The sequence below is a fragment of the Gopherus evgoodei genome, chromosome 4 (genome assembly GCF_007399415.2).
Source record: "Gopherus evgoodei ecotype Sinaloan lineage chromosome 4, rGopEvg1_v1.p, whole genome shotgun sequence".
Taxonomy (NCBI): Eukaryota; Metazoa; Chordata; order Testudines; family Testudinidae; genus Gopherus; species Gopherus evgoodei.
This window is the reverse complement of record NC_044325.1, coordinates 23,973,874-24,118,052: the sequence shown is the minus strand read 5'-3', so window position 1 is coordinate 24,118,052 and position 144,179 is coordinate 23,973,874. Positions and strand designations below refer to the sequence as shown.

The window sequence follows — 144,179 nt, the reverse complement described above, 5'->3', positions numbered from 1 at the left end:
CGCGAGAGCCCTTCGGACATCCAAGGAATGGAGCTGTTGCTCTCTTCGGGATGAATGCGGCTTTGGGTAAAAGACTGGCAGGAAGACGTCTTGATTAATATGGAAGGCAGAGACGACCTTAGGGAGGAACACCGGGTGCGGTCGCAGCTGTACCTTGTCCTTATGGAACACCATATACGGAGGGTCCATGGTTAGAGCCCAAGCTTCGAGACTCGCCGAGCCGACGTGATAGCGACTAGGAAGGCCACTTTCCAGGACAGGTACAGCAGCGAGCATGTGGCTAAGGGTTCGAAGGGAGGCGCCATGAGCCTAGTCAAGACAAGGTTCAGGTCCCAAGTAGGGGTAGGCCATTTGACCTGAGGGTATAGCCGCTCCAGGCCCTTGATGAATCTTGACACCATAGGGTGGGAAAACACGTACTTGCCAGCCTCACCTGGATGGAAGGTGGATATAGCCGCGAGATAGATGTGCAGAGAGGAGATCGCCAAGCCCTGCTGCTTGAGAGACCACACGTAGTCCAAAATGGTGGGGACTAGCACGGAGAGTGGGTCGTGGCCGTGCCGGTTGCACCAGCAGCAGAAGCGTTTCCATTTTGCTAGGTAGGTTGAACGCGTGGAAGGCTTCCTGCTCCCCAACAACACTTGTTGTACTGCATCAGAACAGCGCAACTCGGACTGGCTTAACCAGCGAGGAGCCATGCAGACAGATGGAGGTACTGTAGATCTGGATGGCACATCCTGCCGAAGTCCTGCGTGATCAGGTCCGGCCAAAGAGGTAGGGCAATCGGATTCGCCAGGGACAGATCGAGCAGCATGGTGTACCAAGGCTGCCGCGGCCATGCCGGAGCGATCAGGATGAGGTGGGCCTTGTCTCTCCAGACCTTGATCAGGACTCGGTGGACGAGAGGGAAGGGTGGAAAGGCGTAGCAAAGATGTCCCGTCCACGGAATGAGGAACGCGTCCGACAGGGAGCCCGGGGAGCGACCCTGTAGAGAGCAAAACACCTGGCATTTCCTGTTCGATCTGGAGGCTAACAGATCTATCTGGGGAAACCCCCACCTCTGGAAAACGACATAGAGGATGTCCGGACAGACGGACCATTTGTGGGGCAGAAAGGATTTGCTCAGGTGATCCGCAAGGGTGTTCCGCACTCCCAGGAGAAAGGAGGCCACTAGATGAATAGAGTGGGCTATGCAAAAGTCCCACAGACGTATTGCTTCCTGACACAGCGGGGAGGACCGGGTCCCGCCCTACTTGTTGATGTAATATATGGCCGTTGTGTTGTCCGTGAATACCGCGACACAACGGCCATGCAATGGCGTTGGAATGTCTGGCATGCTAGGCGAACTGCCCGCAGCTCCTGCACATTGATGTGAAGAGTCAACTCTCTCTGTGACCATATACCCTGTGCACGCAGGGTCCCCAGGTGTGCACCCCAGCCCAGCAATGACGCGTCCGTCGTCAAGGACACTGAGGGCTGAGGGGCGTGAAACGGCAGGCCCACACACACTTGGGAGGGCGTTGTCCACCAGCCTAGGGAACCAAGAACATTTGGTGGAATCGTTACGATTGTGTCTATGGCGTCCCTGCCCGGCCGATAGACCGACGCGAGCCAGGTCTGCAGCGGGCGCATGTGGAGTCTTGCATGCTTGGTGACGAAGGTGCATGCGGCCATGTGTCCCATGAGAGCGAGGCACGTTCAAGCAGACGTGGCCGGAAGGCCTGTAGGCTTGTGACCATGGACACTATGGCTTGGAATCGGTGCCGGGGGAGGCTGGCCGTCGCAAGGTTGGAGTCCAGCACTGCCCCGATGAACTCTATGCTCTGCGTAGGCACCAGAGTGGACTTGTCCGGCTTGATGGTCAAGCCTAGACTCGCAAACAGCTCCATGATGATGGTGATGTTCCCGGTCACCTGCGCCTCCGACGTGCCTCGAATGAGCCAGTCGTCGAGGTAAGGGAAGACATGGATACGACGACGGTGCAGGGCAGCGGCGATGACCGCCATACACTTGGTGAACACCCGGGGGGCTGAGGAGAGCCCAAAGGGGAGGACCGTGAACTGGTAGTAGTCCTGATTTACCACAAAGCGAAGATACCGCCTGTGCGGGGGAAAGATCGCAATGTGGAAGTATGCGTCCTTCATGTAGAGAGCGGCGTACCAATCTCCGGGATCCAGGGAGGGAATGATGGTTCCTAAGCTTACCATGCGGAACTTGAACTTTTTGATGAATTTGTTCAGGCCTCGCAGGTCCAGGATGGGTCGAAGGCCCCCCTTTTGACTTGGGGATTAAGAAGTACCAGGAATAAAACCCCTTGCGCCTTAGCTCCCTTGGCACCTCCTCTATAGCTCCAATAAGCAGGAGCTTGCGAACCTCCTGGACGATAAGTTGCTCGTGAGAGGGGTCCCTGAAGAGGGACGAGGAGGGAGGATGGGAGGGGGGTGGAGAAATAATCTGAAGATGGTAACCAAACTGCACCGTGCGCAGGACCCAGCGATCTGAGGTTAGCTGGGACCATGACGGCAGGAAGGGGCGGAGGCGGTTGAGGAAATGAAGTGGATCCAGGGAAGGGATTGGTAAGCTGCTCTTGGGCGCACCTTCAAAAGTTCGCCTTGGGTCCCTGCGGAGGCTTGTCGGACCCGGAAGTGTTACCCCTTTGAGGACCTGGCTGACGTCTACGGTTCGTCCGGCCTCGCCTCCAGTTGAAATCTTGTCTGGGGCGAGGCGGGGGGTAAGTGCGCTGATGGTAGGGGCGGAATGGCCTTCTCTGAGTCTGGGGCGTGTGCATTCCCAGTAAGCGCATGATGACCCGGTTATCCTTCAGGCTCTGTAGCCTGGGATCTGTCTTCTCAGAGAAAGGCCCTGCCCATCGAATGGCAGGTCCTGAATCGTGTACTGTAGCTCCGGCGGTAGTCCGGAAGACTGCAGCCACGATATACGGCGCATGGCTATGCCCGATGCCAGTGTTCTTGCTGCCGAATCTGCGGCATCTAAGGACGCTTGTAGGGAGGTCCTGGCGACCCTCCTGCCCTCTTCCAGAAGAGATGAAAATTCCTGGCGTGAGTCCTGGGGAAGGAGCTCCGTAAATTTGCCGACAGCCTCCCAGGTGTTGTGGCTGTAACGGCTCAGGAGGGCTTGCTGGTTCGCCACACGGAGCTGAAGGCCTCCCGCGGAATAAACCTTGCGCCCAGCAAGTCCATGCGCCTGGCTTCCCTGGATGCTGGCGCAGGAGCTTGTTGGCCGTGGCGTTCCCGCTCATTGACTGACTGTACCACCAAGGAGCAGGGTTGTACATAGAGGTACTCATACCCCTTGGATGGTACCATATATTTCCTTTCCACTCCGCGGGCAGTGGGTGGAATGGAGGCCGGAGACTGCCAGATGGTGTCTGCCTTCGCCTGGATCGACTTGATGAAGGGGAGGGCTACCCTGGTCGGTGCCTCCGCAGAGAGGATGCTCACCACCGGGTCCTCCACTTCCGGGACTTCCTCGACAGGAAGGTTTATGTTCTGGGCAACCTCGCCTAAGAAGGTCCTGGTGTGTCCGGAGATCAATCGGCGGGGGCCCTGATGAAGATGTGCCCGCTACCGCCTCATCTGGGGACGAGGAAGAAGACACCCCAGGGAGGAGTGGTTCCTGAACGGAAGCCTCGTCCAGAGGGACCTCCACTTCCCGAGCATCCTGCTGTGCCAGGGGATCCATAGGGTCTTCCTCCAAACCTGAGGGGGGAGGCCAGCTGACCGTGGCCTCTGGTGCATGATGCTCCAATTGGCCGGAGCGAGCGGGGCCTGAAGGTTCGCCCTGGGCTTGGTGGTATGCCCAGGGCGTCCAAAAGGACCGTTGTGGTGGTCCCTGGTCCGGGCGGGCCTGCACATCCGAATCCCCGTAAGAGGCGCTGTCCATCCGGGAAGAAGCGGACGAGTGCCTTGAAGGCCATGGAGGAGCCGTCGATGACTGAGTCAGGCCTCTGCGCACCCGATGTCGCTGCGGCGGTGCCGGTGAGCGGTATCGGGAGTCATGGTGGTACCTCGATCTGGACCAGGACCTGCTACCAGCTCGGTGCCGGGAGGTCGACCGGTGCCGTACGCTGCCGTGCCGGGATCGGCTGCGGTAGGAACGTCGGTGCCGCGATCTAGACCGGTGCCGAGAGTAGTACGACGGCGACCGGGATCTTGAACAGTGCCGCGAGTATGACCGGTGCCGCAGGTAGCGGTCTCGGGACTGCGAGCGGTGTCTGGATCTCGAGCGGCAATGCTGAGAGTGGTCCCTTGATCTGGAACGGGACCGATGCCCAGTAGTGCCCGGCGAATGCGGCCGCACCATGGCGGGCTTGCCCATTGATTGGATAACCCGCACCGGCGGTGCCGGGGTTGGGGCAGCTCGGGCTCTGTCATGGCGATGAGGTCGCGTGCAACAGAGGAGGTCTCCGGCGTGGAGGGTGTGACGAGCTCAACCGCTGTTCTCACTGGGGAGCTGAGATGCACCGGACTCAACGGTCCCTGAGAGCCGGAGTCGACGGTGCGACGATGCTCGGTGCTGCGGCGGATGACGGTGCCGGGCGGTCAGGTTTGGAGGCACGCTCAGACGGCGGTCCAGTTGTAGGGAGAGGGAGCGGTGCCGGCTAGGGTGCCAGGCCGGTGCCAAGTGGGAAGTTGAAGCCTTTGCCGGCGCCGGGCGGTCCGGAGCGAAGGTGCCACTTGGCCCCGGTGCCGGAGTCGGTGCCGACGGTGGGGGAGTCAGCGCTGCCTCCATCAGGATCTGCTTCAGGCGACTGTCCCGCTCCTTCTTCGTTCGGGGCTTGAACGCCTTGCAGATCCGGCACTTGTCCACAAGGTGGGACTCGCCTAGGCACCTCAGGCAGGAGTCGTGCGGATCTCCTTTGGGCATCGGCCGATGACAGGCCGCACAAGGCTTAAAGCCGGGTGAACTGGGCATGGGCCCCGGCACCGCAGGGAGGAAAAGGGGCGAACCCCCGATCCTCTGTAATAACTATTTACAACTACACTAACTAACTTTATAACTACAACTATTACTATAATAACAGAACTATATACACTATACTATAGAAGAGTGAAACGCTAGGGAGGTGGAGAACGGCTAGCCGCACTCCACAGTTCCATCGACCGACACGGGCGGTAAGAAGGAACTGAGGAGTGGGCAGGCCAGCAGGGGTATATATCAGGCGCCATACCGGCGCCACTCCAGGGGGCGACCTGCTGGCCCACCGAGTGTTGCTAGGGTAAAAAGTCTCCAACGAACATGCACGTGGCGCGTGCACACACCTAATTGGAATGGATATGAGCAAGCATCGAAGAAGAACTTCATGTTTCAGGTGTCCCTAACCTCCAAATGCCAGAAGTTGGGATTGGGTGCTGGGATGGGTCACTCGAATTTTCCCTGTTCTATTCATTCCCTCTGAAGCATCTGGTATTGGCCACTGTCAGAGACGGGCTATTGGGCTAGTTGGATCATTGTTATGACCCAGGATGGCCTCTCTTATGTATCTGGGAAGAACTTAAGAAGGGAAAGTGAAGTTCAAGAAATTAGTTTGGAATCTAATTCTGAAAGTGGTGCTCTGTGGTAATTCTTATCTCTTGCAGGAGTAAATTCCATAGTCTAGGTTCAGCTCCTGTGAAGGTTTTAATCTGAACTCATGGGCCACCACCTTCTGCTCAACATTTAACTATTCCAATGGAACATAGCTGGTTTCTTCCCCTCTTCTTATGCTTCACATCTGAATCAACTTTCATGGAGGTGAAACTTAAGTCATCAGTCCACCAGTAAAGAAAACTAGAAATAGATGTCTTCAGCATTTTCCAATTCACTATGTGTTTTAAATCTCAACACACTAGAGGATAAATTTTAGGAGTATTTTTCTCTAGAGCAAGAGAGAGAGTCAATAATTTAAAAAGATTTTACCATGCATTTATGTATTAGTCTTGCTACAAAGTCTGGATTTTTAGTGGACTCCATTAGATCACAAGAGTATAATACACAGGAGGGGGGAAAAGGAGATTTGTTAAAGAAACTGTCCTAACAAATTAAATATCCAAACACTGTAATTCCCTTAATGTCAGCCTAACATGTTCATCTTCCCCTTACTTTAAGCCTTTTATTAATGAAGTATTTAAAAAGACGGTTACTCACCTTTGTAACTGTTGTTCTTCGAGATGTGTTGCTCAGCTCCATTCCAATTAGGTGTGCGCGCGCTGCGTGCATGTTTGTCGGAAGATTTTTACCTTAGCAACACTCGGTGGGTCGGCTGGGTCCCCCCTGAGTGGCGCCGTTATGGCGCTGGATATATGCCCTGCCGACCCAACGGCCCTTCAGTTCCTTCTTGCCGACTACTCCGACAGAGGGGAAGGAGGGCGGGTTGGAATGGATATGAGCAACACATCTCGAAGAACAGTTACAAAGGTGAGTACCATCTTTTCTTCTTCAAGTGCTTGCTGATATCGATTCCAGTTAGGTGATTCCCAAGCCTTACCTACGCGGTGAGGTCGGAGTGAGATGTTGCAGAATGCAAAACTGCTGAGCCAAATACTGCATCATCTCTGGACTGTTGAACCAATGCGTAATGTGAGGTAAAGGTGTGAATCGATGACCAGGTAGCTGCCCGACATATTTCCTGGATGGGACATGGTCCAGAAAGGCGGCAGATGAAGCTTGCGCCAGAGTAGAATGGGCGGTGAGGTGGCTAGCTGGAACATGAGCCAATTCATAGCATGTGCGGATGCAGATGTTACCCAAGATGAAATTCGTTGGGAAGAGACGGTAGACCTTTCATCCGGTCTGCGACAGCTACAAAGAGCTGAGATGACCTTTGGAAGGGTTGGTTCTCTCAATATAAAATGCAAGAGCCCTGCGACGGTCCAGGGTGTGTAGCTGTTGTTCCCGACGCGATGAGTGTGGCTTCGGGAAGAAGACTGGGAGGAAGATATCTTGATTGACATGAAAGGCGGACACCATCTTAGGGAGGAAAGAGGGGTGTGGTCGCAGCTGTACCTTGTCATTATGGAATACCGTATACGGGGGTCCGCTGTCAAAGCCTGCAGCTCAGATACCCGTCTCGCCAAAGTAATAGCGACAAGGAAGGCTGTCTTCCAGGAAAGGTACAGCAGCAAGCAGGTGGCCAGTGGCTCGAAAGGAGCACCCATAAGCTTGGCTAGCACCACGTTTAGATCCCAGGTAGGGGTCGGGTGTCTGACTTGAGGGTACAAACGCTCCAGTCCCTTGAGGAACCTTGAAACTATAGGGTGAGAGAAGATTGATTGGTCATTTCCCCCTGGGTGGAAGGCGGAAATGGCTGCCAGAGGCACCTTTATGGAAGAGACCGCTAGGCCCTGCTCTTTAGGGGACCAGAGGGAGTCCAGGACCCAGGACCGGCGCTAGGAGTTTGAGCGCCCTAGGCGGACAGCAATTTTGCCGCCCCGCGCACTGGTCCCGCGGCTCCAGTGGGGCTGCCACAGTGGTGCCTGCGGAGGGTCTGGTGCTCCGCGGCTCTAGTGGAGCTGCCGCAGTCATGCCTGCAGAGGTCCACCGGAGCCCCACGAGGAGCCGACCGTCCGCAGGCACCACTGCGGCAGCTCCACCGGAACCACGGACCAGCAGACCCTCCGCAGGCACCGCTGCAGCAGGTCAACCGGAGCCGCCTACCGCCCCCTCTGGCAAAATGCCGCCCACCAATTATTCCGGCGCCCTAGGCGATTGCCTAGGCTGCCTAAATGGTAGCACCGGCCCTGCCACGACCATAGGAATGGACACCTGTCTGGGGACTAAGTTACGCTGAGCACACCAGCAGGAGAAACACTTCCACTTGGCGAGTATGTCATTCCTAGTGGAAGGCTTCCTACTGCCCAAGAACACCTGTTGGGACCGAGGCAGAGCAACGCAACTCAGACTGGCTCAACCACGCAGCAACCATGCTGTGAGATGAAGGGACTGCAGGTCCGGATGGTGAAGCCTGCTGAAGTCCTGTGTAATGAGGTCCGGCCAGAGTGGCAGGGGGATTGGGTCTGCCACTGAGAGGTCGAACAACATGGTGTACCAGTGCTGCCTCGACCACGCTGGAGCAATCAGGAATCAGGTGGCGCTGTCCCTGCGGAGCTTGAGTAGGACTCTGTGGATGAGCGGAAACAGTGGGAAGGCGTAAAGTAGGTGCTCTTCCACGGGATTCAGGAATGCCTCTGAGAGGAAGGCCGGGGTGCGTCCCTGGAAGGAGCAGAACACCTGGCATTTCCTGTTCTCTTGGGAGGCAAAGAGGTCTATGTGGGGAAACCCCCACTTCCGGAAAACAGAATGGATGACGTCCGGACGAATCGACCACTCATGAGACAGGAAGGATCTGCTAAGGTGATCTGCCAGAGTGTTCTGGACTCCTGGGAGAAAAGACGCTACCAATTAGATAGAGTGGGCTATGCAAAAGTTCCAGAGGCGGACAGCTTCTTGACAAAGGAGGGAGGAGCTCCGCCCTGCTTGTTTATGTAAAACATGGCCGTTGTGTTGTCCATGAATACTGACACACAACGGCCTTGGAGAGGGTCTCGAAACACCTGGCATGCTAAACGGACTGCTCTCAGCTCCTGCACATTGATGTGTAAGGCCAGTTCTTGGGGCGACCAGAGGCTTTGAGTGCGAAGGCCCGTGAGGTGGGGACCCCAACCCAGAGATGATGCGTCCGTGGTCAGGGCCATCAAGGGTTGTGGTGGGTGGAATGGCATCCCTGCACAGACGAGAGTGGGGTCTAGCCACCAGGTTAGGGAGCCCAGAACCTTCCTGGGGATAGTGAGCATCGAGTCCAGGCTGTGTCTCCGTGGTCGGTATATTGAGCAAGTCAGGTTTGGAAGGGATGGAGGCGTAACCTGGCGTACTTGGTCACAAAGGTGCAGGAGGCCATGTGACCTACTAGGCTGAGGCAGGTGTGCACAGACGTTGTCGGGAAGGTTTGAAGACTTCGGATTATTGAAGCCATTGCTTGAAAATGTGACTGCGGGAGGCAGGCTCTGGCCAGATTGGAGTCCAGAACCGCTCCGATGAAGTCTATTCTCTGCATGGGGTGTCAGAATAAACTTTTATGTGTTGATCATGAGGCCTAGGCTCCCGAAGAGGTCTGTGACGATGCGCAGGTGCTGGGATACTTGCAACTAGGAAGTCCCTCGAAAGAGCCAATCGTTGAGATACTGGTAGACGTGTACCCGACGATGCCAGAGGGAGGCGGTGACTACAGCCATGCATTTTGTGAAGACAGCAGAGCTGTAGAAAGGCCAAACGGAAGTACAGTGAACTGAAAATGTTGATGGTTGACCAAAAAATGGAGTTATCGTCTGTGTGGTGGATAGATTGCGATGTGGAAATATGCGTCCTTCATATCAAGGGCGGCATACCAGTCTACCGGATCCGGGGACAGGATAATGGTCCCCAGGGATACCATGTGGAACTTCAGTTTTGTCATGAATTGTTGAGTTCTCGCAGGTCAAGGATCGGTCGTAGACCTCCCTTGTCTTGGGGATTAAGAAGTAGCAGGAATAGAACCCCTTGCCTCTCATGTCCTCTGGCACCTCCTCTATGGCTCCCAGTTTTAGGAGCACATGGACCTCTTGTAAGAGGAATTGCTCGTGAGAGGGGTCCCTGAAGAGGGATGGGTAGGGAGGGTGGGAAGGCGGGGTTGAAGCAAACTGGAGGTGGTATCCCCCTTCCACTGTGTGCAGGACCCAACCATCTGAAGTCAGCTGGGACCAGGCAGGGAGGAATTGGGAGAGGGGTTGAAAAAGGGAGAAGAAGGATCCGGTAGGGTAACTGGTGGACCATCCTCGGGCGTCCCATCAAAAGTTCTGCTTGGGCCTCGCTGGTGGTTTAGTGGGCGCCTAATTTTGAGCTCCTTGAGGGCCAGTTTGCCTCTGGCGATTCCCCCTGCCATGCCTTCTGGTAACGTCCTGACGTGGCCTAGGCTGGGCATAAGGACGGTGTGGCTGGGGCTGGAAGGTCCTGCGTTGGGTCACTGGCATATGCATACCCAGCGAGCGCATTATAATGCGATTGTCCTTCAGACTTTACAACCTGGGGGTCAGTCTTGTCTGAGAAAAGGCCCTGGCCTTTGAAGGGTAAATCCTGAATGGTTTGTTGCAATTCAAGGGGAAGGCCTGATACCTGGAGCCAGGAGATACACCTCATAGTGACTCCTGATGCCAGTGTTCTGGCTGCAGAGTCCACTGCATGCAAAGAGGCCTGGATGGAGGTTCTTGCTACCTTTTTACTCTCCTCAAGTAGGGCTGTGAATTCTTAACAGGCCTCCTGGGGAAGAAGCTCCACAAACTTCCCCAAGGACACCCAAGTGTTAAAGTTATAACTACTTAGGAGGGCTTGTTGGTTTGCCACCCTAAGTTGGAGGCCCCCGGCCGAGTATATTTTGTGGCCTAGGAGGTCTATACGCCTAGCCTCCTTTGACTTAGGAGCCAGGGCTTGATGGCCGTGACACTCCCTTTCGTTCACTGACTGGACAACTAGAGAGCAAGGAGGTGGGTGAGTGTAGAGATATTCATACCCTTTGAGGGGAGCATATATTTCCTCTCTACTCCCCTTGCTGTAGGTGGAATTGAAGCTCAGGATTGCCAAATGATATCCGCATTAGCCTGTATGGGCGGATGAACGGAAGAGCAACTCTAGTAGGTGCATCAGCCGATAGGATGTCCACAACCAGGTCCTCTATTTCAGGGACCTCATCCACCTGCAAGTTCATATTCTGAGCCACTGCCTCAAAATGTCTTGATGGACCCTGAGATCAACTGGTGGAGGGCCTGAGGAGGATGTCCCCACCACCGCCTCATCAGGCGAGGAGGAGAGGCCTGGGACCAAATGGTCCTGTGGTGGCTCCTGTACTTGAGGAGCGTCATCTGCATCAGCGGAACCTCGGTAACTGCAGATACTTGGAATGGATATGAGCAATCACTCGAAGAAGACGACTTGATTTCCACAGCTAAAAAGCAGAGAACATCCTCAAACCTTACACACTTTTATTCTCCAGAAATGAGATGATACTATCACCTCCCTCTCCTTTAACCTGTGCCACTTCTCTCTTCCTGAGCCTAAGACACCCCATGTAACTGATGCCCGGGAGAGCTCACTACATCCCAGAGGTGGGGCTGTTACATCCCAATTTCAGACACTGCATTCCAGCACCATCCATAGCTGCCCACCCCAAACCTGTGGTACCAGTGCCGTTATCACCCTGCCCCACCCGATCCCTGAAATTTGTATCCTATCTCCAATGGCCTCCTGCTTTATTGGTACAGTTTCTCTACCTGCCAGCCTGCCCCACTCCATGGTTCCTTCTCTCTCCCCCAGCTCCTTCCCCTCACCCCTCTTCTCTCGTTTCAGAAGGCAATTAGCAAAACAAGGATAATGTTTGACAAGAGATATGTCATGACAATTCACAGATGCTCTGAGTCTCTTGTTCTGTTGGCATTTTATCTGGCTTCTTTAGCTACTGTTTTTTATAAGTTAAAACATAGCTTCAGCTTCTATGTTATACTAAGCCTTGTGAATATGCTTCATCCAATTTTAGTAAATGACCACTTCAGCCAATGAGAGAATTTGGAGAAATTATCTAAGAAACTATCTGAAACAATCAAGCATTCGAATACCTTTGTTTTAAACATTTGATTATCACCAAGAAGGAAATGTTTGCATGCATAATCTAACCTTCATCATTATTTCCATCCTAGTTTCCAAAACTGCTAATTAATGCATATTCACACAGGATCTTTTTGCTGTATAAACTATCTTCTTAGTCATCAAAAGCCAAAGTCATCTGTTTTGATGTCAGATTTATTACTGTGGCAACAGAATGTGATGTTACAGATGATGCTGTGACATCACTTTGTACAAATAGGATATCTTGAATATGAAGGGAAGAAGGGTTTTGATATATTGAACTAACAAAAAACCTTATGCAGTATCAGTGATCTAATTAAACCTACGTACAGAATATTCAAAGATTAAAATTCTATGTTTTAATTGTTAGGCAAAAATTAGTGAGTTTAAGTCTCTTGAATTAATATAACTGTTCATACAGACTTCAGACAGAAAAAATAAATTATAAGATATTTTATCACCACTATTAATGTCTAGAGAATGTTTTATTGTTATGTTGTGACATTTCTCATCCTCAAGAAACCCATTTCTACCTTCCTCACCTCAGTGGTGTAATTTTTACTTGTTTTCTTAAATTATTAACAATTGTCAACTTTTTTTTGTTTGTAGTCCTTCAAAGCATTTTAGGATTGAAATGAGCTTGGATGCTGTGAGTAATGCTGTGGTAAAAGAAGTGTGAAGGGCAAATACACTATAGGGATTGAAGTAGATTCTATTAAATGTATTCATTCCCCTTTTCCCCCTTTAACCATTTAACAGTTGGTTTATGCTAAACCACCTGTTCCACTTTGCATTTTGCTGTGATGCTCTGAGTTCCTTTCTCAGACCTGAAGAAGATCTCTGTGTGGCTCAAAAGCTTGTCTTTCTCTCAGCAACAAAAGTTGGTCCAATAACAGATATTACCTCATACACTTTCTCTCTCTAAAGAGTCTGGTGGCAGATGGTTGTAGAAATATTCAGAGGCCTTGGAGGGGACTTGATAGTGACTGTCTGCCTTCTTAGAGGTGGGTGCCTTGGAGGCAGGGGGTTTGCCAAAGGTCCTTGGCTGGTTCCAACCAGCTTTCATTTACTAGCATTGCCATTTCACCAGTGACCTATAAGTGCAGAATGTGAGAAGTTGCAAGACTAGTCTTGCAGCACTTCAACCAGAATTTCCAGGGTGTTGACTATTCTCCTGAGAAGTTCAGTTGTCAGTCTGGGTTGGAAAGACAAGATCATTCTTAGGACAGGTTGGAGGTCTGCCAGTGGTGAGTTGGAGCCGGTTCGCAAGAACCAGTTAAATTTAGAAGCTGGTGTAGAACTGGTTATTAAAGGAACTGGTAGGTGGGCAAACTCCAGTCTGCAGGCCACATCCGGCCCACAGGACCGTCCTGTCCCAGGCCCTTTAATTGCCACTTGATCTCCACTGCTGGAGCTCTGGGGTAGGGCTTTGGGGCACTAGGGGCTATTTAAAAAGTCCAAGGCTCCGGCTGTTTCTACTGCCCCGGCCCTTTAAATAGCCGCTGGAGCCCCGCCCCCACTATTCCAGGGCTCCGGAGCCTATTTACAGGGCCAGGGCTGTAGAAGCATGGAGCCCGGGCCCTTTAAGTAGCCCCTGGAATCCAGGAGTAGCAGGGGGCTCCAGGGGGCTATTTAAAGGGCCCAGAGCTCCAGATGTATCTGCTGCCCTAGTCCTTTAAGTACCAGCAGGAGCCCCGCTGCTTCCTCAGGCTCCCGCAGCTATTTAAAGAGCCGGAGTGGTAGAATCAGGAGAGCTGCAGGCCCTTTAAATATCCTCCAGAGCCCCAGGCTACTGCTGCTACCCCGGTGCGGGGAGCACTTACCTTACAGCATGGGCTGGGGCTGGCTCTGACTCCCTCAGCCATGCCCCTTCTGCCCAAGGTCCTGCTCCTTCTGGCCACCAGATATGGCCCCAGTATACTGGTAAGTCACTGGACTTACTTTCAACCCCTAGTCTCAGGAGGGGGTGGTCAGGGAACAAGGAGCAAGGGGGTGTTGATTGGTTGCAGGTTCTGAAGGGGCAGGACAATGGATGGGGGTTGGATGGGGAGGACAGGCTGTTTTGGGAGGTACAGCCTTCCCTACCCAGCCTGATACAATTTTGCAACCTTGATGTGCAGGGCCAGGTTTGAGAAGTGGGGGGCCTGATTCAAACAGTTTTGATGGGGCCCCGGCAGGGATGACTTTAAAAAAAATAATTTAAAAAAACACATGGGGCTTGTACTCACCTGGTGGCATTTTGAGTCTTCAGCAGCGGGTCCTTCACTCGCTCTGTGTCTTCGGCAGTACTGAAGGACCCGCTGCCGAAGTGCTGCCAGACCCAGAGCGAGTGAAGGACCTGCTGCCAAAGACTGGCAGAGAACCGGTTAAGATGTTTGGCAGCTCATCACTGAGGTCTGCCTCCTTCAAGTTTGCCTGCTCTCTCTGGACTGGACACGAGATACCTGTTGGATGAGATAACCTTCCAGAGGTCTGTGCCTGAGGAAAAAAGTTACTAACCTTCCATTAAAATGATTACTCACTGTTTGAGAGTGTTGTTCAAGATGTGTTGCTCTATCTATTCAGTTAGGGGTGTGTGGCTGTCAAACTTTTCCCTACCAGCTACCCATTGGGCCAGCTGTGGAGCCCTCTGGAGTGGTGCTGGTATGGTGCATTATATATGACCCTGCCAGCCCAACCCCCTTTCAGTGACAGTTGTGGAACGCGGTCTCTTGCTTGCAAGCATCCCACTAATCCCTAGCTCTTCTGTTACTCTAACTAGTTCCCTTTGTTCATTAGTAGGTCAGTTCTTAGTTGCTAATTTAGTCCCATTACTGGCAGGTTGGGGGGCTCCCCCTCCAATACACACTCTGGTGAGCCTCAGGGCATATCATCTCAGAGCTTCAAACCCTGTAGTTCTTGCACTAAGCCTATGTCCATGGGCAAATGCCCATAACTCCTGCCTCTGGTGTCTGGGAGAAGTTCATCAATGGGACATGTAAATCTGCAAGGCTTTCACCAGCAGGGCAGATGGAGGGTGTGCAGCCTCCTACAGCTGCAAAGGCAGCTCTTACTATGGTCCTGAGCAGCTGCCCACAGGCCAGTATGGAAGCTGGAGTTGGGCAGCTGGCAGATCCTCCACCTGCCCTGGGGCCAGGGCCAAAGCAGCAGGGACACAAGCCAGAGGCTGCTATGGGGTCCCTCCCCCCCAAGGCAGTGGATGGGTCTGGGGTCCCTGGCCCTGCTATAGCTTCCGGCTTGGCCAGAGGATGGTGTACCAGGGGAAAGAGGGGTAGTGCCACAGGGGACAAGGCTTCATACTCCCCCAACCTTTTGGCAGAATCCATCACTTGTGAGTGAAGTTTCCCTTCAGGGGGACTAGACCCATGCCCCTCTTCTGGGGAAGGTATGCCCCCACTCATTGCTTTCAGCCTCCCCTCCACCTGCAGATGAGGGGTTGCTGGGCATTGACTACAGCAGGTCTCCACCCTCACTAGAACTTTGAGTCCCAAGCCCCTCTCCCATTCCACCCCCTTCCCTGTAGCCCCATCCCTTTTCCCTCCCTGACACCCTACCCCCTGCTTGCCTCCTTTTGCCCCTCTCCCACCCCAGTGTGGCTCCAAGAACAGAAAAGCTCTGTGGGCCTGGGGCTGCAGCAGGGAGTGAGAGTTCCTCCAGCCCAGGGAGATTTTTCCAAGAGTCCCAAGTCTGCCACTGTCTTGTCTGCACCCCTGACTTAAGACTCTTCCAGTCTTTATTATGCACAATCCATATGGTCACTCCTGCCCTGTACCCTCAGCACATGCTGCCAAGGTAGGCGCAGAGTCTAGGGCTCACCCCAGCAGCCGGGACTGCCTGAACGGTTCTTACCATGGCCCAGTTCTGGCTTGGCTAGGGGGCTGGGACGACAGAGGGAAGGGGAGCAGCAGGTAGGGCTTCATGGTAAGCAGGGAGATAAGGCCCACCTACCTAGAACAGGCAAGCACTACTGGCAAGGGTTGCACTGTGTGGTAGGGGAGCTGATCAACCACCATGGCTTCACAGGCCCAAGGTGGAATGAAGTCATGACTCTTCCCTTGCGGCTTCCAGGCTGTGGAGAGTAAGACTAGAAAAAAAAAGGGGCTCTGGGTACCAACTACCTCAGCTGCAGAATTGAAGTTAAGGCTTGAAGAGGTGAAGGTGGAAACAGACCATGCATAGGACACCTCTAAATCATGCAAAGATAAGAAAATCCTTCTAACAATGAACTTGAGTGCAGGCCCCCAGATAGACAGTAACAGATACTAGAATAAACTGCTGGCTTTCAATTATGGTTGACTTGTCTCCAGCTGATCAGTTAGAATGACTGCCAGACTGTTAGTGAAATAACTTCGCATTCCCTCACAAATAAAGATTCATTTGTAACACTTTTATTCCTAGACAGCTCTAAGGTGACTGTACATGCAGAGTTGCATAAATCACAAGAGATTTACAGTGGATTCTATTCTATGGTAGAGTGCAATCCAAAAATCCCTTTTACAGTATAAAAGACAAGTTTTAACATCAAGACTTTGAACATAGGAGCATGGGGGTTAAGCTTCCCCCAAGTATTTCAGCTCGTCTAGATACCTAGTTACTAGGAACCATACTGCCAGAAATGTTTAGTGAGTGAGGAGCTGTATAACAGATTACAACTTTTAAACATCCAGATAGCATAACATTAGTTTTCCCATATTTCTGGCAATGAAGAATAAGCTGAACCCCTGCCATCTGCAACCAGCTCTTATAGACAAAATAAGGACTCTCTTGCCTGTCTAGGGGTTACAGGGTTAATGCACCAAGAGAAAAAAAAAACCAAAGAAAAACCACATTCCCTTCATCTCACATTAGCTAAAAAAAGTAACAAAAATAAGGTATAACATCTTTCAAATAATATAAAGAGGGAATGCAGATCATGTCAATTTTTTGGCAGGTATATTCATAATATACAAAATATAACATTCAAATTAGCCAAGGAAACATCCACAAATTTCTGTAAGCTAGCTGGCTATTTCAGTCCACTTCCTCCATACGTGAAGTGTCATCATCGCCTTCAAGTGGTGGCATCTCCTCAGCAAACCGCTGGACTAGTTTCTTCTGTAACAGCATCATCTTCATCAATGCCTGTACAAAAGCAGGTGTGTACAATTAAGATCTGGAAATATATTAATCTCTAATACTAGAATTCAGGAGAAAAACAATTTCCTATGTCCTTTATATATCATAGGCAGGAGTGATACTCAACTGCACCCTCATTTATTAAGATAGGACGAAATGTTGATCTGCAACCATTAAATTCCTCCCAAGGACAATACATATACATGAACCAGAATTATAAATTGAACAGTCTTACTTACCAAGACCAAGTTTGATCATTCTATAAATACGGTTAGCATTGCGTCTGGGGATCCTCCAAGCTGAAACCAGAGGACAGGAGCGCGGTTTCATACAATAAAATAACCAGATCCTTCACTGACTTGTCATTCTTGTCAGCCTCTGCTTTCTGCCTTAGTGTTTCAATGATGGAATGGTCAGGATTTATCTCAAGGTGTTTCTTTGCTGCCATATAGCCCATTGTGGAGTTGTCTCTCAGTGCTTGTGCTTTCATTATCCTCTCCATATTTGCAGTCCAGCCGTATGTACTTGTTACAATGCAGCATGGGGAAGTCACCAAACGGTTGGAGACCACAACCTGTTGAGTGGAAGCATTAATTGTTACCATAAAGTTGATTTCTATAGGGTTTAAGATACTACAGATATGCTTACTGCAGTAATTGTTCTAGAGGACCTGCATAAACCAGGTGACAAAATACAGAGAGAGCTATGATGCAATCAACATCTGTATATTCACATTATAAAGTGGAATTTGAGAATACTTTGACTATTAAGTCCAATGGACAGTCCAGTAATTGACTAATCTTGTTTTACTCTGATTGGGAGATGCTTTTGTTTCCAGCACTTGACAGACTCAAACTAATTGAAAGACTAGATGTTCCAACCCTACTTCATTCCTCATTCTTCACCATGCTTTAAAAACACTCTTAACCCTGAGAAGTGAGAAAATGTTCCATGAGAGACAGGAATTACAAACTAGCAATACTTGTGGTGCTAGAGCTCTTAAATGCTAGGAACATGGCTGACTAATCATTAACAGCTAGACCATTGGTCCCAGTAACTCATAAGAGCTTACTAATCAGAAGAGTGATGCAACAGTGGGCTTAAGACTGCCTATGAACAGTGAGATGTTTCATACCTTTTCCACTTTCTTTTCAAGTATGTCTTTCATGATTTTGCAGAGGTTTTCAAACTTTGCCTTCTTTTCCTCCTGTTTCTTTTTCTCCTCTTCATCTTCTGGAAGCTCCAAACCCTCCTTTGTTACAGAAACTAAGGTCTTGCCTTCAAATTCCTTTAACTGCTGCAACACATTACTCATCAATAGGTTCAATCATGTAAATTACCTCTAGACATGTTTGCGAAGGCGTTCCACAAAAGCAGAGTTTGCTACCTGATCTTTTGGTTTCACCTGAAAGAATTAATTCCATTTTTCAACTTAAGCCACAACTACTTGACTATAGCAAAATGACTACAGAAACCATCCCTTTAGGGTATCTGAGATCTCATTTAAGTAAGCTTGAGTTGGTCCCAGAAGAGCAACGGAGCAGCAAACAGCCAGGTTGTTCTGGACAGACTACTAGAAATGGAAGACTGGTTAAATGCTAACCTTGTTTTGGTGCTTGTTGAAAGGGACCTTGCAACTTCAGCCTAAGGTGTCCAGGAGTAACTTGTGAAGTGCACTACTGAGCCACACTGAGGCCAGCTGTCTGAAAGACTGCTTAGAAAAGTGGAGTCTCCCTTCCCATGTGTCAGAGGTACAAGCCTGAAAGGACTTTGGCTTCCTGTTTGTCCTCTGCAAAGAGGCTTGCACCTGGTCCCTCAACAGGTTCAGGCTTATCCTGGAACAGCACTGAACACAGTCATGAAATCCAGAATCTTGAAGCCATTTGCCTAAGGCCACTTGATTTTGATGCTAAGCCACATATGCCCTTTTAAATAAACTTCTTAATCTGGGTGTTTCAGGATGAAGGATAAGCTACTCCTGGGTCCCTTAATCATGAAGGCCTAGCAATCCATGGCTGAAGGACAGCAGCTGCAGATTGGCAATACCTACTCCAGAGGAGATCACAGCTCAGGAATTTAGCATGTTGTACTTTTATCTCCAATTTCTCAGACAGACACACTCAAACACTAAGAGAAGTACCTCAGGAATGGTAAGAAGCCAATTTAAGTGTGTTGAGTTTAAGTTTGAGACTACCAACAAGAACTTCCACTTCAACACCTGAAATTATCACTGTCGTCCCCCCACCTCCAGGGGGAAAAAAGAAATAAATTCAAAAAATAGCCAAAAAAAATGGAGACGGCTTCTGTTATTTCAGAGGCCTCCCTAGCAGATACATTCCTGACTGGAATGTTTGCAAGGTATAAACTGGGTATAGGAACACCACTAGAAACCTTGTTTGTGCTCAGTGCTGCTTCTCTCAAAAAACCACAGCAACATGATTCCTTGACATGAGACTGGAAACAGACCCACAGAAGTCTCAACTCAGAACATGAAAAATACTGAAGCATAATGACAAGCATCTATGTTCTAAATGTTAAGATTCCATCAGATGCTCAGAAGAGAAATAGTCCACCATGTAGCTTGCCTCCTCATGCGTTTCCAACATGCACAGACGATGTGTGGAGTTTCACCTGCATATACCTACTAAGGGCTTAAATGCAATAACTTTACTTCAGACAGGGTATATCTGTCTAAATAAATTAGAGAGACTCACACTTATGAAATCCCATACATGTTTTTGTATTGCTGACCTCACTTGTTCAATTGGACTAATACCAACAGTGGTATTGTGACACAGCATGTGGTATGAACTGTAAGCACTGCCAATCCACAGCAAGACTATTTAAAAAGGACAGATAGGACAACAAAGTTGGAACCATGTACTACCTATGCCACAGGTTCCGATGCCTGCCTGAGAGTCATTAGATAGCAAGCAAATGTCTAGTACATTCAGGAGCTTTTAAAAGCCAAAGCTGAAAGTAGTTGCAGTTGACTTACCTGTAATGTAATATATATGTTTCTGGTTTCCTTCATCCGAGTACAATAGTCTTTCAAAGAGACCATCTCATCACCAGATGCAGAAGTGTAGTACCTCAACAACTCTGAGAGTTTCTTTCGGTTTTGGGAATCCTCATGTATGCCAGCTGGGGGGGGGGGGGGGAGGAGGAAAAAATATATTTAAAAAACCTCATCTTTCAAACTACATGCTCATATAGTGCAAATGCCAATAATAAAAAGCTAATGTAAGCCATCTGATAAGAGGCCACTATGCCAAAAAACCCAAGTTCTTGCTAAAATACTAAAGGGTCACTGACCTTGATATTTTTAGAGAACTGCTCATAAAATTTCTTGTAGTTCTCCTTGTCCTTCTGCTAATTCAGTGAAGAGTTCCAAGCATTTCTTGACCAAGTTCTTTCTTATCACTTTCAGAATCTTGCTCTGCTGCAGCATTTCACGGGAAATATTTAGAGGAAGATCTTCAGAGTCCACCACTCCCCGCATAAAGTCTGTAAGCAAGTGTGTGTGTCAAATCTTGACAACTAAGAGAAAGATCTTTACTATGAAATTAATAATCTTAATAAATTAGATATGCTCCAAATACATAGTCTAGGGTTTGTTTTTTATAAAGTGCCTTTTCTCCAAAACCTTAAAAAGACTCAGATAGATATCACTCTTCATTGTTTGGTCTTACTCTTCCACATTCACATCTTAAAGAAAACGTCAATCCCATTTTGGTCACTATTTCTGGTCTCTATTTCTATTATAAAGCATTCTGTTCACCATGTACATGACATGAGATCAGAGGAATGTTACTTCTCAAACAAGGGCCTACTTACTCAGATATTCAGGGATTAGCTCCTCACAATTATCCATGATGAAGACTCTGCGTACATACAATTTAAGGTTATTTTTTTTTCTTTCTGTTCTCAAACAGATCAAGGGTGCACGTCTTGGGACAAACAGAAGAGCTCTGAATTCCAGCTGCCCTTCCACAGAAAAGTGCTGCAAGATAGACAGACAGACATGGTTAAGAATCTTTAAAGTTAGCTTGATGTTTTGTACACTGTTTGGAAGACATTCACGGCCACTTCATTGAGCTGGGGCCATGATGTTCCAAGAGACATTCTTGACATCTTCATTAATAAAATGTCATTGCTTCTTAATCATGTATACCCCCCTAAGGCTCCACCAGTAATGCAGGTCTTAGTGGAAGGGATGATCTGCAAATACTGTAGAATTTGGGCTCTACAGGAGGTTCCCATTTTTTTAGGCAGGGCCCCTGTGGTGCCCTAAGAACCTACCATCCATTATTTAATTTGTTTTGCATGTCCATCTTGATTGTCAAAGGCAATTCCTAACTGAGAGAAACTTTACCAATCAGCGCCTGAGATAAATGGTGCTGCCTACATTATGTTTAATAACTTAACTTGGTTTTAACAAGGCTGATACTTTCTACTTTGTTTCAGATGTGCACAAATCAAGTGATATAAAACTTTGAATATCCTCAAGTTAGAAAATACTGTTACACCAAGTGCTGCAGCAGTTTTATAGACATATACTGCAGGTTTCATCACCCTCAGCCAAGCAGAAAGGTCTCTTCAAGTACCTAGGTGTCTTTTTATTAGAAAAAGGCACCTCGACAACACCCAAAGCACACAACTGAGGTAGGATCCACTGGGCCATTTCCATTTCAGAGACAAGTCCTACTTACTTTCACTGCTAAATGGTCTTCCCAATCATTGGTCAGGCTTTTGTAGAATTCTCCATATTCCTCATTTGTAATATCATCTGGATTCCGGGTCCAAATTGGCTTGGTTTTGTTGAGCTCTTCCTGGTCAATGTATTTCTCCTTGATCTTCTTTTTCTTCTTCTTGTCCCCTTCTTTCTTTCTTCCTCCTCATCAGAGCCACAATCCTCAATCTCTGGTTGTCTTCTGTCTTTCTTCTTTTTCCTCCTTCTCTTCTTCCTTTTCCCTCTGCCTCATCATCACTTACTTCCTTATCCCGTTCTTTCTCCACCTAAAGAGATTAGAAATTTAAGTGGAAGTGGACATCACAGCATGTTATGCCTGAGTTAGAAGCCCTGATGATAATCTTTCCATGCATGCTCAGGTCCTCAACTGTTTGGTCTTGATTGTCACAGCAATCTTGGCTTACACCCCCCCTATACACACAGCAACCACCAAGTTCTCCTGCCTTGCTCTTCCTAACCTCTAATTAGAAGATTTAGTGTAGAAATGCAATAAAAAGGGGGGATACAATTTTAACTACTGCACTTGGTTTTCTGTTACCTAGCACTCCAGTGTTGATATATTCTCTTGTGCTTAAAGTAGTAACACAGCACAATCCTGAACAGCTAGACATGGTGTGTGTGTGTGTGGGGGGGGTATTTAGTGAAAGCCTTGTTAAAAAGGCAGGAGAAAAATATTTGAGTCATTAAGACATTAAGGATGCTCTATAAGGAGGGCTTCTGATTTTAGTTTCAACTGATGAAAAGCAACAACACCTCTGAACAATCTAGATTTCATTTCTTGTATCCAATAAAGATCAGAAAGACATCAGAACTGGTTATTTGTCTCTAAGGGGCTGTCTACGCAGAGCACTAATACAGACTATATAGTGTTCATTAGAAATGACACCTGATATGTTGCATGTTAATCATTCCACATAAACCCTGCTGGTGCACACGGAAGGTCTGAAATGGTACTATGTTAAAGTGCAATAGGGAACATTAAAGAGGTTATTTTGTTACAGTATAGCCCAAGAGAAGGCCCTGAAAAAACCCTAGTCCTTTTGACTCTATACAACTCAGAAATTGTTTTTGGGATTTATTTTAGGAGCAAAGGTTAAACCTCAAAACAGAAACCTTCTGTATATGAAACTAAGTTTACTAAAACCAGTAGGTTTAACAGTACATCTTTAATGATATACCGTGTTTTATCACTCAGTGCCCATCAGGTTTAAGTTATATATCTTTTACTCAATTCTGACTCCATGTATGAAGAGAACCAGGTCTGACAGCACTGTTGATTGGCAGGAGTCCCCAACACCAAGTGAGGAGAAAAGAGATACTTATTCAGATTTAGACAAACCTTGTCTATACACACTGCACATTAGTATATTAAAAATTTTTAATCTGGTGGATCACTTTAGAATAAATTTTTGTACTGTTGAGATACTATGGCTAAACCTTCTATTGTACTACTAAACATTATAATGTGGTCACTTAATTAAGTGATTAAATTAAAATTAGTAAAATTACTGTTAGCGTTCCAACCTGAACACTTACAAAGAGGGTAATTGGATAACCAATGAACTGCGAGTGCTTCTTCACAATTTCCTTGATTCGTCTTTCCTCCAAGTACTCTGTCCTGGTCTCCTTAAGGTGCAGAATAACCTTTGTACCCCTGCCCAGAGGTTCCCCTAGAATAAAAAGATTTGAGAGTTTTACTGCAGCACCAGTAAAAGTGTGTTTGGCAAGGTTCTAGTTTACGAGTCAGGTTTTACATCTTGATCAGAAGATTCCTAATTACACAACTTATGCTTAATTATCCACATTAATTATGTCCTCAATTTATTTGGGGACAGAAGTTTCCTGTAGAACCCACAGCTACATAGTAATTTTATACTTACTTCCTTGGGTCAGGTAGGTCACCTGCACTCATGCTTTACAATAAATGTATTAGCCCTCTTTAGACCACATGATCTTGAATTCAAGATATTCACCCTACCTACAATCCCTGCAGCATACAAACAGCTCCCTTTGTTGTTGAGCTATCCTCTGAAATAGAAGTGTTTAATCTGAACCACTACCTCACATTCTTGTCCTTTTACAAGAGAAATGCAGGACCACTCCAAGCTACTATTGTAATTTGCTTACAACTGTTAATTTTGCATCAGAGATTAAGAAACGCTACTCCTGAGGAGCAGTTGTTTTAACTGCAGTTTAGTCTAACATGATACCATATGCGACCCGCTGTTCCCTCTTCAAAACCCTTCCATAATACAGGGGAAGACACATGAATGAGGGGCTGCTTTAGAGCTACCTGTGCACAGAATTTAGCACTTACCATTAGCAAGTCTTAACAGTGAATGATCCTCCAGCAGAAGATTCCCAAGCATACTGCTCATCATCATTATGTTTGGTGATCACAGTTACTTTCTCAGCAACCAAGTAGGCAGAGTAAAAGCCAACACCAAACTGACCAATCATAGAAATATCTGCACCTGCTTGCAATGCCTCCATGAAGGCTTTGGTGCCAGATTTGGCAATAGTACCCAGGTTGTTAACCAGATCAGCTTTGGTCATCCCTATGCCAGTATCCACAATGGTTAGGGTGCGATCATGCTTGTTGGGAAGAAGGTTAATTTTCAGATCTTTTCCAGAATCTAGTTTGCTTGGATCAGTCAAACTCTCATATCTGATTTTATCCAGAGCCTACAAAAAAAGAGGCAACTATCAGACCCCTCAACACACTACTTGCATTTAGGTAGCAATGTCACTGGCTGCTAGTCACTTAATTATTTCCATTACTTACATCTGATGAATTAGAAATCAGCTCTCTCAGGAAGATCTCCTTGTTGGAATAGAAAGTGTTGATGATTAGAGACATCAACTGAGCTATTTCAGCCTGGAAGGCAAAGGTCTCCACCTCCTCCTCCATTAGTTTGGTCTTGAGTCTGCACAGCTTCTGGCATCTGTAGAAATAAATGAAGTTGTACCTCTAAAAGACAGCTCTATAGAATGGCTCTTAAAACAATTACATAGTATTCTTCACCTGTTTTATGTTCAACCACTAAGACTTAACAAGTACCACCACTTTGGGATAAAAGAGTTGAGAGCATGGATATTGTATCAGAAAGAGAACCTCAGCTGGTATTCTCTTCCTGTTGGCAGTGAAGAGCACTCCAACTCCAATTCTTATACCCCTTATCTGGAAGGGCCTGGCATTTTGCACAACTCTCTGCTCCTCAGGAGGATAAAGGTTAAGTACCTCAGCAGCAAATTGGCCCATTCCTTAAAAGTGCAAAGATAGACAGTCAGGCCAATATTGTGAAACCTTCAGGATTCTTCATCCTCAGAGTTGCAGGAAGCCATTAGAAAGGTAGAAAGTGTACTGCATTGAATACTTGAATTGGCTTCTAGATGTTCTGCCTTGTTTGTCTAAAAAGATCTACTTTTATGCAGTCAAAATCTAAATGAGTTTCCAGATCATCTAAGGATTATCATTCCTACATCAATGACTGAATATACAAAGTTAACATAACAATTAAGTTTAGCCTTATACAACATTTGGAACTAGAAAAAGACTTGCAAAACGTACCTACACATATACCTTTCTAATTACAGTAAATTCAATTCACAATCTGAGTATTGTTTCCAGAAATCATCTAATTTTTTTTTGCTGAGTGATTAGACACAATTGGGAGCTCTCGCCTCAAGGCTGCAGAGTAGCATAGCTCATACAACCCAAAGGTGTATATGTGCAACTGCACTAACTATTTAACAGACGTGGCTTTCTGTTGCTCATACTCCTCATCCAGGCAATGTACTATACATCAGTTCTAACGACAGATAAATTTGGTATAATCCATGTATTACTTGCTAACTGCAAAAGAAGAGGTTTCAACCAGTCTGGGGAGCCCACTGTCACATCCCTGTTTCAACTGTGACAGTACCGGCTTAAGCCAAGTCCAGTGAAGCTCAGAGAGCGACCTGACTAGCAATGTGCTTCTCCAGAGCAGTAACGCTGTAAGATGCACCACAAATACCCACGGAGAACCGGGTCAGTCCAGATTCCAACCTCCCCCGCGGTGGATACTTCGTATAGTTTAGAACAGGTAGAGCTGAAAAGCGCGGCGGTATCAGCCCTCGCTCTCCCAGAAGTGGGGCACAGCGCCCCCCTACAGGCTCCGGCCAGGAACAGATTCTAGAAACTGCCAGAGCCTTCCTCCCCCACAGCGGCCGCCCCACCCACTCGCCGCCTGAGCGAGTCCCTTGCGCCCTCCCCACCGGGGCCGCTCCCCGCCTCTCTGCTCAGCTAGACCCCCGCATCCGCAGGAGCTCCCCCGCCCCCCACATCCGCACGTGAGCCAGCCTAGTCCCTGAGCCTGTCCCGAGCCCGAACCCATCACCGCCCTCCCTCCCTTGCACAGCCAGAGCCGCTCTCCTCCCCAACCCTGCCCCGGTCCCGGTCCCGGTCCCCCCGTGTGTGAAGCCAAAGCCAGTCTCCTCAAGGAGCCGCGTCTCTCCGTTCCCATCAAGCCTGAACCCCCGCAGCAGCCGCCGGGGGTCACTTTCCGGAGCACCACACCCGCTCTGCGGGGGGCTGTTCGGCAGACGCTGGCCTGACTTCCTCACACTTGCCCTGCAAACCGCGGCCTCGGTCCCCTCTGCTGCGTAGCAGCGCTGCCCGTCGCCGCTCCGCGGAATGACCTCCGCCTCAGCCCAAGCCACCCCCGCCCCCACGCCGCAGAAGGAGCCGCTGAGAGGTTCCGTCCGCCGAGAAACCCTCCGTCACTGCTGCCTCAGCGTCTCACCTTAGCGACGATAGCTACAGCTGCTCCGCTCAGTTAACCTGGCTTCCCTCTCCGCACTAACAGCGCTGGTACTCGTCACCTCCCGCCCGCTTTATATACGCCCGGCGCCGGCCTCCTTCCAGAACCATCGGGAACCTTCACTGACAGCACGGGGGTGGCAACTCCACTCTGATTCACGGGGAGAGGAGCCGGGGGGGGGGGGGGGGGAAGAGAAGCCGCTGGGGAACAAATGCGCATGCGCCAGGACGAAATTTCTTGGTTTGCGCACGCGTTTCTCGTCTGTCAGCTAGCTGAGGAGACTGCGCATGCGCTTGGGAAGCCGGTTCGCTCGCGCGCTCTCTTTGCAACAGTCACCTCTGAAGGGCTGGGAAATGCGCTTGCGCGAGATCAACTGTCATCGGTTGGCTTGGGAAAGGGGGGAGTGCGCAAATCGCTAGATGACTTCATTCGTTGCAAACTCGAACTCCACCCCGAGCCCATCCCCTGCCTCCGAACTTCCTAGAAGGAGGCGGGATCCGTCAGACTCTCTCCCTCTGCCAAGCCCCGCCTCGCCTATCTCCCTCCCTCCGCCATCTCGCTTCTCTCAGAAGGTCCTAGAAGCAGCCAGAAGCGAAAGACTTACCACCCCTCCCCCTCGCAACAGAACGTCCAAGAGATGGGGGGAGGGGACGGAGCATCGCCACCGTTCGCCCTTTCCCCCTGGGTCCCTGCGCGTTTCTGGGCACGCCCTGCCCCCCCTTGTCACGCTCTCTGCGGGGCTATAGGGCTCTGCTCCTCATACCATGCTGCATGGCTCTGGGGCACCCCTCAGGCCACGCTTCATGCACGGGCTTGGGGTGCCACCCCCCCATGCCATGCTGCAGTGCACAGCCCTCGGGCACATCCTCCCCATTCCACATTGGTGCATTGCCTGAGGCAGCACCCTGCATTTTATACTCACTGCATGCCCTTGGTGTGCCCCCACATGCTGTAGTGCACAGCCTTGCAGTGCCCCCTCCCTGGTCCACAGTTTGTTGCATGGCCCTGGGCAACCCAAGCGGGTGCCTGGGGTGGCAAGCCGCAGGGGTTTGTAAGGGCGGCAGTAAGGCAGCCTTCGGCAGCTTGCCTGTGGGCGGTCCGCTGGTCCCACGGCTTCGTGCGGCAATTTGGCGGCAGGTACACCAAAGCCACGGGAGCGGCGACCTCCTGCAGGCAAGCCGCCAAAGGCAGCTTGCCTGTTGTGCTTAGGGTGGCAAAAAAATTAGAGACGCCCCTGGGCATGTCCAGGTCTTCTGTGGCGGGTCCCTCAGTTTCTCTCGGAGCGAGGACCCGCCACCAAATTGACCGCCAAGGAATGCAGCAGCGGCAGTTGAGCTGCTGCCAAAGTGCCACCAATCTCAGCTTTTTTTTTGTTTTCTTCACCACTTGGGGGCACCAAAAAGCCTGAGCAGCCCTGGGGCCATCCACCATGCAACGCTGCATTGTGCAGACCTGTACATATTCCGCGTGGCCTCAGGGCACCCCCTCACAGGCCACACTGCACTGACAGTTGTGGGGCACTCTCCCCACCTAGGGTAGCCAATTTTGGTTGGATGTATTCCTGGAGGTTTTCTCACATTGCATCAGGCCGCCGCACAGAGGATTCAGGGGGCCTGGGGCAAAGTGGGGGAGCTGCGGTGCTTGTACTCACCCGGCGGCAGTCCGGGTCTTCAGCAGCATTTCGGCGGCGGGGGGCCCTTCAATCGCTCCACATCTTCAGCAGCACTGAAGGGCCCCCCCTCGCCAAAATGCTGGCTGAAGCCCTGGACTGCCGCTGGGCCAGGGCTCACAGGACCCCTATGGGGCCCAGGGCAAATTGCCCCACTTCCCCTCTCCGTCCCCTGGTGGTCCTGCAGTACATAACCTTTAATTAAGGATGAAACTCCAGGGCAATCCCGGAAGGTTGGCAACCCTTCCCATATCTCCCCTCCCCCCCCCGCATACCATGCTGCGCTGCACAGCCCTGGTGTGCTCTTCCTTCTACATGCCACACTGGGCTGCACTGGTGCTTCTCTGCCTACTTGCTACTTCTCATGGCACAGGCACTGACTTTCCAGTGTGCCGGGGGGGGTGCTACACCCCTGGCTTTGCCCCCTCCACTCAACCCCTCCCCCCAAGTCCCCGCCCCATCCCTACCCCGAACATGCCATGTCGCTCCTTCCCCTCTCACCAGAGCCCTCCTACATGCTGTGAAACAGCTGATGGGCAGGAGGGAGAGGTAGGCAATGATCTATGGGGGCCCACCAGCTGGTGGGAAGTGCTGGGGGAGGGAAGGGGGGCTGATGGAGGGCTGCCGATGGGTGCTAAGCACTCATCATATTTCCCCCTGGCACCTGTGCCTCATGGAGATTTTGTGCAGCTCCTTCTAAAAGTGTTTCAGGACTTTCCAGCCATGCAGAGAGGACAGATCTTGCATTTTAAGTATAGGGTTGTGGATAGCATCAGTCCAGTCCAGCAAATTTTGAGCCAAAACCAAAAGAAACTGAACAAAATAAAAAAAATTTGAAATTTCCCACAAAACAAAATGCAAAAATAAATTCATTTTGGGTCAATCAGAATGTTCCACTTAGAACTGAAACATTTTGCTCTGATTTTGACCTTTAAAAAATGTTTTTAATATGAAAAACAATGACTTTCATGTTGTTGCCGGCAGATAACTGCCTGAGGCCAAGCAACAGCAGGGGGGTCCGTCGCCTGGTGTGCCGCGCCAATAAACACACCAGGGTGGAGAAGCAAACCAAGTTTATTTGAGATCTCAAAGCGGTGCAGGGAGATTGACTCAGATCAAGCACACCTAAAACAAGCAGTCTGTTCCTTTATATCCATGAGAACTTTTCTCACTGACTAGCAATCCCCCGTTTCCCCTCCCTCCTTCTCCTTCCTCCCCTGTAGCAATTACATAAGTGCAGGTGCATTAAGTAATCTTGGCCGCGGCAGCTCGTTAGTAAGTTTTCCTTCTGCAAGTTATCTTGTCCTTCTGCTAAAGGTGCACAGGCCTCTTATTTCTGCTTTAGACCAGTAGACTGTTGCAACTGATATGGCTGTTACACCTGGCCTTTTAGGGTCGATTAAGTTCAAACATGAGGGACTCTTGCTGCTGAGGCCTAAAACACAGGAACGGCTCCATACGCTTGTGGCCTTCCACCCTCCCGAGTTACGTAGGGTTATGCTTAGTGACACCAACAATGTGAACACATTCTAACCACTTAATTTTGGATTTCTTTCCAAATGAAATTTCATTGAATGTGGACACCTTTTTCAGTATGTGTCACTTTAAAAAAAAAACGGATTTTTAATAGAAAAAATATTTCAACACATTTGCAACCAGCTCTACTTACAGTCTAACGTTCTGATCTTGCAATCTGACCTGCATACTTAGAACTGATTGCAGGGTCAGGGCCCATGGGTCTGATTTTTTGTATGCTCTCTTGACTTCAGTGAGGATTGTGGGCTTTCAGCACCTTTCAGGATTGAGACCAAAGAAACAGAGAGACAAAAGTACAGTATTTAAGGCCACAGAAGTTACAAATTCCATCTCTCTAGCTCATCTGCCCCACACTAGATATCCATTGCTGGGGTTTTTGTATCTAGCTCTACACTGGGCCCTGATCTTGCAAAGACTTATGTGTACGCTTAATTTTAAGCAAATTAGTAGTCCTATGGAGGTGGGTGCTTATGTCTTTGCAGGATCAGGGCCTTAGCTTGCCTTGTCTACACTATAGCCATATTATTTTGTTAGTCTTCTACTTTTAAAACCATATTATTTTCTAGGATTTCCTATTTTTTGGAAATCTTTAACTTGTGTTCAGTTTCTTTCAAAGATCAGAGTCAATAGCAATTTGCTCCTCTTTAATGGCTTTATTTATTTTTAACTTTCAAAATAAAACCCACTTGGGAGAAAGTGTTCAAACCTAAACTGGTCACTTCAGTCTCTCCCTCACTGCTTACGACCTATCCACATGCCAGCCTGTGCAAGTGAGAGCTAATATTTTCTTTATGAATCATCCATAGATGCTTTACTCTTTTTACTATGTGGCTGTAGTGACAATAGTTAAAGTTGCAGTAGTTTATCCATTATAAATATGTTTTTAGTTGTTCATAATTTTGCAGCACTGAAGTGTCCTGAGCTTGATTTGTTTCAGAAGCTGGTTTTGTTTTGTAGAGTGAGGAGATGGGAAGACATTTGAGCAAAAATGGTTCCAGTGTGTTTGAGAACAAAGACAGAAAATGTACTTTTCCCATAATCAAAATATTCATGCAATTTTTAAATTTTTATTTTGTATCACTCTAGTACCAAACATACATTAAGAAAAACTGATATTATTATGTTGGACTTACTATCCTACCACTGGAGAAAAATTAAAACAAAAAGTCTAATGTCAGACTTGTAATTTATTTGGGGATTTAATTGTTGAAAGGAGAAGTGCCAAAAAAGCAAAATCTTAAACCTGAGCAACCTCAGCATTTTACCTTGCTCTTATAATAGTCTAAACCCATAGACCTGAACAACCCCAGCTTTGTAAAAATTCAATTCTGATCCAAATGTTGTGGACCGCATGCTCTACGAAATGCCATGCTCTAGGTGTGCCTAAGCTTCTAACTGCCAGATGCTGGGACTGGACTACAGGGGATGGATTGTGTAATGATAACCCTGGTCTGTTCATTTCCTCTGAAGCATCTGACATTGGCCACTATCAGAAGACAGGATACTAAGATAGATGAACCATTCGTCTGACTCAGCATGGACAGTCTTATGTTCTTGGCTCCTGCCCAGATTAGAAGCCACCACATAAAGACACCATACAGTATAGGTCAAATGTGAATTGTATTTATGGTATAGATCAGGGGTGGGCAAACTTTTTGGCCTGAGGGCCCACATCTGGGAATAGAAATTGTATGGCAGGCTATGAATGCTCACAAAATTGGAGCTGGATGCGGAGGGGTTGAGGGCTCTGTTTGGGGGTGTGGGCCTCTGGATGGGGCTGAGGATGAGGAGTTTGGGGTGTAGGAGGGTGCTCTGGGCTGGGATTGAGGGATTCAGAGGGTGGGAGGGGATCAGGGCTGGGGCAGGGGGGCGGGAAGGGGTGCAGGTTCCAGCTGGGGTGTGGGGCTCTGGGTGGGGGCTGGGGCTGAGAGTTGGGGTGCAGGAGGGTGCTCCATGTTGGGATTGAGGGGTTTGGAGGCAAGAGGGGGATCAGGGCTGGGGCCGGGAGTTGGGCGTGGGAAGATGCTCAGGGGCGCAGGCTCCAAATGGCGCTTACCTCAAGCGGCTCCCAGAAGCAGGGGCATGTCCCTTCTCTGGCTCCTATGCTATGCATGCTAGAGTGCCAGAGCGGGGCCATGCAGCTGCTTCCGAGAGCCGCGTGGTGCGACCCCCAACTCTGCGACCCGGAGCGGGGCCATGTGGTGGCTTTCAGGAGTAGCGTGGTGCAGCCCTCGCCCCGCGCCCCGGCTGGAGCATCAGAACAGGGCTGAGCTGCATGGTGCACTCCCCAATTCAGCGCCCCAGCTGGAGTGCTGGAGCAGGGCAAGCCCCAGACCCTGCTCCCCAGCAGGAGCTTGCGGGCTGGTTTAAAACGGCTCCAGCCCACGGGCCGTAGTTTGCCCATCCCTGGCATAGATCCTGATCCTGTAACTGAATCTGCTCAGGTGGAGCCTTATTTTTTTCATAGACCCATATTTGCCTGCTTGTTCATATGCATTATGATACAGTCCTTAATTACCTGATTACACATAATTTGGCTACAGGACTCCCTGCCTCAGTCACTGCATTAGGAGGATGGTGAGACAGAAGATTTCAGGAAGAGAAAGGTTGTTTACCATTGTATTCAAGGCACTGGATTAAAACCCAGAGAATGGGTTTCTATTCCTAGCTCTGCAATTGGATTCCTGTGTGTTGCTGAGCAAGATTTTCATAATACATAAACACAAGGAGGCTGTAATTCTATTCAGATTCTTCTACCATGGTTATCACAATGGTATCTGAGTGTTTCAGGGGTGAGGTAAGGAAGGGAAATAGAATTTCAGCACCTGAAACTGTCCACAAACATAGATCCCAGAGAGCTGACAAAATGAGGAAGAGTTGAAATGTGAAGTTGGATTTATTTAAATATGTGCTGCTAAGGATATAAGCAGTGGTGGGCACTTGCGGCCCATCATGGTATCCACTGGCAGGCCACCAGACAATTTGTTTACATTTGCATGGCTGTCTGCAGCTCACAGTGGCCCACGCGGTTTGCCATTCCCAGCCAATGGGAGCTGCGGGAAGCAGAAGCCAGCATGTCCCGCGGGCCCGCGCCATGGCCGGGAACAGCGAACCATGGCCACTGTTTTCGGTCATGGGTTCCCGGATACATGTGTTCTTCCTTGGGAAATGTGCATGGTGCTAACCGTCGTCCTCCACTGCTTCTGCTGCAACTCTGCTCTCCTGCAGACGCCATACCACGGCAAGCATGGAGCATGGTCAGTTCACCACTGCTGCTGTGAGCATTGTAAACACCTCAGCATTATCCTGCAATATGGGCAGAACCTGCAAAAGCAGGCGAGGAGGCGACAGCAGCGTGACCACGATAGTGAGGAGGACGTGGACACAGACTTCTCTCAAAGTATGGGCCCTGGCAATTTGACCATCATGGTGGTAATGGGGCAGGTTCCTGCTGTGGAACACCGATTCTGGGCCCAGGGAACAAGCACAGACTGCTGGGACCACACAGTATTGTAGGTCTGGAATGATTCCCAATGGCTGCGAAACTTTTGCATGTGTAAAGGCACTTTCATGGAACTTTGTGATTTGCTTTCCTCTGCCCTGAAGCACAAGAATATCAAGATGAGAGCAGCCCTCACAGTTGAGAAGTGAGTGGCGATAGCCCTGTGGAAGCTTGCAACTCCAGACAGCTATCAGTCAGTCGGAATCAATTTGGAATGGGTAAAATCTACTGTGGGGGCTGCTGTGATCCAACTAGCCAACGCAATCGCTGAGCTGCTGCTATCAAGGGTAGTGACTCAGGGAAATGTGCAGGTCATAGTGGATGGCTTTGCTGCAATGGGATTCCCTAACTGTGGTGGAGTGATAGACAGAACACATATCCCTATCTTGGAACTGGACCACCTTGGCAGCCAGTATGTAAACCACAAGGGGGTACTTTTCAATGATGCTGCAAGCACTGGTGGAACACAAGGGATGTTTCACCAACATCAGTGTGGTATGGGCGGGAAAGGTGCATGATGCTCGCATCTTCAGGAACTCTGGTCTGTTTGAACAGCTGCAGGAAGGAGCTTACTTCCCAGACCAGAAAATTACCATTGGGGATATTGAAATGCCTATAGTTATCCTTGGGAACCCAGCCTACTCCTTAATGCCATGGCTCATGAAGTCATACACAGGCACCCTGGACGATAGTAAGGAACAGTTCAACTATAGGCTGAGCAAGTGCAGAATGGTGGTAGAATGTGTATTTGTTTAAAAGCTCACTGGCACAGTTTACTGACTAGGTTAGACCTCAGCTAAACTATATTCCCATTGTTATTGCTGCTTGCTGTGTGCTCCACAATATCTGTGAGAGTAAGGGGGAAAACGTTTATGGAGGGGTGGGAGGTTGAGGCAAATCACCTGGCAGCCGATTATGCACAGACAGACACTAGGGTGATTAGAAGAGCACAGCTGGGTGCCCTGCACATCAGAGAAGCTTTGAAAACCAGTTTCATGACTGGCCAGGCTACGCGTGACAGTTCTCTTTGTTTCTCCTTGATGAAAACCTGCCCCCTTGGTTGACTCTACTTCCCTGTAAGCCAACCGACCTCCTGCCTTCGATCACTGCTTCCAGAGGCAATAAAGTCATTATTGTTTCAAAATCATGCATTCTTTATTAATTCATCACACAAATAGGGGGAAAACTTGCAAGCTAGCCCAGGAGGGATAGGTGAGGAGGGAAGCATGGGGTGGGGTGGTGGATGAGGGGAGGAGGGAAGGACAAGGCCACACTACAGTTCAAACTTATTGAATGCCAGTCTTTCTGTTGCTCGGGCAATCCTCTGGGTGGAGTGGCTGGGCTTCCGTAGCCAACCCCTCCGTCCCCCTCCCCCCCACCGCATTCTTGGCGTTTAGGTGAGGAGAATATGCAACTTGGGGAGGAGGGCAGGTGGTTACACAAGGGCTGCAGTGGCGGTCTGTGCTGTTGCTGCCTTTCCTGCAGCTCCACCAGATGCCTGAGCATGTCACTTTGCTCCACCATTAGCCTCATCATTGTGTCCTGCCTCCTCTCAGCATGCTCCTCCCTCCTCTCATCGTGTTCATTTAATCTTTCCTGGATTCTGCCACTGTTTGCCTCCACTCATCCTGCTGAGCTCTTTCAGTGAGAGAGGATTGCATGAGCTCAGAGAACATCTCATTGTGAGTGGGTTTTTTTTGCCTACTAATCTGGCACTAGCCTCTGGACAGAGATAATAGGGGGAGCATAGAAACTTTTGCAGCTGCGGGAGGAAAAAAGGGAGAGTAGTATTTAAAAAGATACATTTTAGAGAACAAAGGGAAGACTATTTCACACTGAATCAAGTGATTCATATTATGTAGCACATGTGCTTTTGCTACAAAGGTTGCATTTTGCCTCTTATATTGAGTGTCTGCTGGTTTGCTGTGAGACACTTGGCTGGGCACCAGAATTTGGCTTGCAGGCAGCCATGGTAAGGCAAAGGGTTTTGACGTCTTCAACCTTTATAACATGTGGGAATGGTTTCAAACAGCAATACCCTCCTTTCCCATACCAGCAAAACCCGTTGGGTTGGCCATTTAAAAGGAGGGGTTGCAGTTTTAGGGTGAATGTGCAGCACATCCAAACCCTCCAATTCTCTGGAATGATCACTTCACCCTCCCATCCCCACCCACCACCACGTGGCTAGTATCAGGGAAGATCCCTGTCTGCCAAACCTGAACAGCTCAGCATCAGCGGGCCTCCCCACACCACGTGGCTAACAGCGGATGATTTATTTTCAGCCAAAGGCAAACAGCCAAAGCCCGGGCACATTTGCTGCAAGGTTTTGTTCTGCAATGATTCCAGACTACTTGCTACTGGCTTGCGTGGTAAATTAATCATTAAATGTGCTTGTTTTTAAGCCCTGTATTATATTTACAAAGATACTCACCAGAGGTTCCTTCTCCGGCTTCATGGTCTGGGAGCCTGCCTTGGGAGGATATTGGCTCCAGGGTGATGAACAGTTCCTGGCTGCAGAGAAGAAGGGATTCTCCGCTTGCCTGCTGTGTGCTATCCCCAACCTCCTCTTCCTCTTCATCTTCCTCATCTTCAACTCCTCATCCCTGTTGCTTGAGACTCCCTGCTTGAAGGTGTCCATGGACAGTGGTGGGGTTGTGGTAGAGGCCACCCTAGAATTGCATGCAGTTCATCAGAGAGTCGGCATGTATGGGGCTCTGACCTGGAGTGACCGTTTGCATCTTTTTTTTTTAGGTAGGCTTGCCTCAGCTCCTTAACTTTCATGCGTCACTGCTGTGTGTCTCTGTTGTAGGCTCTGTCCATCTGCACAAGAGAAATCTGTATTCTACCATGATCAGTGGAACTGGAGTCTGAAGACCCATGTTTCCTGGAGGAACGGTTATGCAGGGAAACAGGCAACACGAGGAGTTCGGCTAGATGCAGTGCAGCCAGATGGACCAAGCAGTGCACAGTCTTTATTAAAGTTCCAGTTATTAAACTTAACCTGTGTCACTCTTGGCTTCACTTGTTAACAGCCCAGTGATAGAGCAATAAGTGCAGCAGCTGGTGACATAAACCATGGAACTAATCAGAAACTCCCTAGAGCACTGGAGTTTGCAGACCCAAGCCTAGTCCAGCACAGACCCAATGGAAAGAGGAGTTCATGCTGTATCCAGACTGGTTCCTGGATATGGGGAACACGGTAGAGACATCTGTAGCCCTCTTAAGCTTACCCTTGCCTCAAGCATTACAGCAGCCCTAGGAACTGCTCCTCAAGCAGAACAAAACTATGAAATAATGCAAGTGGTTTTTTTCTTTTTTAATTAAAAAAACCCTATACACTAAGACCAATCTGAGGGGGCCAGGCTAGACACCTATGTTATTGTGTTACACACACTGGTTGCTACATGCAATTTTGGAGACTTGATAGACTCCCTAATTTGGGGTCACTCCCTGTGGGAGTGGCTGCTGCGGGTAGGCAATTTCACATTAGACAGATGCTTAGACATGAGTGTGCAACAGAAGCGTCAACAAAAAGGATGAAAGCCCTATGAGGCACAACAGCCCTGGAGATATATACAGTGAGACAACAGAAAGGAGAGCAAGGGGTCAGGGTTTTATATCATAGTAAGATGCCTTACTGTAGGACAGTGGTTCTCAAAGTAGGGCCACCGCTTGTTCAGGGAAAGCTCCTGGTGGGCCGGGCCGGTTTGTTTACCTGCCACATTCGCAGGTTCAGCTGATCATGGCTCCCACTGGCCATGGTTCGCTGCTCCAGGCCAATGGGGGCTGCAGGAATGGTGGCCAGCACATCCCTTGACCCATGCCGCTTCCTGCAGCCCCCATTGGCCTGGAGCAGTGAACCGTGACCAGTGGGAGCTGCAATCAGCCTAACCTGTAGATGTGGCAGGTGAACAAACCGGTCCAGCCTGCCAGGGGCTTTCCTGAACAAGCGGTGACCCTAGTTTGAGAACCACTGTTGTAGGAGACAGCATGAGTGAGAAGTGCCCTGCACTAGGACTGAATTGTAAGGAATGGGACAAGATGGAGCATTTTAGCAGTGTGTGTAAGAGCAGAAGAAGGTCTCAAAAAATTCAGTCAGATTTTTACAAGAAGGGGATGGCACATCAGACAGCTGTGATGACATCATGACTCTCTCCTTGAGTCTAGGAGCATATATAAGGTTCAGGCTGTAGTGACAGGAAAACAACAAGAGACAGTACCACCTCTGTGAATGCAAAGATAGTAATAAGGAAATTTTGTGTGCAGTTTCAGCTGGATAGGGGAAGTTTCTGCATTGTGATTCCTCAGCATGAATTGGATTAGAGCATACCCATTACAAAGCAGCAGTCACACACTAATAATTTACAATGAGAGCCTAATTCCAGCCCCTAGGAAAGTGTGAGCTCATAGTAAACTAACCTAAAAATAATGGAGGGTACCAACTGAGGCAATACAGGCCCCCTCTCCTTGGGGGATACATTTAGTACAAGTCATGGATCTGATCATGGTGCAGCATCAGCATTGTATAGTTGAAGTGCAAGCAGCAAAATGAGGAGTCTCATGAACAATAGAGACAATTTTAAAAGTTGATTGGGATGTTTTCAAAGGCAATGGGTGCCTCTGATGAAAGCTGTGACTGGAAGTGGACCCTACAGTGGAACCTGTGTGCTTACCATGAAAGAAAATTCCAGTGGCACTATGTAATCCAGGATCCAAGGGAGCTTGAAAGTCTGTAGAGCAGGGGTAATGTAGCTAATGTAGCACTCATAGAGGCCAATGCAGTAAGAGAAAGTAATGTGGCGATAGAGAAGCCATCAGGCAAGTTCCACAGCTACATAGAACCAACATCATTCAACAGGGCATTGAAAAGATGTCAGTATCCAATGCCCACGAGACAGGATGTGGAGTGGGAGTGGGCAGGTCCCTAACAGAAAGTATTTGACATGCTGAAACAAGTTGTAAGGGATGTCCCTGTCCTGAGGTATTCCCAGCCAGGATAGCCACTAACATTCCAATGTGATGAACTGGAGAAATGATTGGGTATAGCTCTTTTGCAGGAACAGCTGGTCATTTATGCCAGCAGAGCCTTGTCAAGGACTGAGCAGGAGTACATCCAAACAGAAAAAGATCTTTCAGCTGTGGTATTTGGAGTAGAACGATTTCATCTGTACACCTGTGGCCATGCAGTAATACCTCAATTGGACCACAAACCTATACTGACTCTGCCCCATTGCAGATGGTACTCCCAACACAAGCAATGTTCTGGGATAGATGGGGGCAAATGGATGTCTGTTGGTAGTGGGAGGGGTAGTGTCTGGGGTGTATTGTGCTCCTGAAATAGCCCATTGGACATGGGGGTGTAAGTTAGGATAGCTTCAGGGCTGCCCTAGCCTGTGCCAGGGGCTACACTGTTCTCTGGCAGCCCATGAATAGGGGAGGCATAAACCACCAATGGTGGAAGGATCATCTAATAGTTAAGGTACTAGCTTGCAACTGTGGAGATCTGGGTTCAATATCCTCATCTGCCATGGGTTTCCTTTGTGATTATGGCAAGTTACTTATTCTCTCTGTGGATATTAGTACTCTACACTTTGCAAGATAAATACGGTACATTAGAGATTATGAGATATTCAACTTCTATGGTAATGGGGAGGGCACTATAAATAGATAGAAAACACCTCCCTTCAGTACTTGCCCTGTTGCTATTGTGGGCACAGAGAAGAATCTAGGTTGCTGTCTCTTGTGTGCAACTGCCTCTTAAAAGTAAAGAGGCTGAACAAAATAATTCAATATGAAGCCTTCCTAGTTTGCAATGCAATAAAAATTCACTAGATGGAGCTAAAACAGTAAATAAAGAAATTCTGAGGTATAAAAATAATTCTACTGCACAAAAGCATAAAGGCATCAGTTTCTTCACAATTTAATGACGTATTTCTGTTTAAAAAAAAATCTTTTTCTGGTGAAACATTACAGCAAGTTCTTGTTTGGATAGATCTATATTAATTAAATTCATAACTATACAACAAAATTCCCATGCAAAAGTTTTTTATTCTGTTCACCCGAGCCTGCTTAATTTCCCACAGATCCTCTGATGCTAACGTTCATATTTCTGTCCTCCCATGTGTGTCAGCAGCATCTGAGCAATTCTTTCAACTATAGTAAGCCTATAGTCTCGGGTTGTTGTTGTTTTTTTCATTTTTCTCCGTAAAACATTATATTTAAATAAAAACTGACAAGTGAGAAGCATGCAAGTCTTTTCTTATCTCTAGTTATGATGCTTTTTTCTCTCTTGAATTGAGATCTAATTGGCAGTTTTAAAAACTAGTTTATCTTTATATGGTTGTTCAAGTGTGTATGGTTTCCCGTCTTCATATAATACATAGGTAATCCTGTCTCTTCCTATTCTAGCCTCTCTCTTATCTGGTTTTAGTCCATAATACTGAACCTGCTTTGCAAAACACCTGCAGCTTCCCGACTCCTTTGCCCCAGTCAGTTTCACTTTCAGGATGACAGAGTGGCAAATATAGCATTGTGCTCCTCCATGAACTGGCTTCCCTGAAAGATCCTACTGGGGTTCGCCACCCCAAAGAGTCAGCAGCCCTGCTGAGCCCTGCATTAGGGATTTATCCCTAAGAGCACCATGTGCTGGGACTCACAGCGTGGAGCTCCATCTGTCCTCTGCACCAGTTGGTCTCTGCCCTACTCCATCCTGAGGAAATAAACCCTTCTGTCAAACTGAGGGGCCCCTTAAGCTGCAGAGAGAACTGCCCCAAGCTGGAGCCTGGGGCCCAACATGAGGCTGGGGGAGGGGAGGGCCAAGCAATTAATGGGTTGAACAATGAGGGGATAATACAGAGAGACTGGAATCTGAACACAGGTGGGGATGGGGGCCTGGATACAAGAGGAGATCAGGACACACGGAACAGGTGAGATGGGGTTTAGGATGGAGTGGGAGACAAATAGGGTTGGAGGAGACTAGGACATGGGGAGGGAGCAGATACAGGGGCTAGGAAAACAGGAGGCAGGGAGCAGATCATGGGGGCAGATGGTGTGGGAGGAATAGGACATGGGTACAGATGAGGCAGGATGCTAGAGAAGGGGGCCGATGGCATGGGGTGACAGGACTATGGGAACACATAGGGTGGGGGGCAGAACATGGAGGGGCAGGACCCTGGGTGGTGGGACAACTGGGAAAAGGGGGAGACCCCAGAGGCCAGATGAGTTGTAAGAAAAATGGGGAGGCAGGAGTCAGATGGTCTAAGACACATGAGGAAATTCAGAGGCAGGAAGATTAGAAGAGAGGGTTTATGACATGGGGAAAAATTGGGAGACTGGGGCAACTGTGGGGGGTAGGTCATGGAGACAGGAGAATTAGGGCAGGGAGTGCTACTCACCTGGTCATAGCCCGCCCCAGGGGGCCCCTCATCTTCGGGTTTATTCAGGGAGAGGCTACCAGGCCTTGGGCTCTCTTCAGTGTTTTAATAGCATGAACTGCAAAGAGCCACAGAAGACATTCTTCTTAGCATATGCACAACATTCCTTAGATGGCACGAGACCAGAATTTATCACCAAATTTGGTCTGCTGGGTTGGACAGCTATGCCCAGGCCAGGTATTGACAAGGAGACATTGAAGAGCCATTTGTGGCTTAAGAGCATCAGTCTGAGTATCACTGCCTTGGGGTCATACTTATTAACACTAACTACATTTTGCAACATCTTCACTAAGGGATATCACAATTGCTACCACTGGTGGAGCTGAAAAGGTGTTAGTAACAGTCAGGAATGTTTGAAATCTACTCTACATGTGGCACATGATTTGATTTTTAATGGATATAGCTATTTGTTTAAAATTGGGCTGTCAAGCGATTAAAAAATTAATCGCAATTAATCGTACTGTTAATAATTGAATACCATTTATTTAAATATTTTTGGATGTTTTCTACATTTTCAAATATATTGATTTCAATTACAACACAGAATACAAAATGTACAGTGCTCACTTTATTTTTATTACAAATATTTGCACTGTAAAAAACAAAAGAAATGGTATTTTTCAATTCACCTAATACAGGGGTTCTCAAAATGGGGGTTGGAATCCCTCAGAGGGTCACAAGGTTATTACATGTGGGTCATGAGCTGTCAGCCTCAACCCAAGCCCATTTGCATCCAGCATTTATAATGGTATTAAAATATATAAACAAGTATTTTTAATTTATAAGGAGGGTCACACTCAGAGGCTTGCTATGTTAAGGGGGTCACTAGTACAAAGGTTTGGGAACCACTGACCTAATACAAGTACTGTAGTACAATCTCTATATCATGAAAGTTGAACTTACAAAGGTAGAATTACGTACAAAAATACCCCTGCATTCAAAAATAAACAATGTAAAATTTTAGAGCTGTCAAGTCCACTCAGTCCTATTTCATGTTGAGCCAATTGCTCACACAAACAAGTTTGTTTACATTTGCAGGAGATAGTCCTGCCCACTTCTTGTTTACAATGTCACCGGAAAGTGAGAACAGGCATTTGCATGACACTATTGTAGTCAGCATCGCAAGATATTTACATGTCAGATGTGCTAAAGATTCATATGTTCCTTCATGCTTCAAGTACCATTCCAGGGGACATGCGTCCATGCTGATGACAGGTTCTGCTCAATAACAGTCCAAAGCAGTGTGGACCGATGCATGTTCATTTTCATTATCTGTGTCAAATGTCACCAGCAGAAGGCTGATTTTCTTTTTTGGTGATTTGGGTTCTGCAGTTTCTGCATCAGAATGTTGCTCTTTTAAGACTTCTGAAAGTATGCTCCACACCTCGCCCCTCTCAGATTTTGGAAGGCACTTCAGATTCTTAAACCTTGACTCGAGTGCTGTAGCTATGTTTAGAAATCTCACATTGGTATCTTCTCTGCGTTTTGTCAAATCTGCAGTGAAAGTGTATGTGCTGGGTCAACAATATGTGCTGGGTCATCATTCGAGATTGCTATAACAAGAAACATATGGCAGAATGCAGGTAAAACAGAGCAGGGGACATACAATTTTCCCCCAAAGAGTTCAGTCACAAATGTAATTAACACATTTTTTAAACAAGCGTCATCAGCCTGGAAGCATGTTCTCTGGAATGGTGGCCGAAGCATGAAGGGATATATGAATGTTTATCATATCTGGCACACAGGGACAGCTCTATGTTTTTCACTGCCCCAAGCACGGCAGTTAGGCAGCCTTCAGTGGCGTTTCTGCAGGAGGTCTGCTGGTCATGCAAATGCCTATTCTCACTTTCTGGTGACATTGTAAATAATAAGAGGGCAGCATTCTCTTCTGTAAATGCAGGGCCGGCACTTCCATTTAGACGACCTAGGCAGTCGTCTAGGGTGCTAGGATTTGGAGGGGTGGCATTTTGCCACCCTCGGCGGCAATTTGGCGGTGGGGGGTCCTTCTGTGCTCCGGGTCTTCGGCGGCAATTCTGCGGCGGGTCCTTCACTCGCTCCAGGACCCGCCACCAAAGTGCCCCGAAGACCGGGAGCTGCGGAAGGACCCTCCCCTAGGGCATCAAAAACCCTGGAGCCGCTCCTGTGCAAATATAAACAAACTTGTTTGTCTTAGTGATTGGCTGAACAAGAAGTAGGACTGTGTGGATTTGTAGGCTCTGAAGTTTTACATTGTTTTGTTTTGAGTATAGTTATGTCATACAAAAAATCTACCTTTCACGACAAAGAGATTGCACTACAGTACCTGCATGAGGTGAATTGAAAATACTATTTCTTTTGTTTATAGTTTTTACAGTGCAAATATTTGTAATAAAAAATAATATACATTTGATTTCAATTACAACACAGAATACAATGTATGTTAAATGTAGAAAAACATCCAAAATATTTAATAAATTTCAAGTGGTGTTCTATTGTTTAACAGTGTGATTAAAACTCGAATTAATCGTGATTAATTTTTTAAATTGCGATTAATTTTTTTGAGTTAATCGTGTGAGTTAACTGCGATTAATTGACAGCCCTATTTAAAATGCAATACAAATTAATTGTATGCAAAACTGTACATCAGCTGGTACTTAACTCAAATCACTGATAAACATTAGGAAGTGAATCATGGTAATTCTGTGATACCAACACTCAGCCCTAGAAAGATGGAGGCTTGGGAGAAGGAATATCACATGCTTGTGCAGAACAGCACTGTGGCATACTAGTACACCTCTACCTCGATATAATGCCGTCCTCGGGAGCCAAAATATCTTACAGTGTTATAGGTGAAACCACGTTATAGCGAATATTATCTGATCTGCTGGAACGTGCAGCCCTGTCCCTCTGGGGTGCTGCTTTACTGCCTTACATCCTAATTTGTGTTATATCGGGTGGCGTTATAACAGGGTAGAGGTGTACTAAGTGCATGCACAATTGGAGTGTTCCAACTGGACACTCTCTTCTGTGAGATGCTACTGGTTAACTACAGGGATAGTTTAAAGATCAGGAGTACTTGTGGCACCTTAGAGACTAACAAATTTATTTGAGCATAAGCTTTCGTGGGCTACAGCCCACTTCATCAGATGCATAGAATGGAACATATAAGAAGAGTATATATATATATACATACAGAGAAGATGCCATACCAGCTCTAAGAGGCTGATTAATTAAGATGACCTGTTAGCAGGAAAAAACTTTTGTAGTGATAATCAAGATGGTCAATAACAGACAGTCGACAAGAAGTGTAAGGATAGTTATCATAAGGAAATAGATTCAAGTAGTGTAATGACTCAGCCATTCAGGAATAGTTTGGTCACTTCATGTTGGCTATACCAGAACAGAGGACCCAGCACCAACATTTTATGTAGAGAGTTGGGAAATCTGAGTCCAATTAAGATAATTTTGTAAAATGATTCCTAGAGAAACACTTCTTTTAAGATTTTTTTGTTTTGTTTGGCAGGTTTCAGTTGTAACTTACTTCTGTAACCTACCAATAAAAGTCAACTAAACAAATCTTTAAAAGTTTAAAAGAATAGTTTTCTTACCAAACAAATTGTGTGAAATGTTAGATTGCTTTCCCTATGTACCATATAAGAAGATGTTATATTAATCACTTATACCTTCACAAGTGTTATTTTTAAACCTACCCTCCAAGCAGAACTAGCATGTAGGGGCAAGATCAGCACAATACTATGATCAAAAAAGGGTGATGAGATTTGTAATTCAGATGCTGTGATAGCACTGGGAGCACTAGTGCAGCAGAACTGTGAAAGAGGATGCTGCCTTAGCAATATATTATCAACCAATCCACTTTCCATTTTTAAGATTTGACAAAATTTTATAACCCATTGGGAATGTTTTCATAAAGATATCGTCTAATAATAACAAAATAATCTCATTGTTTGTTATAAGTGTTGGAGTTTATCATGGAACTTAAATAATAATCCTATAACCTTCTACAGTGCCTTTCATTTGAGGATCTCTAAGCATTTGATGCATCAGTTTGGGTTCATTGTATATTTAAACTGGTGGTTTTTCTATTTGGAATTTTTGGCCTTGATTCTCAGTTCCTTTATTTGTTCACTTAGCATTCCTGCACCTTTGTGATCCCATGCTCTGAATCTGGGCTTTGCCAGCAGAGAGGAGCCATGAAGCTGGCAAAACCAGATGCTTGAGGATTCCCTCAGCATAAGCGGGTTTACCCCAGTGGCATAGCCGCATAGGGCCAGTGGAACAGCCCTACACTGCCCTTCTTTGCAGACCATGGCATAGGTGTGTATTCAGGATCAAGAGAGGGAGTGTCAGTGGTGGGAGGAGGCATGACTGGAGCATACTGTGGCCCAGCTATTTAGGGCTGTTGCAAAAGTGAATATTAAAACCATCTGGCAGTGCTCTAATTTATGCCAGGAACTAGACCCAGGTGGCTTCAGAATCCAGGATGTGCAGAGATGAACCAGGACTGGGAGAGAAGGTGGCACAGAACCACTCCATCCAGTCCTGTGCTGGCTGTGAACTTGACCCAAGGGCCACGCCTAACCAATTTAAGGCACCTTTACATATGCTGCTGGAGTAGCAACAGAGGGCTGTAGGGCAAATGAGAATCCCTTTGCTTGTTATTTGATTAGATGCCTATTGATAAGGTGTAAATTTATTTGATAAATAATTGTGCCTAACATCACCCCTCTGAGGTAGGTGAGAACGATTACAGTCAGCAGGTGAATTTAGGCTCAGAGAGATAAAGTAATTGTCCATGATCACAAACAAGGGTTCCAAGAGTCCTCCTGACTCTCACAGCTGACAATTTTCTGAGGTGTGAACAAAAACTATGCATGGTGATAACAAGTTACCTGGGGGTATGACACTGGCAACTTAGTGCCGCAAGGATGCTGTTACAAACCCTGCCCTGGACAATAAAATCGCCCTTCCCCTCACTCTTTAGAGTCCCAAACCCGTCACATTAAGCACTACCCACCCCTTTCCTGTGGGCTTTGAACCCCCTGTCCCCTGCAGCACCCCCTCCCCTTAAGGCACTGTGCTGCTGGCCCTCCTCTCCAGAGGTCTGGCACCCGCCTGCTGCGCTGACCATCAGCCCTTGTAAAAGCACTGGGTGCGCGAGCCCCGCTCTACCCTCCAGGGCCGGCTCCAGGCACCAGCACGCCACGCGCGTGCTTGGGGCGGCATGCAGCGCAGGGGGGCGCTCTCTGCCGGTTGCCGCCCCCCGCGGCGTGCCGCCCTACTTGGGGCGGCGAAATTGCTAGAGCCGGCGCTGCTACCCCCTGAGCAGCACCACCCCTCCCCTGTCCCTGCCTCTTCCCCACTAGGGGCCGCCCAGATGTCAGGCAAGCTGGCACATGCGCAGAGGCGCAGTAAACAGGCGAGCTAGCTCCTCCCCCTTACGGCCTTTGCGTGCCGCTCTCGGGTAGAGAGAGCGAGCGGTAGCGGCTGCGCAGTGGGGGCACATCCGGGCATTGGGGCAGGATGAATGCTCCTTTCCAAGATGGCGGCGGAGGGAGGAGGGAAGGAGATGAACGAGATTAAGACCCAGTTCACCACCCGGGAGGGGCTGTACAAGCTGCTGAGCCACTCGGAGTACAGCCGGCCCAACCGGGTGCCCTTCAACTCGCAGGGCTCCAACCCAGTCCGTGTCTCCTTCGTCAACGTCAACGACCAGAGCGGCAACGGCGACCGGCTCTGCTTCAATGTGGGCCGGGAGCTCTACTTCTACATCTACAAGGGGGTCCGCAAGGTACCGGGGCAGCCGGGGGGCGGGAGAGGCCAGGGCTCCCATCTGCTCGGAGCACGAGGGGCGTGCCAGGGGCGAGCTGCTTGGCTTCAGTGTGGGCCGGGAGCCCTACCTGTGAAGGCCGGGAAGCCGGAGGAGTGGGCTTTGCCCCACTAAGCTCACCACTCTTCAGGGGGGGCGGGATCCCTCTAGGCGAAGGGTTGGGGTGGGGGCCCTCCTAGGTGGAGGCGCCCTATGGCCGGGAACTGTACCTGTTCACATAGCCACGGGGCTTGCCTGGTGTCGGACCGTGTGGAGGAAGACTCCAAGCCTGAGGTAGAGGTGTGAGGGGGAGAGCCCTGAGAGGGAGGAGGACCAGTGTTGGGGGCTACCTAAAAGGCATAGGACTGGAAGTGACTTCTTGGGTTGTAGAGTCTAATCCCCTGCTGTAGTGGGCAACTCTGTCCTGTAATCCCATTCATACATTTATAAAGCTAGATTTAAAAACTAGTTAAATTGAACAACCCAGAGAGTCATCACCAGCAGCTAAAGTGTGTTCCTATGCAGCCTTTTCTTTGGCTAGTTTGGGCAGGTTTGGTAATGGTATAGTAACTCTGGGCCTGTCTCACCTGCTGTTACGAGCTGAAGATAATGGGACTCCCTCTGAGGAGTGTTTGGTGTTAGCATAAGGCTGCCAAATCTCTGACAGGGTGGGGTTTTAACTTTATTTGGGTCATGAGAATTTTTCACACCTAGAGTGAAAAATTAGAGGTCTAATGTTATAAAGTGTGAACTAACCCCAGGACTGTCTCCAGATGTGTCCAGTATAGTGAGCTGAATCCTCTAAAGACTGAGACTTTACATTTCTAATTATAACAGCAAAAGCTTTTATCATGGTAGAAGTACTGATGCAAAATAAGGCTCCCAACCTGTGAATATTTGGTGCAGGTCTAATAGCACTAAATGGCTAGTATACTATATTAATGGGCAAATTGTACCTACATAAATATATGTAATTGCTGTTTTGACTTTTTGGTACTACTTGGTGCCTTACTTCCTGGTGTTTAGTGAGGCATTCTGATAATTTGCATCACCAAGTGAACAGGTGTCACTTTTAATGTATGTAAACATAGGCATAACCAATCTCAAAGTTTTATTGAGATATTATCTGTTTATCTTGGGTACATATGAACCCCCCTCCCAATTACTACAGTATGTGAGCACCTTACAATAGTTACTGTATATGTTCTCTGACAACCTTGAGAGGTAGGGAAGAGTTGTTGTTCCCACTTTACAAACAGGATCTGAGGCACAGAGAAACTTACTGACCTGCCCAAGGTCACGTGGGAAGTTTGTAGCATAGCAAGGAATTGGACCTGGGTTTATACAGTTCCAGATGAATGAATGTCCAAACCACTCTTTCTCTTGCTTGATAATTCATGTAAAATGTAAGCACTAGCTAACTGCTGAGGAGAATTAAGCCTACGAAGGATCAGTTGGTAATGACTAGCAACTGAACAGACCCAACTTGTGTTGGCTAATTGTGTGCATTTGTTTCATACATGCATTTGAATTAATATTTACATAATTTAACTTAATCATGTGATGAGTCTTGATAATTTGGGGATGTTTTAAGTAATTGTGAATTAAATTTAAATATTTGGTGTTTAAGGACTTGGAGTGATTGTGCTTGAACAGTTATCTGCCTACTCATGTTAAATAATATTTTTAATACTTCAATTTTATAATCCATAGTGGTCTTTTCAACATAGGAGTCAGTGTGGATGATAATTCATACGGTTAAAATCTGTCCATCTTCCAACCCTTGTAACTGCTAGGAGTCTATCGTCTTTGACTTAGTTTTCAGTACTGAATAATTGCAACTTCTGCAATTGTTTTATTTAGAGCAGCTCTTAATGCAGCCAGTTACAGGACATGTGACTCTTACCAATCTTTTTTAGTCATTTGTTATCACACTTAAAGTAAAGAAAAATCTGGAGGCTGAAAATATGCCATGAAAATAGGAAAGTCAGGAATTTTTTAGCGGCAACTTACAACTTGTAAATCTTATTTGCATTCTTCTAATAGCTTTTTCCAATATCTTCGGTAAAACAGTATTTAACTTTATCTTTGTGGGTGTAGCAGCAATTTAAAATTCTACCGTACCTACCTGCTGGATGTTTGTTTTGGGTTTTGAGACATATTATAAATGTTCTGAATATACTATTCTTACTTCAAATAATACAGTAAAATATACTAAAGTTTAGAATAGAATTTGTGTTGGTCAAAACAAAGCAATCCAATCTTATCATTGACCTTCAGAACAGATACTTTTAATACCATAATTACTAACTTCAGTTTAAAAAGCCTTAAAGTAACAGCTGAAACATATTAAACGTATCCAAATTAAAGAAAATATTATAGATGAGAGACTAGAGAAGTTGATCTGCCATACATTTGGAATATTGTATTCATTATGAATGTATCTAAGAATATTGATGAGCTTGAAATCATTATAGTCTGATTCTGCAGATTGTGGCCTATGGCTTTGGCTCTCTTTGTGTAGAAAATTGGCGCTAGCTTAGGGAAGATGGCAGCTGACAGTTACAGCTGTCAGAATGATTAACATAATTTTTATAAAGAAAAATGCTGGTTGTTATAAAACTTGCTACTGTTTCTTGCTATGGTGTATAAGATAGGTGAAAGGAGAGCTCAATGATAGATAAAACTAGAAGTGTATAACACTGTCTTAAAATGAATAAATATAAATTATTGTAAACTTCACATACAGCATGCTTCTAAAGTTGTCTCTAGACTAGAGAACATTTAGCCAGTGCTAGCTAGGACTGATTAAACTTGGCTACTTAGCTTATGTCTGTGCCAGGAAAACACCTTTAACTCAGTTTTAGCAAGTCGAACTGTAGTCTAGCTTCTGCTAGTGAACAGTGTTGCTCTGAATTTACACTTGGAAGCGAGGCTTGGTTTTGTTTGTGTGCAGTTTGGCTTGCGTTATGTAAGCCTGACTTAAACTTTTTCTCCTGATCAATTTAGCTAGATTAGACCAGTGATTATAGTTCAAGTACTTTAAATGTTAACTACAGCAAATGCAGGTTTGTATTTTAAAGCTGCAGTATAACTTAGGTTAAAAAGAAATTGTTAATTTTATTACCTCTTCCTGCCTGTTAAAGCAGTCTTTAAAAAGCCTTGTTACATTAGGTTCTGTTCCTGTTGAAGTTAGGGAAGGAATTGCCATTATCTTAAGAAAAAAAGCAGGGTCTTATTCCTCAGTTTTAGGTAACTACCTGCAGTAGGAACTTTTGCAGGTAAAGAACTTTTATTTGGTATGTACCATGCTTTATTTAACCATGAAAGAGCTAGCAAAGTAAACAGATATTGCAACGGCACACTATCTTTGGGGGAACATATCGTAATAAGTTCATATATTATTGTGGGCCAAGCATATGTGTGACTGTGCTCTACTCCATGGGAGATGGTTCTGCAACTCCTTCAGGAACGAAAACTGTGATTACAATATGAGTTATTCACCTTAAACACCTCCAAAGAGGCACCACTCCCTGCAAAGGTACATATATACTGGTTCAGTGTGTGTTTCCACGCACGAGGAAAGCAAAATGTTTTTGGCTTTAAAAGGTTACATGTAAATTGACTCAAGGCTGCCTTTCTGAGCCAACAAATGGCTAGGACCTGCTGTGCTAGAGTCTCAACTTTTGCGGAAGAGTTGAAAAGATTTTGGCCTATCAGAGCCCCATAAGACTGACAAATGACTTCTGGTAAGCTTTTAGTGTGCATATAGGCACTCTTAGTGATTTTAATGTTTTCTCTGTAATGGTTTTGCCTTAAGAATAAAGATGCTTGCTTAGAAAGAGCTGTGTGATAACTAACTGCTGGAAATACACTGTTTATAGCACTCAGAGGGAAAGGAAAGCAAAGCACAGGTGCTGGCATTAGGTGACTGGCTTGCTTGGGGATATCACAGTGTAAAGCATGGAGTCATGCAGCCTTAAAATTCTGGTCTTGAGGGAGAGATGCAGGTCTCCACCCAAGAGAAGTGATAGCTGGGAGCCGGAAACTTTAAATGCGTGCCCTTGAGCGACCAAGGAGGGGGAATACAGGTGCAATTACTGTGAAACTGTGACAACTGTCTACACTGGGAACTTCTGCAGGTTATGAACTTTTAGTATGTACTATACTTAATTCAGCCGTGGAAGAACTTGGAAATACTTAAAATGTTTTGAAATCCCAATCTGAATGACTCCAAATCACAACTCTAAAGGGTATTTATTCCTTTTCTTTGGCTGCTTCCACATCCCAAATCAGCTTTGTCTGCCATTTCTGTTTTGTGAATTAATCTTTAGTTGTAAGTCTCTTTACCCAGGCCACTGAATTGTTTGTGTTGCTTTAGAGATGAATCTTATGTAAGGATTGGTATTCCTTGTGACACTGTGATGCTTTCTTAACCTAATTTCTTCAGGGTAGAATCAGGAGTTGGGTCCAGTGTCTAAGATGATATAAAAGCTTGGAATGCTGAGATAGAGATTTTCAGTCTGGGGAAAAAAATCCTTCAAACAGCCTTGGAGGCTTTTCATAGCAAACAAGTAGGTTCTTACAAACTTTCTTTGTGAGAATATGTTTAGAAGTGAACTTGAGGAAGGTAGCAGGAAAGAATGAAATACTGGAAACTTGAGAAGAGCAGATAAGTTATATGCCAGCTATTTGACGTAATGAGGCTTTTATACAGTATTTTCTGTCCCGTTACAACAATCCAAAGCTCAAAAAAACCTGTTAGTAGATTCTAACCTTGTCTTAAATTTAGATCCAATGGACAGTGGAGTGAAACTGTATTTTGGTAAGAAGTTAGGGTTGAGATGCAATGAGGTGTGGCCATTTTAATGAGATACTTGGCAAGTTAAGTATTCTTGGGAGTGCTGGTATGTTCCTGTGTCTTTTGTTTTCACCTTAGCTTCTGGACTCAGTGAGGCTAGTTATGTATAGCAATCTCCTGTTAAGGTGAAAGCTTTGCTGGAGGTGAAGTCCAGAGTTGTTTTGAGAGTGATCCCCTCTTTGGGTGAGGAGTGCTATCTGAGGCTCACTTGGGAGTGCTCTGGGTTGTATGTTTCCATCTTCAGAATAAATTTCTATCCGAAAGATGATGACCCTTCTCTTGGAGGTCCATACTTGTGAACTTAGCTGCTGCAGTAGTTAATGACCTTTCAGTGGTTGCTGTGGTAGTGTGGCAAAGGGTTAAATAGTGGATGGGTTCTGATTGGATTGGCAAGTTCCTCTGTACCTTTATGGTGACCACGGGAAGATGAAAAATTATATCTTGCTTAAAGTATAGACCAGGTAACTGAGACTTGCCATCAGATACATCTTGTTTGTGGACCACAGGGCATTCTTTGATAAAGATGTTGTTCGATTCGTGTTTACAAGGTCAGAGGTGAATGAAATTTAATGCCATATATGATCTAATTATAGAAGAACTCTCCTGGCTTTGTACATATTACCAAATTATAACTGAATTTAGCTAGGCCTTAAAGGCTAGACTTAAGCATTACATCACCTAACCCTGCTGCTCAGTGGAATCCTCAGCCCTGAGTTAAGCTCCCTATACAATAATGGAGAGAATAAGATGCCTAAGAAAAAGATTCACAAAAGCCAGCAAGCTGAGTGGTCAGAAGCCTAAACTAGACAGTAGGAAATGTTGAAGAGTACTATGGCCTAAGCCCTACCATCCAAACATGTCACAGTTTCAGGGTAAATGCACCAGTTTTTCCTCTTCTGAGTGCTTGCTGTTGCCATGCATAAGGATTTCCAGCTCTCAGCCATCACCTCTCCTGGGTAGAGCTCTGCATCTCATTCCTTTCTGATGCGAGTTTTTAAGGTTGTACGACTACCTGATTTACACTGTGATTCCCCGCAAGTTGGACTGCCTAAACAGTCTTTGCTTTGCTTTCTCTCTAAAGACTATGACCAATGTATTGCCCACAGTTACATGTTACCCCACAGCTTCTTCTAAGTTAGCACATTTATTCCTAAGGTAAATTTAATTAGAGAAAACATGTGAAATCAATAAAAGAACCTACATGCATGTTAGAAAACTTGCCAGAGGTAACCCCCAACTTTGACCTAGAGCTCTGGTAGGTTTTAGACTTCAGTCATTGAGTTTAAAGCCAGTAGGGACCATTAGATCATCTAGTCTGATTTCCTGTATATCACAAGACACCAGCACGATCTGGCACCTGCACACTAAACCCAACAACTGAAATGTATTACAGCCTACTGAAGACTAGGCTATTATGTACCACAAGAAGAGAAAAGGAGACTGAAGTGCACCTTCAGAACCCACAACTGGGTTTTCCCTGTGGTTACAAGTTTATCTGCCTTAAATTCAGAACCAAAACAAAGGCTGGGAAGATCACCCATTTTTTTATACAGCTCAGGCCTTTGATCTTGGCCTTCTGTAACAGCTAATCAACAGAGGGTTACCCAATGAAATTAATAGGCAACAGGTTTAAAACAAACAAAAGGACTTAACACAATGCAGAGTCAACATGTGGAACATATTGCCAGGAGATGTTGTGAAGGCCAACATTATAACTGGGTTCAAAAAAGAATTAGATAAGTTCATGGAGAAAGGTCCAACAATGGCTATTGGCCAAACATAGTCAGGGACACAACCCTATGCTTTAGATGTTCCTCAGCCTCTTGACTGCCAGATGCTGAGATTAGACAAAAGGGAATGGATCATTTGATAATTGCCCTGTTTTGTTCATTCCCTTTGAAGAAGTTGGCATTGGCCGCTGTTGGAAGACAAAGCCTGATGCCAAGTCTGTCCACATATCTATTCAAGTGACATCATCATAGGACCTAATCACATCAGCCATACCATCAGCGGCTCATTCACCTGCACATCTACCAATGTGAAATATGCCAACATGCGCCAGCAGTGCCCCTGCCAGGTACTTTGGCCAAACCAGACAGTCTCTACGCAAAAGAATTAAGGGACACAAATCTGACATCAGGAATCATAACACTCAAAAACCAGTAGAACACTTTAACCTGTCTGGTCATTCAATGACCTGTGTGTGGCAATTTTGCAACAGAAAAGCTTCAAAAACAGCCTCCAACGAGAAACTGCTGAGTTGGAATTGATATGCAAAGTAGATACAATCAACTTAGGCTTGAATAGGGACTTTACAAATATTGAATCTATCTCCCCTTGTAAGTATTCTCACACTTCTTATCAAACTGTCTGTACTGGGCTATCTTGATTGTCATGTCAAAATTTTTTTCCCTCTTACTTAATTGGCCTCTCAAAGTTGGTAAGACAACTCCCACCTTTTCATGCTCTCTGTATGTGTGTATATATATCTCCTCAATATATGTTCCATTCTGTGCTTCCAAAGAAGAGGGCTGTAGCCCACGAAAGCTTATGCTCAAATAAATTTATTAGTCTCTAAGGTGCCACAAGTACTCCTGTTTTTTTTGTTTGAAGATAGGATCCTGGGCTAGACGGACTATTGCTCTGCCCAGTTTGGCCGTTCTTATGTCCTCTCCTTGGGGGAGTAACTTTAAAAGACTGGGGTTTTATATAACTGAAGTTGGGTAATTTGCATTAATGTCTCTGTAGTGATTACCCAGAAAGTCCATACTTGTCTGGCACATTTTCTGTATAGTCTTTTGAACTTCCAGGTCTCTCATCTCCCTTGAGAGGTAACATACAATCTTGGCCCACCGTAACAGATTAACTTAATAAAGTAAGGCATTCCAAGGACGTTGCAGGAAATGGCCATATCTGTCACAACACACAAACCAATCACTCCAAAAATTCTGAAACTGGTGACCCCAACTATCTTTTGTATGGGTTAGATGTGCTCAGTCTTCTGAGCTGACTTTTGTCGTAGCATATTTACAGTACAATTTTTTTTAAATGATTGTACTTGTACTTAAGGAACAGTGGGTTCATTTTAAATGTTAAATGCTTAAATTAACAATTGGCAAGCTTCAGAACTATTTCAAGGTTGGGAAGTGTATGTTGAAAATCTGTTTAAATGTTGCATAAGTATCTCAATTATTGTAGTTATACTGTTTGTTATGGTTTAGGATGATAGCCAACATAGTGAAAACAGATACTGACTTGAAACTCTTGTGCAGAAATGGTTTTAGAAGCAGACAGGTTAGGGATGTTACTGAGTTGTAAGGCAGGACAAAAGTTGTGGAAGAACAGAATTTATTATGCAGCTGAAATGTAATTGACATAGTGTGAGTTATCGGAAAGAATGCTCTTTCATTGTGCAAGAAAGCAGTTCAAGAGGGAGTTAAATTACAAACCTAAAAGGTACAAGTTTCTAGACTTTCTGCAAATCTGTCTCGGTTTTGACTGACATTTTTCAAATTGGACTTAACCATTTTGTCTTGACCTGTGTGTCCTCTTGACAATGTAAATCCTAATATTCAAGGTTGTATGGCGTTGAAGAGTTCAGTAAGGGTCACAACACACAGTTCTTGGCTTACTGATGTCTAATTTTAAGTATTTGGGTTCACCTAGTGAATTAAGATACAATATAATGCCAAATGCTATTCTGAACAAGAGTGTCAACTTCTTAAAATGTAGTGCAGTGTACAAATTGCATGGGATTTACTGTATGCGGCAGAATATAGGCCTACGTTATTAAGCAAGAGGCGATGTCTCTGAAGATTCTCAAGACACAGAGCATAATTCTTACCCACTTCTATTAGGAGATCACTTTCATTAAGCTACCAAGTTATGAGTCTCTTGGGACATGTTTCACTTTGTAAAACTTTGAGAAGTTAGATGTCATTTTATATCAATGTTCTGTTATTACTGCTAGTTCTTCACTAGAAGATGCTAATAAGGGCTCCACATATTGAGTCATCTGTGGATTTTTAAAAATTCATGTAATAATACCTTAAGGACACTTTGGCCTGCAACAAACAATATAAAGAAATACTCTTACTCAATAAATTTGTTAAGTTATTATCTTGTACTAGAAAACGTGGTGAGAGATAAAGTACAAGGAATTTTAAATGTGTCAAATTGTGTTGAAGGTCAAGTTTTTATTCTTTAGAAAATCAGTTTTGTTTTGTTTTTGCATTTCTGTGCAACGTTAGTGCAGACTGAAGTTTCCCAATAAATTCAAATGTTATTTTTTTAAAGATAGTTCTGTAAAGCACTAGCTGGACATAAAAGCCACATAAACACTACTCTTAATCACAAAGATTATATATATTCATACTACCATGAAATTAGTGTTTTTCTACTATAGAGGGGTACCAAACTAGTCCAGCGGGACAAGGGCCAAAGGCATGATGCATCAGAGGCTGGGAGAACTGCATGACTTCAGATCTGCCCTGCCGCACAGCTCTAGGACCATAAATAGGGCCCTACCAAATTCACAGGCATGAAAAAGGCTTCACAGACCATAAAATCTGGTCTCTTCCTCCAGCCCCCAATGAAATCTAGTCTTTTGTGTGCTTTTATCATATACTACACGGATTTCATGGGGGAGACCAGCTTTTCTCAAATTTTGGGCCCTGACCCAAAAGGGAGTTGCGGGAGGGGGGGGGATCTCAAGGTTATTTTAGTGGGGGTCACAGTATTGCCATCCTTACTTCTGTGCTGCCTTCAGAGCTGGGTGGCCAGAGAGTTGTGGCTGTTGGCAAGGCAGCCAGTTCTGAAGGCAGCGCCCTTCCCCACACCCCTGCAGTAGCGCAGTGGTAAGGGTGGCAATACCATACTGTGCTACCCTTATTTCTGTGCTGCAGCTGTCAGAGCTGGGGTACTGAAGAGTGGCAGCTGCTTACTGAGGGCCCAGCTCTGCAGGCAGCAGCGCATAAGTAAGGGTGGCAATACCATACCACTAGACCTCTGAATGGATACAAATTTATATGTGTGGTGCAGATATCTGCGAATATAAATCGTATCTGTGGAACTACAGGGCTCTCCTGGGAACCACAGCGGCAAAAGGAGCAGAACGTTGGGCTGTTGCTCCCAGGAGCCAGCACCCTGCACTGGCAGCTCCGTTGGCATGGCTATACTGCCCCTGACCCTGTCCACTGGGCGGGCACTATGCTCATCGGCATCTGTCTCTGGTTGCTATAGTGTGTGTGCAAGTGGCACACGTGCCCAGGCAGGAGCTGCAGACAGTTGCATGGCAGGGCTGGGGGTGGTACAGCTAGGCCGGAGGAGTTGCTGGTGCAGGGTGCTGGCTCCTGTGAGCAGTGATCCCATGTTTTGCTCCTTTTGCTGCTGCAGTTCCCAGGAGAAGTCTGATTCTAAATGTCCAGGTGCATGTACCTTCATCTGCGGGTATACATTTGTATCCACGCAGGGTTCTACATACCACAACTTCTGCGCTGCTGTTGGCTGTGGTTCTGCCTTCAGAGTTGGACTCCTGGCCAGCAAATACTGTTCTACAGCTGCCCAAGCGCAGAAGTAAGGGTAGCAGTACTGCAACCCCCATTACAATAACTTTATGATCCCCACACAACTCCATTTTGGGTCAGGACTCCTGCAATTACAACACAGTGAAATTTCAGATTTAAATAGCTGAAATCATGAAAATTACGATTTTTAAAATCCTGTGCCCGCGAAATTGACCAAAATGGACTGTGAATTTGTTAGGGCCCTAACCATAAACAACTGATAACTTTTCTAGTAACAACCTACTTTCCCTGTCTGCTCCTGTGGAGGGCATTCAGCCACAGGTATAGCTCAAAAGTACAGCTCTATAACTTGTTATAATCAAGTTCATTAGAAACACCTGCTCACTCAGGGCTAGTAGCAATCTGTAGGAGCCTGAGTGGGATTGGGAACTGCTGTATTCTTTCCCAGAGAGGAGGTGAGAGCAGGGGAGCAAAACACCTGATGCAGCTACACTGTTCTGCAGGAGAGAGAAGCCAAATACAGGATAATTGGAGCTACTGTCAATTTATCCTGGGGGTGGGATGTAACTGTGATTGGGAGAGAGTAAGGCCATGTCTACATCTAAAATTTTGCAGCGCTGGTAGTTACAGCTGTATTAGTACAGCTGTATAGGGCCAGCGCTGCAGAGTGGCCACACTTACAGCAACCAGCGCTGCAAGTGGTGTTAGATGTGGCCACACTGCAGCGCTGTTGGGCGGCTTCAAGGGGGGGTTCGGGGAACGGGAGAGCAAACCAGGAAAGGAGACCAGCTTCGCCGCGGTTTGCTCTCGCGTTCCCCGAACCCCTCTGCAAACCGCAGGGAAGGAGACCAGCTTGCTCGGGGTTCCGGGAACGAGAGAGCAAACCGGGAAAGGAGACCCGCTTCGCCGCGGTTTGCTCTCGCGTTCCCGGAGCCCCTGCAAACCGCAGGGAAGGAGACCTGCTTGCTCGGGATTCCGGGAACGAGAGAGCAAACCGGGAAAGGAGACCCGCTTCGCCGCGGTTTGCTCTCGCGTTCCCGAACCCCCTGCAAACCGCAGGGAAGGAGACCTGCTTGCTCGGGGAACGGGAGAGCAAACCGCGGCGAAGCTGGTCTCCTTTCCCGGTTTGCTCTCGCGTTCCCGGAGCCACCCAGCAAACCGCAGGGAAGGAGACCTGCTTGCTCGGGGCTCCGGGAACTAGAGAGCAAACCGGGAAAGGAGACCAGCTTCGCCGCGGTTTGCTCTCGCGTTCCCGGAGCCACCCTGCAAACCGCAGGGAAGGAGACCTGCTTGCTCGAGGAACGGGAGAGCAAACCGCGGCGCAGCTGGTCTCCTTTCCCAGTTTGCTCTCGCGTTCCCGGAGCCACCCTGCAAACCGCAGGGAAGGAGACCTGCTTGCTCGAGGAACGGGAGAGCAAACCGCGGCGAAGCTGGTCTCCTTTCCCGGTTTGCTCTCGCGTTCCCGGAGCCACCCTGCAAACCGCAGGGAAGGAGACCTGCTTGCTCGGGGTTCCGGGAACGCGAGAGCAAGCTGGGGAAGGAGACCAGCTTGATTACCAGAGGCTTCCTCCTTCCACGGAGGTCAAGAAAAGCGCTGGTAAGTGTTTACATTGGATTACCAGCGCTGGATCACCAGCGCTGGATCCTCTACACCCGAGACAAAACGGGAGTACGGCCAGCGCTGCAAACAGGGAGTTGCAGCGCTGGTGATGCCCTGCAGATGTGTACACCTTCAAAGTTGCAGCGCTGTAACTCCCTCACCAGCGCTGCAACTTTCTGATGTAGACAAGCCCTAAGACTGAGAGCATAAAGTAAAAACACAGGTCTGAAAGCTTAAGACAATGGGAGGAAGGAGGTAAAAATGTATTGAGGGGGAGTTAATGTTAAGGGCAGGGGGAGAGAAAGGAAAGAATATACAGTAAAAACACAGTATTGATTAGCTAGGATAGAAAAAAGTGCAGTGAAGGCAGGAGTGGAAAGGTATCAAAAGCACAGGAGACATAGTAAAATACATTTAAAAATGCTGAGATTGCCTATAGGGCAGTGTTCTTTCTAATTTTTCCCACACATGCACAGAATGAATTTTATGTGCATCAGTATGGAGGTGATGTGTGACACATCTCCTCCATATTGATGCACGTAACAAAACTCATGGTGGGGGTGGGGCCCAGGGGTTTGGAATGTGGGAGGGAGCTCAGGAATGGGGCAGAGGGTTGGTGTGCAGGGATGTGAGGGCTCCATCTGGAGGGGTGCGCCCTGGGGGGGAGGAGGCTGGGGATGAGGGGTTTAGGACTGAGACAGAGGGTTGGGGTGTAGACTCTGGGGTGGGGACCAGGGTGATGACTCTGGATGGAAGTGCAGGCACTGGAATTACAGTGGGGAGAGAGGACTCCCCCAGCTCACTCTCCCTGCAGCAGTACCTGGGCTGGAGGGAAGAGGCGCTTCTCCCCACCGCGGCAGGTCCGGGGTTGGGGACGGGGAAGGGCCACCTATCCCCTGGCTGCAGTAGGTCTGGGCCAGGATTCAGTTTGGGCTGGGGGAGGGATGCCCCTCCCATGGCCGTGGCAGGCCCGGGGCTGAGTTGGGGGGGGAGGGTGTTGCCCCTCCCATGGCCGTGGCAGGCCCAGGGCTGAGTTGGGGAGGGGAGGGGTGTTGCCCCTCCCATGGCCATGGTAGGTCTGGGCTGGGGCTGGGTTGGAGCTAGGGGAGGGGTGCCTGTCCCCTGTCTGCAGCAGATTGGGGCAGGGGCAGGTTCCCTGGGCACCTGAACAGTGCTTAATAGGCGGCTGTGCAGCTTACAGGGAACTTAGCTAGAGGGTCATGGGATGTGTTTGGTTTAGTTCTAGGTGTAAGTGATTATTGGGTACACAGTACAAATGTTAAATAACTTAAGTCTTGATTAATAACTTTTTTTAACTGAGGAGTTTGCAATATGTAACCTGTTATGGGTGTCTCAAGATCTAATTGTAGCAGAACTAAATTTTCTAACTTGAAGAAACTGTATTAGGTGTCATGATTTAGGCTAAGATTTTGTCTCCGATATTTTTAATAAAAGTCATGGATGGGTCATGGGCAAAAAAGAAAAATTAATGGAAGCCATGACCAGTCTGTGACTTCTACTAAAAATATACAGGACAAAATGGGGATCTGCAGGTCCCCACACTGCCTGACATGGGGCTGCTGCGCAGGGGCTAGGAGCCGCATGCAGCAGCTGGGAGCTGTGGGGTACCCCAGCTGCCTGCATCTCTGGGGTCCAGTGGGGGCTGAGAGCTGTGGGGTGCCCCCATCTCCCCTGTCAGCTAGGAGCTACAGGGTACCTCTGCAGCTCCAGGGGCCCAAAGTGACCGGGAGCTTGGGGGTTCCGCTGTGGCAGCTGGGAGCTATGGGGTACCCCTGTTGCCTGCAGCTTGGGGATTCCCCCATGGCGGCAGGCGTCTCCTGAGGCGGCAGGGGTACCCCTCAGCTCCTGACCACCACAGGCAGAAGTCAGAGGTCACTGGAAGTCATGGATTCTGTGACTTCCATGACCTCTGTGACTAAATCATAACTTTAACCATGAATACAACAAAAGCTCCATCTTTTTCACTTCCATGACAAATGTGGCTTAATTTTTCATAAATCATGGTCTTTGTAATCTACTGAGCAAGAGTCCTATGAATTATAAAAGTCTGATTCTAAATGTCCAGGTGCATGCAGGAGAGTTACCTTTAAGTTTTAAACTGTTAGTTTGAAACCATTTTTATAGTCTCTGTTTTGAAGTAAGTTATCTTGCTGAAAATGTGACCTTGTGACTGCATTTTTCTATACGTTTTTTCACCTTGCCAGTATTTTGCCTTAACTTTTGCATTATGGACACTAGTCCTCTAAAGATGTGTTAAATAACTTAAAAATTTCATTGCGACTTCATGCGTAAGTTTCAAGCAAGTGTTAAGTTACATAATGCAGTGATCTGAAAGCTTTCAGGGGTTCTTGAACTGGGGGTCGTAACTTCTCGAGGTCATGAGGTTATTACGTGGGGAGTCACGAGCTGTCAGCCTCCACCACAAAGCCTGCATCAGCTCCAGCATTTAGAATAGTGTTAAGTATAAAAAATGTTTTTTAATTTATAAGGTGGGATCGCACTCAGAGGCTTGCCGTGTGAAAGGGGTCACTAATACAGAAGTTTGAGAACCACTGTGTTTAACAGCTTGATTTACTAGGGTAATTATTAACTATAAAAATAAATTAAACAGCGTGTTACAGCTCTACATGTGTTGCTAGACTGCCTCTTTCAGATTAGGACAGAAGTTTATTAGAATGAACATGAATAGGTTTGTTATATTTTACTAACTGTTTCTAAGACTTCATTTTGCAGAACTAGAATTTTTTGAGTACATGGAGCCTTTTCTGATGAAGGGATGAGCTAAAGCACTGAAGTAAGAAGTTACTTACATCCTGACAAAACGAAAGGTGCATGCCAGGAAAGGTTATATTCAGGAATCAGGCCCCACTGGAATTCACAAAACCCCTGGTCAGCTACCCCTGAATTGTGTAGATGCATAAACTTGCTCAGCACTTAATTTTTTTTTCCTGTAAAAGTTCCATAGCCACCTATGTTTCAGCCTCTAAGCGTGTGTGCTGCAGCCCCATGCCAGGCATTTGGATGGCTGAGCCCCAGAGTGATACACAGGGCATTCATTTCTTTGCCTGTGGAGTTCTAATCCTGTAAGTATACTCAGACTTTGCCTGCTGGATTGGGTCCCTATTGCAGAGCTTACACAAAATAGCCAGGGGAGGAAATCCTTCCTCATAACTTCTAGCCAAGTGCTTAGGATTCTCACTTGAATTATGGGAGACGCCTGGTCCAACTCCCACTCTGCCTGAGCGGAAAGAAAGATTTGAACAGAGGTCTGCCATCTCTTCAAGGAGTGTCCAAAACACTGGGCTATATGCTATTCTGATATGAGGCTTTCTCAGTCTCTCCTGTTGAAACTGTTGCACTGTAAATAATAGATAAATTATAAAATTCATTGGAACGGGACTGGATCCTGGGTCTCTTACCTTTTTAGGTGAGTTCCCTAGCCTGAGCAAACTATGGTGTACACTTTTTCAAACCCTCTAGGGGAGAGGACAATGATGCTGAGCATAGGGGTGAGTGAAAGCCTTACAACCTCACATGTGCTAACGTACCATTCCCACTTATTGCTCTAGCATCAGCTGCATTGATGCATACAGATTTTAAAGTAATAAATACCCATTTGAAGTTAGATGGCAGTACTCTGTAGCAATGGAGTATATGTCAGTCCTATTCCATGTATGCTGTGGCCTGGAGCCTTATGATGTCATGTATCAAAATATTACTTTGTAGTCTTCATTACATCTACATAAACTTTTTAAAGGGTTTTAGTTTTTAGTATGGTACCAGTAAATATCGTATGGCTGTAGAATTCAACTGCTCACTCGCTACTAAGTTTTAATGCAGTAGGACACTTCTAACTTAAATTGTTCAGAGAGATATTTTTATATGAAGCTTATGAAAGGTGATATGGGTCAGACCACTGGTTCTCAACCTATTTATCATTGTGGGCTGCATATGCAGCTCTCTGTTATGTAGGCCATATCCACACACTGTATATACTTACCTGTACGTCTGCCCCCCCCTTTGCGAGAAAAAGTTTAGTATTTGTTATGTGACGACAATACAGTTCAGATCAATATAGCACCTTTCATTTCAACACTGGCAAATGTCTAAGAGCATTTTAAATTAGCCAAATAAGTCAAAACGTTACCTGTTAAAATTAATTTACTATAAGGGTGGCATGGTGTGGTGTACTCCCACCCTCCCTTCTGTGCTGCTATTGGCGGTGTGGCTGAGGTGAGCACCCAAAGAGCATGGCTGCAGAGCCCCAGGGATTGCTGCCCAGCACTCAACCCCCTCATCCAGGGACTGTACCCCAGTATCTACTCCCATCCAGGGACTGCCATCAGTGTGTCCTCCATGCGTCAGCTGTACCTCCTTGCTGCACCCTAGCCCCCCTTGGCTGCATGTAGCTCAGCAGTGCAGCCTGCCTTGCCCACCTGCCGCTGTGGTCCTAGTGCCGAGGAGCCTGCTCCATCCAGGGATCCTGGACTTGCGATCCTGTGGTGTTGGGAGGAGCTGAGCACCCTGGCCTCCTGCTGATGCTTCTGGGCCCGATCCTGGGCCACTCTATTTTCCACCCCCCCACCGGTTCTGTGCTGGGGCAGGGGCCCCCCTGCCCCATCCTAGTTACAGCCCTGAGGATGTCACATGGGTCACAGCTGGGTGCTGGTTAGGCCACAAGTGTTCCATGGTCTGAGAACCACTGAGTCAGATGAATACTTAAGAAAAAAATTATAGAATGGTAATTTCTTATGTTCAGATGCAGAAACCATCTACTTCTATCCACATCAAATTAGCATATTACGCTAACCTGCTTTTCTTAACTTGATCAGCTGAATTTTGACTCTTGAACAAATTTGCATATACCTGGATGATGCAAAATGTATATGCTAAAAAGGCTCTTCATTTGAAATAGTGACTTGTGGGTGCAGGTGTTAAAATTTCACTTACCTGGTGCAAGTAGGAAGCTTTTCCAGGTGAGTTAGACAAGAGTTAAGTCTTTCACATCCATTTTCCTAACATGGGTTGCAAAACTGGGGCCTCTTCCTAGTTTAAAAAAAACCCAAAACATTAACAGGTTCATCTCCCAGTCCTGATGATGTATGCCAGAGGCTTCTAGACATATCTTCTAATTAACACACATCCGTCCACCCTTGTATCTGGTATTAGGTCAACCTTAGTTCTGGCTGGAGATCTTTGAACACTGCCTCCTTTATAATAGCTTCTTGCTGATCTTGAGTTAGTTAGAGGATTTAGTACAAATCATCGTAAAGTGGAGTGAAGGAGGCTGCTAGTGAGATCTGTCAGTGCTCGGAGAAGCCTAGTCCCCTGCCATCATAAAGTGCTGGAAAAGATGAGGCTACTTTAGTGTCTACTCATGTGCTGTCCCTTAGTCTTGCTTTGGAGCTCCATTTACATTTTTGGTTGGTTGGTTTTTTTTGCATTAGCCCACATTTAGTGTTTGACAGATTTTAAGCTCCATGACCTAATTGCTGGAAGGAGAAGGATCTTGGGCCTAAGTCTACACTTGAAACTTTTGCTGCCATAGTAATGTCGGTTATGAGTGTGATTCTTTTTGGCAATCTTTCTGTGGTGGCAAAAATCATAGTGCAAATGATTATACTGTTATAAAAGTGCTTTTGCTGGTGTAAAGGAAAGATGGTTTGGTGATTAGGGCACTAGCATTGGACTTGGGAGACCTGCATTCAATTCCCTTCTCTGCCACAGACTTCCTGTGTGACCATGGGCAAGTCACTTAGCTGCTCTGTTGTCCCAGCTGTAAAAATAGGGATAATGTTCATTATCCCCTTTGTAAAGTGCATTGAGATTTACTGATAAATGTGATAAGAGCTGGATATTAATTTCACTCAGCTGCTGTTTGACAAAGCTATGAGCAGCCGCAGAGGTACGGGAGCAGTTGACTTGCAGAATTGGGAAGACAACACTGCTTTGTGTACGTACAGTTCTTATTTGGAAGACTTTACTGAAGGACTAAACTTCATTTTTAAAGCTTTAATTTTGCAGATGTTGGCTTAGCTTCTCCCCACATTTCCCAGGAAAACCTTTCAGCTTATTAATGGTGAGTGGGCAAATGGATTTGTTAGGCACTAAGTACATAACCATTGTGGGAGGAGTAATTCCAGTGGCCATCTTTTGTTATTTTGTAAACAGAAATATAAAATTATGCTTTCTGCTGCTCTTGTAAATTGCAAAGCAGCAGACAACTTATTTTACTTGAATGCAGTTCTGGCTTTGATTACAAGTAACAAACATGTTGAGTGAAAGTAAAGTAACAGTTCTGTATGTTGGGAGACCTGGATTGTATTTGAGTGAGACTTTCTGCCTTCCATTTCTGGAACTTCTAAAATAAGGTCCTGGCTTCCAGTTAATGAAGTGTTTGGCCTGTCCCACATAGTACCATAGCTCAGATATGGTTAGTCCCATCTACTCTACAGGATGAATATGTATTGCGGCCAGGTCCTCAGTACATGTTTTTGCAGGTAGTCTCTTTGTCTGCCTCAGGTTTCTGCTTGTAAAATGAGAGTATTTACTTGCCACACAGGGATGTTAAGAGAACCTTTTGAGAGACATGGAAGGAAAATGGTAGAAGTGTGAAGTAACATCAGTACAGCAATTGGCAATGTGCAGTGTTGCATCTTTTCTGACTATGACCAGATATGGCTTGGAGTAAAAGCATAAACCAGTTGGGCCTCATTTTTGGTATTGAAGTAGTGGCTCCTCCTTGGCAGATATTTTATTTATTCAAACTACTACTATCAGACTGTTTTAGACTTCTGGAATAACAGGGAATTAAAGTTTGTTTATAGACTATTAGTAATAATCTGATTTTTACACTGTATTTTTTTTAACATGCCGCAATATGATGGAATTATTTGGGTTGGGTATGTGTAAGAGAACACCAAAACTCTCTGGTATTCCTGTGAGTCAGTAAGACCTAACAGTCCGAAAAGATCCATGTTTACAGTATAGTGATTGGTTCAAAATCAGAAATTGATTCATACTGAGTTTTGTAATGAAGAGAATATAAAGTGATTATCAAGCACTGTTACAGTGGAATAAATTCCTATAGCAACATCAGATGCAATACAGGGTGCAGTTATGCTGACTGCTTTGTAACAGAATTTCCCCTTCACAAATAACAAATGTACACTGTCAGATTAAAATGCTATATTTTATTATAGCAACAGATGATACTGAAATCTTGAGCTGGTTTTTCTGGTAAATTTCTGTTGCGTATTCCCTTTTTTTTTTTTTTTTTTTAATCATATATCAAAGTTTTATACCTAATCTGTGAGCTCCTTGTGGTAAGGACTCTTTCCTGAATGTCTGTACAGTGCTTAGTACAATGGGGCCTTGATCTTCGATTGCTGTTAGGTATTTCTTCAGTACAAATATATAGTTCAGTTCCATCTGTGGGGAGTTAAAATTGGTCTTTTTTGAAAAGGAATATGATCTTGCAGTCAGTTTGCGGATTCCCATTAGTATGAGGCTACTGGAATGTATTTTAGTGAACTGTATAGCTTTGTTTATGCTGACTGATATAATGAATTAATATGGCTTTAAAAATGTTAATTACACATAATGCTTAATTACTTTTTTCTGAAATGTCAGGATATCTGTAAAGAGGGAAATGTTCTTATTCATTAGGCTGCTCAGTTTCTTTACTTAACATTTGAAAAATTTCAGATGAACTCCAATTTTTTTGTCACAGATGTTTTAAAGAACTACAGACCAGTAGAGTATTTCTAATATCTGGATAGTTTTAAAATTAGAGCAGAAGTCGTCTTCTAGCACCAAAATTGCATTCTAGTATGCTTACATTGTTCCTTAACAAATTGTCTTAATTTTGTGTAAAATATAACTTAAAAAAAACTATATATTTTTTGGGCGTGGGGGGGAGAATCATGTGAATTTCTTATTATACACTTCTACCTTGATATAGCGCTGTCCTCAGGAGCCAAAAAATCTTATGACGTTATAGGTTAAACTGCGTTATATCGAATTTGCTTTGATCCGCTGGAGTACGCAGTCCTGCGGCCGCTCTCCCTGCCCCCCCTCTGCTCCCGGAGCACTGCTCTACCGTGTTATATCAGAATTCATGTTATATTGGGTCACGTTATATTGGGGTAGAGGTGTACTTAGCTGTTGGCTTCTGTTGTTTGTAGTCTCCAATATCTACCCAGTCTGTCTCTTAAGGATTGAAAACCTCCAACATCCTGATACTGCTAACCTCCCATGTAGCAGGTTTCATGTTTCATAAAGCCTAAGAAAGAGAACAGCATATTCACTTCCCATCGAAATGTGACTTTTAACAAAGTTTTAGAGAAGAAATAAACTGGCTTGTAACTAGCAATGGCTTAGTTTATCTACTAAACTTTGCACAGCACAGGAATGAAAAATTGCATGTATTCAGTTGTTCAGCACAATTATGCTAAATATAATGCTGTTTGGTACTATATGACGAGATTAACAAAAGACACAAGTTGTACAATACAAAATATGTAGTGGTGTGTAGTCTTCATAGAAGATGGCAGATGGTCTTCAGTCAGTGGAGTTGGTGTGCAGATGTAGCATGAACTTGATTTCACTGGTGAGCAGAAGCCATTGAAAAGAGAGAACTGGAAAAATTTGAGAATGACAGGAGAAGATGAAAGGGAGAAATTGTATGAGAGGTTAGAATAGCTAAAGGGAGAACTATTGACTGTACAAAGATAATAGCAGTGTGGCTGAGAGGAGAGGACCAATCCAACAGGTCAAGTAACTTTTTGTGTGGGAAGATCTTCATAGACTAGATGCCTTGTGAAGTAGGCAGGTGGCGTTCAGTCTGTGGGATAGATGATTGTCATGCCGAAAGTAAATAAACACCATTTCCAAACTGCTTAATGTTTTTTGGCAATATAAAAGCAGTTCACCTGCCTTTGTCTAAATGAGAAGTGCAGCTTGTCAACGGCAGCATTCATTGACAAATCTTAACAGTAGTTGTCCCACTAGTTTTACTTGTGTTACCAGTAAATCTCTCATACTAATGTGAGGAGGATGATCCAATTTAAATGTTAGGAATTAAACTACTTATTTTCACCTGAAAACATTTTCATGTCACTTTTGTTGACCGAATGAACTAACTAGTCAAGAATATTTGCAGAACTACATCAGAATACTTGGTTTAGCTGGGATCTATTTGGCATGTTTGCATTGACTTGTTTTCCATAAATCTAGTTCATCTTGTTTGTACAGTACCTTATTCACTGTTACATAATACTTTGAGAGGGCTGGCACTTCTTCACTGGGAAGAGAGGCTGGTATAAGTGTAGGGGGTTGCATGAAAGAAGGTATGACTTCAGGAGTGGGAGGAGACTAAAGGGTCCATTGAAGGGTTGGGTGGAATGTAGGGAATAAGAGTAGGGTGAGAATTATAATACACTCTATTTCAGAGAGGAGAATCTGCAATACTCATGTTAAGTTTCTGGCTTTTGGGTAGCTGGGAACAGAATTAAGATGCAGTTCAAACTTTAAAATTACATTTAAGCTTATTGATCAAATTTCTGTGGAGTAGTCTAGAAAAAAATTTCTAAATCTGTCAGAATCCACTTTATTGGCTCACAGAAATGGTATACTTCCTTAATTGGAGATTGTAAAGGAACATACTGCTGTGCATTCCAAGGATTTAAATAATAGATGAATGATGCTCAAGTTTATTTAAATGGTACATGTGGTTAATTGTAAGTAGTATTAGTAAGCATAGTTTATACTTCCAAACATCAGCTGACACCTGTAAATATTGCATTGTAGCGCCACCTTCTCATTTCAGGCTGACAAAGTGTAGCCTTCTCTATGCAGCTCTGATTTGGATTGTTTCCTACTTCAGCTGTGTTTTTACATGGCTACAGCAAAAACTGGGGCTAGTTTATGCAAAAACAACAATAAAAACCCTTCTTCACTTCCTTTTAACTCAAAAGACTGCAGGCATTTTCTTCAGACTTTGCATCAAATCACTTATGCAGAGACTAAGGTTGTGTCTACACTACCGCAGGATTACACACCTGCGATTGATGCCCTGGCGCTCGATTTAGCAGGTCTCGTGAAGACCTGCTAAATCTATGGCAGAGCACTCTCCGGTCGATTTGCTTTACTCCTCTCATTCCCGGAGGAGTACTGGAGTCAATGGGAGAGCATTTCCTGTTGATCCAGTGCAGTGTAGGCACCACAGTAAGTCGACCTAAGCTACATCAACTCCAGCAATGTTGTTATAGCTGGAGTAGCGTAACTTAGGTTGACTTACTGTGGTAGTGTAGACATAGCCTAAGCATGGAAAAATATCTGTCCAAAAGGCGAATGGTTTAGAATTCGGAGCATGTGAAAAAGGAGGTGGGGGTGTAATAGAAACTTTCAGTCTTAGCTGCAGAAACTGCTATAGTTATGAGTAAGACAACTTTGCTACGATATGTAGTTTATTTAGTGTTTCAAGAGATAAAACTGAGGATATTGGATTTTTTTTGTATGAAGCAAAATTGAAACTCAGTTCATCTCAACTTGTGTCCCTACATTATCATCTGATACAATTGCATGAACAACTAATGCTGTTATATAATCCAGTGCATTTGATGTTTAGGTGACACCAGACCTCGTTGGTCTCAAACTTTCACAACGAGGAGTGGGAACTGTAACTCTTTAAATTTAAAATTCTACTCCTCCTGTGTTAAATCCCTGTCTACCCTACAATTTCAGGCTGAGTTTCTAACTAGGTAGTGGCTTTGTTGGCTCCAAAAATAACTTGTTTCAGGGCACACTGGCCTGGTCTATGCTGACAGTTCTTGGGAAATTTCTCACTAGTGTTAGGAACAATGGAAATATTAATGTGAATTGGCTGCTGACTAGAGCTGTGAGATTTTCTGGGAGAAAGCAAAATTATTTTAATTCTATTACTTTGAATATGTGGAATCCTGAAAAGATTGGTATGTGTCTGTCAACTAGTCTCCGCTGCCTTCATCTCTGAAACAAGTTCTTTGGTTATAATGCAGTTGGGGGGGGTTAAAAATTCCTTGGAAAACTTCCCAAGGCTAGACACAGCCTATTCTTTCTGCAAGGCCAACTGCAGTGCACCAGGGATCTTTGAAAATCTCCCAGAATCCATTGCTTACTGAGCTATGCCTGGAAATGTGGTATAGATGTCTGGAGAAGTTTGGACCTGATATGGTTAGTGGTGCTATAACAGTGTGGATTCACCTGAACAGTATGTGATTTAACTGATTCTATAGAAGGTTCAATTGAAAGTGGATAAAATGTCTGTTGTAAACATGGCTTTGGATCTAGTTGAGACTGCCACTCTGCCATATTGCAACAGGTGCAGTTGGCATTGGCTCACAGTGCAAAAGGTGGTCTTTTTCTGTGAAGATCTTCAGAATTTCTCTCTCCTTCATCTCCGTTCCTGGTTTGAAGTAAGCCAAGTTTGTTAATCTTTGTTCTTCTGCGAAGCCCTTTCTCTTTTCCAGCTTTAAGGGGAGAAAAAGGGTAAGCCAAGGGTTTGTAGATATGTGCATAAACTGAGTGTTTTTTTTCTCTTCCAGTTTATGGTGGGAGAGGTAGTTTTGATTTTGTACCCTTACTATTTATCAAGGTTGATCAGAGCTTTGGATAAATTCATTCCAATTTTTATAGAAATTGAAACACATTTAGAATTGTTTAATGTTCGACATTTAAAAAATGAATCACAACTCTTAGCTTTAGGTGCCTAAAAAGAAGCACACAGTCTGAATTTTCTTCAGAAGCATTGAATATCCATTGACTTCAGTGGAGGCTATGGATGCTTCATTCCTCCTGGAAAACTGAACCAGTCTTACTCCTATGCCTAACTATAGATTTGTGCCCCAGATTCTGGCCTTAAATAATAGATCCGTTATGAGTTCTGTCTTATTCATCCAGCAGACTATACACTGAAATACTTCTGAAAGTGACTCTTCACTTTCAAAGCACTTATGGTTTTTATCTCATTTTAGGTCCTGTATACGTAAAAATTGTTATGCAAGTTTTATTGAGAACTTGAACACAATTTTTTTCTAATCTTATTAGTTTTGTCAAAAATGAACAAGCTAACCCTATGTAATGGCCTGAAACACTTAATTTTGAAATACTGGGATAGTCCCTGCTTTTATATGATTTTGCAGGAACTTTTCAGCTCACCTGAAATATCCTGATTCTGCATTTAATGAATTAAACATCTGGTTTTGATAATCACAAAACTGTTAGTATCTTGCAGGGTGGATTTGATTTAAATCAATTTGATTTAAATCACTAGTCAGGAAGACCTGATTTAATCATGGATTTGTAGGTAAAAGTGCGTTCTTGTTGGTTGTTATAACCTTAATACATATTCTTCACAACTCAAATGTAGGTTTCATTTTTAAAAGGTACACACTATACATTTTTAAAGTGATTTATTTTTGAAAATTTTTCAGATTAGTTTTACAGCTGTATCAGAAACTGAATGATTGTTTTGGTTATTTCACTTACCAAAGGTAATTGAAGCAGATATTTTTGAGGTCATTGGGAGGTGAACGGTCTCCAATTCAAGAGGTTAATCATTAATATTTGGAGGAATTTCTTGCCATGCTGTATTAGGAGGAGATCATCACCAGCCAGACATTTAAATTGTTTTATTAAACTAAAACAACATTATGTATTCCTGGATTTTTTTTCTTCAACAGCATACATAATTTTTTAACAAAACAAGCAGATGAATTTTTTAATTCAGTTAAACATTCAAGTTTTTTAAAATAGCTTTGTTTTTGTTAAAATTGTTTTGAACTGAAATAGTTAAATTACATTAATTTATTAAAAAAAAATTAAATATCATTTTCCTGTTTGTTCATAATCTGGAAAAGAAGAACAAGCTTTCCTGCTTTTTAGGTCCCAAACAATTTCTCAATTTGGAATGAATTAGTCCAAAGGAAGAAAATATTCTTTTTACACCAGCAGTAGAAGCTACTGCTGTTAAAAGTGAAGTTATCACGTCAACAGTCTCTGAATCCAAGAGCTTAAGTGACTTCCTCCAGTTCTCTGGTGTGACTTTCTTTAAAACATCATCAGCAAACATATATTTCTTGAATGATTCTTATTCCCAAACTGGGTTGTTTCTTGGCTTGCTGCCATTATAGGTTTTCCCTTCCAATGGGAGAATAGTATGGTAGATCTCAAATCAATGAAGGCTACACTCGAAAACATAGGCGCCAACTTCTCATGGTGCCAGTGGGTGCTCGAATCCCCCAGCCCTGCCCCGACTCCCCCTGTCTCGCCTCCATCCTAACCTCTTCCCCAGAGTCTCTGCCCCCTATTGGATCCCTCTCCAAATCCTCACCCCCTGCCCCGCCTCCTCCCCTGCACACACCACATTCCCCTTCTTCCCCGCTCCCTCCTAGCAATTGCCGCGTGAAACAGCTGTTTTGCGGTGGCAGGTGCTGGGAGCTAGGGGGTAAAAGCGGGCACATGGTGCACTTGGGAGGAGACAGAGGTGAGCTGGGGCAGGGGCGGGGCGGGCAGATTTTTCCCTATGGGTGCTCCAGCCTCAAAGCACCCACGGAGTTGGTGCCTATGCTCAGAAAGACCTCAAGACTTCTGGAATATGCTGCTCAAACAGTTTCACTTTTGTTTCTACTGCCTGACCCTCCCTTCTCACATTTATCTCAAGACTTCTCCTTGTCCAGATCTATTCCACCCCCAACAATCTTCTATTCATTGAACTTTTTGAAACTTTGCACTTTGAGAGAGGTAAGGGATTGACTGTGTACAGAAATTTGCAGAGGGACAATAGTGTTGAGGTCAGTTATTTCTCACCTCTGTATATTTATTTATTTTAAAACATTTTTGCTGTTAACAAGCATGTTATTTCTGGAGACACAAATCCACAGTTCTCAAACTGTAAAACTAAGCATCTCTGATGGAATTTTCTAGACTGAGCACTGAGATTAACCTAAATAATCTACACAGAAGCCCTGGGAACCCCATAAGATTGGATCCCTAATCCATGAACTATTGCAACTCATTTACAAAACTTTTCCTTAAACATTATATGAATACATTGTCTCATACTATAAAATTAGAATTTATAATCCCTATTATATGATGAGATATCTTTGAGCTATAATGTATCTTAATTAAAACAATCTTTAGATAGGTTTTTACTTCAAAAAGCATTTTATTAAAATCCAAATTTATTTTTTTTATCATTGATTTTTATCCACTCTATCTTGAACAAACCAGTAAATTTTGCTCTGTTTGTGGGGAAAAGATAGTCCAGGGGAACGAGTGCTCAGTAGAATAAAGTTTTTTGAAGTGAAAAGAGAGATGATATATACATGCTACTGAAGTTGTTGTGTTTAGAGTGAATGTTAATGGCATTTGTTCAGTATTTTGTGATTAAACTTGTTCAAAATACGTCATTACTAGAAAAAAATCATCCCACACAACTGTTACTGAAGCAAAGCAACGTTATGCACATACAAGTATTTACAAGATCAGGGCCTTCATTCTTCTAGGTTTACAGCACAGGGCATCTGACACAAATTAAGAGCTGCAGGACACTTTCCAGGGAAGTGCAGTGTTATAAAATGGGTGGTGGGGATGGCTGTATTGCAAACATTAATATCTTGTCATGTTTTTCTCCTTCTCGCCTACCGATTCAGTCTTATGTCTATTTTCCTGATTCTTTAGTTTTTTTTAAATAGTAGTGGGTTGTTTTTTTTTTAAAGCAGGCCACCACAGTTTCTTTGCTGTCTCTCCCCCCTCAGTTCTCTTTCCTTGCTTTCCCCATGTAAATCTCCATTTGAAGGCAAACTTGTTTGTTTTTATTTCTGGTCTTAGTTGAAACTTGCAGATCTCCATTTATAAACTGGAAGCAGATGAGCCAGTTTTAATCATGCTGTTCTGAATACTGACCTACTGTGCACCACATCTGAGAAGTTGGGTATAAGTTTTACAAATGTAATTGCTATTAGTGGGGCTTCTCTTTTAAAAATAAAGCTAATAAACTTTAAAAAGTTTGCTTTCATGTTACATATGGTGACTATTAGCTTTTTTGTGATATCAGAATCCTAAATCAGATCTCATTGCAAATCTAGGAAACACTTCTTTTCTCAAAGTCATGGCATAACCAGCCTGTCATAACCTAGGTGAGACACAACAAAATTATCTGTATCTACACAAAATAGCATTAATATAGCCTTCAGGCTGAGGAAATTGAGTCACGTGTAGAGCAAAATTAAACTTGAAGCTCAATCTTAACTCTGCCCTGATGTATCTCAGTTTAAGATATGCACAGCTGAAAGAGGTTTAAAAAAGTTGTAACTCAATGTAAACGATTGAACTTGATCAACTATGCTTGTGTTTTCACTGCTCTATGATATAAAGGCTTTTTTTGCTTGTATTTACAGTATAAATATTGGGAATATCAATTGTTTTCCTTAATTTTGCTGTAGAACTTCTGGGAGGGGGAATATGTGTCAGGTGTATATTAGATTACACCTTAATTGAAGGGGTGGGAATGTTGAATCTTTAACAATGTTATCACTCAAGTTAGATCTTTAGATAGGCCTTTATTCAGACTTTAATACTAAAAAAAAAAAGTCTTCTCGTCTGTAAGATCAATAGAGCTGTTATCCAATGGGATGTCAGCCTACATGCATTATATAAATAGAACTAGAGCTGTAAGTAACAGAGGGAATGGTGTGATCAGATACAGTAACTCCTCACTTAAAGTTGTAGTTATGTTCGTGAAACAATGTTTAAATCTTATGGGACAATTGGATTTGTTTATGTAAACGTGGGGGTTAGGTTCCAAGGAAATTTTTTGGGGGCAGACAAAAGGCATTATACAGTATACTGTACAGTACAGTACTGTGGTTGGGAAGTGCCCCTGGCTTACCCCACACAGGCATAGCCCGCTGCAGACAAGGATGCTAGGAAGCACCTTTGCAGCACCAGCGGCAGCTTCCCTGGAGAACAGGCTTGGATTTTGCTGGGAATGCTCCAGGCCCGCCTCTTCCTACCCCTACTCCACTTCCTCTCCGGAGCTTGCCACAGTGCCCTAAGCTTAGGACTTTCTGGGAGAGAGGAGGAGGATCAGAAACACGGTGCTTCCCTGCTCCTCCCCCTCCCTCCCAGGAAGTCCTAAGTGCTGCCAAACAGCTGTTTAGCGGCATTTAGGATTTTCTGGGAGGGAGAGGAAGGAGTGGAGACGTGGGGCTTCCGTGTTCCCTTCCAGAAAGTCCTAAGCGCTGGGAGGGAGGGGGAGGAGGCAGAGAAGCGGAAGTTGTGCAATGCTCCCTTGTAAAGTCACTGCTCTTCCACAGAATCTTACAAGCAGGCAGCCAAATGATGTTATAAGAGAACCTTACACAACTTTAAATGAGCATGTTCCCTAATTGAGCAGGGACGTAACATTGAAACAACGTTAAGTGGGACAACATTAAATGAGAGGTTACTGTACACTGAAGATCCTGACAATTTTTTGTTCTGCCTCCATAACTCCAGGAAGGTTTACCTGGTCTGCTGCAGAGCAAAAACACTATTTAAAAAGAGTCCATAAATTTACTTTCTGTAGTTTGTGTCTCCACAGGGAAAGTATGCAGATCCATACGCCCCTGCTTGTAGATCCTTTGACAAGGTCTGGTTTCTACCTTAATCAGGGCATTGTCCTGGGAGTTGTCACAGCCCTGAAAATCCATCCAGCCAGTTTGAACTGCCTCCCGCAATGGTCTCTCAGATTCTTTGTGAGACAGCCCTGATGTAACTCAGCCGGGCTCACTATGAAATCCAGTGGGGCCAAAAGTGTGGCCATGTTAAGGCTTCCCTGGCTCTTTCGTCAAACGGGTCTGGAAACACCAGTAAAATTTAAGGAACCCAGTTAGGGACGTCTGAAAAATGTTCACTTCAAGTGTTACTGATTTCTATAGCACAGCAACAGATGCAGTGTTCCCTTTAGATCGCCTCTTCAGTGATATATTATTATATTAAGACACAGAAACCACTCTCTTCTGTACTAGAACTAAGGGGGGAATTGAGGGGGGGACCCTGTAAGATTATGGTATACTTACTGGCTGGGCTGTGAGTGGCTAATTATGCTTGTTCTCCTTTTATAACCTGAGAAACTGGGAAGGAAAGGTAAGACATCAGGGAAAGGCACTACAATTCTGACTATAATGTTGCTCCTTCACAGAGGAGACTTCTAAAGCTTAGTTTTTCCAGTAAAATCGGGAGTAAGGGGTTCAGGGACTCTTTTCCTCTAGTTAAGTATTATAAAAACCTTCAAAGGGAAAAAGCTCTAAAAAGAGTAGAGACTAGGTGAGCGGATCCTGGTAAGTCTTCAGATTTGTTAAGGGCTGTTATAAAGAGGACAGTGATCACCTGTTTTCCGCATCCACTGAAGATAGGACAGGAAGTAATGATCTTAATTTGCAGCAAGAGAGATTTAGGGCCAGTCTTCACTGGCAGTGTTAAAGTGGTGTCGTGGCAGTGCTTTAATGTGGCTTGTGTAGTCTAAAAAAAAGCACCTCCACGAAGGGCATAGCTGCCAGTGCTGGTGCACTGTCTATACTGGCACATTACAGCACTGAAATTTGCAGCGCTCAGGCGTGTGTTTTTTCACACCCCCCAAGCGAGAAAGTTGCAGCACTGTAAAGTGCTAGTGTGGACAAGCCCTTAGGTAGATATTAGGAAAAAACTGTAAGGATAATTAAATTCTGGAATAGGCTTCTGAGGGAGATTGTGGAATCCATTTCCTTGAAGGCTTTTTAGAACAGTTTGAACAGACATCTCTCAGGGATGGGTCTAGGTTTTGTTCATTCTGCATTGTTGCAGGGGGTGGTTGACCTCTTAAGGTCAGCCCTATATTGCTATAATTTTATGAAAGGAACAAGAAAGGGCCCAAGAAGTGCAGAGAGGCTCCTCATGTTCATCTTCCAGGGAGCAGGGTCAGCTCTCTCCCACAAGTAATTTGTTATGACTTATACTTCCCAAATGTAACTCATTTCTAGTTAAGGAACTGACAAGTGTTTATTTAAAATAATAATAAAAAGACATTTCTTTCATACACCTATTGCCTCTACAAGTTGTGCAAGAGCCATGAATGCTTGGTCACTCCATATTGCCCACTGTCCTTCAACATCAGAAGATCCTCTGGACTGGGATCCTTTTTTTGAGAGAGATTTCATTAGCTGTGGTAGGAGATTGTGTGCCCCCTGAACAGCCTGAGATTTACAGTAAGCGAAGAGCTTCGCCTGAGGCTGTGGAAAGCCAATCCCAGGCAAGATAGGTATTGGTAACCACTGAGTAACCTAGAGGTATGTGCATTGACTGTAAATGGAGCTGCCATGGAAACTGCTTAAATAAATTTAAAAAAGATATAAGAAGGCCTTGTAACTCAAAAGGAAATATACACCCTACTGTCATCTTGGTACTCTTTTGATATAGCTATATCATTTTTCAGGCAAGTTTGACTACAGGCAGGCTGATGTCGTTTCCCAAATAGAGAAGTTTTCAGTTCCCGCCAGTCTCAGTTGAGTGTGGTAGTGAGTGTCAGATTCTGGGATTTATTTTCATGGACCCAGATCTTGCAGAGCAACTTTTCTCCCAGGGTGAGCCTCTCTGTGTAGGCTTGGTCAAAGCCTCCCTCTCTGGACATGCAGGCAAGGGATTCAGTGCAGGACAAATGAAGTATCAAGTCCAGGGAATCTGAGTACTGCCCTTATTAAGGAATCCTCTGAGCTTTCCCAACAACAATTTTCTCTGTCAACCTCAGAATCTAATGGCAAGCACCCATAGGGCAAAAGAGAGAGAGAAGGAAATGAGAAGTAACTACTGCAATCCATCGCTATGGTCACTATCGTCCCCCAACTCATCACAGGGAAAAAACAAAGCATTCCTAAAAAGATTCTACTACTCAGGAAAGCTAATCCAGGCAGAGGTGTCCTTCCTGTTTGTTTGTCTTCTGATGCTGATTCCTCTAAGGAGGGGCAGGTTTAAGAAGGAAGCACAAATCTGGATTTTGCAGGTACAAGAGTCCTTCAGTGTCCTGCAATGGAGGGACAAGCTTCAGAATCAGAAGAGGAAATAGGAAGGGAAAAGAAGGGAGAACTCTTTCAGTTAATTTTTCAAATCTGTGCTTCAGGACAGCTTCCAGTTTAGGCCTACCTCCTGAGGAAACTTCTAAGACTAAGAGGAGGAGGAAGGTCAGAAGAATGACTACACCACTCGAAAGTGTTATCCCTCAGATCCAAAACAGCAATATATTGCCCACAATACGGTCTTGATAGATGTGATCAAGAAGGAATGGGAATCCCCAGGAAAAAAAGAAAAGACCAAGCAAGGTTGTTATGCATTTCAAGTTCCTGAAAAATCCCAGACTCAAGAAGCAAATGTTTAATGTCCACGCTGGTGACAATCAACGAAGTAGACTTTCTGTCATTCTTCCCCGTTTGTCAGTATTGCTTGTGGATGTGCTGTAGTTGGCCAGAGTGCACACTAGAAATCTCCAGTCATTTCTGCTGTCCCTGTATCATCACACTTTAGTTTAGGAGAGTCCAAATTCCTTAGAGCCTAATCATTTCTAAGATGGTACTCATGGTCAAGAATGAATTACCTAGAGCTAAAGTGGACAGAATAAGACTTGCATCCAGTGCCAAGTTCAAGCGATAAAGGGCCCACACAGATGAATTCAATACAGGGAACTTGGATGGAGCAGGAGGAGAAACAAGTATAAACAGGTTGGCGCTCAGGACAACTTGCTATGAATTCAGTGCTCTCTCCCCATAGACGAATGTGTCATATGGTAATGGTGAGCGACAACACTACTACGGTCGCCTACATCAATAAACAGCGTGGGACAATGTTGTCATCCCTGCCCAGTGAAGCCCATCTTTGACATTCTGGGTGGAGAAAGAACCTATAGTCCCTCAGAGCTCTAAATACTGGAGCAAAGAGGAAGATGGTTGCCAGCTGGCTAAGCAAAGAACAGCTACATCAAGCAGAGTGGAGTGTGAACCCAGAAGCTTCACTTTCTAGTGAGAAATTTCAGCGTCCTTTCAAACCTGTTTACATCTGTAAGATCCCCTCCTTTCCCTCCTGAAAGAGAGATCCAAAGATAGTAAGCATAAGTGCTCCTGGAGGTGGCCAGTAGCCCTCCTGTATGCCTTTACTTGTTCTCTTTTGCCGCCCGCCCTCCCCCCCGCTACTCAGAACTAACCAGAAGACGAGGGAGAGTGCACTGGTAATAATGGCTCTGCATCGGTTGAGACAGCCCTGGTTCTCCAGTCTTTCAACATGGCTGAGTCTGATCTCATTGTCCTCCCTTTTGAGGCAGGATTTGCTTTCTATGGGACTGATGTATCAGTCAGAGTACAGAAGACTGTGTGGCTTTTGAATGATCTTGCAGGAGACATGGGATATACAGAAGCTTGTAAGCTCCACTCTGCTGACACCTAGAAAAACTTCAACAAATTCTTTTTATTCTGTGAACCTGGTGGAAGTCCAAGGGGTGGTGCAAGAAACATTGCTTTTCTCTGAAGGGCTAAAAATTAATGAGAAAAACAAACTGATTTTATTAAACTGCATTTTTTAAATTTAAATACGTTTTTCTTTTGGAAAATAAAACATTTAATGTTGAAACTTGTATCCAGTTTTAAGGCCTAAACTTACTATAATTTTACAATAATTTAAATTCAATAAAAATATTTAATCAGTATATGCTTGAGCCAAAGTATTAAAGTCAGACCATTGAACTGGTAGAAGTTGCTAAGTATGCACCTGGAATCAGAGTTTACTGAAGTGCTAAACCAGCTTTGACAGCAGATGCCTCTTCTGCAGGTGCATAAAATACTTTCTTCGTTTACTGAATAATTATTTCCCAACTTTGAATGAACTGAGGTGGAAGATGAAAAAGCAGAAAATCTTGTTTTCCTCTTCCAATCTCTGAATAAAAATAAAGGTGTGAGAAGATGAGATCTAGTAGGTCTAAAACCCTGAAGGGACATGGTAACGATAAATAGTACAATTCACTAACTACAGATATTTTCTGTGTTTCACAAATCAGTTTTAAATACAAAACCTGTTTTTATAAACATAGTTTTTTTCTGCTGTGTTCAGTACCTTTATTTAAATAACTGTTGAAAACTGTTTTGTGCATTTTGATTGAATTCCAACTTCCATCCAAATGCAACTTAACACAGATCATGAGTACAATAGTCTAGTAAATCAAATGGTCATTTGCCATTTTCTAAGAAAGTAAAACATTTTTCAGATTCTTAAATTATGTTAAGCTATATAATTGCATAAATATGAAAAGATAGTGTTATCCTGGTTAGTAAAAAGTTCCAAATTTAGTGTAAAGGCAAATCAACATGGCTTTTATGATTACTAACTGGTGAGAATAAATTTTCTTTAGAAAAATAAATAAAAATGCAAAAGATTAAAATCATTTAAATTAAGATTTCCTGCTTCTTGATTTAAATTATGGTTAAAATTAGTGATTTAAATTACTTTGATTTTAATAAATTCACCCTGTTTTCTCCTCCGCCATGTTTGCAGATTTTAGAATTCTTACAGGAAGGTCTGATCAGGGATTTCAGTGTCAGCATTTTAACACTGAAACAAATGGCTGCACTGTATAGCATACTTTCCTCCAAAGGCCAGAAGACTATCTCTTTACCTGAGCTCTTGAGAATTTCCTCAGCCTTACATCTTTACTTCATTCTCCTAAGATTCATCAAACAGCATCATGGGACCTCAGTTTGGTTGTTAATGCCCTGATTCTGCGTTTCTTTGAGCTGCTTGGGAAAGTATCCATGTATTTTGTCTTCAGATGGTTTTCTTGGTAGCAGTTATTTCTAACCTGGAGGTTATCCGAGGTAGGGGGCTTCCCTCGGAGGAACACTACTGCAGATTTCACAATGATGTGGTTCTCTGAACAGACATGGTCTTTATCCCGAAAATTAACTTTTTTTCTTCACAGTCCAAGAAATGGTGCTTCCCTCTTTGTCCAAAACATCGCATCCAGCAGAGATGCTCGGACATACATTGAATGTTTATACAGCCCTCAGTATCTACATCAATCACACACAGGCTTTTCACAAGTCCAGTGCTCTAGATACTCTCTATCATCAGGATGTAAAGAAAAGCATTGAAACTTACTATTTCAGGTGGTTGAGATGATGCATCCAGGAGACCTACAAATCAATCTGTCTCTCTTAACCAACAACAAAACCCACTCTTGAAAATGGTGGTGGCCTCTGCAGGGTGGTCACCTGGTTGTCCGTTTATACTTTATCTATTTTACAACTGCGTGTTCAGGTATCACCTTCAGTAGGAGGGTGCCACAAGTTATGCTCTCCCAGTATAGGAGGAGGAATTTAAACATGACTATACTCATTTTTAACATCTCCCCTCCCCTCCCCCCCAAGGGTTGCTGCTATAAAAATGCAGTTGGTTAACAGATGCATGGACCTTGTAGATGAAAGAGGATAAGAATTTTATTCTGAGTTATAAGGCCTAGCGATCTGATGAAACTGTTCCCCCACCCTCAAAGTTTGGAGCTGGATTTTTCATGTAAAATAAACTGGAAAATTAAGGCCTTGTACGTCAAAAGGGCACAAGTCCTTTTGGGCAAGTCACATAAGTACAACATATACCTGTGCCAACTCAAATATGAATATTCCGATAGTTGTCATAAGTTCTGAACCTTCTAAATAGCTGTCTTTCCATAGTATGAAGGCAAGCAGAGTGTCACTGAAACAAGTGTAAAGGCACAGCTCCTTTCCTGTCAACTTGAAGCCCCCAGCTGCATCTAACTTTGAGGATGTGGTATGATTTCACATCTTAACTGAAGCATGGGTGTGCTGAATCACTAGCATGGACCTCCTTCCTAAATTGTTCTCCATGTCTGCTGAAAGTAGGGCAAGAAGTAACAGTCTCCAGGGGAGATTAAGTTTAGATATTAGGAAAAACTTTATAAGGATAGTTAAGTTCTGGAATAGGGTTCCAAGGGAGGTTGTAGAATCCCCGTCATTAGAGGTGTTTACGAACAAGTTGGACAAACAGCTGTCGGGGATGGTTTAGAGGTATATTGGAGCCTGCCTCATTAGAGGGGGCTTAACTAGATGAGCTCTTGAGGTCCCTTCCAGATTTACATTTTTCTTCTATGGTTACTTGACCAGTGTTAGGGTACATCTAGTGTAGATGCAATAAAATTGATCCCTGATCACTCTACTGTCGACTCCAGAACTCCACCGTGGCGAGAAGCAGAGTCGACGGGGGAGTGGCAGCAGTCGATTCACCGCCATCCTCATGGCCAGGTAGATCGACCTAAGATGCGCCAACTTCAGCTAAGCAAATAGCATATCTTAGGTCAACACTCCCCCCCAGCCTTAGTTCTTGACATGAAATGGGTGTAAAGAGCAGGGTTTTAAAAACAATTTAAAATAGATTCTTTCAGCTGCTCATCTTTCACTGTTGAATCTTGTAATAGAGCCAGAGAACAATGAAATGACAATCAGTCTTCTAGGACAGAAAAGAGACTTTAGGGGAGACAAATGAAATAGTCCCAGTGTCTCCAGTCTGTTACATGGAGACTACTCCATGCCTTTAACTTTCTTCGCCAGTCTGAGCCCTTTTATTTACCAAGGGTTGTGGGGGATCCATTTCTTCCTCCAGAAAAAATGTTAAGATCCCAGTAATCCAGACAGCATGTATATAGACTATGAGATTCTTATTGTACAGAACAATGATAGAGAATAGTCTCCTACAAATATCTTCATGGTATAGGTACTATAAAAAAACCCTGTGAATTACTGGTATTGCCATAGTGCCTAGGAGCCCAAGTTGCAGACAAAGATTCTATTGTGCTAAGTGCTGTACAAACACAGAACAAAGACAGTTCCTGCTCTGAAGAGCATACAGTCTTAAGTATAAGACAAGAGGCAACAGATGAATTCAGACATGACTGAGTACAGGTAAACAATGTGACAATATTTGTTAGCATGGTAGCTGTGGTCTCAGCACAGCAGTAACCAACTATTGTCAAGTTTTTTTGTAGGCAAAGGAAGGATTTGAAGGAGGGGTGTTTACAGGGAGTTTACAGGGAACTGCTCACAAGCACGTGGGGTAGAATGTGAAAAAGCATGAAAGTGCTTGTTTGAAAATTTAACAATCTAGTTTCTATATGATTCTGTAGGAGCAAATATTGAAGTATGCAGATAAGGAGCTCAAAGTGGCTCCAGAGTTCACTAGTGTAGAAATGGCCTGAGAGACCTGGTGGCTAAAAATGTGTCCTGTGCTGTAATCTGTACCCCACACAACGCTGCCTAGCAACAAGTGCAGTAAGTCCTCGCTTGATGTAGTTATGTTCCTGAAAAATGCGACTTTAAGCAAAACGATGTTAAGTGAATCCAATTTCCCCATAAGAATTAATGTAAATAAGGGGGGCTAGGTTCCAGGGAAACTTTTTTCACCAGACAGGACTGTGTGTGTGTGTGCAAGTTTTAAAAAAACAATACTGTACACAAAAAAGATGATTGTGAAGCTTGGTTGAGGTGGTGAAGTCAAAGGGTGGGATATTTCCCAGGGAATGCCTTACTGCTAAATGATGAACTAGCACCAGGCTGAGCACTCAAGGGTTAACATGTTGTTAATGTAGCCTCACACTCTACCAGACAGCACAAATCGAGGGAGGGGAGACAGCATGGCAGACAGAAACAGTGTATGTGTGAGAGAGATGTGCATTGCCCCTTTAAGTATGCTGACCCCAGTAAGTACATTGCCTTTTTAAGTAGATCAGCAATTTGAGACAGCAGCTGCTGCTGCCGTCTCCCTATGTCCTGAGCTTTGTCATGTCCCTCCCTGCTCTATAGAGATAGGGTAAGTGGGGGGCAGGGGGAGGACACCCTGACATTAGCCCCTCCCCCCCCCCTTGGTGCACAGCAAGCAGGAGTAAGGTGACCAGATGTCCCAATTTTATAGGGACAGTCCTGATTTTTGGGTCTTTGTCTTATATAGGCTCCTATTACCTCCCACCTCCTCTCAATTTTTCACACTTGCTGTCTGGTCACCCTAAGCAGGAGGCTCTCGGGAACAGCTCCAAGGCAGAGGGTAGGAGCAGCAGTAGGGAGGAGGGACAGCTGACGGCTGCTGCACAGGGAACTTAGGGGAGCAGGGAGCTGAGCGGGGGCTGCCGGTTCACCCTGGTTCCAAGCCTCCACCAGCTAGCTTCAATGGGCTGCTCTTTCTGCAAGCAGTGGACAAAGTAGATGGCTGCCAACGTTATAAGGGAGCATTGTGCAATGTTAAACGAGCATGTTCTCTAGTTGATCAGCAATGTAACAATGAAACAAAGTTAACTAGGATGACTTTAGGCCCTCGTCCAGACTAACCCGCGGCATCGGCGGGTTAAAATCGATTGCTCGGGGATCGATATATCGCGTCTAGTCTGGACGCGGTGTATCGATCCCCGAGCGCGCTTACATCGATTCCGGAACTCCATCAATCCGAACGGAGTTCCGGAATCGACACGGAGAGCCGCGGACATCGATGGAGCCCCGTCCAGACTGGTGAGTACCTCGATTTTAGAAATTCGACTTCAGCTACGTTATTCTCGTAGCTGAAGTTGCGTATCTAAAATCGATTTTAATTCCTAGTCTGGACGTGGCCTAAGTGAGGGGTTACTGAGTGTGGAAAAGTTGGTGGGGGGGGGGGCAGGAGACCTTTTTTCCCCCCATCCATCAGAGCATCCCTTCTCAAAAGAGCCCTAGTGGAAACATGGCTGTGTAGAGGCCGGAGCATAGATATTATTCTTTGAGTGTCATTAATCTTCATGTGGGATGTAGTGTAACCACAGTGGGTGGATATGAGTCAGTATTTAGTAAAACTGAAAGACGTATGTAATAGATAAGCCTCTTGGTGTGTGTTAAATTGCTGAAAGCATCTCACCTTTTGTTTACACAGCAATGGTAACTTAATGCCAAATTGATTAATATTTAAAGTTGCTTTATAACTTCACTACATTTGTTGATCATCTTGCTACATACAGTGAACTTGTTCACTAATAGAATTTAGTTTATCATAAAAAGTGTATACATAACAGACTATCTTAATTTTTGTTTTCATTGCTCTTTTTGCAGGCTGCTGACTTGAGTAAACCAATAGACAAAAGGATATACAAAGGAACGCAACCTACGTGTCATGACTTCAATCACTTAACAGCCACAGCAGAAAGTGTCTCTCTACTAGTGGGTTTCTCTGCAGGCCAGGTCCAACTTATAGACCCTATTAAAAAAGAAACTAGCAAATTATTTAATGAGGAAGTAAGTAGGAATCTTGATCTTTTTGCATGTGAACATGTCATATTTTAAAAAGTTATTATGTAAGTAAGCTCAACGTTTACCACTAAAAAATATGTGAACTCTTGCACAATAAGGTGTTTTTGCACCAAAAAATCATATAGGTTTTGTCTAGATTAGTTATGGTTGCATTGTAACTAGAGTTAGTTGATTGCCAGTTTACTTGAGTTAACTAGCATGAATATAAATGCTACTGTAGACACTCCACAAACATTTTGTTCAAGGGTGAACCACAGACAGAAACAAACACTTGTGCACGGTAACACATGGTCATTGAATGGCTTTACAACTAGCATAATTGCCAAATGACTTGAATTTAGAATTTGCAATTAACTCTAGCAATCAAAAGTCTTATTCTAGACAGTCTGAAAGAAGAGGTCTAGCCTGGCTCAACTTCTAAACCGAGCCTACTCATTTTGGAGTTGGTGGGAGCCCCCCATCCCCACTGACAGCTGTAGAGTAGGGTTTTGAAAACAGTCTCATTCCCAGTAGGGTGCTGCTTTAGACCTATCTGGTTTCTCTTCACACTTCTAGGAGCAGCTACAACTAGATCGGGAGAGGGAAATTCTCCTTACCCTTTCCTCTTCCACTTCCCAATTCCCCTTGTCTGAGTGGGGAAAGTTTGCATTTTCTTGGAATGCAACACTTAAAGGTGCCTTTTGGTAGAAACCAATGTACAGCAGAGTGCAGCTTCACTATGATTTTGTCTATACTAGAAAAAATGGTATCTATAATTCCCCACTGGTACAGCTGCATTGGTGTGAGCTGTAGTTTAGAAAAGGCATGAGTGGCCTCTGAAATTTCATCACTTTCACATAAATGTGTTAGTTTGACATAATGGCAAACTTCTGTGACCATGTGGGCACTTGAATTCCCATTGATAAGGCTATGAATTAATCACAAAGGTCACAGCAGTCATGGATTCCATGAGTTTACCAGACCTCTGTGACTTCTAGGGCTTCAGGAGGCGGAGGTGGAGCAGGACCGTGCACCCCTATCCTGCAGCTAGGGCTGACTGGAACCAGTACCCTGCAGCCCAAGCCCCCCAGCTTCCACTGAGGGCTGCAGCTGGGGCCCAGCCCTGTGGTATCCCGGGTTTGGCAGGGACTGCAGCTGGAGCTACATGCCTAGCCCCGTGGCTGCCGGGGGCTGCAGCCGGGACCACGCACCGCAGCCCTGGGGTGTCCCGTGCTTGCAGGGCCAGCCTTAGGGAAAATGGCGAACTTGCATTTTGGTGCCCCAGTCCCTGAGGGCAAGCCCCCCCAGCCCTCATGGGCTCCCCGGGCTCCCCACCCTCCCTTCCAACCTAACACCTGCACTGTGCCCCCTTTGCTGCTAATGCCTGCCCCCCCTCCTGCACCCCTAATCCCTACACCCCTTCACTCCTAATCTCTGCCCCCCTTCTGTGCCCCAACCCCTGCACCCTCCTCCTGAGCCCTTAGCCTCTGTACTGTGCCTCCTTTGCCCCTAACCTTTGCATCCCCCCTCCTGCACCCACGTGGGGAAACTGACCTAGATGCACAAAGTAGCTGTCATTGCTGCTTGCTCGCTCCTGCACTAGACTGTGCTCCTGCGCAGCCATAGGCTGGGGGCGGGCGGGGAGAGGAGAGGAGCAAGGAGTGATGTCAGGGCTTCCTGCATCCAGGTCACTTTCTTTGTGGGCTGCGTAAGGGGAGGGCAGGAGAGCAGCAACTCCTGATACCTCAGCATAGCCCAGGTAGGGAAGTGACCTGGATGCAGGGAGCCTGGGTGTGTGTGTTCAGGGGAATGTGTGTGTGCCTAAGTGAGTGCACTGTCTCTTTAAGAAAGCACTCGGGGTCAGGAGCCTGAACTAGGCTTATTCAGACACAAGCAGAGGCAGCAGCACACACACATTCCCTCTGCCCTGTCACCCCAGCTTAGTGAAAATCAGGTACATGTGGGAAGGGAACACCCTGCCCTCTCCCCCTCCCCAGCAGAACAGACAGGAGGACACTCTCAGTCTGGGGCAACTCCAGGGACAAGTGGGCAGTGGAGGGGGACAGGAACAGCAGCAGCTGCACACATGGAGCAGAGCGGAGGAGTGCCACCCCTGCTCCAGAGGAGTCACCTGGATCAAACTGCCCCCTGCAGCTCGGGTCTCTCCTCCTCCTCCTCCTCCCCCCCCCCCCCGCCGCTGCTTGCCTGCCTGCCTGCTGTGCTGCCTCCCAGCAGCGGGTCAGGTGGAAATCCAAACCCTATGCATGGCGCCCCCTTGGGCGGGCTAGTCGGGGCAGTTGCCCATACAGCCCACCCCAAAGGCCTGCCCTGCGTGCTTGGTGGGGGCCGCATGCCTCAACCCTGAGGCTTTCTCCAGGGGCTGCAGCTGGGGCCATGCACCCCTACCCAGTGGCTTCACTCAGGGACCATGTGCCCCCCCTTGCGGCTTCCCAGGGCCATGTTTTGTTTATTGCCTGTGACCTGTTGGTGACTTTTACTGAAAAATAACTGTGATAAAATCTTAGCCTTACCCATTGATATAGAGGAAATGGCGATAACGTCAATGGAAACTTCTTCCTAAAAACCCCAACTGCAGACATAACCCATGTTGTCTAACCACGAGTAAGCGAACTCCATGACAAAACCTGTGTTCTACTTACGTGACTTTCTAAAAGGTGAAAGTGCACTGGTGGTGAAGTCTAGTTTTTGCCAGTATATATGGTAAGCATAGAATAAAAGTTGATAAATGCATTCAGACAGCTTGGGACACTCTCCCCATTTCACAATAACTGGTTCCATTAAAGTGAAATGAATCTCCTCTCATACCACTGAGGCAATAAAGAAATGAGATGGTATTTGGAAACAAAACAAACTTATGGCAGAGGTCACTAAACACTAACAGTAGCAGAGATTGGAAATGCAGCTAATAGTGACAAGCTTGGTCGCCTGTGCTAACCTTAAATCTTAAAATTGCCACCATTAATTAACCACAGTTTTTTTCAAGCTGAAGTGTGGTTGACTGCAACCAGCAGTGTATTGTAGTGTAGATTTTTACTTCTTCTCTAATCCTGGTAGTTTTAATTGTAATAGGTTTCTTAGCTATTGCTGCCAAATCTGGGAGCCACCAAAGGGCAGACAAATTGACACCTTGACACATGCAAGAGTTAGGAAATGTTTGCATCCAGTTCAAGACTTGCCCAGGCTCGTATCTCTTGCAAAATACAGTTGTTGTCACCAGTGATTTGAAAGCACTTGGGTGAGCGGTCAAAATATTACTACCTCCTTTTTTTTAAAAAAGAGGCAATCTCTTCTGCCCTAAAGCAATCAAGATGGCAGATCCCTTCTGACAAATACCTGATTAGCAAAGTACCCTGCTGATACCCCAGATCTTTACTCTTATAGTTGCCTAATGAAACAAATTCAGTAAGATAAAATCAGTCCTATTACTTTGTGATCAAAATATAAAATCATTGGAATATGCAAGACATAGGGACTTGAAAGGCTCAAGAGGCATTACTTTTGGGGGAATTCTGTGCCAAAAAATTAACAATTCTGTGTGCAATATTTTAATATTCTGCATATTTTATTTGTCAAAATAACACAATATAAACATGCCAGTTTCAATTATTTTGTTAATTTATTTCAAAATAACTGTCAGCAAGTACATCTGTAACAAAACAGATGCACAAAGATTCAGGAAATGTTTTTTTGACAGATTCCTTTCTGGGCATATTAATGCAGAACTTTGACTGATTCATTTAAACTACAATACAGAAATGTATTTCCACACCCCTCAAAAGCAGTGCAAAGGCTTGGGGGAGTCACAGGGTAATAATGGAGGGTTAAGGAAGAGGGGAGGAGCTTTGGAGTGAACCTGGAGGGTTGTTAAGTGTGGGTGGGAGAAATATGGAACTGTCTTTTGCGGGGGCAGGAGTTTTTAAGGAGTTGGGGAACCTCCCCCCTGCCAGACCCTGGCTGACCCCGAGCCTCTCCCATTCAGTCAGGCACATCTCCCCCATCCCCATGTGGCCCAGAACCTCCCTTCTCATGCAGCCCCTGGTTCAATGCTGTCACTTCACTAGCTACCGAGCCCGCTCCCCAGTCTGTGACCCTGTAGCAGCACTGTGTGCACCATTCTGCCTCCTAACCTGGCTCCACTGGCAAGCTGTTGTAATGAATACAGCTGACTGCCAGCTGTTACTGTTAGTCAGCCAGCTGTTCTGGGGCCACAGCTGCTTCCAGTGGGCAAAACGTGGAACTGCAGCACTTCTTGGGCAGAATGTACTTTCTACTGTGTGTGTGGGGGGGGGAATTCTACACCAGACATTAATTCTGTGCATGGGCAGTGGTGCAAAATTCACCTAGGAGTAGACTGTGGAACCTCTTGCTTCTGGCTGGTTGTTCAAATGCAGTCCATTTTTGTAGTGATGGAAAATTTAGTCTTAATTGTATGTGAAATGAATTGGTGGTGGTCTTCTTTCCAGCGGACAAGTCTATAATCCAATTACAGCACCCTCTGGTTGGGCAACTGTACTATTAACTATCAAGCCTGTGGTCTATGCATTATTTTTGATTCTCCCCTCTCTTTTGACCCACACATTAAAGCCATGTCTGAAATCTTGCAGGTTCTCCTTGCACATCTCCAAGATCCAACTTCTCCCTTCTACCCACACCACCAAACTTCTGAGCAAATTCTTTAATCTCCTTCTCCAGCTTCTCTGCCTGTAACTGGGTCCCCTTTCAAGTCTGTTTAATGTGGCTGTTAGGATTATCTTATCTTACCTTCCCGCTTTTTACCGTCTTAAGTCCCTCCACTGACTCCTTCATTTACTGTATCAAATGCAGACTTTTTTCCTTGCTTTCAAAGCCCTCCACAATTTAGCCTCACCCTACCTGTTCAACCTGTTATTTTATAGCACAGTCTCTCTGCCAGTGTTACCAGCCACAATTTTCTGTTTCTCCAACAAGTATTTTAGTGTTTTCTCCCATGCTGTACCTTTGAATTGGAAAAGCTTCCAGTCAAAAATCCATAAACCCATCATCTTATTCTCCAAGTCTCTCCTCAAAACTCTGCTTTTCCTAATGCATACAGAAAACTGCAACCTTGGTGGTTAAGCAGGTGGCAAGTTGTGATAGCTTACTAAGATTTGTGCACCTCCCATTTTTGTTATCTTTTGTCATCTGCATCTCCACCTCAATCTGCTTGTTTCTCATCCACCTATTGTGTCTTGTCATCTTAGAAGCTTTTGAGGGCAGGAGTTGTCATCTGTTTCTGTATAAAACCTACCATTAATGTGGTAGTGTAATATAAATGTTGAATAATATTCACCCCTCTAGAGGGAGTCTCTTGCCCACTCTTGAGCCACATTAATAGAGCAGTCCAAGAGAGCTTCCATTGTGCCATCTCAGTACTTATTCCATGGCTAGAGGACAGACGTGGCCTGTGGCAGGCAGTATTGATCCAGTTTCCTAGCATCATACTTTAGTAAAGGTAATTCTCTTAACTAATATTTTGTTGAGGTCACAATAGAGGCATGATTGGCCAACAACAAAACAATTACCACAATTAAAATAATTAGCACACAAACCAACTCTTTAGTTCACCACAAAAAACGAGCAAAACTGCTATTTGAAGATGCTTGTTATTTCAGAAGAAATTTGCTAGATTAAGTTACTGTTCTGAATCTTCAAATACAAAATGATTTAAATCATCTTTTCGGTAGTCCATAATGATAGGTACTTGGCATACAGATTTTGGCTTTCATCCTCAGGTTGAAAGCAACAGAAATGCTTCAAAGCATAGCTTGAAATGTTCATTTAACTGCTGCTTTTCAGTGTGGTAGACAAATACACAGAATGAATATAATTGTCTACTGTCTTATCCTTCAATTCATTTTCTTCTGACAAATAGCTAAGTACCCTCTGCGGCCAGTCAGTCCCTGTATGTTTCCCTGGGAACTCCTTTTTACTTATTGCAGTCTTGACTTCTTGTGTATCTCAACTGTTCTTTCAGCCTACAAACTGTGGCTCATAATACTTTCACTTATTTACTGCTGTTGGTTGTTTCTGCCATAGATCACATTGAAGGTGTGGGTGGTCAGGTGGGCAGCGTGATGGATCAGCTCAGAGTTAACAAATATCTATTGGGCACCATGGCTGGACTAGCAGGCTCAAGCAGCCAGGTGAAATTTGCTAAGCCGCTTTCAATGTTTTCAGCACTGACAAGACACTCAAAATATCGTACATATGCATATTTAATACCCATGGTCACTCATTGTCTCTCAATTTGTGGAAGTACTTAATACTTTAAATGAGACTGCTTGTTGTACATATGGTGATCTAATGGACTTTTATGTTTCTCTGATATGTGAAGGGTAACTTGAAAAAGGGATGCTCTAATTTAAATTCTCTGACCAGTACTTAACTACAAGCCATCAATGTTCCATCCACCTCTGGGAGTTTGGTTATTGTAAGTCAGAGGAAGTAATCACAGCGTATACCTATAGTGTATATCTTGGCACACATTCACTGCAGACTTTAGTAACTCTACAATTTTCTCCTGGGCTCCTAAAGCTTTTTTTCCTTTTTCTTTGAGGGCAGTCCCATGTGTGGTTTTTGGGATTTAATCTGAACTCTGGTCTTAACTTTGTTTTGATTTTAACTAAATATAAGCTTAATGTAGAATGTAGCTGAGTAACTTCTATTCACACAGATTGCATACTATGTTTGAGACCATGTTCTTTGGCTCCTTAAGTAAGCCTCTTGTTTTTGCTGAGCTTGTAGAGGTAAATCTCAGAATGTTAAATTGTGATCTATAACAAATCGGCCTTGTTACTGAGGTAGTTTTATTATTGAATAAAAATTGGACCAGAAAGAATAAAAGCAACTTTTTCCCTAAACAGTAATTCCTCCTCTTCCTAACTGCCTATCTTAAGGTGACTGGAGCTTCTTTTGCAAATAACACCATTTTATAACTGTCAGGAGTTTGACAGCATTCAAAATTCAGTAAAAAATGTATTTTAAATAGATGTAAACTGTAAAACTATCACTCTTCTGATGCATATCTTGTTCTTTGTTTTTCACAGAGACTAATAGACAAGTCCAGAGTAACCTGTGTAAAATGGGTACCAGGTTCGGAAAGCCTTTTCCTAGTAGCTCATTCCAGTGGAAATATGTACTTATATAATGTGGAGCACACTTGTGGTACCACAGCCCCACACTACCAGCTACTTAAGCAAGGAGAAGGTTTTGCAGTCCACACTTGCAAGAGTAAATCCACAAGAAATCCTCTACTTAAATGGACCGTAGGCGAGGGTGCCCTGAATGAATTTGCTTTTTCCCCCGATGGGAAATTTTTGGCATGTGTGAGCCAAGATGGCTTTCTTCGTGTGTTTAACTTTGATTCAGTGGAGTTACATGGTACAATGAAAAGCTACTTTGGGGGACTACTATGTGTGTGTTGGAGCCCAGATGGGAAATACATTGTAATAGGTGGAGAGGATGACTTGGTAACGGTTTGGTCTTTTGTGGACTGTCGAGTAATAGCTAGAGGCCACGGACATAAATCATGGGTTAGTGTTGTGGCATTTGACCCATATACCACTAGTGTAGAAGAGAGTGACCCAATGGAATTTAGTGGTAGTGATGAGGATTTCCAAGACCTTCTTCATTTTGGTAGAGATCGAGCAAATAGTACACAATCTAGGTTATCAAAAAGGAACTCTACAGACAGTCGTCCAGTAAGTGTTACGTATAGGTTTGGTTCTGTAGGCCAAGACACACAACTCTGTTTGTGGGACCTTACAGAAGATATTCTCTTCCCTCACCAACCTCTATCAAGAGCAAGGACACACACAAATGTTATGAATGCCACAAGTCCACCTGCAGGAAGTGGTGGAACTAATTCAGGAAGTAATGGGAACAGTATCACAACACCTGGAAACTCAGTTCCTCCTCCTCTTCCACGGTCAAACAGCCTTCCACATTCTGCAGTCTCAAATGCCGGCAGTAAAAGCAGTGTCATGGATGGTGCCATTGCTGCTGGTGTTAGTAAGTTTGCAACCTTATCGCTACATGATCGGAAAGAAAGACACCATGAAAAAGATCACAAGAGAAATCATAGCATGGGACATATATCTAGCAAGAGCAGTGACAAACTGAACCTAGTTACTAAAACCAAAACAGACCCAGCTAAAACTTTGGGAACACCTCTCTGTCCCAGAATGGAAGATGTTCCCTTGTTAGAGCCTCTTATCTGTAAAAAGATAGCACATGAAAGACTGACTGTGTTAATTTTTCTTGAAGACTGTATAGTCACTGCTTGTCAGGAGGGATTTATTTGCACATGGGCAAGGCCTGGTAAAGTGGTAAGTTTTAATCCTTAATGCTGCATCAAAGAACTAGAATTTCAAATAGGTAGTTTTCTCAATATACCTGATTATTGGATATAAAATTTCTTTATGCTTAATGTAAAAAGGTTATTTCCTCAGAGCCATAGTTTTGGATACTGCATGCCATATTTCTGAATGATTTGAAGTGTCTTGGGGTACATTTCTTAGTTGCCTTCCAAGCAGAGAAATACTGTATATCCAAAGTTTGTGTTCCTATATTTTCAAACTTTTTTAGTATAGACACAACATGGTGAAGACAAAGATTTAAAAGCTAGATTAAAAGTGTTCAATCACTAAAGTAACAATATTAGTCATTCACACATTTTCCTGTGCTGCTGTTTTCTGTGTTTTGAAATACTGCTGCTTCGAGTCTACCATGAAATGCTAGCTTTTTTTAGAATTTAGGTATCATCTGACAACGTAAGTGTTTAACACTACCTTTTTTATGGATTTCTGGAATATTAATAAATGTCAGTCAACTTGTGAGCAAACTTTTAAAAACGCTCTGCTGACCATATTGGGAATAATTTGCAGTATCTTGCCTGAAATTGTGAATCAGTCCTAAATGCATAATACAGTACTAATGAGGTTTTATGAACCTCTGTAAAGATCTTGATTTTTATAGGGCTCATTATCATGAGAAGAATCCTGGGCACAATTTTTAAAAAAAAATTCTGCATAAACAGCTTCATGTTTGGTCCAGTAGTGTCATTTTTATTAGTCAAATATGCAGGCAAAAAAATTTTTTTAGTAAGTTTCTTTCAGACAATCACTTCTATCAATTTAAGGTAACACAGTTCTAGGGTTTTTACCCTCCCTTGTAAAAGCCTCTTAATCTTGAATACAACTTTTATTTTGTCCATTGCATGGCAAATTTGTTTTCTTGTGTTTTGAATGAGCCTAAAACAAATTGCCAATTTATAACCTCAAGCACCTATGCCAAGATAGCTCTGTTTAACATTCTCTGGTGAAATACAGTTCTGAGAAACAGTACCTAATCATAGAACCAGCAGGGGCTTGTGTAAAAATGCAGCACTCATTAGACTATTGCATTCCTGGAGTATTGGTCTTAAATTATTTGAATATTTTCCTAATTGGACAATATAGATGTATGTAGTTCCTTAATCCTAAACTACTTGATTCTCTAGAGTCATGTTTGTAGTTGGAGCAACCACTCTGTTCCAGAAAACTAAAATACAACACAACTAACTTCAGATTTCTGTTGCAAGGAAGTTTCAGAATGAATGATCAGATTTATTTATTTATTTTTTAAGTGGTGATTCTAGCTGCTTTTAAACCCCAAGCACATATTGAAAAAGCTCCTCCAGTCTGGTTCTGAAATCTGTCCTATAATGTGCACACATTGAGAACCCCTTCCACTCAGCATCTGTGCACACTTAGTGACTAGGTCTACTAAGTCCAAACATAGTGTATCTTTCTCTTAAAGGTGGGAGAAAGGGCATTACTTTACCTTTAAAGATATTTAGTACATGAGAATCATTAACTCAAAATAATGAAGCTACATTACACTGGAACTACTTTGATTTCTGTGAATCAGTGCAAGTCACAAACATTCTTATTAAAGTAACTTTAAACATGTGCATCAGTGTCTCAGCTTTCTACAGTAGAATATTGCCATTTTGCATAAATGTTAACCCAGATAGCGTGTGTATTACCAAACACTACCCTTTTACATTTTCTGTCTATTAACTTATAAATTAGGTTTCCTTTAACTGCTGAGCGTAACTTAATCCATTTTTGTGCATTGATTTAGACTACAACATCTCAAATATTTCAGATATAGAGTATGCAGTACCCAAAATCAGGATTTATGTATTTGGCTAATATGACAAACTTTAATTACAGGTAAGTCATTTTCATGCTGAAATTATCATGATCTTTCTAAATTAATATATTGCACACTGATGTAAATGCCATATTATTTAGGATGTATTTACTTCCCTAGAAAAATATTTTTCAAATGGACTTGTTTCTCTGATTTCTTCATTTGCATTACAGTGAGTTCACTCTGCTATTTAAACTAAGTTTTTAGTGGTATGTTTACAGGAGTTTGATGGGGAAGTATCTGTGCTAGAAAGATGAGCATCTTTTGGTTTATAGGATAGAGCACTTATAATAACTTTATGCATATTTAACGAGAATGGTCAAAGTATAAAAATACTGATGGTAACGTGTCACTTCTGGGTTATATACCACACACCTATATTGCCAGTAGTTTTATCCTTGGCTGAGTCTGTCACTTTGGAGTTTAAAGCTGCTATCTTCTGTCTTCCTCCCATTGTCTGAGTTCCTGACAGTCCTGGAAGACTGTCCTCTCTACCATTTTTCATGCTAAAAAAAATTATTCCACCATTGCCTCACAAACAGCCTCAGTTGAGTGCCAACCATAACCAACCCAAAGAAAGACTGAATAGAAAATTAAACTAACCTTGCAGTAGAAAGCATCAGTGCCAGTGAGTCATCTCTACCTTTCCCTCTCATTTGCTTCCTTTTTGGAAGAGCCATGAAAGCACCGACAAGGCGTAGGGTGGTCTTCCTCATTTTAGTCCTATTTAATCTCTTGTTTCTGTCTTTACTGGCCTTGGCTGAAAATCCAGTAATGGCTCTTCAACCTTGATTCCATTAGGCCAGTATGATGCACTGCCATCCCAGCCCCATGCAGCCTACGCTGCAAGCTTTATGAATTATTATTTCAGTTTACTCATCATACCTTGAGCTTTCTTATTGGCTACATTATTCTTGTAAAGTATGTGATCCAAACACACTTTTAAAATTATCATACTAACTCTTGGACAAAAGCAAGTGCAAGGGATTTACAAAATCAGTAAAACAAGTTGGGCTGGGGTGACGGGGGAGCATGCTTTACCTGTCTGAAAAATGAATGAACAATTTTTCCTTTCAGTCTGATCCATTCATTTGCGAATTTCACTTTCTCTCATTTTAGAATCTACAATTTTAGTCCTCTCTTCTTGAGAGTTTGACTTGAGTGTTTTTCTCTCCTTAGTTGAGTAACTCTCATCAGATTGGCCATGGGGATTGCTCCCAAGGCAAACCTAGCTGGGGTCATGGAATATTTCATCTTCTCCCTTAACTTGTCTGAAAACAATTTAAATAGGAGAGAATTAGAAAAGTGAAATTGCATATGAATCACATTGCCAGTTACTTCGGGCCAAATTGCGTATATTACAGATGCAGTAAAAATGCTTGGTATTTACATGCAAAGGAATTTAATAATACTTTTACTTTATAAACTATTTTACTAGGCATGAATGTAGCTAATTACAATTACTAATTTTATTACTAAATTACAATTACTAAAGTTATTTCGATACAAAATAAACTATCTAAGTGTTTGAATGATATTAAAATTTAATCTGGTTATCTTGTACAACCACTTTTTGTTTTAATATAAGGTAAACTTACCACTTATTTCTCTTTTGAGAGCTCAAGGTAAGATTGGACAAAACTACAAAGGAGAGTGATATGGCAGTATATATCTGGCAGACTAAATACGTTACCATTTTGTGAAACAATGCACATGAAATTTAGAATGTTTTTGATTCTTATTGTACATGAAAATCTTAAATTATAACATCCTTAAATCTTCCAACTAATTACAGTTGTAGTACGGTATCATGTTTTAGTATGACTAATGTTTTTGCTAAAAGTACTTAAACATTCATATATTATACTTTGGCGAGTGGGAAGACTGGCTACACATTCTTCCTCAGTGGAAAAGAACATTTTTTTCAATACAACTGAAGTTCAATTACTGGTATTTTGAAGTACTATCAAATTAGAACTATTTCAATGTGATAATGGTATCTGCATAAATTCTACAGTAAAACTGAATCATAGTTATATGATTTCAGGTTACCAAGGTGCAATTTGAAGCTTCCTTTAATGTGCATATAGTAGCAAATGAAATTGCACATATAGTACACCTTCATTAGCAGAGTGAATTAAAACGAATACACTGGTTTGATAATGTATAGCAAGGTATGCGCAATGGAGGTGTGGCAAAGTGACTTCAGTGAAGCCAAGAGAGATCATAACCCTGTATAAAAGGTTTTATGGGTGAGGGTTTCTATTTCATGTTAGGAAATAACATGCCTTTTACTAAATATTTGCAGAAATCCCATGTTTTGAACTACACCTTTTTCAAACTTGGTTATGTACTTGAAGAGACTGTGTATACATCTGCCCCTTTAGCAGCTTAAATCAACTAAATTGATACTGAAAAAAATTGTTGGCCTGCTTATGTTACAATAATGAATTTCATGTCCGTTAATTTACTGTGGCACAACTTAGGTGTAAAATTAAACAAGATTTTTTTTCCTGCATTTTTACCAATTCTGTATACTTGAGTTTGTTAAAGATTGATATGTTAGGTGATACTGTACAAAGTTGTATTGACTATATCTTTAGTGCAAATCAAAAGAAAATTCATATGTATTTCCTTTTTACACTTCCATCTAATTTCTTGACAACTTGAATAAATTTCTTAGAGCCTTTCTAACATGAAATATTGTTAAATTAACTGTTGCAATAATTAAGCTTTAATAAGTATTGTTGGTATATTTATAATTTTAAAAATTCAAGTTTGTTTCATACTGCTTATTTTTTAGCTATTCTGTTGTCACTGTTACAGCTGAAGAACCTTACTAAATACTTGACATTACAAAATTTGCTGGGGTTGTCCTCTGTATACTGACGTTAAATAAAATGTGTGACTGAACTGTAAATGTAGATAATTTTCAATAGTCCTTTTCACATCTAAGTTCTGAAAGCTGGATGTAACAAATTAAGGGTTTTTTCTATATGCTATACATACCTTGCTGAACAGATGGCTGCAGTGAAACTGCTAGCTTTTCAGCTGCCACTTTATAATTCAAGGGATTGACTAAATCATGCAATTTTTGAGTAAATCTTTCAGAAATTTGTTCTCAAGTTGATATTAAATCAAATGTGGGATTAGATCTGTCACTTCTAACTTTGAACTATGTTAAGTTCACGTTTTCTTTTAAAATCCTTAAATATGAGAATAATTAAATTGTTTTAAACTTATATGTAGTAATTCAGACATTGATAAATTAGGCTGTCAATGTATATCCATCAAGCAGCAGTTGGAATGAAGAATTTTTGTCTTTGGACTCTACAGGAGCTCTTTCCCCTATGGATTCCAGTCCAGGCTGTGCTTCTCAGTCACCAACCTTAAGTAGAACTTGAGGCTTACTATACAAAACTGAGTTCACAGCCCTAACAATGTGGGCTTTATTCAACAGAGAAGAGAATTCAGGTGCTTCCAACCCATAAATAATATCATAGGGCCAGAACAGACCAAGTTTGACATTGACTTTGATAGTCAAGTTAGGCAAATATTAAATGCTGCCCACTCACTTCCATCAGAGGTACATGGGGACAGCTCAGCAAGGTTCTCCATCCCTTAAAGCAGAGTTCCAGGTTTATTCACATAAGCAATCAACAAAGATGATATTCAGGAAGTAGTTTCTCGGATTAGGCCTTTTCTAGCAGGACCTTTAAATTCTCCTTATTTCATCGACCTAAATTCTAGACTCATTGTGGACCCTGGCAAGCTGAGATCAGTTTCCCTGTTGGTGAGATTCCTCTGTAGCTTTCTGATAGGAAAAGCTGCTTTCCTTATTGGACTTAAACACTGGATGGTCTTCTGGCACTTCAAGAAATAGTGAAGTGAATGACCTTAATGTAGCTGGGCCTGGTAGCACTTTTGAAAGCATATGCTGAGAGGCCAGGTGAAATTCGTCCTGACAGCTTGCTGTTGGAACATCTGATTGTCAAATGTCATGTAATTTTGAGAATTGTTTGCTCAAAGAAGTTCCACAGGAATTAGTGGGAATATGAAAGCAATCTGGCTTCCCCCTGTTCTACAGTCAGAATGGATACTTTGTTAAAATATGTCTCCCAGCTGTAACCTGGCTTTTACTTTCCTTTTTAAATATCTCTTGCACAAAAGTCCTTAAGGAAATAGTGTGATCGTGCTCTAGTCTGACTTGAAAGTTCAGATTTAGGTGGCACATCCGTCTTTACTATTTTCCATCTGTTCACTCTTATCAGATTGAGTGTGTGCATATTCTTGGCTGCTGTAGTTTCTATACAAAATTAAGTTTGCCTGGTTTCTTTCAAGTTGCTTTTTTTGACCTGACCCAAAACCTAAATCTTGCCAAAAGTTCTAGTTTCAAAAGGCTAGAGGATGCTGCTCTCTGTACCTAAGTATATGAGTGAGTCCTTTCCTCCTAAACTAGGTCCCATGCCTAGGTGGGATTAGGATCCTGTCAGCAAAAGCATGTGTGTGCTTCAGCAGGCTTTAGAGAAGATAAACAAGGCAGTTACACATTTACATTGTACATAAACTCATGAGGTATAGTCTGCCTCTTGGACACAGGTGTGCTTAGCAGATCTAAACCGAAGTGTTAAGAGCCCTTATGGTATGGTATACTTTATCTAATCTCTGTGGATGTCTGAGGCAAAGAGGGTTTTTACATGGATTGTCTATAGATAGTGGAACTTTAGTAGTCTGCCTTTTTGTCACACAAGGATGGAAATATACTTCAGTAATGAAATATATCCCTAAACACTAATATATATTGGAAGTAAAATTGCATCTGAATCACTTGTGTTGCTGCTGTACACATTTACAAGGTACTTCATCCTGCTAGTACACAAACTATACTCAGGCACGTGACATTACTACAGCAAAACAAGAAAAGGCAAGTAGATACTTCAGCACCAAACATAAAATTTCCATAAAGTGAATAAATATTAAAAAGAAACAAAACAAATAAGCATTTTAAATAGAAATGACTGTAACATCAGCTTTCCCGGAACCCCTCTTTCTCCCAGAGTCTCCCAGTTCTTTTCAAGAAGTCTTCCGCTATACGGTGGGTGTATGTTCATAAAGGATTTGTCCTTTTAAAAAAAAACAAAAAACATTAACACCAGTTTGCTAACTAATCTTATGACTCCATTAGGAATTCTTTTAGTATGATCTAGTAAAGAAATTCATGTAGCTCAATGCCTCATCTTTACACTTGAACACTTACCTGAGCAAGCTACTGTTTGAGATCTGATCTAAACAGTTTGTACCAGTTTAACTAAAACTGGTCTTAAAAATTTTAAATCAATGCAACTTTGTTTGTGGATACTCTTTTATATTGGTTTAATTTGCATCTTAAAACGTAGAGGCGCAAGACTAGCTAACAAGTTGAAAATTGGATAGTAGTGTCCAAGCAAGGCTTTATTCTGGTTTAGTTTTAATCATTTAAGACCTGATTTATACTGCTGCGGCTTGATGGTGATTGTATAAACAAGCCCTAATCAAGCATACCATATAGCACCTGGCTACCACCATATTCATTGGTTCACATTTTTCAGTTTCTCAATGAAAAACACCAACTTATCTATGGTTCCATCTTTGGCTCTAATGAATTTTATCTTCCTTCATATAAGAATATATGTAACCCTATGGTGACTTTGATCAGCATTAATCTTATTCCTTATTTCATATTCACCAAGTATTAGTCTGAATTTCAAAATCTTTCAACAATCAGGCTCAGCTGCTATAATTTGGAAACTTTGCATTATAAATTTTTGTCTTCACACACTACTTCAGCCTCAAAAGGTATTTCAGAAGTTTTGCAAGTTCTTCATGAAGGTGAATTAAAAAAAAAAAACCTCAAAATGCCATCACTACTGAATTGTAGTACTCAATGTTTTTTAAAGGCAGTCTCTTCTGAAAAGAAAATGCAAATATGGCTGGTTAAGAACTTGATTAGAATATTCTTGCTGAGGTCTAATGCCTTTGCTAGATTTGCAGGATAGGGAATGAAAAGCTAAGTGATTTTAAAGTTTGAGCATGCTCAATGAATATAGTATGATTTCAGTCCTGCCCTCTCTATGAAATCACAGTATATGTTCTGGCAGGCCTGACTATCATTTGGTAGGCCAAGGGACAGTTGCCGAAACAGCTTGCATTCGAGAGAGAACACTGCAAAATCCTCCACCAAAAAGACCCGTCTTAACAGTAGGAACAAGGAAAAATATACATGAACTCAGCATATCTTCCCACCCTGGGCTTTCTGCAATTTTTGATGCATTCTATGATCTGTAACTTAAGGAGGTTCAGACATCGTAACCTGGACAGAGACTTCCTCCAAAACAAAACAAAAAAAGCAGTGGCAAAACTATGAATTTCACACCTTACTCCATTCACTTTAGTAGGAAGAACTTCAAAGCATGACAAGGGGTAACTTTTTTTCCTCTTGTAGTTTGTGGGTTTTTAATTGGAAATTCCTGATTTGAGTGTCTCATGTCCCATGAATGCTGTTCTAATTAAACATTTAATAAAGATAAATGCAAAAAATTAATGCAGTTATTTAAGATGTCAGCAGTCACTTTTAATTTGCCCTTGCTGCATGCACACTAAGTATATTCTGTTCCTTGTTGTTTGAATACATAGCTTAATATAACTTATTTTGGTGCGCAGTATGCATTGTGTGCACAACAGATCTGAAGTTGCTGTAAGAATCTGAATTTCTTTGCACTTTAAGAACCTAAGAACGGCCATACTGGGTCAGACCAAGGATCCATCCAGCCCAGTATCCTGTCTACCGACAGTGACCAATGCCAGGTGCCCGACTTTGACGTGGGCAGCATTACTGTTGCATTAGCAGGATTTTTTGTATTTAAGAATTACTTAAGTTTCTGTAACTTGTGTTCTGTCCTATCTTCTCTGATCTATCGAAGAGTGGTTCAGTAAAGAGGCAAATGGCCTGCTGCAATTTTCATTTCTTTGCTTCTTTCCTTCTTGAACATAAGTTTTCCTCACCAAATTTTTATGATCATCCTCAGACCAAAATTCACATCCATATTCATAGTTTAAAGCCAGAAGGGACCATTATGATTATCTATAGGCTGATCACCAGTATAACACAGGGGAAAGAACCTCACCTAATAACTTCTGCATCAAACCCATAATTTGTTTGAGATAATGCCTGTCACTTCAAAAGATATCTAGTCTTGATTTAAAGACTTCAAATTACAAATTTCAATTTTGTTAAATGTAATCTGTGCTACTCATTTTCATCCTTGGTCTTAATGTGAATTATTCTACTAAACTGGTACTCATCAGACTGTATTGGCTAATATTAGCTTTTCACATTCAAAGTGCTGTACAAACATCTAGTCTTCATAGACCACTCTAAAGTAGATAAGCAATTAACCTAACTGTATAGATGGCCACCTGAACCAGGCTGTACCTTGCCCCAAACTGCAGGAATTATTTCAGAGCAGGAATTAAAATTCAGGAGTACCTATTGTCCAGTCCTGTATTCAAACTATTCAACCTTTTTTTTTTCTGATAAGAAAAAGGTATTCATAGCCCAGGAGATAAGGATGAGAATCAACCCAGTCTGAGTCCTAACAATTTGAATGCTGAAGATCATAGGGTGTGGTACCACATTGAATGAATGGTGGTAGTGCTTTCTAGAATAGCCCCTTTTTAAAGCACAACTGTATATAGCAAACCACGGAAGGTGATTGCATTTCAAATAAGGGTTCCCTTAACATTCACAAGGAATAGTGTTTATTTCTTTAAAAGCAGCAAAGAGTCCTGCGGCACCTTATAGACTAACAGACGTATTGGAGCATGAGCTTTCGTGGGTGGGTATTCACCCATGAAAGCTCATGCTCCAATACGTCTGTTAGTCTATAAGGTGCCGCAGGACTCTTTGCTGCTTTTACAGATCCAGACTAACACGGCTGTCCCTCTGATACTTGTCTATTTCTTGGCACGTGGACACTATGGTCATGAGCCTAATAGAAATACCTTGTCCTTTACACCATCTTTATAGGATTTAATTTATGCTTCACAATCATGGGATTACTAGCATATGCACATTCAGACTCCTGATTAATTTTTCATTAACAAGATTAGGAATATTGGTACCTGATTGTTTTTAAATCTGAAGGCTGATGTCCAAATGGATGTTAACTACAGAATATCCTTTTCCACTGCATTTTAAAAGTTACTTAGTATGTGTAATCTTTCAAGAAAATGCAAAATTGTTTTGGTGTCATGGTTAGGATTCAGAGACTCCTGGAATGTGGTATGATAACACGGTAAACTCTGCGTGTGATTCAGCATTCTGGTGTATTCATCACACATTTTATTCACCTTTTTTTTAAAGTATTTTGTAACTTTTTCAGAAGTGCCCAGTGACTTAGATGCTGTTAAAAATTTTATGTACAGTTCCACTCCCTATGAAACCACCTCCTTCCAGAGAAGGAAGGCAAACCCTACCATTCCTCCTTCCATGTAATGCTGAACTCTGAAATGTGCAACTTTGTAAGGCCTGAATATCACATTTGTATATTTCATGACTGAGCCACAAATCTACTTCACTGCATAAATTATATGAAAATCAGTTATGGATTGCATAAACAGCAAAATAAAACAATTGCGGATGCTACTTACAGAGGGCAGTCTAAGGCGTAGCATACCATACCACCTTCTGTGTACTTATTTTCCACCATGAACCCCACCAATCCATATGGATGCACCCCATATCTGAATTGGTGGATCAGAGATTTTAAAGAAGAGGATGAGTTTACCTGAAATTATTTTTTTTTGTGACTCACATCCACCAATCCAGAACCTCTTCCACTTCTGTTTGTGGTTTAAGAGAACAGGGATTTTTTTCTTTAGTAGGGGTTCCTGGATACTTGGATCCAAGCAAGAAAGAGCTCCTATAGACTCTGAAGATGTCACTAATTCTGCATTCCTATTGTTAGTTGCATCTGATCTTGTCTAGCTTGATGGATCTGAGTCACAGGAACACAATTTAGAGGTAAGAAACAATTACTAAAAGTGTGTGTGGGGGGGTTAGGTATATAGCAAGGGAAAGTGAAGTCATTATGTTAATCAGGGTACTTCAGGCGTAGTGAGTATTTAGTTCTTCAGGCTGTTAGCACTCTTTTTTTAATAACTAAATGACAAGTGCAAGAAAACAAACCTGCCTTTTGGTGAAGATGTTTGTTTTTAAATCTGAAGGCTGGTGTGCAAACTGAAATTCAATCATGTCATTTCTTGCAATGAATGACATAGGGAAAAGCTTCTTGATCACCTGGCAGCCAAGTACATAAGTCAAAAGCAGAAAATACCTCTTTATTATACTATCGAAACCAGTTATCAACAAGAACCATATGCAGCTAAGAACCCTCCATAATTCTTAAGCTGCAAATCTGAAATATAAGCAAGCCGCTATTGATTTGTAGTACATTTCAATAAGGTGGTAAACTTATGAAAAATTAATAGACTTCCCTAAATCCAAACTTAAATGGTACTGCAAAACTTAATATGAATTCTGAGTCTACCTGCCACATTGTCTTTTCCAGGCATTCTCATTCCCAACTAACATATAGGAATATTTCTTCAACTGTTTGCTATTTAGCACCAGCAGATGAGAACTTTGGATTCTCGCCAGTGTTAACATTAATGGAGGTTAACTAATTTTTTTTCTTGATGGCGGAGACACACTGTCTGTGTAGTGCCCATTTGCTGTATATTTAACCATTAGTTCAAAGGAAACTTACTATTTGTGTAGTGTGGTATAAAAAGTGTCCAGAACTTGCCAGTGGCTTAAGAAAAATGCAAGGCAAACTAAGATCAAACATTTGCAACAAATTCAGTATCCTAAACACATTTATTAATCTGTCCCAATAACATTGTTTTGAACATTATTAAGCAGGACAAATAAAATGTTTCATATAGGAATCTGGCACATTCTTTTTTGAGGAATAAAGGTAATATGTTAGTAGTGAGTGCCCGTAGATACAAACCTTTGTACTGACAAATTTATCTGCTGCAGATTAATTTTTTAAGTTAATGTCAGGCTCTCTTGCTGGATTAATGTAAACTGCTTTGTTTGCAGGGTTTATTGTCATCCCAAAACCAGGCCAATTCTCCAAGTGGAACTGTAGTATAGCCATCACACTACTGCTAGCGAATCTTTGAACACAGGACAAGAAGTAATGACAGTGGAACCAGGAGCTGTTCTTCATGCAGAGAGCATCAGAAATTATAAAATGGCAGAGTGTAAACTTGGAATTATGTGAATCACATAATACTTTGCAAAAGAATAATGTAATGAATTCTTAGTATGGCTAATACTTCTAGGCTGCTCACCCAAAGAAGAATTTTCCTTTTAAAAAAGAAATGCTACATTTGGTGTTGCAGTAAAAATTATTTTTTCTCAGTTTTTTCTTTATACTTTTCCAGTTTGGTGTAATTTAATCTATATATATATAGAGAGAGAGAGAGAGAGAGAGATGTGTAAAATAAAGGATGTTTCTGAAATCCAAGTAAGTTCAATGGTTATATAAATCACCATTGTTTGTTTTTTGCACTGATTTTTTTTTTTTTAACCAGAGATGGTTAGAAGACAGCCTGGAATGCACTCATGGAAAACTAAAGTCATTACTTTCTGGCTTAAAAATGTAATTCAGGAAGATGGATGCTGCAATGTTTTTTTGTTTTTGTTTTTTTTAAATTGTTTGCACTTAAATAGTTTAATGCTAGTAGAGAATTACTTTAAAATGGGTATTCAGAAACACAGAAAAGCTATGTTGTGGAGAAAAGATATCCTTTGTATCTATGAAACATTTATTTTAATATTGTTTCCAATTGCAATCAGCTCTGTATTATATGTATAAATGTAATTCAATGATTGGGAGGAAAATGGATCAGTACACTAGTAATTTTCATCATCTAAAAGATATTTCTAATTCTGAAAATACATATTAAACTATCTTGAATATGCAGTTTTGTTTACGTTGTTTTAAATTGGATCAATTTTTGATGTAATCAATCTTTTGAATTAAATGTTGGGTACAGAAGTACACTCTAATCCTTGTAAAACACATTCCTTTTTATTAAAACCTTTTGCATCAGCAGATGCATATTTAATGTTGCTTAATTGGATTAGGGAAATGAAATTAGAAATTTTCTCCTGCACTTCTTCCTATTACAATTTACCTCTGAATACATTTTCCAGACATTAAAACCCAATATTTACTAAAATAGGAGCCTCAGATTTTTGCAGTATAGTGATTTCTTCTGATGCCTTTTAATAGTTGCATTTTAGTGCAGTTTAATTCTGCACTTGTCTAAAAATTAGATGTTTTAATCTTAATTGTTGAATTGCATTGACTTTCAAGCTAGTGCGTTTTATGTAGACAACTATGATAGTGTAGTAGGTGCATACACTTTGATTTTTACAATCTAAAATTAGGTACTAAAATAGTGGAGTAGATTGTATTTTGGAACAACTTGCTGTGCTAAAAAAATCAGATGTCCTTGCTATCAATTTAAAATTTGAGGTAAATATATCCAAGTATTTTCATAATCTAGTGCTACTTGATATTGGTTGATACTAAACTGGTTTTTATTAGCAAAACAAAGGCCATTTCATCCCTTCCAGTATTTTCTGCAAGGGGATGAAAGGAATGAAGAATGCGCTACTCTGGATCAAAATCCAGCACAAAGGGTGATTGAGATGATATGGTGACATCTTCTCACTTCCTCTGCCCTGCTTAAACCCCTTCCAACTCTATTGTTGGGCTTCTTCTGAACTTTGCAGATGTGCAGGTAGGAGGTGATACAAGCAACAGCCTTCTTAGCTCTGCTCTGGGATTCATATCCTTCAAAATGGAAGAACTTTCCAAAAGTCAGTTTAATGCTGATACTGAAGGCATGATCTGGGCCTAAATTACCAACAAACTTTATCCCAGGTTCCAACATCTTTGTATAAAACTTGTAGTTGAACAGAATTTTCTTTAATCACAAGATACTAATACTCTACTGTCATTTTAGAATAAACCACATAATTATACATAGAATTATAGAGTTAGAAAGGGACTATAAGGCTCATCTAGTCTAACTTGCCAAGAAAGCAGGTTTGTTGTGTCTAAACCATCCAAGACCAATTGCTATCCAGCTTCCTTTTGAAAGCCTCTATGAAGGAGCTTCCACAACCTCCCTAGGCAATCTGTTTCATTGTCCTATTGTTAGGAAGTTTTTCCTGAGATTTAGTCTAAATCTGTTTGCAACACTGGAGAAGCTCAAACTTTAGCAAGCCTCATGTGGTTCTACATATCAGTTTTATAAAAGTTAAAGCCTCACTCCTGCTCCCACTGAAGATAAATTTTGCTATTTACTTCAATGGAAGAATCATCAGACCTGTGATTTATGCAGTTCAGGTTTATTTAATCCTTGAATATAAACAAACCAGATTGAAAATGTCAGTTTAACAATCATTAAAATTCTAATTTTACCTTCCTTATTTAAATGTCTCCAAATTTGATTTAGGTAAATATGGAAATAGTGACACTTGGTTGCAATATATTTTAAATTCTTAAACTGATTTTTAAACATACAGTGGAGACAGAGTATCCTATTACCAAATACTCTGAGCCAGTCACCTTCTGGGTTGTATTCAGATCACTAACCAAATTAGAAAAGACAAAGTTGTTACCGTCTGGCAACCATTCACTGGTCTATGTAAAATGGGCTGGTCTGTGGATAGCTTTCTTTTATCATGACTAACATTGATTGGCATAGAAACAAAGCACTGAATAGAAACCAATTTTCTGTCCATCTTCTGTAAAGGTACTTTGTTTAGAAGAAACTCCTCTTTCCCCATGTTTAGAAACTTTCAAGGCTGCACCCAAGTCAAATTCTTTTGCTAAATAGACTTCATTTCTTGGTTTTGTTATTCCCGCACCCTTCACACACCTTGTAGGTAAGAAGTAGACTTGAAAATATCACCCTTTCCCTAAATTATATTTTTTATTCTGACCATGTTCTGTGAACATAACAAGCACTTAAAATAAGGGTGTCAGTCTGTCCTGTTTTCAAGCTGTAAGACTCATACTTGAATGAAACTGATTATCATTTTGTCTCAAAACAAGCTTCAAGAAGCAAAGTAACTAGAACAAACAGTTTAAATACTATATTGTTGGGTCAAGTACTTGCAAAAATTGATGCCCAAAAGAACTATTTACATGTAATTTTAAAAAATCCTATGGGGAGTTTGAAAATGAATTGGCTTTCCACCCAAACATTGCAGAATTGGACTACTTGCCTGAGAATTCGAAAGTGAAATTGACTAGAAATCAGAAGTGAATAGAGTAGGTAGTTTTAAACTGACATGCAAAAAAGTAAACAGCATAAATACAGTCACTTTAATTTGTCCTATTGCCCTATTCCAAGTGCTCTGGTATTCAGAATATTATTTTACATTTGCACGCAGAGACAAGTAGTCTTAAACCTGAAATATTGAATATAGTTTTAATGATAAAAGGAATTCTTCAGTGAAAGTGTGGTCACTTGAAAAGATCTACCTATTTAAGACTTATTCAGCAAAACACTTATGAGCATATTTAATTTGAAGAGACTGGAGCATGTGCTTAAAATTAAGCACATGGGTAATCAATCCCTGCTCAACAAAGCACTCATCACTCTTACCATGGAAGGAACCCAGTCCTGCACGCCTCATTCAGAATGATCCCAGGAAATACGCCTTTTACAAATCTGCTGTTTAACAACAATTCTAAAGTCAGATCATGTATCTTCTGGGTGTACATGTTCAACCTCTAGTGTTGATAATTCGTATACGATACAAAAAAACAAAGCAAGCCCTAACATTGCACAATAAAAACAGTGAATATCCTATTTGGATGATTTTGTATTTTGCATAAGTCATGTGATATGATTTAAAATATTTCAGTGTTTATATGGTGTATTGATCAGAACAAGACATTCCTAAAATTTTAGGAAAAAAAATCCCCAGATTTTTAAACAGGAGGAGAAAATACATCATTGCATATTGAACACAAGTCATTTTTTTGCACTAAAGCAAACTGATTGCTGGATGAGAGGAAATTATAGTATGGCTTTGCTTGGCAAGCTTACTCTCTAAAATGGCATTGTGGGGTTCCATGTTTCTTCGTTAATTCCCAATTTGCTTATTTTACAATTGAAGATTTTTCTAACTCCTAACCTAACAAGCTCAAGCTGGGTTTCCCTAAATGTTAGCACCCTTTGTAATGGTTCTGCAAGTCCAAGTATGCCCTAGTTATGCAATCCCCAGAGCTTTCAGGGTTCACAGTGACATAATGGACTCTAACTGGAATTTAGTAAACAGTTCTAGAAATAGAATCGAGCTCCCATTGTTGGCTGTATTGGTTCTGGGGGTCTAAAAAGAGGTAAAAGCATATTGTAGTATATGACAATACACAAAATCAAAGGTGCATTTTTACATATGTTCAAATCTGAAGAGACTACACTTAAATTTTCATACTTGGAAATATGTCACTTCTGATAACTCGTATTCATGCTAAAGCTAGTGATTGCCACTCTGCCACATTGACAAATTGGTGAAAAAGATAATTTTGCATCTGAACAAAATGAACAAGGTTGGACTTTTATATAGATGAGTCCTTTTTTAAAAAGCTGCATATTAAATTGTCAGAAGTAAAACTAATGGCTTGCACAGCTCTCTGTATGTTAATACAAATTCCAGGTAGACAAATGAAGGCAACTGCCATGCATATGAAATTAAATAAAGCTGTTTAAAGATTAACTAACAAATCAATGTTGTATGAGTTTTATTAGCGCTGTAGCTAATTTGTTACCTTCCTCAGTTGAAACTTCTGATGTTTGTAAAGCACTGTATCTATTTCATAACCGCCCTTTGGGATATGTGTTACTTAAGCAGCTATTTTTCAGCAGGCCCTGCCTATTTTTTCTGGTGGTTATAGTCAGGTAGGAGCTGTATATTTCACTTGCTCTATCTAGTAGAGCTAAGAATCACATTGGAATATCCTCTTCACTTAAATGCCCACTCAACACAGAAATAATGGTATCAAAGATGGTGATGTTTTCATTGTTTAACACTGTTAAACTAGTAAGCTCACAGCATAAGTTTGAAACACTTTCTAAAGACTGATGTGATAAAATTAAGTTCTCAAGGTGACATACTGTAGAGAATGATTTTCTTAAGTTACTCTTCTTGGAAGCCTCTAGTTTGGCTTTTTCAAATAGTTTCCTTAAATAATGTTTAGAGCAGTGGTTTTTCATCCTGTGGTCTCTGTATTCCTGGGGGTCTGCAGACTAAGATTTCCAAAGGCGTCTGCACTTCCATTTGAAATTTTTTAGACGTCCACAAATGAAAGAAGGTTGAAAACCACTGATGTAGGGTGTCCTAACAAGTTAATCTGTTTCAAAATGCACAACTTAAGTAACAAACCTACTATGAAATAGTCATGAAAGCAGTTTGGTTTCTGGCATACTTCTCATTTGTAATAATGCTTAGCTGTGACGCATAATAGTAAAACCTCATACAGATAATTTCCTGTAAAATTCCATGTTTTCTTTTGGAATGGGAGTGTTACATGAAAGTAAGTGGTTTACTTAAATTATTTAGAATCACCTTGAGAAAAAACAGCTCTTAGTTAATTTCATTTGATTGTTTCCTATCTCTTGACACTAGTAGATTGCTGCTGTGAACTCTGATCTACAGCATGAACTTGAAAGAGTAGGACAGATGTAAGACTTTTAGAACCTGGAGAGACTGTGCTGTTCATGTCAAATGGTGATCAACTTTATTTTTCAATTTGATCTTCTAATGAGCAGCCTGTAGTGAAATTTTGCAGCAGATCAAATGTTCTGGGGACTTGTATCCATCACTCTACTGAACAAGACTGTCCAGTGTATTCATCGAACAAGATAAGCTCATCAACTTTTAGAATGTTAATGCTCCTACAGAGTTGGCCTGTTGCTACTCTAGTTTTTACAGAAGCTTCATTTCCTTGCTGTAAACATATACCTAAAGCCTTTTATCTTTAATGGAGAACACAAGTGCCTCTGACACTTCTGCATTCTTTCAATCTGACTTGAATGCTTAACAGGAAGGTCACCCAGCTACTATAGTATAGTACAGGGGTAGGCAACCTGCGGCACACAAGCTGATTTTCAGTGGCACTCACAGTGCCCAGGTCCTGGCCACCGGTCTGAGAGGCACTGCATTTTAATTTAATTTTAAATGAAGCTTCTTAAACATTTTTAAAACATACAACAATAGTTTAGTTATATATTATAGAAAGAGACCTTCTAAAAACGTTAAAATGTATTACCAGCATGTGAAACCTTAAATTAGAGTGACTAAATGAAGACTCGACACACCACTGCTGAAAGGCTGCTGACCCACTGCTGAAAGGCTGCTGGTATAGTATCTTGCAATATAAAAATCATTTTGTGTGTGTTTTTTTTTTGCTCCTGCTCCCTCACAACATTGAAGATTTGCCAGGAATCTTGTATTTCTCAGCTCCTTCTTTGGAAAACTAATGTAACAGCTTCCATCCCACAAAAGACATCTGATCCCAAACCTCTGTCCAAAATTTCTAAAGATAAGGAATAGTAGGGGCTACTGTTGTACCACAGATATGGATTTCTCTATCTTCCATATCCTCAACACCAGTGTTGTACCCATGTAAACACACAGCACAGGTACTCATCCAGATACTGTTGAACTACTCTTCTTCAAACTAAATTATGGGTATTTTCTACTTGCACATCTCTATCATCCTAAATCACTTCAAACCCTTTCTTATTTTCCAGTTCATTAGGTTTTCATGTTTATGAAAGGTGACTGATACCCCAGGAACTGTAAGTCCACTATCCAAGCCAGTGGTATATGGTGGTTGGCAGCACTGCAAGCAACCCCACAGATTCCCACTATTGGGCCTTGCCCCTATCCTACATTCTATGGAAATGCTTCCAGGGCTGAGAAAGTATCTACCTGTCGAATAAGAACTGGAGTAAGAAACACATCTCACAGGCCAGCAAACAGCCATGAAATAATGATGTGGGTAGTGATCAGATCAAATGTAAACTGGGGCCCAAACAGTGGAACTCCATGTTCCATGACCAGTACCCTTAGCCATACACCCTGCCATGCAATGAATTTGAGAGAACTTGCCTATGTCAGAACAAATTAACACTTTGAAAATTGGCTTTCCATGATATCTAGCTCTTACATAGCATGTTCACCAGTAGACCTCAGAGCTTTACAAAGGAAGTAAGTACCATATCCCCACTTTAGAGATCAGGAAACTGATGCACAAGAAGGTAAAGTGAGTTGTTCAAGATCACCTACTAGACCAGCAGGAGAGCTGAGAACAGAACCCAGCTCTGAGTCGCAGTGCAGAAATCTATGCACCAGGCCACATAATCTTAGAAGACTTAGGAGGTATTTATTTTTTTTTAAATGTACACTTCTACCTCGACATAACGCTGTCCTTGGGAGCCAAAAAATCTTACCGTGTTATAGGTGAAACTGTGTTATACTGAACTTGCTTTGATCCACCGGAGTGCACAGCTCCCCCCTGCCACTGCCTTACCGCATTATATTCACATTTGTGTTATATCGGGTGGCATTATATCGAGGTAGCGGTGTATCACTGCCAAACTCTATTCTGACATCTCTGTGATTAGTAGAGAGAATGAGACATGCTGAGATTTTAATGAAAAATAAAGTTAATTACAGCATCTTATTTTCAAAGTGAGATGTGTTGATTTTATAACAGCCTAACTTTCAAATATCAAACAACTTGTGAAAAAAATTCTGGAAGTTAGGGCAAACTACAGCACCATTTTAGCTGTATGTAGACTGATTTGCTTAGGTCAGGTCTACACTACAAACTTACATCAGTATAACTATGTTGTTCAGGAGTGTGAAAAATCCACACTCAAGTGACATAGTTATACTGAGCTACTGCCTGGCATAGACAGTGCTATATTGATGGGAGAGCTTCTGTTGACATAGCTACCAACTCTTGCAGAGGCAGATTAACTACACTGATAGGAGAAGCTCTCCCATCAGCGTAGTAGCATCTTCATTAAAGTGCTACAGTAACATAGCTGCACTGGTGCAGCTGCAGTGTTGTACGTGCAGACAAGCACTGAGTCTGACTGGATTTAATTTATCTTCACATTTAATGTCCTTTTATGAGAAAGTTGGGTGTAGTTTGGTTTATGTTTTTTTCTAATAAAGTGACCAACCATCTAGCGCTAACAGTGCCATTCTACTTCCTATAAGCAATAAGGTTACAAAGATTTAGGGTGACCAGCACACTCCTTACCACCAAACAACAATTACCTAGGAATTAGTTACCCACACAGACCATTACATTCTAAAACAATGTATACATTAACAAATGAAGCCTGTAAGGTCCATGCATTTCCTGGGCATTAAAACTGCACCATCGCTGTGAGGCCTAAAGGCAACACCTTGATGAGAAGCCTACTGCCCCTGACACATGAGCTGTTGAGATTTCTACCAGGGTGCTGTTCCTGGATCTTGACTAATGGCTCCATTGTTTGTATTGAACTTTAGCTAGTTGATGTCTGATAAAACATGGTCTTCGCTACTCTACATCTCTACGAGGACTACTCTACATCACAAAGGTTATAGCATATGGTGTAGCTATACTTGCAAAGCCCCGTACTGGAGATGTAGTGCCTACTCAGCAAAAGGAGTTCTTTTGGCAGTATAGTTAAACCGCCTGCCCTGAACATAAGCTATACTGGCAAAAGGACTCCTCTTGTCAGTATAAGATGTGTCTACAGGGGGAAAGGTAGGGGGGTGGTTTAACTATATTGATTCACTCACACTCATACACTCATGCCCGTCACCCCAATCGGGGTATGGGCCGCCAACCACAGATCTCCAGAGTCCTCTATCCTGGGCCATTCGCTCTAGCTGGTTCCAGGTATAGCCCATTTTTTTGTTATCAGCCTGAAGGTCGCGTCGCCGGGTGTTTCTTGGATGGCCTCTTTTCCGCTTGCCTTGGGGGTTCCACCACAGTGCAACAGCTCTCCTGTCAACAGTAGTCCCTGTCCCGCTTGTGTCCATCTTGTCTCGCTAATGCCTAATAGGGTCAGGTTGTTGCTCCTCATCTCTGCTGCAACCTGTGCTGTCTTTCCTGACTCGTACATGGTCCTCACGTTCCATGTGCCTATGGTAATCCTCCTGGTTGCAAGAAGGGTAATCGGCTTAGTGGCTTCCTCATGGCTTTTACCAGCCAGCGTCATGCAGCTTCGAGTTGAAGACGGTTCTTTTTCCAGGGTAAAAGTCTCTGTTGTCTCTATTGTTGGTGTTTCTGTAGCAGGCTGATTTTTTACGAGGTGGAGTTGCTAGCCCCACGCCCAACCCTCCTCCTTTATCCTGACTTGGGACAGGCAGATGGCCCCAAAGGACCTCTCTGGTGGAGTTATTAACTATATTGATTAGGGGGTGGGATTCTCCCCTCCGCCCCACTCTCCTACCTGACATAACTATGCTGGCAAAGCTTTCTAGTGTAGACTGGGTCTGGGGTGTTCTCCCATCAACTCCAATGAGTGCCTCAGCAGCACCAACATGAAGTGACTTAAGTTTAACTGCTGTCCACTAAGTTCTGACTAGCATATGTAAAACTGACTGGGCTATTTCACTCTGCTGCAGCCTGGAAAAGCTCTGAAGAGCAGCAGAGGCACTAGAGCTGTTTTTCAAACAAGATGATATCCATTAATTTTCTAGATGTGAACAGCGTAACTTTTACAACCATAAAGGCTAGAATCTTTTTTAAATGCACAGCTCATTATACAGAAATTATCTTAAGTACCTCCATATATGTCAGGAAAAGCTTCCCACATAGGAATATCCACAACTTGAAAAATCCAGTCCTAACATAGCTATAAGATATCTTCCATAGCTGAACTCCATTTGGTTCTGAAATTGTAAAGACACTTTGTAACAGACAATTTTCCTTCTTACTAGGATACAGAAGTTTTAAAAATCAAACACACTGAACTCTTAGTCATTACCTTAAATGGTATCCCTCTGCTACAATGACCAAAATGCTATTTCTGAATTTTGTTGGCTTCTACAGCACAAAAAGCTGAGAATCTTATTAAATGAGTGCCTATAATTTGTGAAATGTGAAAAAATGGTCTAAATCCATATGCTGTTTCTTTACCATTATTTCAACTAACTAACTGCAAAACCACCAGAGTCAGTAAAGCTTTTGATTAATATAAAAGCATGGTATAAGAAAGAAAAGGACACAAATGATAAAGATAGATTTGCTTATGAATCAGATATGTAACTGTACAGCTATCCTTTGCATATACAAGTAATTAAAACTATTTAATTTTACTGAAATCAGGTTTCTCAAATTATATCATAATCCATAAAATATTAACAAGACTTGAGCTTTGAAACTATCAACCTAATACAGGAGGTAATTATTTTCCAACATTGTCTACGCAACTAACATTTCCATCTGTTAAAAAGGTACAAAATGAACAGATCAAGTTTAACAAGTCTTAAATAACATCATAAACTATTTTGTATATAATATAAAACTTAATTACAAAATGTCATTCCTCCAACTAAAATCCTCAACTATCCATTTCTGTTTTTAAAAAATTAAAAAAAGTGAATTTGTTTAAAAAGGTTCAAGTATAAAGTGCATTTTGACCTGCCAAAATGGTGCTTAGATAAATATTGATACCATTCAGAAATAAAGTACCAAAGTGCTAATAGTCTTGTAGTGTTTTCCTGCATCATTTCAGGGAAAGAAAATATAAGGCACTATTGCTTTTGGTGTACCTTTGACAATAATATAGAAAGCATGGTTGACTCTGTTTCACTGTATACTCATGCTTTTCCTTACATTCCAAATATTTGACAAGCTGGTCAATATCCTCCACCTCTTCTTTCTATAGCGGGTAAGTGGTATTGTTTCATAGAAGACTTAAGCTCCTTCTGTTTTTCAGACTGTTGAATAAACGATACAAGTTTGAAATATGGTCAGTAATACATTTATATTTATTTGCTGTGTATAACTGAATAAGCAAGTTAAAGTTTACTACCTTGTGATTTGTCCCAATATATTTAATAGGTTGTAACACAGGGACTTCACCATTTGTTGCAGGTTCAGTAAAAACTGAATGAAATGAAGGACTAGGATAAGAAGTCAACTTGGTTACTCCAGAAACATTCAGTTTTGGCAATTCTATTCCACAGGAAGGTCCATGATGTCTTATTGGATTCTCCTGGGTTTTCCTAAGAGAGTGCTTTTAAAATAAAGACAAGTTTCAATCTGCTGACAGTGACATTTTTCTTAAACAGGATACAATAAAAAACAGAACTTTCTTCGCCCAGAAAACCAACCCACCAAAGCTCCATTTCAGCTGAATTCTTAAGCACACCCCCCTTAATGATGATTATTTATAACTACCTTCACGTTTTCTTTTTGTGGTTTTCCCTAAGCATCTGTGTACAAACCCCATTTCAGCCAACTCCCAACAGTTGAATTAGTGGAACAAATGGCTGCTAATGGGAAAAGGACTCGTACTTTAAAGGTGACCTATAGAAGAAAATTGGGCTTGTGACTTTTTCTGTTGCTAATTTACGATGTGTGTTTAACCAAAAAGCTGAGTGTATATCAACTACAGAGACTTGAAGAAGAGCTCTGAGAAGCTTGAAAGCTTCTCTGTCCCACCAACAGAAGTTGGTCTAATAAAAGTATTAACTCACCTATCTTGTCTCTGTCAACAACAACAAAATCTATCTTAAATTAGGAAGGTCAAGTCCTGTTTTGCTGCAGGTCTCAGTTGGAGGACCCAGAGATGTGGATTAGGAACTTGGCATTTGGATGAAGGGATGGAGAAGTGGAATCATTTTGGAGTTAGTTTAGATAAGTATAAACAAAAAAAAGTTTAACAGTCTACATATAAATCTTTTCTCTCAGTGACGCTTCATATCTTTGGGTTCTAATGTTACCTTAGTTCTCCAGTTATCTATAGTCTTCCAGGAAAAACAAGGTAGACAAGACCAAAATTTCCAATGTACATTAATAGAAGTTAAAAAAATTATTGGTCCTTTATAATGCATACAGAAGGCAAAAAGGCACGAAGCTATCACGAAGACTTACTACCACTATCTATTTAAGGGACTATGGCAAACCTTTAGGCCCTGCCTTTCAATAGAATTTTGCACAGGTGCTGAAGTCTGTGCCAGCAGATTCCTATACAGGACTGGAACCTTAGTGTACCTCAGGAATAAAACCATGCCGTGACTAAGTGACTTTGTTTATGTATCTAAACTTGACCTATCTGATTATATGTATCTAATGTACATTTGTTTATGTATCTAACCTAGACATTACAAATGACTTTATTTAAATACGCTGCATGTTCTCCAGTTTGATTTAAATATTACCTGCCTATTACCATCCTTTGAAATACACCACAAGTTGATAGATTCTTGTCCCACTATGTTTTCTGCTAATCTCATTTTTCTGTGCATGGTTACAGCTTGCTTCTCTGCTGTTCTGAAAAGAGTGACCAAAAAGTCAAATAATACCCCTTCAGATGAAATCTGGAGTCCAGTAGGATAGTAAAGAAACTGCCATATGAATTTTACTTCTCAGTTGTTTTAATGCAGTAAATAAAGAAAACTGCAGGTATGGTTATTTGCAAGGCTATTGTAACCTAATAAATTCAGGGTTTACTTTAGACCAAGTTCCTTTCTCCACAGTCCACTGTGCAATTCGGGATCTAACTTTAAAATCCTGTATTGAAAGTGTAAACTTACCTCAGCTCTTGGAAATAAGGATGCTGTAGTGCTTGGTGGGCACCAATTCTCTGATCAGGATCGTATTCTATCATCGCATACATAAGGGAGAGGCTCTTGGGGGAGATATTAGGCACATGTGGAGATAGTCCTGTCCCTTTTTTAAAGGGGAAATCAAAACTCATAGCTCTTGACCTGTGTTAAACCCAGTAATAGAGCAAACACTTATCATTCATGTAAACTGCCTCCAAATATTAAACTTACTGAAAATAAATAAAGGTGAATCTAATCTGACTAGGGACAGTAATTAATCACTATGTTTTTTAAAAGGGAAGTAATTAAGAAGCACTGAAATGACAGAATTTCCTTCCTTATAAAATTATCAATGACATGCTAGGTGGTGCAGAGGTAAACAGCCAGGTGAGACCTAGAATACAGTTTTGATTTTCTCTCATCTGCCTGGGAGCATCACAGAGGAACTGCCTCTGGGTAGTGAGAGAACCCCTATCTGGCAACTGGCATGAAGCAGCATTACATTTGTAGAGGAGGAAAGTCCCCTTGACCACAAAGTTTGTGCAGCAATGGTTCAGCTGGTATAGGCTGCAGGACACAAATCCCTGATGTGGGTAAGAAAAAACTGCTCAAGTTTCCTTCTCCCTCAACTTGAAATCTTGTGAGATCAGAAAATTGCATTTAGGAATTACACTTAAGACAGACTTAAGTATTTACATATTAATCAATATTAAGGTATTTGACAATGACTATATTTAGATTTAAGTGTTCACAATAAAAGAGCTGATTGTGAAAATTGCTAGATTATATAGCAGATTTCACTCATTTAGATTAATAAATATGGGAATGTACTACATACTTACTGTTTGAATTTATTAAGAGTTTTCTTAGCAGGGGTGCCTAGAATATCATGGATTTTTGATATTTGGTCCAATTCATTAGATCCAGGAAAGAGAGGGTGGAAACTGAAAGATAAGACATAAAATTGGCAATACTAAAAGTGATTTAAACTAGTTCTAATGGAATGACTGCCACTATGTGGTGCTCTGAAAACTGACATTGTTTTCAGACTGCATTTCATACTGGTTAGCAATAGGAGAGCAATATGTTAGATTATGGCCCACACTTCTGGTGGGAATGGGCATATCAGTTCAGGCAAAAGAACAGTCTCTAACCTGATCTGCCTCCACTCCCACAATCTGCTTACAACAGACTTTAGACATTCTTTGGCATTCACCTGGAGTATACCTACTTGCAGAGCTTTAAAGCTCAGCTGGTTTTTATGGGGATAAAAGTGACATTTTATAAGAGAGTACTGTAGAGTTAGATCATTGGGGGGTCAGTTTTATTTTGTGGAAGAAAGGACACATTTGGGTTTTGTGTATGTCAACTGGCCTCTGCCCAACATAAAATTAGTTATTTCTATTAGTGAGCAAGTGGCCAAAGCAGAAGGGCTGCCAGTTCATGTGGCAGTTGTGGCAGGAGCAATAGCAGCTGTATGTCCTCGGTGAAGGAGGAGAGAGAATCAAAAATGCTGCCACTGCTCATTGCATACCAAACAAGGAGGTGGCAGTATGGGAGGACAGAGCAGAATTGTTGCCATTGCTATGGGACACAGGCCACATGGAGGAGAAGGAAGAGAAGGAGAGCCTCACAGATCAGCTGCCTCTTCCACAGCACAAGGATGTTCAGGAAATATTCACTGGCTTTTTAAACTATTTTCATGAATTATAATAATAATGGAAATTACAGAGACTCTCCAGTTCTATTATTTCTTGCACACTTCACAGATCTCAATCGGCTGAACAAATTTTATTATAGCTTTCCCCAAACTCACTTTTGCATAGAGTCAAACTGTAAGGTCTGTTTTTTTCACAAAACAGCCTGTAGAAAATGGGATTTAACAAACTTTTACAAATTCAATTGCAGAGTCGACTCTCATGTGACTGATTTCCTCTGCTGTTGCAAAAGAGTAAATCAGTAGAGGAGGCAAAAATGTTAACATCTCAAATATACTATCAAAACTGAGGACTGCTATGCTCATGACAACAATGGTATATTTACACTGCCATTGAAAGTGTGACTGTAGAACAGGAAGGCATCCTCTGCTAGCTTTAGTTTATCTAGCACTGGTAATAATAGTAGTGAAGACATGGCAGCATAGGCTAGCAGCCAGAGTACAAGCTGCCTGGAGACCCTGGTATGTACCTGGGTTGCTACCCCATGCTGCCATGTCTACTCTACTATTGTTACACCACATGTACTAGATAGATTAAGAATAGTATTGGTAGGATACAATCATCTCACTTGCTGTGTCAGTACAGAATCATAGAAATGTAGGGCTGGAAGGGACCTTGAAAGGTCATCAACTCCATCCCCCTGTGCTGAGACAGGATGAAGTAAACCTAGACTATCCCTGACGGGGGTTTGTTTAACCTGCTCTTGTAAACCTCCAGTGATGAGGATTTCACAACCTCCATTGGAAGTCTGTTCCAGACTTTAATTACCCTAATAGTTAGAAAGTTATTCTTAATATCTAACCTTAATCTCTCCTGCAGCAAATTAAACTGGTTACTTCTTGTCCTACCCTTGTGGATAACAAAAACAATGGATCCCCATCCTTTTTACAACAGCTCTTAATGTAGCTGAAGACTGGTATCAAATGTTTCTCCACCACCCCGTCTTGTTTCTCAAGGCTAAACATGCACAGTTTTTTTAACCTTTCCTCATAAGTCAGGTTTTCTAAACCTTTTATCATTTTTGTTGGTCGTCTCTGGACTCTCTCCAATTTGTCCACATCTCTCCTAAGGGGTGGTGCACAGAACTGGACACAGAACTGAGCTGAGGCCTCACTAGTGCTGAGTAGAGAGAGCACTCCCATGTCTTACGTATGACACTCCCCTTAATACACAGCAGAATGATAATAGCTTTTTTCACAATTGCATCACATTGTTAATACACTATACTCCACAGATCCTTTTCAGCAGTACTACCATCTAACCAATTATTCCCCATTCTGTATTTGTGCATTTGATTCTTCCTTCCTAAGTGTAGTACTTTGCAATTACATTGAATTTTATCTTGTTGATTTCAGACCAGTTCTCCATTTTGTCAAGGTAATTTTGAATTCTAATCCTATACTCCAAAGGGCTTGCAACCCCTCCCATATGCAGATTTTATAAGCATACTCTCCACTCCATTATCCAAGTCATTAATGAAAATACTGAATAGTACCAGACTCAGGACTGACCATTGCGGGCTACTCTTGGGAATATACCCCCAGTGAGCCATGCAGGACTCAGTGAGGAAAGGAAGAGAAAAAAAATTACTATTTCCCAAACTTAGAAATATTCAATCATGAAGTTATTCAATCATGAAAAATATTACAAACAATAAAATATTTAGGGGGAATTAATTACATAAAGCCATGCGACAATCTTACTTTCTGTTACGCACCCAGCTACTTGATTGTTAATCTGCTATTACATGTGTTTGGTGCCAGACAAGACAGGATCTGTGCCTAATGTAACTTCCAGACTAAAGGCATGAAAGAGTTCTAGAAAATCATGGAAAACAACATTTATGCCCTTAACATAATATTACTCATGTCATGTGCTGATTACATAATGAGTTGATCCTCAACTTGGAGTTTCTTTGACACTGAATAAATCAGACTCAATTTCTTTCTACTTAGCACTGTACCTTGTGATTTCATAGAAAACGCAGCCAGAGCTCCACATGTCCATTTTGTAGCTATAGTAGCCATCTGTGAGCAAACACTCAGGTGCTCGGTACCAGCGTGTAGAGATATATTCTGTATATGGCTGCTTGGAATATACACTCCTACAAGATCCAAAGTCTCCTAGCTTCAGGGTATCCTGCTGCGAAGACACCCCAGACAAACAAACAAACTTATGTTGTCCAATAAATTAGAAAACAGTCAAATATTGAAGCAAAGGCAGGAAGTCTTCTGATATACCTGAACCAGCCATTATAATTCTAATTGTAGTTTGCTTTCAGTACTAACTTTTAGGGTTTTTTTGTTTTTAAGAAAAAAAGAGGTGATTTCGAATGTCAAATTGCATGTTTAAATTTTATTAAAACCTATTATCCAGCGACACTGAATGGGCCTATCAGTGAACCATATCTCAGCTATGGTAAATGTTTCATTATAGTAACAAATTGTAAAACTGCCCTTTAAGTTGTAAGCGCCTCTGAAATTTAAGGCCATTTACGTCCCATAATACAGACAAGTATCTTTCTGTACGTTTTCACAAAAAATGTTAGAGATACCCATTAATAGTAAAATGTATTAGCTTGTCTTGAAGGTTGCTAAAAGTGACATATTTACATGAGGTTATTTTCTTGGTGTTTTCATTTTTAGTAGTCACGTGATAGATATTTTCCTGGCTTTTCTTTGTATTAGTTCCTCTTCCTCCTCCTGGTTTCACTATGGGACACACTAAGGACTTTGAAACAGTAAAATCTAGCCCATAAAAATAAATAAGCTGAATTCTGGCAACAAAACTATTAAAAAAACAATTCTGGGAAATAGGCCTTCTGCCAGCATTTGATAGTTTTTAATACAGGAATCTTTCAAAAACAAAATCAACTTAAGGTCTCCTTGTGCAGTCGTGTGAACAACTTCTGCGGACCGTAGGAGTTAAGCATGGAGAGAGAGGGCTGAAGGGCTGAGTCTCAACACTTGTTTCAAAAACAGCACAGAAAGGAAAAAGGTATTAATACATGAAAAAGTGAATTTGTTTGTTTTCAGACTTAGCTGCAAATCTTACGTCTGAGCTACGCAACAAGAGAATCCATTTACGCTTTTATCCAATAGCAACAGAAAACATTTGTTCATTCACCATTCGAGGAGAGGAGGGCACAAGACTAAAGTTATATACCAAAGAGTCAACCCTCTAAACTATGAAAAGTATACCTCACACTTACAAAGATATACATTTCTTTGTTTATTCTGAGAAACTAGTGTATATACTTACACTTTCAGATTAGTGATATCATCTCACAAGACTACTTACCTTTATTAATATATTTTCTGGTTTCACATCTCTATGAAATATTCCATTTCTGCATCAATATAAAAATACCAAAAAGAACAACTCAATGAAAGTATGAGCATATTCACTATGTTTCTAATTATTTGTAGGCAATATTTCATTATAAGCATATGGCATACTTCTTGCAATGTTACTACTGAATTTAATGTCTGACCTGTGCATGTGATCGAGGGACTTGCATAACTGGTACATGTAGTTCATTATTTTTTTTTCAGATAATGGCTTTCTCCTCCCTAGAACATGGAACAGTCAAATGAAATTTCAAGTTGTACAAATACTTTATATCAGTGAGTAAGTATACAATAGAAGTAACATCTACTTTTCAGCTTCTGATAATGAATCCATATTCCCTTCTTCATGAAGAAGAAGAATTTGATTAACATTTTTACCCTTGTCATACAAAAAAAACCACCATTGCAATCAGCATTTCATTTGTACTGGGACATAAGGTGACAAATTTCAGAATACACCGGAATAGTCTGACAAGTGAATTTGACTGCCTATAAATTGGCAGCTTTGGTATTGCATGATTTTTCATAGTGTAGGGAGGGACTCTGCTCCAGAGAACTTGTCAGTATTATGAATGGTAACATAGTATATCTATTTTCCCCCAACTGTATTATAGCAGAAATATTCAATTCCAAACATATTGGTAGGCCTTATTTCCTATGTAAGCACTAAAGTAATGATGCATAAGATTCAAGGTTTAGAAGGGATATAATCCTCTACAAGTGCTCTGCCCAAAGTGTCTTATTCCTGTTTTGGTATGCAAATTACAGAACAACCTGTTCTCTTCAGTGGGTGTTACTGACAGAGGTAAGATTGCTGACAAGCAAGACTACTCCATTTTTGTTTAGAGTCCTGAAGACATATGATAATCACTTAGACTGTTTCCTTCTACAGGCCCTGTTGAAGCTTTGAGCTTTGCTGTAGTGCTTCTAAATAATGCTGTATTATTTACAATATAATTAGTAAGAAGAGAAAATTAGCAAATTCCTTGGAAAACTTAGTGACTCTGTTTAAACAAGTTTTAAATTACTTCAAAGTTAAATATAGTCTAACAATTCATTAACTAAAACTAACTTTAGGTTATAATGCTAGTTAATTATATAGCCAAATATGTTATTGCAACCTTTGGATTTTCTACCTGTACTCATTCTTTGCCAAGTAGAACCATTTGTCATGCAAAAATAAACGTTATACCTAAAGAGTAAGACAATAAGAATTCTTTTCTTTAATGGCATTTGTATGGTCCCGTGACGGGGCAGAGTGGCCCCGCACTGGTACCGCAGGGGTTAACCCTTTTCCTTCCTAGCAGAGGAAGCCATGCGCTCCAACTGGAGAACAGGTATAAAAGCCTGCAGAGCTGCTCCGTCTGGGCTGACTGCCGGAGGGGAAGGCGGCACACCGCCAGCACCCGAGAAGCCTACGCACCAGGATCCGGAGGCCAGCCAAACCAGAATGCACCCTGAGGGCCCAGATGGAGTACGTCACAGAAGAGGAACAGACCAGATGACCCCCCCCCGAAGTGGAGAACCTGGCATTTATGGTAGGAAGTGACCCATGGGAACTTTAGAGGCAAACGGCGTTAGAGCCGCACAGATGCTCGGCATGCTGCGGGTGGACCCTGCCAAGCTGGTGGCAAGGGGAACTTGCCACTACCAGGGCCCTGGGTCGGGACCCAATGGAGAGGGCAGGCCCAGGTCCCACTATCACCATGGGAATCCTATGGACTCTGGGCACTAGGCCCACTACCCTGACTAAGGGGTGATTGTGGGGAAGGATGCCATTAGGCCACAACCGTCCTCCCAAAGAGAGATGGGCACGTGAACTTGGGAGTGGCAAGATTCCGAGACCCCATCCCACCCCTGCCACAGAGGGGCGGGGCATTGCCAGGCCTGCAACCGGTCCCCATTACTACAGTATCTGAGCACTTTCTCCCATTTGACAGATGATAAAACTGAAGCTTAGAGGTGAAATGGCTTTCCCAAGGTCACAAAAGAAGTCTACAGCTGAGCCAGCTACAGAACCAAGATTTCTAGATTCTCGGTCCAGTGCCTGAACCACAAGATGATTCATCCCCTTGTTGGCGTAAGAGTCTGCTGTAACACAGTTTTGTTTTAAGACTAACCCGCAATACTTTTTTTCAGAATTCTGCAGAGGATTTTAAAAAAATAATCAGATCTGGTCCTATTTTGCTTCTTTGATGTGTATAAAGGCCTGAAAACTTTGCCTTATTTCTTTTCTGATTTTCTATTTTTTTTTTTTTTTTTTTACCATTAGGAATCAGCAATGTCAAGTCTGGTCTTCCTTGATTTTGCTAGAGGACCTGTTGTACCTCTGACCATGTATATTGTGAGCACTCTCACCTTATTTGAAAGGGATGGGGTGTCAAATCTTTGACATGTTTAAAATTCCAAAATGTTAATTACTGAAGGTAATATATATTAATAAAAACAATTTTAAACAGTATGGCTGACTGAAGATTAATTCCCCAATAAACTGCTTGCTTTCATTCTCTTGACCCTTGATTTTTCTAGTCTGATAATTCTACCCTTAGTCAACTATTTATAAGTGCCTAAGTCACTTAGGAATACAAATCACACAAAGTGACAGGCATTTCTCAAAATTCCACATTAGTTTCCCAGTCACCATAATCCATGTAGAATAGACAACAATGCTTGAAACAGTGGTGCATTTACATTAGGGCTCTTAACAGTGCTGTCATCAGTGGAACTTAAATTAGTGCTAGCAACAATGGGATTTTTTGAAAAACTTTCTTAGTGTAGACAAGGTTACAGAGTCTTCCACAACAAACTCTGAATCATTAATGTTAAAAACAGAATTTTTAAAAAATGTAGGCATCTTCATAACAAGGCACAAGCTCAACTGTTTTTCCCTTTGCAAGTCACCTTTCAAGACTGAATCTTTCAGGACTGAACCAATACTCTTCAGCTTTCAGAATTACAACATTATAAAAGCTTATCTCAATATATAATTATGAACAGAATCACAACAGGAAGATGTTACCTTGTATGTGGCTGCAATGCACTTGTATCCAGGGAATCTCCTCCAAATCTTAAGAGCCCTAACCTGCTTCCACTAAAGTCACTGGCAAAATTCCCATTGACTTAATTGGAATAAAGCTGGGTGTCTAGTTTGTAGATAGTGAATGAAGGCGTTCTATGGCACTAAATGTTCTATTCAGAACATAACTTTGTTAGGAAATTATGTCAATTCTTTCCCCACTTGAGTAGTTTTAAAGACAATTTCAAAATAGTCCTAATCTATACAACCAATGTTAATATTTCTGTTAACCAGAAAATTGTCAGGAAAAAAAAAAAGGATTAATTTCCAAGACCAGTGCCATTAAGGAACTGAATAAATGCTGTTTTCCTAAACATTGCTGTTCCCACACACCTGTTCCAATTAGAAATCTATTCTTAGCAAACCCATGCTGGAAAATTGTCTTCATTCCAAAACTTTGTACAGACCAGCTGGTTCTAGACATTTGCTTCCCCTCTTTCATTGTCTCCACTGATTTTAAAAAAGCCTTTTTGTAGTAGTTTTATGCCTTTCTCCAAATTTTATTTTGCAGGGTTCATAATTTTATTCAGAAAATTAAGGCATAATTAACACTAAAGAGATATTGTTTACCAGTAGTAATCCATATCTCTTCTGCACACTGAAACAGTCTGAAATGTTCACTAGTTTGTGTGGGTGCACAGCTGTGGAGGTCTGCTCTTTGAGAAAGCATCAATAAAATAATATGTATAGCAGAGTGATATACAGATGACTCATATGTTCCTTCTGCTTCAAAACAGTACAGTTACAAAAGGAAATCTTTTTATTTAGTTGCAACTAACATTCTCAAAGTTGTTGAATACTATACTTTTCAAAATTAAGAAGGATTAATTTATTTTCTTGTCCAACTGTGTGTTGGGAGCTTAACAGTGAACATTTTCTAGGTTTTAAAATGGCACGTCTCAAGTGTTGCTGGGTTTTGAAGGTGCCCTTTCTTTTTGGTGGCTCTGTTTGTGGCTATTGCTAGTTCAAAATCAGAACGTCCATCCATAGAAAATGTTGATATTTTGGCACACGTGTTTAATTGAGACAAAGTTGAAATATTTTTTCCACAGAACACAAAGTTCCAAAACAATTCAATTTGAAAATGTAATGATGTTATCTTGCTGCCTCATGTGAAGCTTTAGATCAGGTGCCTCATAACCCATTCTCCTGTATGACCCAGGCTCCCCATGGTACCTTTCCCATGATGCATTGCAGAAGTTAAACAAGAGATGAGACAGTGGTGAATCATGGGAAATGCAGTCCAGCCAGGGAGCCTGGCCCATAAAGAAGAATGTGGGCATGAGATATCATAGCAGCTAAGATGGACGCAGTTCAATATCAAACTGAACTAAACTGTAATGTTTCAATTTGAGTTGACCCAACCTGAAATGAAATATTTTGGTTTTCCTAACAGAAAATAAAAAATGTCAGCAAACTTGGAATCTTCCTGTGGAAAACTTTGATTTGGTAGAAACTGTTATCCATCGAATTACAAGTTTATATCCTGGTCCTATATTCAGAAAATCGATCTCCCCTTCAAGGCATTCAAAGATAACTCCAGATGGCTACTAAAAAAATTAGAGAGCACACTTTTAAAAGGTGAGTTGCAAATGAACTTAGAACTCTTTTTAGCCATGCTGATTTTTCCCCATTATCCAGACTACAGCATTCAACTTTCACCTCCCTAACCAGACTAAGGGTTTGTCTAAATTTACACCACTGCAGCTGCAATGCTGTAAAATGTAGTGAAGACTCTACCTAAGCCAATGAGAGGGCTTCTCCCATCGACATGGCGCTGTCTAAACTGGGGCGGGTTAGGGTGGTATAACTATGTCACTCAGGGGTGTGGATTTTCCACATCCTTGAGTGATGTAGTGATATTGACATAAGTTGGTGGTGCAGACCAAGCCTAAGTCAGGTATTCAAATCCATCCCCATCCACACACCAGGCAAAGGAAGGAAGTTCAGAATACTAATCTTTCTATTACTTCCATTCTAGGTCTCCCAACATACATCCAACTGCAGCTAACTAGATCCTACTCTGCTGAAATAGCTACCTTCTACCATAACTACTTATATGCTGCAGTTGTAGAAAGGCCACCTTTTCCTTCTGAACTCAAAGCAGTTGGTCTATAGCAGGGATCGGCAACCTTTGGCACACGGCCCATCAGGGAAAGTTTTGTTTGCCTGCAGCATCCACAGGTTTGGCGAATTGTGGCTCCCACTGGCCGCGGTTCGCCGTCCCAGGGCGATGGGGGCTATGGGAAGGAGCGCGGGCCGAGGGATGTGCTGACCACTGCTTCTTGCAGCCCCCATTGGCCTGGGATGGCGAACCACAGCCAGTAGGAGCTGCGATCGGCCGAACCTGTGGACGCTGCAGGTAAACAAACCAGCCCGGCCTGCCAGCAGCTTTCTCTGATGGGCTGCGTGCCAAAGGTTGCCGATCCCTGGTCTACAGGCTTTCAGATATCTATTCTATTTGACACACTCTTTCTTGTATAGCTTCCTAGAGCCATAAGCGTTTTCCCTCCCTCAAAACTATATCAAACAGCTCTTCTAGCTCCCAACAATCTGGCTCCATTCTTAAACAGGGTTCCAAGGATGCTGTGATTTGCATCATTTTGGTGACCAATGGGGTTGTATATAAAGTGGGAGTCTGCAAGCCCTGTCGGGATGAATGTTGTTGAAACCTGAGTGCCTGTGATGGAAGACCATTATTTTAATTTTAGTAACACCTCCAAGCCCTAGCCACTGTATTATGCTCTGTACAAACACAGTGAGACGTGGTCCCTATTCACAAAGCTTACAATCTAAATAGAATAGACAAGATAGAGGTTGGGAGAGGAAACAAGCATGGAATTAACATGACACGCCAAAAGCCAAGCAGCAGATCAGTGTCCGCTGGGAGCAGAATACTGGACTCCAGTGCCCTATTAACAGGATGTAATGGCTTTTAAAGATTTTGTAGCTAAGGAGTTCTATGTCTTGTTCTCCTATGTAAGGAAAACAGACTCATTGCTGAAAGTACTGGAATTTTGTTAATTCCAATTGCAAGAAATATTTAATATGGTGGTTTTGTTTATTAAATTACAGATGTGAGCTTCACAGTTAAGCTGAACAATAAGTGACAGAGCAAATGCTTCAGTCAGTTCTGAAGTACAAACCTAAACATTTTAATGTTTCAGAACTGAAGTAAATATCGCTCAAATCTGTTTTCTGGAAGCAAAAAGTTTTGCTTATAATCCATCCGATTAATCAATTGTAAATGACAGCTCCTTACATTACTGACTCAGACTTACTAATGATACCACAAGTTTGAAGACTAGACTTATAATAAGGCTACTATTTATATATTAATAACAAAAACATGAGCTACTGCATGAATCAACTTTTACAATGACAAGCATAGTTAAACTACTTTTCGGCTTTCTAATTTCAGCTTTTGATCTATGTATAGATAAGAAACAGGGTTATTCACCATTGTTAGAGGTCTGAAAGCACGGTCTCCTCGAAGCTAATAGGAACTTTTCTCTAGATTGTAACTCAGCATGCAATACTCTTATTTGCTTACTTGGGTTTTATAGCACCACATATTATACCCTGGGCACTTTGGCTTTTCTACTGACTATTTTAAATTTTGAAATCACCCTGCACATTAAACTTCAATAACAACCTCCCTAGCCCCAGCAGCAACCAGTATCCAGCTCTCAAAGTGTCTATGCAGCCTAGTCTACATAGTTATGCCAGTACAAAAAATGTTGGTTAGGGATGTGATTTTTCTTTAAACTGATATAGTTATACTAGTAAAACCCCTTGTGTGGATGCACTTACACAAGTATAAAGGTGCCATGGACCAGTATAGCTTATTCCCTTTCTCTTACATGAATAAACTACACTGATACAAGTGGGGAGGGCTAGCTCAGTGGTTTGCGCATTGGCCTGCTAAACCCAGGGTTGCGAACTCAGTCCTTGAGAGGGCCACTTAGGGATCTGGGGCAAAATCAGTACTTGGTCCTGCTAGTGAAGGCAGGGGGTTGGACTCAATGACCTTTTGAGGTACCTTCCAGCTCTATGAGATAGGTATAGCTCCATATATATACACATCACTATAACCGTGTCCACAGCATGCAGTACAACTTTTGTGTTTAGACAGTTCTAAAAATACCTGACCAACACACTCAAGCCTTCCTCCACTTCAATTTACTGTCTTCAGTTACTGACAAATCATCCTACTGTCTTTTCCTGGAAACTCCTCCCATGGTCCTGATTCTTACACTGAAAAACAGCTGCTCTAGCATCTGGAGCTAGGAACTAATGTTTACAGAACATGAAGGAAGTTCCAGGTAGTAATGTGGAAGACTTCCTATATGGGGATAAGTTTAGCAGAAACTGTAGAGGCTTCATGAGCCCTTCGTGAATAGACTAACCTTGGTTCTCAAACTTTATTATGTTTCAACTAAAAGATTTGCTGCTTTTAAACAAAATGAGCACACTTTTCTTACCGTTAAACTGGTAATTTTTATAATGAAAATGCATAATGTAATGAAATACAAACTTTCCATGCTTTACAATCAGGGTGGTTTCCCTGTTTTCCTTTCAGGTTTGATCATGTATATTAATAGTGCTCTATAGAGTCACTACTCTGACTCATTTAAAAATAGATGTGTGCACAAGTTTCTAAATTAAAAATATCTATATAGTATAGAAAACAACTATAAAATAGTAGAAATTTCCCTAAAAATTGTACAATATACTCTTAAATGTCTTACTACATAACCATTACATGAACAGCCAAGTGAAAAGTAAGATTAATGCCACTTTATGGTCTGTGAAAGAGAAGATTTTGAATGACTCAAACATGCTCTACATACCTCTTATTAGCTCATAAATATTCATGTCCATAAGTTCACATATTAGTGCAAGACAGCCAGATTTTCTGTCACTGAAGAAACAAACAGGTTTTTTTTCTGAGCAAGAAATAAAATTATATTTGCATGTGTACACAAAGTAGACAAAAAGTACTCCACTCAGCAAGAGAGTCAGTTTAATCATCAATAAGGCAATTTGTAGTTTTCAGTTTCAACAAACCTTTACCTAGAGAAGCCTATTCAAATTGATTTATAATTTTAATTAACAATGGCATTTTTCCAAACTGTTTGCATCCGGCTCTCCAGGCAGGAAGCCTCTTTAGCCCTCCAAGTACTGTATGGATATTACTTTAAGTATGGCACAATGATGCAGTCTGGAAGCTCCCAATAAAATAGCACTAGCAAGACATAATATAGCCATAAAGTATATGCTAAAAATTGATAAGAGATACAAAAGCATTGTGCCATATCTGAAAATATTTAATAGCTGAGCTGGGCCCAATATTATTCAGTCTGGCCAAAATAAATCACATTTTTAAATGAGTATGTCACTTTCTAAATTCTACATTTTGACAGTCGCAGTTTTCTATGATAGTGGATTCCCTGTAACTTGAAAAGTCTTTAAACCACGATTTGAGGACTTCAGTAACTCAGCCAGAGGTTAAGAGTCTATTACAGGAGTGGGTGAGTGAGGTTCTGTGGCCTGCAATGTGCAGGAGATCAGACTAGATCAGTGGTCCCCCAACTTTTTACCTCACGCCACCTTTTATCCCTGTCTGCACCCCCCAGCCACCCCGGGGCCGGGAGTGGTGCCAGGGCTCCAGGAGCGGGGGACGTGGCTGGGGTAAGAGGGCTGACGCTGTGGCCACAGCTGGGGTGGGGGGTTTGGGGGAGAGAGACCAGGAGCAGAGCCCTGAGTGCAGGGTCAGTGGCCAGGGCTCCGGGGCCGGATATCGTTCCTCACCTGGAGGCTGGCCCGGGCCCTAGCCGCACCTCCACCACGTTCCTCCATGTCTCCTTGCACCCCACAATTTGGGGATCTCTGGACTAGATGATCATGATGCCCTGGTCCCTTCTGACCTTAAAGTCTATGAGTCTACATTGGGAATGACCTTCAGAACAGTAATTGTTGTCCATCTGTGCTTCTTCATTTTGCCTGGTACTATGTATATAATAGGAGCTGTGAAATGATTAAAAGAAGGACCCAGCCTATTCCACAATTGTGATATTTAAACATTTTACTCCAGAATCTGAGATTTATTTTTTTTTAATGTTTAACCGTTGTGGTTGCAGAAAAACTTGTGAATATGAACAGAGAGTAAACCGATGCAGTGTTTCCTGTTTGACTCTGCAGGGAGTGAAACATCTCCCCGAGAAGTGTGACCTACCTCATTAATCTCAAAAACAGGGCCCCTGTGTACTTCACAATTCTGCTGATGAATAACTTGATTTTTTCCAAAATGCCATGGAATTCATCAAGTTCCTGCTGGCAACCGACATTTTGTTTTATGTCTCCTTGCCCTGGTGGGACCTGTGTACGGATGCCTCTTCCTTTCCTAATAAGGTGTTAATTTGGATTACAGTGCATGCTCCATGCACTGTTCAGTTGAGCCAGGCAAAAAGGAATCGGGGAACCAGAAACAGAGTCCACCTTGCAGCAAGAGAGTGGTTGACAATCTGGGCTGCGGCTAGATCTAGGGAACTTGGGAGGTGGGTTACTAAAGATGACTATTAGCTTCCCTCTTCTGGCACTTGCGGTGGGAAGTAGGTTCTAAGCTGGGTTGTTTGGATAACACTGCAAGAGCTGAGGCCAAGGGAATAGAAAAAGTCAGCCTGAAGAGCAAAGCGAAAAAAAATCCTTGAAATAATAATTAACAAATGTTATGCCTGTTTATTTTCAGCAATGAACCATAGTTCTGTGCAGTTGCATAGGGGAGAGGAGGATGAAGGTAATTATATGGCAATAGAATATGTCATCTTTGCTACAGAATTTGGTCTATCTGTGCAACACAGTACATGGAGCCTTGGAGGGTAGTAGGCATGAAGTCTCCTCCCCATAAAACCAGAATATAAATTTGTTTATTAATTGTTTAAAATATCTCTTGTCCCAGGTCATCAGTTTCCCCATATTTTTAGTATGGATGTTGTAGTTCTGATGTTTTTGCAGCAATACACTCTAAAGAAAATGAAAAGTGCAATTTAGAACTGTATCATATCTTTGCCTAACAAGAGGCATGAGGGCTTTGGAGAATCAGACAGATCTTCCAAAGATTTCCTTTTTGGTGGAATAAATAATTGGTTAAGTGCCTCCAAACTATCTTTTATCTTCAAAAGCTACTGAAAAATTTTCAAATAGAGGGTATAGGAAGTAGGGGAAATAAATACACTGTACTTACAAAACCACCTCGTGTAACATAAGGATATTAGGATGTGGATTCAGTCGCCTCAGTGCTTGTATTTCTCGCAGACTATTCACTTGCTCGATACTAATGTGTTATTTAAAAAAGAAGTGAGAGTGGAAAACTAGTTTACAAGTTAAGAATTAGATTGTGACTAAGTTCCCACACAAGGGAGCAAGAACCTCCCCTCCTCGTATGTCCCTCTGCAAGTTACCCAAATCTGAGGTCCAGGAATGCAGAAGTAATTGGGGAATTAATTGCCTGGGGCCAGGGATGGGGTGGAAAATGGGTAATATCCTGGCTCCACTTCCTCTTCTTGCTGCCCAGATTGGCTGACTCAGGCGAGGTGGGTAGTAATTTACTGTTGGTGTAGACCAGAAGTAAATTACTACTCCGCAGCAGCAAGAAAGAAATCAGAGAGGAATTGTGACTCAGAAGTGCGTCCAAGTCACAATAACTCCCACGGCTACTCCTGGGTTGGTGCAGCTTACAGCTAAAGACTATGCCTAAAATCACAATCTAGCCCTGTGTAATCATTAGCGTTAAAACTCAATTTAAAATTAATAACCACTAGTGTGAAGAACTGAAACACAGTATTTTACTAGCTAGTTAAAACATAGTATTTAATCATGTCACTCATGCCTGGTACTCAATTAACCATTAGAAGTCCAAGCTACAGAAAGGTTGGGGGGAAAATTCATTTTATGGGGCTTCAGTGGCCTTGCATGGACACTAGATATAGCAAATCACTACAGGATAAGCTTTTCCTTTCACAAGCTGATCAAGAGTTAGCCAAATGCCAAAATCCTTATGTTTCAACATGAAAATAAGAAAATTATCCTGTACTAGCAAGATCAATTTATATCACTATTACCTATAGCTATAAGTGAACATTCCAGTAAAAGTGTAACCTCTAGCCATTCGTAACTATCAGAGGGTCCAAGACCTAAGGGACGCTTCAATGCATCATAGGGAAGATGTTCTCACAATCCCTCATAAATATGGGAATGCTGGCCATCTAAGTGCAATGAGTTGAACACACTCAAAATTTCTTAATCTTATAACTAGTATTTATTTTTGTTAATTTGGTCTCAACTCTAGGGAGTCTGTTTTCTTTTTTTAATAAGAAAAGAGAAAAAACTAGAACAGATCTCTGAAAACTAACATGATTGACTGGATATGTTTTTGGTCTCAATGCTTAATGTTAGCTTTTGTGAATGGTCCCAAATAAAATGTGAAATTAAATGTTCCTACTTTTAATTCAAAACATGACCATAGTAAATTGATTTATACAATGAGAATTATTTTCAGAACCAAAGTAGTATAAATTTCATGTTTGTTTTTAATCAATTTCAATATACATTAAAAAAGGAAAATATATACTCAAAAGATGCTACTTCTGATCCTTTTTATATAAGTAACAACATGAAATGTTCTATATTTTAAGATAAATCTGCAGAATTTGTCAAAAGAGTGTAACTAGATCTGAACTGCACATATGAATTTCTCTGATAAAAATCTATTGCTGCAATCTGTTTCACAAAATACACTGCCAGTTTCAACTATCTGTAAATAATAGTAATTTTATTTGGAGTACACTGTGCAAAACTTACTGACTCATCAATACCTTACCATCTAATAAGATTTAATCTTGATAAACAAAAATAAACTGATCATAACTTCAGTGAGACATAATGGAAGCCTGGTTTGTGTTAACAAAAATAAAAAAAACCCAAAACTCAGCACGAGCAAATTGCCATCTTTCCCAAATAAACTTCAGATATAGAGCTAATTAAACACATTCTCAGTTTTTAATGTTTCTGAAACTGATTAGCCAAGAAATTTGAATGAGTATTCTAAACATTCTGGAGTTGTAACCAAGCTTCACTCAGTGTAACTAAGGACAGAACCACTTTTACATACACCTTGTTCCTCCAGCTGGCCAGATCTACTGAGTTTACAACTCCATTGTACCAATGGACCAGCACAAAGTGGGTATAGTAGAAAGTTTATATTCAGTGGCCTTGGCAGATTAATTTTTTTTTCCATTTAAAGGAAAAGGATGGATTTGTGTTGGTAAACTCACTCTTCCTTAATCTCAGCAGATCTGATTTATTTCATAATCTGTGTAGCAACAGAGCACTGAATCAAACCTGAAATTTTTCAAAGCAATAGACCCAATGTCAATTGTTATAAAGTAACTCTCACTGAAATCAATAGGAAATGAATGTGTCTAACTGACAGCTGAACTTGGCTCCTTGCTAAAGTAGAGGTTGTGCACCTTGATTTGGAAGAAAATGCTGTGTGTGGGTGTGCAGTGAATCCCATTTTGCCATTTTCCTAATAAGGAAGAGCTCCCACTGTGACTTGTGTTGCCCACTACTAGAGGACACAATCAAATGTGAATAAAAGCAAATACAAAATATAAAGAGGAACAAAATCTGTATAGGGAGAGAAAATAACTACTGTTACACGATCCACAACAAAATACATTTTAAAGTAAACCTGACAATGGGTAACGAGGGTGTTCTTTACACCATCTTCTTCTAGTAATTCATTTATGGCAGAAAGAAAAATGACACAAGCATTGTGTCTACAATATGTCAATATGTCTACATTTCCTTTCTGGTAGGAATTCATTTACAAATGTAAAACCAAGACCAGAGTGGTGACAGGAACAAATAGTAGACAGGAATGAACAAACACCCCCATCCTCCTCCCTCTCTAATCCTGGTCTCAATCCAGTTGACAAGAAGGTACAGAATTGGCTACAATGAGTAACATCAATGGGTCTACTTAGTAGAAAGCACAATGCCAAATAATAATTTGCTATATGATCAGGCACTCAGTTCCCCCTTTCTAATGTATGCCAACATATTTTTCAATACACATGAACAAGTATTCAGAATCCTCTATTCAGTCTTAAATTTATATTTATTTACCCAATAAATGTAAACAAAATTTTCAGATTTGGGGCAATAATATGATCAACTATACCTACCTTTCAAAATGCTGTTTCATTTGTTTGCATGCATAGTAATTTCCATCCCTAAGACTCTGTGTCTTCAGAACATCAGAAAATGTTCCCTCACCTATTTTACCAATCGGTTTATATTCTAAAAACAAAAATATTTAAATTTTAAAATTTAAAAGTAAAATTTGTTGTAAACAGTAAATATTTTTATATTTATCCTTAGTTGATTTTCATTAAATTCTGTCTTTGCTGGGTGATTTTTCATATTACACTTTTGGTTGTGGTTCACATGTCAATCATTTGGGAAAAAAATTAAACTGAATTAGAGCAAATTGGGTTTTACTGCCCCATCCTACTGATCGTCATATTATTGATTGTACAACACAATCCCAGAGCACAAACTATGACCTCCCTGCTCTGTGACACAATACCTCTGCACATACAAGAGGCCTTTTTCCTGTCATAGCTAGGGCCCTACCAATTTCACAGCTGTGAAAAATGTGTCAAGGACTGTGAAATCAGCCCTCCTCCATGAAATCTGATCTCCCCTGCTGCTGGGAGCCCGAGGTTCCTAGCAGCTAGTCTGGCCACGCTGGGGAGGGAGAGGACGGCACTGCACAGCCGCCCATAGTGAGGAGATCAGATCCACCTCCAGAGACAGTGCAGAAATGAGGGTGGTATCATTATCCTGTCTCTGACCCAAACTATATTTCTCTTTCCTTAACTTACTCTACATGTACTTGATTGGTCCTGCTCCAGTAATACTGACTGTTCCATCAGCCAGTCTTCTTCATCCCCTCAAGTCCCCTCATTGCTTAGTGTCCCTCCAGATTCTGTCCTTGGTAATCTCATCTGCACCTATAGGTTCAATAACCATCTCCATCAGTGAACTGAAGGTAAACCAATTCATATCAGTTTCATGCTACTGTTACTGCTGGGGAAAGCTTATGAACAACAAAGGAAGCAGGCAGTGGAGTTAGAGAAGAATCCAAAAAGTAGAGACCAAGGGAGAGGTAAAGTAACAAAGACCTCTTTCCTCCCTCACACCCTCATACCCGACAGTAATCAAGGAGGCTATAGGAGACTTAGGGTACTGCGGCATTGCAGCTATGCTGCAGCAACAGTGTAGTATAGACACACACGCAGCTAGAGCAACAGGGGTTTTTCCATCACTAGAGTGAATCCACCCTCTTGAGAGGCAGTAGCTAGGTCAACAGAAGAATTCTTCTGTCTACCTAGTGGTGTCTATATGGCAAAGGTTCTTAAACTGGAGGTCGTGACTGCCTGAGGGGTCACGAGGTTATTATGGGGGGGTCACAAGCTATCGCCCTTCACCCCCAAACCCCACTTTGCCTCCAGCATTCATAATAATGTTAAATATTTTTAAAGTGTTTTTAATATATAAGGGAGGTCACACTCCTAGGCTTGCTGTGTGAAAGGGGTCACCAATACAAAAGTTTGAGAACCACTGCTTATTGGGACTTAGGTCAGCTTAACTACAGACAGGACTACACTTAAAATGCTGCAGTGATATGGCTGCAGCAGCGCATCTGCACCACGATAGTGCTTCAGTGAAGATGCTACTATGCTGAAGAAAGAGCTTCTCCTGTCAGCATAGTTAATCCATCACTGTGAGAGGTGGTAGCAGAAGCCCTCCTATCGACATAGTGCTGTCTACACTGGGAGTTAGGTTGATATAATTGTGTTGCTCGGGGTGTGGAGTTTTCACACCCCTGAGTGATACAGTTAGGTCAACTTAAGTTTAGGTCTGGACCAGGCCATAGAGTAGTGGAGACATACCCTTCTCCTTAAAGCATCCAGGAATCTTTGCTGGGGCAGAAGTGACTGCAAGCTCTTTCTACTGTCCAGAAGCTGGATGGTGGATCTTCACATTTCAGATACGTACCAGCAACTCAGGTGTCATCTTCAGTTCTTTTCTACTAGCCAACCTTCATATCCACTCTTGCAATGAATGCTTCTTCTTTTATTAATATCATTTAAAATCTGCCCTTTCCTCATTACCAAGGTTCTCTTTCACTTCTCATCTTTATTACTGTGACCTTCCCCTCTACAACCTTTCCTATTTTCCAGTCTAACAGTGGCACTTCGGATAAAATCATCTCTCTCTCCTATCACTCTTATCATTTGCTCTTTAAGTTCCTTCTAAGACTCTCCTTTCTCTTCCCTCATGCTGCTCTTATGTTTGAAACACTACTTCTGTACACTAGACCCTCTTTAAAGCTCAATTCTTCCAGAAATCTATTCTTCCTGTTCATCACCACCATATTCTGCTCCCTCTCTCTCTCTCCTGTACTGCTGTCTTTTACTATTTTCTTGTTGGATTTAGATGGTAAGATCTTCAGTGCAAGACACAGGCCTGTTTATAAAATGTCAAGTACACTTTCTAATGCTATGTATTAATATAAACAGTCCTTGCTCATGAAGTACTTTACAAGTCAGGAACAGAATCTCAAAAACCAGTATAGGAGAGCACCAAAACCCATCACAAAGACACCAAATCAGGAATAATATGCTGAGGTGGCAGAATCCTGTTCAGAAGCCTGATTGCTAATATTTTATAACCCATAAGAACCATTGATTTATTCATTGGAGCAAGAGAAGTGAAACCTGAGTCTCCTACATCCCAGATGTGTACCCTAACCCCGGGCTACATAGTCATTCTCTCTCTTAGGCCCAGTGAATATTTAAGTAATTATACACAGTGGAACAGTTTCAACAAAAAGAGAGAGAGCTCCAGCCCTGATTTAGACACCTAAATCCCTTTTAGGGACAGAGACCCCTCTCCTCAGCATTTCCTACTGGCTAGTTTAGGTGTCTCTCTGCTCAGCATGTTGGCTTTTGTGGATTCCATTCTTAGGCACTTAACTCTCCCCATGCATTGTACAGAGAGTCTAGATACCTAAATCAGGGCTGTGGATTGCACTAAATGGCAAGGTACCAAGAAAGTTTGGCACTGAGCATTGAAGCACCTAAGTCCCTTTTACTCTAGTCCTAAGCAATTTAAGAGCACAAATCCCATTGACGTCAAACTGAAAGCCTTGATTGAGGAGAATATCCTGGTCAAAGAATTGTTTTACTTGTGGAAGTTCATAATGTTGGAAGGTGGTGTTGGTTGCCAACAGTAGGGCTATTTGGTTATCTGAGTTTACAGTGGTGTCAAAAGAACGATGTTAGAGGACGTAAACCTGACTTTTCGGTACAGATTAGCATTTTAAATGTGAAACTTTCAGTAGGAAAAAATCTCTATAAAGCCTCAAATTCTACTAATAATTAGGAAACAAGTATAAAACTTGGGGTATGGAATGGTTTCCATATAAGGAAAGATTAATAAGACTAGGACTTTTCAGCTTGGAAAAGAAACGGCTAAGGGGAGATATGATTGAGGTCTACAAAATCATGACTGGTGTAGAGGAAGTAGATAAGGAAGTGTTGTTTCTTACTTCTCATAAACACAAGAACTAAGGGTCACCAAATGAAATTAATAGGCATCAGGTTTAAAACAAATAAAAAAAAGTATTCTTCACACACCGCACAGTCAACCTGTGGAACTCCTTGCCAGAGAATGTTGTGAAGGCCAAGACTATAACAGGGTTAAAAAGAGAACTAGATAAATTCATGGAGGATAGATCCATCAATGGCTATTAGCAAGGATGGGCAGGAATGGTGTCCCTAGCCTCTTTTTGCCAGAAGCTGGGAATGAGCGAGAGGGGTGGATCACTTTGATGATTACCTGTTCTGTTCATTCTCTCTGGGGCACCTGGCCACTGTTGTAAGACAGGATACTGGGCTAGATGTACCTTTGGTCTGACCGAATAGGGCTATTCTTATGTTCCTAAAACATCCACATTAACAACTTAAGACTTTAAAATGGAAAAAAAAGTAGAGAACTAGAAGTGTTTTTTTTAAATGATTTTTTACTTCAATAATTTTTTTTAAAATGTAAATCAAATTTTTATTTAAACATCATTTTTATCCACACTGATGTATACAATATTTAGAACAGAAAGGGCCTAATCCCCAATTAGGAATTGATTTCAGTAGCATCTATAACAAACAAGACACTTTTTAGACATATAAGAAAGGATGTTCCTGTTTCAAGAAGTTCGCAGTTTCAGGATAGACCAAAAGGCAGACAGAAGTCAAGGAAGGAAAACAAAATGATTTTCTATACAAATTAACAAAATATGCTATCGGTAGCATGGAAGAAGTGGATTTCTAAGAGTGAGAAAGTAGAAGTCTTGCAGAGATTCAGGGAGGTCTAACAATGCAGAGGTGGCCATATGAAAGACACAGAGATGATTGTTCAACATTGACAAATCTGCAGTTGAGGGTGAGAATACTGGAGGGGTAGAGATGCCATAAAGTTCAACAAGCAAGGATAAGTAGGGAGGAGCAGAATTAAATAGAGCCTTGAAGGGAGTGATTAACAGTTTAAACATAACTGTGGATGGAGAGCAAGTGTAGGAATTCAGAGAGGGTAGTAATGTGATCAAATTAACAGCAAGGAAGATTATTTTAGTAGCTGCAGTTTGAATTGGGAGACGATATAGGAGGATACTGCAGTAGTCAAGGTGGGATACAGTGAGGAACTAAACCAGAAATTTGGGTGTGGAGATGGAAAGAAAAGGATGGAGCATGGAGATAGACTCATAGACTCTAGGACTGGAAGGGACCTCGAGAGGTCATCGAGTCCAGTCCCCTGCCCTCATGGCAGGACCAAATACTGTCTAGACCATCCCTAATAGACATTTATCTAACCTACTCTTAAATATCTCCAGAGATGGAGATTCCACAACTTCCCTAGGCAATCTATTCCAGTGTTTAACTACCCTGACAGTTAGGAACTTTTTCCTAATGTCCAACCTAAATCTCCCTTGCTGCAGTTTAAGCCCATTGCTTCTTGTTCTATCATTGGAGGCTAAGGTGAACAAGTTTTCTCCCTCCTCCTGATGACACCCCTTTAGATACCTGAAAACTGCTATCATGTCCTCTCTCAGTCTTCTCTTTTCCAAACTAAACAAACCCAATTCCTTCAGCCTTCCTTCATAGGTCATGTTCTCAAGACCTTTAATCATTCTTGTTGCTCTTCTCTGGACCCTCTCCAATTTCTCCACATCTTTCTTGAAATGCGGTGCCCAGAACTGGACACAATACTCCAGTTGAGGCCTAACCAGCGCAGAGTAAAGCGGAAGAATGACTTTTCGTATCTTGTTTACAACACACCTGTTAATGCATCCCAGAATCACGTTTGCTTTTTTTGCAACAGTATCACACTGTTGACTCATATTAAGCTTGTGGTCTACTATGACCCCTAGATCTCTTTCTGCCATACTCCTTCCTAGACAGTCTCTTCCCATTCTGTATGTGTGAAACTGATTGTTCCTTCCTAGGTGGAGCACTTTGCATTTATCTTTATTGAACTTCATCCTGTTTACCTCAGACCATTTCTCCAATTTGTCCAGATCATTTTGAATTTTGACCCTGTCCTCCAAAGCAGTTGCAATCCCTCCCAGTTTGGTATCGTCCGCAAACTTAATAAGCGTACTTTCTATGCCAACATGTAAATCGTTGATGAAGATATTGAACAGAACTGGTCCCAAAACAGACCCCTGCGGAACCCCACTTGTTATACCTTTCCAGCAGGATTGGGAGCCATTAACAACTACTCTCTGAGTACGGTTATCCAGCCAGTTATGCACCCACCTTATAGTAGCCCCATCTAAATTGTACTTTCCTAGTTTATCTATAAGAATATCATGCGAGACCGTATCAAATGCCTTACTAAAGTCTAGGTATATCACATCCACCGCTTCTCCCTTATCCACAAGGCTCGTTATCCTATCAAAGAACGCTATCAGACTAGTTTGACACGATTTGTTCTTTACAAATCCATGCTGGCTATTCCCTATCACCTTACCACCTTCCAAGTGTTTGCAGATGATTTCTTTGATTACCTGCTCCATTATCTTCCCTGGCACAGAAGTTAAACTAACTGTCTGTAGTTTCCTGGGTTGTTTTTATTTCCCTTTTTATAGATGGGCACTATATTTGCCCCCTTCCAGTCTTCTGGAATCTCCCCCGTCTCCCATGATTTCCCAAAGATAATAGCTAGAGGCTCAGATACCTCTTCTATTAACTCCTTGAGTATTCTAGGAATATGTTAAGATGTTAAGAAGGAAGACGCTGTAGGCCAAGAGAAAGGTATAAATTAAAAATTCATCCCATGTTCAGTGTAAGTAATAAAGAGAATGGTGGTGGTGCCAACAGTGATAAAAAAGGGGGAAGAAGAGGTTTGTGAGGAAAGTTTAAGAGATTGTTTGGGGCCATGTTCAGTTTAAATGGATAAGATAACATATCTCTCTGACATTTCCTCTGGGATATTAGATGGGATTGTTTAGAAAGAGACAGATCAATGGTAGAGAGAAAGTTTTGAAAGTCATCAGCACGGAGTTGATATTTGAAACCATGTAAGGAGAAGATATTGTCCAGGGACAGCATGTAAAGTGAGACGATCAAAGGGCCAAGGGCAGAACCTGATGAAGCAATGACTGGACAAGTAGGAGGAAAACCAGAAGAGGACAGTATCTCAAAAGCCAATGAGGGCAAAAAGCCAAGGAAAAGATGATCAACAGCATCAGAACCAACTGAGAGGTTGAGGTGGGTCTTGTGGTGCTCCTTTACTAATATTAGTAATCAGAGGGCAGGTCCTTCCCCCAGCTACTTATCTCCCTCATATATCTTTGCATAGTAGGATCTGTTGCCCCTTCCACCAACTCATAGTCCAATATGCATATTCCATCCCCATCTCAATAGCAGGGCCATTTCTGTTCCAAATGGATCTGACACTGGAGCCTAGTCCTCCACATAGGGTGCCCCACTCACACATAATAGAAGTGGGGCACAAGCCCCTCATGCATCCCCCCACAGCAAGACTTAGACAACCCCTCACCTTCGTCCTCACACAGTATCTCCATTCTCCCTGCCCTAGGAGGGTCTGCTTCCTGCCACAGGACCCACTGTCGACCTCCGGCGATCCCGCTCCCACTTACAATCCTGCCTGCTGCACCCCGGAAGCGTCTTCTCTCCACAGAGAAACTGTCCTTCCCCACAGAAGCACCTGCCCTGCCGGGACCCTCCCCACAGCGGGAGGCCCGCTCCCGCAGCCCACGGGGAGGCTCCCGCCCCTCACACCGCCCCCGGGCCCAGTAACTCTCCGCCCTTACTGTTCATCCTGCGGCTTCTCAGCGGTGTGGGGACGGAGAGGGAAAGGCTGAGGCCTTCTCTGCAGCGCCCACCCCTCCCAGCAGAGCTGTCAGCGCGCCATGTTGTATTCCCGTCACCCTGGCAACCGCGCAGGCTCAGATTCCAGCCCAGAAACGGCCTAGTCAGCCCCATCCGCCCACAAAGCCGCGCAAGCGCAATGCAGCTGCCTCTCCTGGCACGCAAGCGCAATGCAGTCTCCTTCTTCTCCCGTGGTGGGAGATTACGGTCTGTACCCTCAGAATCGCGCAGCTACTTAGGACGCCGTTAGCGCAGGCGTAGCAACCCTCTCCCTTTCTCTGTTCTCCCTACCCGTCCTTGGCAGATGATGCACAGTGGCAAACCAGAATCTTGTACCCTCACGCTCCGCCTGCGCATGTGCAGTAGAGACTCGTCAGTCTGTGACTGTTGGGAAAACGCAGTAGGGATTTGTGTTCCCAGGTTTCCAAGCTCTGAGGGCCGGGCAGGTGCCCTGCCCCTGAGGAGGCTCCTTATGGGTGGGCTGGGCCCGGGAGCAGGATTAGGTTAGGCTGGCTCTACCTGGGCAGCCCCGCAGGACTGGGGGGGGGGTCTTCTCAGGGTGCCCCAAGCCTGGGAGGGGAGGAGAATTAGAGCGGGGGCGGTGTGCTCAGGGAGGACGCGGAGCAGAGGTGAGCTGGGGTGGGGAGCCCTGTGGCAGCTTGCCCCGCCCCGCCCTGAGGCAACCCTGCAGCAGCTCCCCACCCCCCGGCCCAGGGAGCCGTGT

General features: G+C 42.8%; 3 protein-coding genes across 15 annotated transcripts; 1 reads left to right on the top strand and 2 right to left on the bottom strand.

Annotated features, from left to right (window-relative positions):
- Nucleotides 1–16,015: 16,015 nt before the first annotated feature.
- On the bottom strand, nucleotides 16,016–24,462 carry HSP90AA1 (heat shock protein 90 alpha family class A member 1). The gene is given in 18 exon segments (XM_030559364.1): nucleotides 16,016–16,722; nucleotides 16,724–16,770; nucleotides 17,004–17,043; nucleotides 17,045–17,338; nucleotides 17,900–18,064; nucleotides 18,066–18,112; nucleotides 18,115–18,169; nucleotides 19,763–19,908; nucleotides 20,076–20,130; nucleotides 20,132–20,271; nucleotides 20,602–20,767; nucleotides 21,477–21,641; nucleotides 21,644–21,718; nucleotides 21,721–21,783; nucleotides 23,054–23,187; nucleotides 23,839–24,202; nucleotides 24,303–24,432; nucleotides 24,434–24,462. Coding segments are annotated over 18 exon segments (2,178 nt in total). The 3' UTR covers nucleotides 16,016–16,659.
- A 21,487-nt stretch (nucleotides 24,463–45,949) lies between these two features.
- On the top strand, nucleotides 45,950–125,274 carry WDR20 (WD repeat domain 20). Of its 7 annotated transcripts, XR_003999912.1 has the most exons (6): nucleotides 45,950–46,250; nucleotides 84,450–84,632; nucleotides 91,712–92,992; nucleotides 123,059–123,134; nucleotides 124,159–124,392; nucleotides 124,795–125,274. XR_003999912.1 is itself a non-coding variant. In XM_030558721.1 (5 exons), the coding sequence occupies exons 1-4, from the start codon at nucleotides 45,987–45,989 to the stop codon at nucleotides 123,098–123,100; spliced, it is 1,770 nt and encodes a 589-aa protein (XP_030414581.1). In that variant the 5' UTR covers nucleotides 45,950–45,986; the 3' UTR covers nucleotides 123,101–123,134; nucleotides 124,159–125,274. The 7 variants fall into 7 exon arrangements, 5 of the variants coding, with proteins under 5 accessions (XP_030414581.1, XP_030414580.1, XP_030414582.1 ...); XR_003999913.1 differs by lacking the exons at nucleotides 123,059–123,134; nucleotides 124,159–124,392; nucleotides 124,795–125,274 and adding exons at nucleotides 103,782–103,923; nucleotides 105,007–111,144; XM_030558721.1 differs by having other exon boundaries at nucleotides 124,159–125,274.
- On the bottom strand, nucleotides 115,302–143,803 carry MOK (MOK protein kinase). Of its 7 annotated transcripts, none has more exons than XM_030558730.1 (13): nucleotides 143,747–143,803; nucleotides 136,883–137,011; nucleotides 136,181–136,295; nucleotides 133,177–133,266; nucleotides 130,784–130,854; nucleotides 122,998–123,076; nucleotides 122,805–122,853; nucleotides 121,468–121,646; nucleotides 118,629–118,730; nucleotides 117,775–117,948; nucleotides 117,400–117,511; nucleotides 116,049–116,252; nucleotides 115,302–115,953 (listed from the first exon to the last, which is right to left on the bottom strand). In XM_030558730.1, the coding sequence occupies exons 3-13, from the start codon at nucleotides 136,198–136,200 to the stop codon at nucleotides 115,873–115,875; spliced, it is 1,161 nt and encodes a 386-aa protein (XP_030414590.1). In that variant the 5' UTR covers nucleotides 136,201–136,295; nucleotides 136,883–137,011; nucleotides 143,747–143,803; the 3' UTR covers nucleotides 115,302–115,872. The 7 variants fall into 7 exon arrangements, with proteins under 7 accessions (XP_030414590.1, XP_030414589.1, XP_030414585.1 ...); XM_030558729.1 differs by lacking the exon at nucleotides 143,747–143,803 and adding an exon at nucleotides 143,398–143,504; XM_030558725.1 differs by lacking the exons at nucleotides 136,883–137,011; nucleotides 143,747–143,803 and adding an exon at nucleotides 143,398–143,504.
- Between the last annotated feature and the right edge of the window lie 376 nt (nucleotides 143,804–144,179).

What these genes read in the sequence shown, in the direction of transcription:
- WDR20 (XM_030558720.1), top strand. Translation starts at nt 45,987, where the DNA reads ATGCTCCTTTCCAAGATGGCGGCGGAGGGAGGAGGGAAGGAGATGAAC. An exon ending in TCTACAAGGGGGTCCGCAAG is followed by an intron (nt 46,251 to 84,449) that starts GTACCGGGGCAG and finishes CTCTTTTTGCAG; the next exon opens with GCTGCTGACTTGAGTAAACC. An exon ending in GGGCAAGGCCTGGTAAAGTG is followed by an intron (nt 92,993 to 105,006) that starts GTAAGTTTTAAT and finishes CTTTGTTTGCAG; the next exon opens with GGTTTATTGTCATCCCAAAA.
- MOK (XM_030558725.1), bottom strand. An exon ending in GTTTTCTATGAAATCACAAG is followed by an intron (nt 118,731 to 121,467) that starts GTACAGTGCTAA and finishes CTTATCTTTCAG; the next exon opens with TTTCCACCCTCTCTTTCCTG. An exon ending in ACTCTTAATAAATTCAAACA is followed by an intron (nt 117,949 to 118,628) that starts GTAAGTATGTAG and finishes GGTTTAACACAG; the next exon opens with GTCAAGAGCTATGAGTTTTG.